A 144179-nucleotide genomic window follows, 5' to 3' on the forward strand; every position below is an offset into this window, starting at 1 on the left:
ACAACCACAGAGATGTAAAACAATGATACACAAAGCAACTGAAAAGAGGAACAAACACAGAATAAAAACACAGACTTATAAAATGATGCTGAATAACTGAAACAACAAACGTGCACAAAATGACCGTAAAGAGAGTCAAGAGTCCTCCACAAAGAGGAGACATAAAACCACCGTAAAGATGATAAATGACCATGAAGAGACGCACGATGACTACAAAGAGGCAAAATCATCCCACGGAGATGTTAAACAACTAAACTAACTTAGTCTATTAATGTGCTTTTGTATGAGACAAGTTTATGGCCGTTTAATTTTTTAGTGTACTGTGATTATAACAGAGACAGTAAAATATACAAACAAAGACCCAGGTACAAGGAGCAGAATAAAATAGAAAGGCTTAAATAAATATTACATTAGACATTGTTTGGTTGAATCAACAGTTGAAAACCCCCCAAAAGAAGTAAATGTCTGCACTCGACTTTTTCCTTTCTCTCTCTTTCTCAGTCACATAAACTATTTATTTATCATTACTAGAGCTATCAATAAATAATGAGTATTTAGTGATCATGAATCACGTATGGAATCACTCCGGTAAATGAAGCGGTTTGAAATGAACTCTTCCACAAGCAACTACAACGCCGCTTAAACTTTAATGAAGGAGTTCTTGCATAATGCAATAATAATATATATATTTTTGATTCCTTCAAGTGCGTTCAGCTGCTGCTACTTAAGCAAAGGTTTATTTTATTTTATTTTATTTTATTTTATTTAAACGGAGTGTTTTACAGTGTGGCATGACCTCCCGACGCGACATGTTCGCACCTTCCACTTCTGTCATGCGTCCTGGAATAATAAGGATAAGGTCTCAGGGGGAGGTGAGGGGAGAGACGTTATTGCTGAGGGAAACAGATAGGTGCGAGGATCTAAACTTAACTTGCTGTAAATCACACACACATGTGCACTCGGGCACACGTACACACACATGCATATGGAGGCGAGACAATATGTGTGTCTTGACTTTAGCCTTTTGTCAGACGCTGCTGGCCTCCCACCTCATCTCTCTGCTGTTACACACACACACACACACACACACTGTGTTTGGCTTGTGAGACTAAACTTATGATTAAGGTTGGGTGGGATGCAGTGTGTGTGTGTGTGTGTGTGTGTGTGTGTGTGTGTGTGTGTGTGTGTGTGTGTGTGTGTGTGTGTGTGTGTGTGTGTGTGTGTGTGTGTGTGTGTGTGTATCTGAGCTGCAGGAATTGTGTTGGTAATGGCTGGTCAGCTGGTATGGCGAGTATTCAGGGCGGGGGCAGTGCATTGTCCTCTCATAGCTCCAACAATGCCCCTCTGAGCAGGAACACACATCTACCAGTCACGGGCCTCTCTCTCCGTCTCTCTCTGTCTCTCCCTCTGCTTTTCTTTCCATCTGCCATATTTATTCAGCCTACAGTGAAGTGTAAAGGGAGATGAGTTTCGTGGCAGCGCCGCTGACCTTTGACTGTCACCTCAAAGTCGACCACACATTACATTTTGTATTTAAAGCATGTGTCATTCATTCATTCATTCATTCATTCGCTGTCAAAACATGACACTGTGCATTTGTTTTTGTTATGAGCTTAAATAATTAATAAAGCCCTCTGGCGTTGCATATATTCATCAGTGCTGTTTCTTTATGCATAATTAAAAGTCATTTGTCACCCTCTCCTGTGTGTTTGCTTTATTGTGGCCGACTGTACACTTTCACTGTAGCGCTGCGATTTGTCAAATTACACGGGATTATATTTTGTCTGGAGCAATATAGAAAGTAAAAAAAAAAAAAAAAAAGGCAGAAAACATTCTAAGTTGGTTGGTTAACTGATTAGAATTAGAATTAGTTTTATTTGCACACACACAACAATTAGTGATAGTGAATTCGACCTCTCCATTTAACCCATCATTTGGGTCCTTTGCTCAGGGGCAGCCTATATAGTCTGTGAAATGTCCCAGGATTTGAACTGGCAACCCTCTGGTTAAAAAGTCCAATTCCCTTCCACTGCTGGTCTGCCATGGTTGACAAAAAAAATGAATTGAAAAACAAATTGCAAATGACCTGGACAAATAAATTGTCTTTTACTTAGAATGTAAAGGCTTTAGTGAGTGTAAAGTGAATATTTTGTGGTTTTGCTGGTTGGACAAAATTACTAATCTAAAGACATACATGGGCTGGAAACTTAAAAAATAAAATAAAATAAAATCAGAAAACAAATTAACCACCAACTATTTTCATAATTTACTGACTATTCAAGGATATTTTTTTTACTTTTCTGTTAGGAATATTTGTGACTCGTTTCTTCTGTTTTAAAATATGTAAACAACATTTAACCAGATCACAGGCCAAATAAGAAATGTATTACATGTATTTAGTAGTAAAATAATAAATGCTTTTTTTTGTGCTTTCTGGGATTGTATAGTTTGAATTACACGCAAAAATGTAAATATTGCAAAATAATGGAAAGTATGTTGGATTCAGTCTCTAATTTCAGTCCCTTTTAGATCTTGTGTGCTGCGATTGTGTTTTGAAAGATTGTCAATTTACACAGGAGTTCACATGGAAGAGCAGAAAATATTTATTTTTTAATATATCAACAAAAGTGTATAGTCTTTCATTACTCGGTAACTAATGATTTCCCCGAATAGATAAAAATACAGTGCTATTTTTGTTAATTTATTATGCAATTTATATAATTTAAAACTCCATCAACTGATGATGAAAAGTTCCATCACTGAAAAATGTGTGTGTGTAAAATACTGAGCTACTCCCACTGTGTGTGTGTGTGTGTCACTAAAACTGTTGTTATCCATGTGTCATATTACATAACATCTTCAGTGACATTATTGTTATAGTTTCATGTTTCTCTCTCTCTCTCTTTATTTTAATTACCACCAGGCCTGAGAAGAAAGCGTCTCTCTCACGAGATCTTTCAGCAAAAACAGGAGGACGCCCTTGTTCAATGACCAAAGGGAGGAAAAGACGCCCTCTTGTGGACGTTTAATGTAACAGAGGCTGTTAAGATTCAGAGAACGTCAGTGTCTTGATGTTGAAGATGCATGTCAATGAGTTTTGCCAAGGGCACAGTGAAAGTTAGGAGGACATTTGGAGACGGAATAAACTCCAACTGCTGCTGAGAGCAGAGGGAGTGTTCCTGAAATGTGAGGGGAGTCAGAGGAGAGTTTCATTTAATAAGAAAAACATTAAAAAGTGAATCACTTAGGCTTGATTTTGTGTCCGTTTTTTTTAATTTATTTTTTTTACTTAGACTCACCAACAGAGAGCAGCAGAATACAAAGCAGGAGATTATTTGTCTCTATAAAACAAGCAGGGATAGTTTGGGAAAATCAGATGTTGTTTGATTATGTATTGATTAGGCATCATGGATTATTTTTAAAGATACTTTCTTGACAACAGAAATAGTTGTTTCTGTATAGATTAGAGGCTGTTTTGTCCTAACAGAGACTGCCATATAATCCATTCTGGCTTTTTGGCTTGGCAAACTTGTTCAAATTGAATGCTTAATCCAGTATTTCAGAGGGAAATAATAAAGCTTTTGTGAGTAAACATATTTGCAGAGGCATCCAGGCCGAATAATGATTTTCTTTTACTATTTTACTATTTTTTTGCCAACACAAACTGATATTTTGTTACACATTAGAATTACATGATTTTTATTATTTTTTAAATACACTTCAGTGAAAGTATCAAAGACAGATGAATATCACACTGCTGATATGAGATACTAATAAGGAATGACTACATGCGATGGTGCTTTGGTTTTAATACTACTGTGTACTTTTACTTGCAATGGAGTAGTTGTATACTGTGGTTGTGGTAATAAAGATCTGAATACAATACTTGTAATTTTACGTTTCTGACTCCTGATTTGCATCCTGATCTTTGAACATTTTCACGCTTGTCCGTCCGTCTCTGTGTCCATGACGCAAGTCCTGCAACAGGACATCACCTGTTTTACCTGGCTGAGGGGGATCATGCTAATCTAAAGCCGCTTAGGCTTCTTATCTACTCGAGGCTGGTTATGTGCTTTGGTCCCAACAGAAATACTGCCCAGAGTTGGCCTCGATACCGTTCATACCGACTCTTCACAGCTCCCCCCATCTGCTCTGACTAGGCCACGCTGACTCCGACATCATGGGAATGCATTTGTCATGTCCGTCTTTTGGCAAAATATGTGGACTCATGGGTTTTATAAATGCAATCAACGGATTTTTAACTAATTTTAAGAGACTTAACCTTAAACATAATTACTACAGGCCTAAACCTGACACTGATCCATAACCTGAACCTAACCTCAGCCTAACTTTACATGTACATTATGGGGACTTCAAGTTCCCATAATGTGACTGTGTAAACAGATTTAGGTCCCCACAACATAAGGAATACCAGGTATACACACACAGGACATGTGGAGAGTCATCCCACACCCATGTGAAAGCACTAATACCTTAATTGGCCTCATCCTATTGACTTAATCAGGAACCCTGTGGCACTTCACTGCGTGACTTGACTCTCCATCTCAGGTCTTTGCACCTCAAGGTCAAGACAACATGACGTCACAGTCAGATCACATCTCTAAAATCCTTTATTCGTGTGCACGGTCGACATTTTCTACACAGACAAAAAAAAAATCATATGGAAAAATGCTTTACATGGGTTTAAATAAAATATTTAGCTGAAAAAAAAAAGTTTAAATCTTCTCCATCATTTCTACACTATGTACAAAGACAGCAATATACAGACACACGTGTCAATATACAGATACTGAATGCACAAAGAAAACATTAAAAGAAGGATCTGAGATAACAGTGCAGGGTTCAGGAGCCAAGATTTAGCTGCCAATTTTCAGTCATCCTCCACAGGATTGGAGTTGTTGCCCCCTGCTGCCGATGCCCATCCCTCCTCCTTGGACTCATGCAAAACTCAAACCCGATTCAGTCGATTAATAATTTGACTCCATCACATGGAGCTTCACCAGTGGTCACTGTGGACAAAGGTGGACTTGAGTATAAAAAGAGGGGAGTGTTTGCTGTGCCTATAAACAGTAGCTGCTACGAGCCAGAGCACTATAGATCATGTCAACATGGTTAAAACCCAGTGTCTCCTTTGGGCTGTAAATATTTTCCATCTGCACCTCTGGCTTAATGAGAGGGGGGGTTGCATGGCAACCACCGTCCCCACTACACTATGTACAGTCATATCATATATATATATATAACTTTAAATTTTGAACTTTTTATTATGAAAAAAATAAATCCAAATTCAGAATCCAAAACAGGGAAATCTCTTTAAATGTATTTTTGTGTCACTTGCTTGGTCAGGGGGAAAGTAAAAATTTGAAAAAAAAGGACTCATTCTACTTCTTCCTCTATATGTATGAATATGTCATATTATGTATGCAATGTGTTGCAGAGAGTCCATTAAAAGGAGTTAGTGGTGTCAGTTTTGGCAGGAAGGGTTAGTTCAGCTCACCGTCTCCACCGCTGCCTCACCGCCCTCATCCACCTTACCACCTTTGGTCAGAGACTTCATTTTGGCCATGATGTCAGTGAACGTCTCCTTCACCGTCTTCTCCAGGATCCAGCCTTCGCTCTCGCTCTCGGGGTCCTCGGGGTTGACCAGCGTGGACAGGGAGCTGTCGATGTACTGCAGGCCGATGGTCACTGCGACCTGGAAAAGACAGGAGCACTTATGACATAAAACCTGGGAACCCCCGAACCTGGGACTTCAGAAGTTGAGAAGTTACTGTGTGATCATCACATGAGCTCTGTGGCTCGGCGTTTTCTCAATAAAACACATTTAACAAACTCACATTACACAAATACTGCTCGAGAACATACAATTTAAGGTACTACTCAACCATTTGGTCGACCACACTTTAAGTCACTATACCTCATTGAAAAATGCATCAAGCTGAACTCACTAACACTTAATGTGGCTTATTCTGAATGTTGTACTTTATGAATTATGCAAACAAGGTTTATTATGAACAGACGTCTCAACCGTTTGGTAGAGGCCTGTATCTGAAATATTGTAGGGTCTCATTTAAGAAAAATTAAAAATTAAACAAATATTGATTTTAAATAAAATAAAATAATAAAAAATGCAAATGCTTTTTTCTTGGTGTGTACCTTAAAGGATTAAGACTAGCTTTTGAAAAAGATAGGCTTATGATTATCATCAACTAAAGAAATACTCATGTGAAACTAAGATATAGAAAAACAATTAATCTAATCATTTGACAGCAATGCAAATGGTAGTTACATTATAGCAGATGTTATTTTATATGTTATTATGAGACATCGTCCCCCTGGCTCTGGGAAATATTTATGAACATTTTCATTTTCTAACACTTAAAGAAAGAACAATATCCCTCAATTGAGAGAATATTCTGCAATTAATGAGAACAATTGCTATTTGCAGCCCTGCTTCAAATAGCCTTGCATGTTTTGCATCATCATTGTTTAAAATAGGGCGACAGACAACATCAAGAGGACAAACAAAATACATGTCATACATTTGAGATTAAATCCACCAGGCACAAAAAGAGGAGGGGAAAAAAAAGGTGTATATCTCAGAATAGAAAGTAATCTAACCTTAATGCCTACCATAAATCACGAGGCAAGTAGGATGTCTGTTACTATGAATAGAGACCTCAGCTCAGAAGATCAGTTCTCCAGGAAGTGGGTCTGTCTTTGTCACAGATTACTCCATCTCTCCGTTATCTGTGTCAGCATAGAGATGTGTTGCGTAACTACTCTTAAAACCTGACTCAGTCTCCATATATCATTGATATCCTAGTGGTTGGAGGAGGAGTTTGTCTGCAGGATTTCTGGGATAGAGGTGTTTTCTAAATGAATAATGCTTGGGCTGTTAAACTCTAACCACCCAGGTCATCACTGCTAACAACAGACGCCGTCAGAGGCAGTTACATGATTACACTCCGAGTAGAAAGTCGCAGGTGAGATCCTAAGCTGCACACCGACTCTTGCCAAAGGTAACGCGGGGGTAACCCGATCGTATGGCAGGAAGAATGTGAATCAGGTAAATAGGATAGAGTTGTTTGGGAAGGAGATGCAGTAAGTGGATGAAAGTGGGGATGGAATTTAGAGAGAAGGGGAGACAAAGGGAAGGAGGTGTGGAGTTTGGAGATGCCAAGTGAGTCAAAGCTTTGCATGTTTGTGCACAGGCTCTTTACCTCACTTCTTAAAACTGGGCCACCAAAGACCTCATTGGGATCATTACTGCAGACTGAAGCATGTGCACAAGTGCGGTGTGGAAACACTTAGGATGGGCTTTAAGGTGACAGCCATTCCCTACATGGCAGATGGTCCAATACAGAAAATATGAGAGAAATACTGCAGTTGTATTATACTGTAATGATGATGATAATGAAGAACCATAATATTAGTCCTCCATAGTATTCTCTAACGTAAAACCTAAATGTATTCTGAAGTGTTTTCAAAGTGTGAACAGTAATTAAAGTAAGTAAAGAAGACACCATACTAGAAAAGTGTCAATTTAACCTACTCTGAAAACAATATTTGTTATTTGAACAACAGAAAATACTTTTAGTATGAAGTGTGTGTACTTCTTGTCAACTGCCCACCTCTGATAAATGCTTAAAGGTGCATTATGTAATAAATCTAAAGCAACTGGCCATAAAATCCTCCTAATATGTCACAGAGACTCAGGAATAATGTTCATATAACAAACTGAACTCACCAACAACAACAGTAAAGCCAAAATATTTGCATTAAAAATATATATTTTGCAGACTGCAAATCATGTTTATGTTTTCAAATCATGTTTTGACATGAGGCGCCATCTACCGCCGTCTACCAATCATTGCAGTCAGTAGAATCTCAGCTGCCGAGCAACCATGGGCTGCCAGTTACATCAGAAAACGAAACCTAAAAGACCTCTGTATTTTGAATTTCAATGTAGTAACCGTTTTTGGCCACATTCTTACATGTGGCGCCTTTAATTCAACTGCATCTGTGAGCTTTTCTTATTGAAACTGTGTCTCGTGAAGTGTGAGGTGAAAATCAAACACATTTTCAGTAATTTCCTCGACATGCTTCTGTGGTTCTGACCTCTAGCATAGTGATCAGGACCACAAGGGCTCCGATGGTGGTCATCATGCCTCCGTAGTAGGACAGTAGTGCATCGCGGCAGCCGCGCCTCCATATGTTGAGCTCCTCCGTGTAGTGGTCGTAGCTATAATGGGCAGAGTTGTTGGTCATCTGAATCTGGATGCAGGGTCTGGGGGAGCCGGGGTTACAGCAGCTGAACGGCACTCCGTCCATCAGGTACTGGCCATCCACGTTGCTCCCAATGCGGCTAAGGGGAATTAGGCAGTGTCATGTTATGGTGGGATAACAGGTCACACTACATTATATGAAGTCAGCCTGAACTACAATTACCTGAGGTATAATTAGCATGTTTTCTATCAGAACGGAAACAATTGCCAGTGACACCACGATGGAATATTACCACGATATTTAAGTCGGCATACGATCATATATTTCGATATGCTCACATCAACACATTTTTTATGGTAAAAGCAATATAAAATCGCCACGCAAAAAACACCGCAATATTTTAGTGTAGCACACCCCCCCCGCCCATACTGAATACAACCTTTTGAGCCTAGAGTAAGATGTGTTGCACTCTGTGTTCACTGGATTAGAGTCATACGACTTTTATTGTGGTCATTCTTTGTTATCGTGATCTGATTTTAAAGGGTTGGATCTTCTGATCTTGTCAGGCTAGTTAAATGATTTCAGGTAAAAAATAAAAAGGTGCATTTGTTTTCGAGTCTGTGCTAATTCTGAACAGCGTATCTCAAGCTGTGACTGATGGATGTAGGTCAATGGAAAGAAACTTGTTAACAGATTACTTGAGAGAGTCCAATATAGATCAGGGATTTCCTGGAACATCAATACCTAAAGAAACCCAAATCTGAAAACCTCAAGGACATGGAAATCATTGAAACTGTTAAAAGAGCCATTAACACCCTGATAGGAACGTTTAGACAGTATACTGGACAGTGCTGTCGCTGGAGTGTTGCCACATCCTCTCCTGATTGGACATGTCATGATTCTTAATTGACAAACAACTAGAGATTACGCACTGATTATGCATTACCCTACAAATCAATCCTCGTCACAATTGCCCTTGTTGTCCAAATAAATAAATCATTGCTAACAAAAATGTGTTAGAAACATGTCACTTATGTCTGAACTGACACAACGTACATTTAATCCAACTCTTGCCTTTGTGACCTAATCAGCTCAATCCGTAAAACTGCCTAGTAACCTCTTTTGCCCTCCAAAAGCCCCAGTGCCACGCCCCCATCTTTTGCTGTCACCATTTCCGCAGCGATAATCCTTCATGGACGAAAGTGACACTCACTTTGACCTTCCTCCACCTCAAATCTACTTACACTGAACTCTAACTTAACTATAACTACCCTTGCTCCTGACTGTCAAATACAATGTCTTTGAGCCAAAAAGAATAATTTCACCGTCACCTTACACATGTTGTGTCTCTAAATATCACAGGTTATTGATAAGAGTTTTTTAAATGTCGTCACTTACTCTTTGACTTCCTTTGCAGTGAAGTCCAGGTAACGGTTGCTCACCCACTGAATCTCAAACCAATCTCTGTAGTTGTCATTTCCACAGCAGCGAAACTCCATCTGCATCAGGTCCAGCGTCCTCTTCATGTAGCACCGGCCCGGCGTGTCCGTGTCTTTGTAGTACTTCATGCCATTCTTCAGGCCCTCAGCCAGGGTGAACTGCAGCGGGATCCTCATCAGGAAACACAGCAGAGCGGTCACGAGCAGCAGGGCATTGAACCCCACACAGAACACCAAGAAGGTCTTCAACATGGGCTTCCACTTTACAAACTTGCTCGGGTCCAGCGAGTCGTAGCAGATTTTGCCCCCTAGACCGTTGATGGCGCAGGCTATCAGACCCATTAATATTAGCAGATTGGGTAAGAAATGGCTCTCATTGTTGTCCATAAGTTCCGAGCGCTTCCGCAGCTCAATCTTAAAGAACAGGCCCATGCTGAAGAGCAGCACGCCGGCCATGACGGCAAACCAGTACATGAACCAAACTGTCTGAGCGAGCTTCACTCGCTTTTTCAGGTCAAACTTGACCAACATCAAAGCCATTGTTCAATCTGGTATGTATCCTTATCTGTGCAGAAGTCAAGTCGTATAGATCAGCAGGGACTTCAAGATACTGGGAGATTATTCCTTAATTTATATAAATGCTCCTTCCTTTATCAGTCTGTGGTCTTTGTCTTCTGTTGTTTTCGAGGACTCCTCTGGCTGGTCCTACAGGACAGAAGAGTCAGCTCTGACAGTAATCCATTCCACATCAAAAAGGCAGAGATGAAAAACCCTTAAAGAGTCCCAGAGTGTTATTTCTTCAAAGCGGTCTCCATTCCTATTGTGACAGAAATGTTTAAATTGTATGAAGCTTAATTTCCCACTAAACTTTTTTTTCCAATTTTCCTTCCTTAACGCACAGGTGAAGTTAATCGTGATGTTCCGCTCTCTGCGAGAGGCGGAGGAGGATTGCCTTGGTTACTCATGATTAAACTCAAAGTTGCTGTACGTCATGCTAAGCCCCTGTAAGTAGCCTGATCCAATTTAGAGAAATCCCTCCACACAAGATGAGCCTGATTATAAGCTGCAGTCAGGGGCCATAATTGGTTTGAGCGTTCACGTGGTGAAGAGTTGCCTTGATCAAATGTGATGGCATCAGCTGAAGTCCTGACAAAAACCGAGGAAGATAAAAGTGGAGTTAATAAAGACACTAACCATTCACAGGGTTCAACGCAGGTCAGATGTTTTCACAGTGGAGGCTTGATCCATTCACGAGGCAAGCAATTCAAGGCTTTGTCGATGATTCAATCATACCTAAACACATAAACCTTGAAAATGTACAAAATACAATGTTAATCAACTTGGATATATAACAAAATATAGGAAAAGTCTTGCATGCTAATCAATTCAAGTGATTTACATTCCCTCAGTAATGAGCTTCACTTGCTGTCTTCAACACTGTGTGGTAGAAACAAAAGCACATACACAAAACAAAGCCTTTCCAATTAAATTTCACTGTGACTGGACGTAAAAATTGCAATGCTGAACATCTTGCAGCCATCTCCTGGATATACCGCGTGTCTTTCTCCATTCATTTACAAATACAGTTACTATATATTCTTCACAATTATGTTGCTTATCAATATTTGTCCTCGAGTTACTTTAAATTCTATGGGATGCAGCTGTTTCTTCATTATGACGTGAAAGGAACGTCAGGCTGTGCATTGAGAGGTGTAATGCTGCCCTCCACAGTTCTTTACACCCATATACCATTAATAAGCAGTACATGTAAACATGCACTCAGCAGTTTCCAACACATACAATATAATTGCAACACTTTAAGTGTTTGTGGAAAGTGTCGTTAACCTCTAAAACATGACTAATTATTGACAAATACATCAACATCTTTGTCTTACAAACTTGGTAAGGAGAACAAAATGGACAATTTAAATAGTCCTTATTTTGGTTTAGTACTAATCTGACTATAGGATTATTGATTCTGTCATTCAAAATTGTTGCTGGGTTCATTTGACATTGACTTTAAATGTATTTGTTGTTTAATGCATGACACACAAGAAAAAATAAGTAAAAAACACAAGTGAGATTGAGTTGCATTCTGAAATCTCTGAAGGTTTGTGACATTCAACGAATGTCGAGTGTCTGACAATACCTTGTCACTTACAATGACATATCAGATATCTGGGTCAGAACGCCTACATATACATATGCATCTATTTGAGGATTCAAGAATAATTAGGAAGAAGCAGTGATAACATTCATTGTTTTATTAGTGCTAATTAGTAATTATTATTTCAGTTTCCATCTTATTTCAATAAGTGCGTTTGGCCTGGCATTGTGGTGCAGTGGTCTCTGACCTCTAAGCAGGGTACATGAAGGTTTTAATCCCAGTGTGCATGTTCAACATTAGTTGTGTTGGACATTTTGGTCTTGTCTTTGAATTCATCGCTAAATTGTCAATAGGTGCAAATGGTTGTTTGTCCAAATACGTTGGAACTGTGATACCCAGTCCAGGGTGTACCACACCTCTTCTCTGCTGGGATCGACTCCAGCTTCTCTATGACTTTTAAGTAGTATAGATAATGATGGACAGATGTTATGTTACTTAATGTATCTTCTACCTTGATTACAACAGCAGCTACATTGGAAAAAACAGGCACTGACTTAAAAGAAAACCCAACTGATTTAATTAGGTGTCGGAAAGGATATCATAATTTTGGCTTCAACATTCTAGTCCCAGTTAGTTTTCCTGTCTGCTGTGGGGATGAGAGTCCAGTTGGGGGAAGGTGTTCCTGCAGCAAGCCAGTTGAAGTCATCCACCTGATTCCAGTTGTTTATGTCTTGACTTAGACCAGATACACGATAGTCCTCCTCCAGAGTGGGATAAGACCAGGAAAACGGGGCAAAGCTAACACCATGACAGTCCTCTATGATGGCTCGACTGGTGACGTGCAGATACACCTGTGTGTCTGTGGTGCTGTGGGTCCGCAGCTGCTGGCAGGGGAAGCTCAGTGTACTATTCTTGCAATGATCTACAAACACTGAGGTGGTCACCGGCCCGCACAGGATCTCACAGCTGTCGATGTGCTTCAGGTGCAGCGTGCTGGGTGAACCGAACAGACGGACCTTACAGTTGGACAGGTGACTCAACAGAACATCTCGTTTCTGAATCTCCTCAGATGTTTTGGTCAGATGCTCACTGTCCGTGTTGAAGAAGCCGCACAGCTCTGAGGTGGCGCCTCCACCCACCTCATGTGGACCTGCAGGTGTGGGTGCAGCATCAGGTGGAGAGGAGTCTGACACAGGCACCGAGGCTTTATCAGCTACTTTACTGCGAGCTCGAAAGGCAAACTTCTTCTTGGGAAGAGCATCCTCTCTGGTCTCAGCAAGAGAGGTCTGGAGTTTCTGGAGACCAGCCTGGGCTTGTCTCAACTCGTACTGAGTCAAGAACAACACGCTGTCGTTGAGAAACTTTTGAAGCTGCACAGTTTTGACCGTGGCTTCCTCCAGCCTCTGAGTCACTACGGCCCGGTCCGCACCGGAGCAGCTGGACAGCAGCTCCTCGATACACACCCGCTCCCGCTTGAAAGTGCTGGTGAAATACTCGAGCTGTTCCTCCGCCACGGACAGGCTCTCTTTCGCTTCCTTCCTCCGCTCGACATCATCTATTCTCGCCTGGTGCCGCTTCTGAAGACGCTCTTGCATCGTACCCACACCGGCGTCACCAGTAAACTCGTTTTCCTGACTAACTCCCTCGGAGGCGTCCATGTTGTTGCTGCACTGACACACTTGTTGGCGGAAGTGATTCGATTCGTTTCTTCTTCATGGTTGTCAACAAGCGATGTGACACGGGCACAGCGCCACCTACTGTAGCGGAGGTTGTGTACGCCTTTAGAACAATTAATGTTATGAGAGAGAGGGAGATATCCCTTTAAGCTTCATCAATATGCTGTATCAACCGCATAGAAAAAGAAAACGAGAAACTGTGCACTTCCATTGAAAATACATTCAAGCGCTTGCGCCGTTGCCTCTGATCCGTGCGCAGTCTGCCTTGGAACGTACAGATGAAAGGCGCAAGAGGGTTCCAAACATGGCAGAAAAAGTTATATATTTAAAAATAAAAAAAAGTTGTTGAGTGATTTTTGACCCACATTCGGAAGGTAGTGATATAATAATAATAATAATACTAACAATAACAACGATAAGACTACCACTACTACTACTAATAATACTAGTAATAACAAAAACCGGAAAACAATATTTAAATTAAAGTTATCAATTAAATCTTAAAAATACACCAAATTTGTGTCAAAATAAAAGTTAAAATGTTTTATCTATCTATCTATCTATCTATCTATCTATCTATCTATCTATCTATCTATCTATCTATCTATCTATCTATCTATCTATCTATCTATCTATCTATCTATCTATGTCAATAGTAGAAGTTTTCCTATTAAAACTGAAGTTATTACTTTTATATTTACAGTTCTCAGTGGTTCTACCTGAGTGACAGCAAGGTGTGGCACATACCTACGCCCTCTGCTGATTTTAATGATTAAACTTGACTTGATTTATCTGCTAATCACTTGGGCTGAACGTCGTGCTACTATAACATAAATTGAATATGGGGAAATGCGTGTTTATTAATCACTTATTGTCCTACATGTATATTTCCTATTCAAATTGGTGGAGATGCACGATGCCGCTGTGGACTGCTGATGTGGGTTGCCTGCCTTGCTCTGTGCACTACCCCAACAACCCGTGCGGTGATGGCGAGGAAACCCCGTTGACAAGGCACTGCTTTTTCATGACGGTGAGTTTCCCTTTGAGTGTATTATAATTTTGTGATAAAAATTTCAAGGAAAAAACACACACAACCTCCTTCCTCCCTTCCTTCAGGGAGGGTAGAGAGTTTGAGCGGAGAGAAAAATCTATCCGAGACAGAACAGGGACAGTGAGAAAAATATATGAGTGGGAGAGGGAGAAGGAGGAGGAGGAGAAGGAGGGGGAGCAAATTAAAAGTTGCCAAATGGAGATATTGGGTTTCAAGCTGAGTGAGACAGGAGTAAAGGGTTTGCCTGTTTAGAGTCGTCTTTATGTTATGCTAATCGCGATCATTTCGACGCTGCGTAGTCATGTGTCATTTTCGACGGATTGTAGCCGACGTTTTCCAAAACGGCTCTCGCCGACATCGCGGCTAGCTAACAAGAACAGGCCGTCGTTGAGCGTTAAAATGTCGCAGCGTGGAGAGCTGCCCGTCCAGAACACGGTCTGGTCCAAAATAGCAGCCCGGTGGAAACGCGTCGGTTCGGCATATCGAGACAAATGTGACGCTTTTTGTGCTGGCAGCGGAACCACATAGCGGACGAGTGAATTCCTCCCCGACAGAGAGAGAAAGACGGAAAGAAAGAAAGAGAGTACGTCAGCGACCAGCAGCCACACAGGCTGGACGAAGGGCGTTGTGTGCTGCTTGAATGCGATTATCATTCTGTCGATTCAGTCTATTTTTGGAAATAAAACTTGCAAGCTGAACATTAGCTGGCTCCTTAACCCAGCAGCGGTAGCTTACAGCCCCAGAGACCGGATTGCAGCAGGGACTAGCATGGGTTCCGTCGAAGCATTCATGCTAAGGGGGATTTCGGGGGAAAAAGAACAAATTCGACTTCTAAATTGCCCACGGTGTTCAAACGCTTCGTGGAAATGTTTTTATTTTTATTTTCACAACCTCGACGAGATAACACATTTAAACACAGCTTCAGATGGCTCGTTTTATGCCAACAATGTCGCTCTAGCTCTTCGTTTTCTTGAACGCTGTTAGAGCGAATGTTAGCCTTTGCAGTGGGTTTACGAGGTCTGGCTACAAAGCAAAAACCAGTTGATTCAGTCGTCGTCTTGATGTAAATAAACCGTTTAGTAAAGGCATTTGAAATCACACTGTCGTTTGAAGGACAAATCTGCCGGTCCACCGAGACAAAGATATCGGTGCAAAATATACTACATACTGTGGTGTAGTTGGCACTGGTGCTTCAAAAGAAAACACCTCTCTGTGTATTATTCAATTTAAGTTGATTTATTTGTCAGTATAAGTAACTGCAGTCAATGTAAACTGCGCATTTTCACTGTATCCCTGTCGTTCTTTGTTGTCCTGAAATCAAAGATGGTGGCTGAACGTGTCTGAGCTAGAAAGACAGCCTATGGCATGTAACAGCCATTTTGTAGCATTGCAGCAACATTTTGCACAGACTCTATAACACATTTCCCCCAACTGACAAAGTATCAACACAGCCCTGCCTATCAAATACCATTTAATTTAAATACTGAGATATTCATCAAAATAAGTTGATGGTTTTGTATACAAATATTACCTCACACATTTACAGTCACTCACTTTGCTAGTTCACAATGGTGTTCACTGTCTCAAGGTTGTTTCCATTTTATCAGTCGCACCAAGATGGCTGCATATATGCTGGCTGACAACATGAAGCCACCTCTTAAATGTACAACCTCGCAACAACCGCTCATGGTATAAATGGAGAAGGGTGGAGTTTTACACTCAGATGGCCGTCTTCACTGTGTGCAGACACTAAAGACAACCAATGTGGGACAGGAGAGGAGGATACTGGGTGGGAGTATGTGTCAGTTGACAATCTGTAGGAGGGGATCAAGCCATTCTGCCCTTATACATTCATCTCCCATAACAGTGAACACAATATCTGTACCCCTCCTACTCTGCACCCCACTGTTTCACACGACCTCTCCCCCCTCGTTCACTACCACACTGTATCTCACACATGTAATTTTGTAATCTTACTAAATCCAGTTTCTCACCCTGCAGCCCAGCCTACTTCAGGAAATAAGATTAGAAGATTAGATGACTGAACCCATGCTTCCTGCTGGAAATCTGTGAGTGAGACACCTTACTGTCAACACAATGCACAATCTGAGAAGTAAAAACAAACACAAGTGATCAACTTTGCACCAGTTAATGAAGCTAGTGGTCAAAGGTCCCCTCTGATTTAAGCATGCATGATTCAATCTGTAGTTCACTGCAGCCTTCTTCCATCTCGTCACATCTCCTCATTAGCTTTATTCCATAATCTTTCAGGTGCCATGGATGATGAGGACGATCGCCATCTTCTGGATATTTTAGGGTAAAAATTCCTTTATTAAATTAGCTAACGTGATACGAATAATGTACGTAAGCAATGCATGCATTTGTCATCATTAGGGGTATTTACAGTGTGGTCTCACATATTTTACATTTGGACATATTTCACTAAAATGATCAAGCAATATTAATAGCAAGGTTCGGTTTGTAATCAAAGACACACATATCTACAAGCTAGACATTTTCATGCCATACATCATTGGAAATAACTGGAGGTTGTATTAAATGTGTGTTGTTGAGGACACAAGGGATAATTCAAGATTAGACTATTAGATCTGGTATGATGACCCCTAAAGGGAGAAGCAGAAAAAGAGAAAGAAGCATTATATCAAACATGTTTAAAATATGTTTTGTGGCCATTAAAAGTTTCTTTTCCATCGTTTTCAGGGATGTAGATGCATTGAATGACTATCTCCATGGCAACAACAGCAAGTCCGTGAGTAACCGACAGAACTCATTCAAAGTCCTTTCTTACAAAGTTGTTCAATAAGAGGCTTCTTCCAATGCAAAAGCTCATTTTGTTCTCTGTTAAGTTCTGTCTTTTTGTTTTTGCAGATTGAGGAGGATGATGTAACAAATGCAGCATATGGTTCAGATGGATCTTTCTTTGCTAGTGATGCAGTAAGTATACCCGCATTTACCTAGATCTAAGCAGCACATGTACATTTTAGTTTATGGTAAAATATTTGGTTTCTGGCAATTAATTAAAGCTTTAACACAGCATATTTTTCAGTCATTGTCATGAAAGTTGTTAATGAGGCTGCTGCGTAAGGTTGTGAAAAGCACAGCAGACCCTGCCTTACAGGGTAAGTTGCCTTTTATGTGCAAACAGTTTTCCACTTTCCCCTCATTTTTTTCTAAATCCCTCATTTAGGCTGGCTCCAACACTGGACTCAAGGATGGCTCTTCTTCAATGGGTGAATTCAGTGACGATTCAGCTGGGGCAGGCCTCCAGCTCTCCAGCAGCCTGTCATTTATCGAGGATGAATTGGTGTCTGGAAACTCCCCTGGTGACGGAGACCTCGGAGGAGAGGACCAGCCCTTTGACATCCTACAGAAGTCTCTTCTGGAGGCTGACATCACTGAGCAGACACTGGCTCAGGAGGCCTTACTGGACGCCCAGCCTGCTCCCACCCTAGTGCAGGCTCCGGTTCCTTTCCCTTCGCAGCTTGTCTCGGGGGCTTATGGAGGAGGAGTGGGTGTGGTTACAACGGCGGCAGCTGCGTTCCCCACCGGCCAGTTTCAGCTGCCCAATGGCTCAGCCCCACACATCCAGTTGTTAGGCTCCTTTGGGGCCAGTGGGGGGGTGATGACTCTGAGTAGCTTGGAGAGAACTCCTCAGATTTTGTTAAGGCCAGGGGCCCCTGTAGGTGCTGCAGGGGCCACAACAGGGGGGCAGGTGTTTGCTCCTACTCAAGGGCAAGTAGGCCAAGTTGGCTTACCTTTTAAAAACATCCCTCTTCAAAACATCATCATCCAGAGAGGTCCGGGAGGGACACAAACTCTTGTCAGACCTATCCAACCAAAACCTCTTCAAGCTGGGGCTCAGACTGTCTACAGCCTTGGTCTTCAGCCCACTTCCAATACCATGGCAAATGTGATTAATGCTAACACCCCTGGTGGGCAATATACAGCCAATGGCTCTATTGTAGTCCAGCCACCCATGGAGCACCAACAAGTACAGGCACAGACAAACATACCACCTGGACAATTCTTACTTCCCAGCTCTTTGGCAGTAACTCCAGGCAGTACCATCCACAGTGGCCCCACAGACTCTAACTCAAATACCCTAATCACAAGTCAGAATGCAGTGCAGATTGTTGCAGGGCAGAACTTCACTGCACCACAAAGGGGTCAGCTTATTTTGAATCAGGGAGTAGTCACTGGATGTCAGGTCGGAGCAGGTGTGACCCAAACATGGACAGGAGTTTCCTGTTCAAGCTCTGCTCCTGTGCAGACTTCATGCGCCCCTGGGCGGCTAACCCTGGTTGGCCCAGCTACTGCATCGGTTGTCGGTCAAGGCCAAGTGTCGGCAAGCCCTGTGCAGCGCCTTCTAGTCACTCAGACTCAGAACTGCACTGCTCTGTCCCCCTTACCTGGAACTGTGACACAGGAGCAAAATTACAGACAGGTATAATCTCAGATCACTGTTTATTTATTATTCTTTTTTTATTACCGTCTATGCAAGAAAACTATCATCTGACCAACTTGTCTTTCATTTTTCAGAATTCTACATCACCTGCACTCAACCAGACACAACTCAGCAACATTCATGGTAACAAAGGCTTTGATCAGCTCAATATGTGAATAAGTATACTCTGCTGCACAAAATGACAAAACATATCTCTCTCTTAGCTATGAAAACCATGATGCAAGATTCAACGCTAAACTCTCAGGTAAGTTCATTTAAAAAACAAAAAAAAACTTGTGTACATTTTAGGGCTGCCACTAACCGATGATATTTTCTTTTGGATTATTATATATATTGTGACATTATTATCAGCTTTGCATGTGGTCAGGCAAATTGGACATATTTATTTTGGCCAGTGTTTCCCAACCCTGGTCCTCAGGGAACACTGCCCTGCATGTTTTAGATGTTGCCCTGCTCCAACACACCTGATTCAGATGAACAGCTCATTATCAGGCTTCTGCAGAGGTTGATGATAGCTGACCATTTCAATCAGGTGTGTTGGAGCGGGGAAACATCTAAAACATGCAGGGCCGTGTTCCCTGAGGACCAGGGTTGGGAAACACTGATTTAGGCTATCTAAAGCTGCAGCAAGCAGTCATGCTAAGTGGCTATTATCACCGTCAAGGGCTTGTAATTACTACCCAATAACCACAGAGACCAGGGATCTAAAAAGTGTTGTTACTAAGACCAGGTTTTGGTCTTCTATAAGATGACAGCCCTGTTACTTAAACATTAGATTAAGCTTAAGAGGACAATACAAATGTTAATTAATTTTTGGTGCATTTACTTTGTTTAGGTCAGTACGCTGAAGCGGCCTGCCCTTCAACCACTTACAAGAGATGGAATGTGAGTATGTTTTTGAGATGTATTATGTCGATATTCATCCTTCTGAGGACGTTGAGTCGTTGTGTATATATTTTCAGCCGTTGACTTTTCCGTGATTTTCCTTTCATTTCAATAGGATTTTACAACAGCTGGTGAGGGATCATGCTAGAGTTCATACTCCAGACAGACGTCAATTCAACTCGGTCAGTGATGCACTGCAAAGACTTCTCCCGTACCATGTGTTCCAGGGGGCTCCACCTGACCAGGACGAGTTCTCGCAGGGTACGGAATTTACGGGAAAACTTAAAACATACGTCACAAATATTGCACATTTGGTAAAGTAAAAGTGGTTTTGAACTAATGTAAAGGTTTGTGTCATTACAGTGGACGACGAATTTGAGGTAGTTGCGACTCAAGTGTTGAAGAGGACCCAGGCCATGGTGAACAAATACAGGCGACTGCTGCTGGTAGAAGCTGAGGTATGTGCATACATGAACAAGTTGTTGTGAGCATGTTTCACATTCTGACGAGAGTCTAACAGGATGCCTTCCTCCCTTAAAGCGTTCAAGTCCATCATCGGAAATGGTGATGATTGACAGGACCTTTAACCAGGAGGAACGAAGCAACCTGACACAAGACAAACGAATGGTACTAGTGGATCCAGGTAAGAAGAAAAACTACACGAGTAAACAAGTTTGGAGAAATAATTCTGCTGTACGTCGTTTTTAAACTTGTCTTTTCTTCTGTCCCTCTTTTTTATTTTATAGACAGCTTCTTGGAAGACTTCTGTTGTGGGATGAAATCCAAACTTTTCCAAGATCCAGCCCCACCTCCGTCCAGCAGTAGTTGGAATCAGGCAGACATACACGCCACAGAGCCACCGTACAGGACAGACTCCCAGCCCGCGTTTGGAGATCCGGGAGGGGGTGAGGCTGTAGGATCAGGTGCAGCAGATAGACTCCACCCTCAGCACTTAGAGAACAAGAGTGTCCTTGAACTAAAGAGATCCCAGCAGCACTGTGGGCCAAGCAGCACGAGCAGCAACAGCATAACTGCTGCTGACAGCTATAACCAAGGTAACCCCTCACCTTTCGCAGCAACGCCGCAAGGACAGACACACTACCAAGATTCCCCCCACCTGTCCTCCCATCCGATCCAGCCCCAGTACCCACCTCAGCTCACTTCACCCCCTCACCCTGACACAGACTCTGCTCTAGAGGCGGCAGTCAACAGCATCCTGGAATGTTAACACTGAGGCTTTTCATATCATCCTCCAGTGTATTGTTTTGACTTCTTTTTATGTGTGTATGTGTTTTTTTTGTTTTATATGACAAACCCCCCTGTTGTGCTGTTTGTTATACCATCGCAAAAAGATCCCTGTGTGAAGAGAGGTGAACTCTTCCGTCAGTTCCCTGGTCTTTGTGAGATGATCTCTGGCCATGTAGCATGTATTTGCTTTTGTATTTCTTTTTCTTTAACTTTAAAATATAATGTAGGAGTCAAGGTAAACATAGGCACTGAAAATTACCTATAATGATCCGGGAATTTGTGCAATGCAATGGACTGACAGATGGAGAATGATCTTGTGGTTTATGTGAGCATTATTTTACAGGTACAGGGACGTCCGTAGCTTGGATGTCGGTTTTCCTCTCTTCACACATGCACACATACAGATACGCGCCATTAATATTATTACGTGCCAGCTAATTACCCCCCCCCCCCCCCTATAAGTTTGCTGAATGACCAGGATGTGAATGGGGGACAAAAATGACGACAGTGCCTAATTGTAGGTTTTTCTTTTTGAAGTGTTTACATGAAGAAGCTGTATTCAAAAATGTTTCCTTTTGACTATTTTCTTTCCCGTATCACAGATAAACACAGTAAACGCACGCACATATGCTTTAGTACACTGTGTCCAGTAGATAACACGGTTCAGAGGTGAGGGTTTCCCTTTAGGGTTAGACTCATTCACATAGACAAATTGCACTAAACAGACTGTTGCTTTTTTTCAGGAACTATATGATTGCAGCTGTCGTAGATCTGCGGTGTGTGTGTGTGCGCGCTAGGCTGAACAGAATGTGAATATTGTAACCAAACCAAAATTTGCCTGCTTTCAGCTGCCTGCAACAAGGATAACCTCTTACACTAGAAACCAGTCAGACTAGTCACATTGATAAATATAGACGTGTTACTGTACCCAGCTATGCTCAACCCCCCCCAGTGCTTCAGTCACATTTTCTTGGACATTTTTTTCTTTTGTACCTTAAAGGTATGCAAGCCCTGACACAGACACAACAAGGCAAATCTCCATTTCAACCACTTAAAAAATAATAATACTTTTACCACGCGTCTGTGTCAGGAGGGCCAAATCCTCAGATTGAGGAAGATATGTTAATCTTTTTTGTTTCTTTTTTAACTTATTTTTATTTCCTGATTTTTTTTTAGAAAGGATATTACAAAACACGACTGTTTTGTTTATCGTAATTTGTTACCAATTTGTGAACATGACAATGCTGTCATTGGTTTGAATGACCTTGAAAGGTCAGTGATTGTATGTAAGTCTTCAAATAATGATATAATGATCATATCTGTCAATCTATGCTTTAATGTCTTTGCATCCCTGTCAATGTATGCGTGAGTGTGTGTGTGCTAATCTGAATTTCTACTCATTGGTCCATGACTAAGATTTCATGTAGTCTGGTGGTTTGATTGCCACACTCTGGGCTTTGTTCCCAAGGATGTTTTTTTTCAGTAGTACCGACCAAAATGAACAAGATACGCGTGTGTTCAGATCCAGAATCATCCTCAGATCTTTCTCCCTTTGCCCCAGGTTACAATACCTTTAAAATTAGTGTGTTTCTTGCCTTTTCTGTAATTTGCTGTGATTTATGTGATCAAGATTTAACTACAAAAATTTGCCATGCATTTGTTTTCGGAGTGAAAATGTTTATATTTAAGTTCACAAACATCAGTGTTGTGGTGTTTTTTTTTTGCCAAACCTTAATTAGAAACAAAGTTTAGATTAAATACATTCGATAATCTGGGGGTTGATTCTGGACATTACCATGTTTGTCTTTGAAATGTAATTTCCAGTCGACTACAGGAGAAAACTGAATGACTTTCACATGAGGCGTTGTTGAATGACTCTGTTGTCTTTTTTTCTGTGTGCAATTGAGTGCCAGTGGCCACTTGTGCCTCTTTAGCACTTAGTTTTAGACTTGAACAAAAGAAAAACTTGTCCAAACCAATGTGTTGGTTTAAAACAAGTGTCACCTGGATGCATATCAGCATGAGGGCCTGGTTGGAACATACTGCTTTTTTCCCCCCTCTATTTTCAGTGCGAGATTTGTTTGATATATGTCTGCCTACATTTTTCATTGATTTGTATAGTTCATTGTTTTTTTGTACAAAAACAAAAAGTGAAACACAAAATATTTATAATTTTGTATGAAAAAAAAGAATGTTAAAAAACAAAACAAACAGAAAATGGAAATAATTTTTTATTGTGTTGGCAAACGCAGCTTCAGACAAAACAATGGTTACAAACATACTGTCATTTCTTCATTTGTACTTCATGTGTGTCCACCACAGCAGAAAGGAGAGTCAACAATAAATTCATTTTGAATACAATAAGAAACTGGTCCAGTCGGGATGAGAGCCTCCTTCAGTGTCCTGTCATTGCTATTCTGTGAGTGTTCACACACAGAAGCACTGGCAGATAAAGCATGCATAATAACATCAGGGATGGTGACAGGGAAAGTGTTTTTTAAAAAAAAGAAAAACAGATCTACATCTCTTCTTCTGCACATATTGGATCCACTCTTGAATACATAAATTGGCTTGTTTCTCTATAGATGAGCTCCCAGAGAAAGATTTTTCATTAAGTTCAAAGCTCTTGGCTTCCCTTGAATCCACTCATGGACCTCTGCACAAAGGAGCCAAAAAAAATTTGACTGGCCAATCCTCCCTTTTTTTTAATTCAGACATAACTTAACAGTGACCCCTAGTGGAGCTCCTGGGACAAACAGCAGGGCTGAAAAAAGCATGAAATGCATAATCCTCTTATTATGAACTAAAACTAATGATCCTTCAACTGAGAGAGAAATAGTCTCACACACTCAACATCTGAAATATGTTCCTGTGCATATTAAAAATCGAAAAAGATAAATGGGAAACTACAGAAAATAAATACAAACATGTTAAATTCAAATTTAAATAACTGCAGTAGCATCTAAATGCCCCCTTTCTGGACCACGTCAACTGAGAATACAACTGCTACCAAAATAATTACAACACATTCAGCTGTTATACAAAAATAGTTTGACATCTGTGTCACCTTTTGGCAGATAATTACTTTTACCAAATAACTTTTATCAGTCAAATATAAAGCTGTAGTATGTCAGCAGTTAACAGTGTGTGCAGGTGTAACAGGTTGTGTTTTTATTTTTGTATGAATACATACAAACTGCCTTTGCTGTTGTCACTCCTTGTCCTTAGTGGTACTTCCTCCAACGATCACTCTCTGGAAAGAAAAACAAACACAGTCATCTCTATTCACTGCATGTAACAACACTCATTGTAATTCTTTTTTTCTCTTTTTACTTATATGAGGGTAGCTCCAGACGTAGCTGAGCACACAGTATCCTGCTAACAGCATGGCCACTCCACCCACTCCACCTTTCTTCACGTCAATATACCTCCTGTAATACCACTGCCAGCCTACATCAGGGAAGAACACAGGAGGTCAGATTCAGATTTGATTGTCTCTTAATAGTTAATCTCATCTGCTACCGAGAACATTCTTTGACTAATGCATGCCTTTGTATTTAGGATGTGTTTAATATTCACCTCTGTGCACCATTTCCACTAAATGTCTTGGGCGACCGGGTGTTCTGCAGGCCAACCACGCGGGTAGCTCCCTCAGTCTGACCTGCCCGAGATGCCGCTGCGTCACAGCATCTGCAGTTCCGGATGCCAACAAAGAATCAATGTGTGGACATACAGATACATAAACACTCAAGAACATCCTCTTTCACTTCTGTACGCACACGAGTACAGAATGACCGGTCAATTTCTCTTGACCTAGGGGGATTGGAGTGGACTGACAACCTTACAGTATATAAAATTTACCAGTTCACGTTCCACTTGGCCACTGCTAAATCCTTCAATGAACAGTATTGCTTTGATAAATAAAATTATTAATTACTGAATCTACATCTGAAGCATAAGAGAACAGTAAAGCAGACACCTGAAAACAAACTGGGGATCTTTAATCAAGGTTTTCTGACGCTCTCTCTCACTCACTCTATCGATGAACATTTAACATAATAATATTTTTACCATCTGTAATTGACGCCCAGTCGTCTCCTCTCGTGTGATGATTCACTGCTGCGACACACTTTCACTTTCAGTCAGTGACATGCTTTCAGTTCATCAAAAAGGTTTAATGTTTAATGGGACAGTTACGTATGTGTGTGTGTATGAACGCAGTGTAAAGCATAAGTGCATCCCTCTGATTCCACATTTTTCAGATCATTTAAACGGCGCTAATGCAGCGTTCTGAACTGTGAACACACTGACAGGCTTTAAAAGCTTAAAGTCGCTGATGTACGCGTCCTACATACATCATCTTTAAATGTTGTTTTGAAACTCATTCACTACAACTGAACAAAAAAAAACTGACCTTTGGTCAGATTGTGAGCAGCCTTTGGTTTCCTGTCCTCAAGTATGGCCACGTCTTCAACTCTCAGTGTCTCTGCCCGTTGGAAAATATCGTGTGAAGCAAGAGGGAAAAGATAAGGAGAGGAAAAGTGAAGGGGGGATGTTGACAGTGAGAGGAAATCTGTCATGTGATGGCCCACCTTCAGTGCCTCAGTCATGCTGCCTGCACCTGTAGCCTGGCTCACCTGAGACGATGTATGGCCAGAGGGGAGGACAGGTACTGCGAGGGGCAGTTTAGGCTGAGAGGAACCATCACGTTTTAGAGGGATTAACGACTTGGAACTTTTTTCAACTGGCTGTAGCTGTGTCTGTTGTAAACGGGTGCATGGCAGCTGCTCTGACAGAGTTTTAGTTGCTACTATGCAGCTGACATCATTCTCGACAGGAGCTGTTTCTGAACTGAGATCAAGAACAAAGCTGGTTTTAAGAAGGTTATTGTTGAGGTCCGTCTGGCTCAGAAAACTCGCCCTGCTGGACTGTGTGGTGGTTTTAGCTCGATTCAACGCGGTTTTAACATTCTGGATTGTGATCCTGGCCTGATGATCACAGTCAGATTTTAAGGACATCTTGTTCACACTTAAATCCTCTGTTTCCAGTGCGTTGTCCACCCAGGAGTCGTCTCTTGCAAAGGGTTTTGCAATACTTTGATTCAATTCAGAATCCAGGCAGCCAGAGTCTGTGGGAACAGCTTTCTTTGTCTTTGGCATTTTCTTTTTAGAGGCATCTTTAGGTTTGGTGTTGTCTGGAATCACATTGGTCCTGGTCTGTGTTGCGGTTCTGGATCTTGACTCTGAGAGCAGGTCTTCTGAGGCAGATCTGGTTCCTTCCAGCGATTGCTTAGTAACTTGGTTATGTTTTACAGCTTCTATCTGAGCACGGAGCCTCTTCTTTTTCGAGATGGTTGTTGACAGAGAGGGTTCTGTGGTGTTAGAGGAGGGCACGCTGCCGGTCTTGATTTGTTCAGACAGCTTTGGTTTCTTCTTCTTAGTTGATGGTGGAAGTGATGAAGAAGATGATGCCTTAACATTATTGGCAGACACTGCTGGTGAGGATGACTGTGGTGACACCTTAGTGGTCTCCTTCGACTGGGGATTTGCCTCCACTGACAGCATCTGTGGGGAATTTTTCGCCTTTGCTCTCGCATCAGAGATGCCCGTCACCAGCTGAGCAGATGGCGTCGTCTGTTTCGATTTGACGTGCTGTTCGATTTTGGTCGTTTGGGCGTTCGCTGCTGCTTTGCAATGTGGCAGGTGACTCTTTAACCTTTTATACGTTTTGCCGCAGAAGGGACACTCCTCTGTGAAGACGAAAAGAGACAGACAAGAGGGTGAAGTACAGCTATACACACAGATGCAACTCAAAATGATTTATATTAGAGGTGGAGAATCACAAGGTACCTAATGCGATACATGGTCCATAATACCAGTAATATCATGATCCAATGATTCTGTGATAATGATCGCTATATAATCATATAGCGATCATGACAGCAGCGCCGCCATGAGGACACATTAAGTAGAGACGTCAACGAGTGAAACTGGCAGGGACTGTTTACTTTAGAGCACTAAAATCTCGATATTTGCCCTTGTATCAATTATTACTTGAGTAAGGACGACGATATATCACCAAATCGGTATTTTGACCCACCCCTGATTTATAAAAGTAGCATTGTTTATTCATCTGCTTGTTTTCGTTGTGTTAAAATGTTACAAAACAACAACACATTTCCATGTAGCAGTTGTGTTTATAATTATAGATCCTTTTATAATAATATTATCAATCGTTTTGACAACAGAATAATACTTTCTAGCAAAACAATAAAGCAAAAATGCTAATTCTCTTCATTAACTGATATTATTAATAACCATAAGCTGCAGCAATCATCAAAAGTATAAGTTACAAAGCTAGAATCAGAATGTTTTGAGTGTCTGTGTGAACAACAACAAAAAAAAAATCATCAATCAAGGTTGTTACATGTTACTTTTGTGTTAAAAAAGTGATCGATTAATTGGCTTCTCTTGTAACTTCTAAACAATAAACTTTCACTACTGTAACACACACCAGTATTTGCATATTTTAAAGTTATGTTACAATATTACAGTAACATTATGGAAGTGTGACACAAACAACGTCACTATCACATCATAACGGCCATGTTTGGGTCACGTGACACGCCATGGTTGTTGTTTTTTTTAACGTCACTTTTGGTTAGCGTCACTTACCGGAGCTCATTTTGACAGCGTGTGTGAAACAGCCATTCAGAGTGAAGCATGTCCCACAACTGTCAGCACAAACGGACGGGCTGCGATGGTGGGAATGTAAAGTTTCACCAAATAATGTTTGTACATCACGTACAATGTGAGAAACTTTATGAGACAGTAAGCTAACAGCCACTGTGGTCGAGGTCAAGTGGTGCGAAAGACCCTTTAGGTGGCGAGTGCGGAGCCTGAGGGGAACTAAAAATATAACAAAACAGGCTTAAAAAAAACACGACAGTGGAACAAAAAAAACTGGAAACTTAATTAGTAGAAGAAAGGACATAAGAAGAAGTCTGACTGGTATATTCAGCTACAGAAAGGGTTGTATAAACACGTGCTATTCTTTCCAGTGGGTGTGGCACATTTTGACCTGCGATGATTCACGACCTTCTACTTCCGTCGCTCGCGCACACACCCACCCACACACACGCAAGCAGTTTAAACATTTAATCTGTAGACAGGATATTCAATCTGCAACGTCATTTTGACTGGTCAAAACTTTAGTTTTTAGATATCTGCAAATCAGTTTTTACTAGTCAAAATGACGTCACATATGTCCGTAGTTCAGCTTTTACTAGTCAGATGTCCACAGCTTATAATTCATACCAGTCATTAGTCACAATTCAAGGTTTACCACACACACACACACACACACACACACACACACACACACACCTGTTGGGTAACTTTTAACATTTAAAGGTTAACCAGTTTGGATCATGATTTGACCAGGGCCTTTCTGTGAGGAGTTTGTATGTTCTCCCATAATCCAAAAAACATATACAGATTGGGGAATTAGGTTAATTGGGACGCTCTAAATTGACCATAGGTGTGAGTTCTTCATCTCTACCTTTGCCTTGTGATAATCCACTTTACCCTCCTGAAAGTGGATGGATTTCTCAGCATGAGTTGTACTTGCTTTTTGTTGCTGCAGCTTTCAGCTCCGCAGCCAGGAACTACAAGACGAGGAAGATTCTGCAAATGGAAAAGGTGCAAAAATTATCTTTGCATGTACCATACGGCACAAGAATAGATTTTAGTTCGACAGAAACAACCTACACGAGGTAGCATGTCGGGCCATGAAAACAAAGAGATAGAGCCATATGTCATTAGAAAAGTGTGTTTATTGAGAGGGTTGGAGTGGTATGACACTTGACACAGGAATGATTTTCAAAGAGGGAACGTAAAAGTCACACAAAAAAAATACATCTACATGAAAAAAAAAAGTCATCTTCATTGGAAAAGCAGTGGTTTAAAACACATTTGGTGGAAAAGGGCCATTTCTACATCCATTTACATATAAGGAGATAAACCTAAATATTATTTACATGGCAACAGATTACAGTATGTACAAAGCCAGGACTGGAAGCAAACTTAAACTGACAAGAGCTTTTAGTTTTGGATAAAAACTAGTCTGCCAATGTGAGCAGTGTCAACAAAGTATGGGGTGATTTGGCAGAAAGACCAATTCAAACAGTGCCTGCAAGTTGTCCAGTAGCTTTTTTGTTTGAATTTTTTTTTTTTATAATCCCAAAGAGCACAAGGTTGGGCAGTGCCAACCCTGAAATTCTCCAAATGTCTGGTTTCAGGTCACCATAGCAATGTTGGTTACAGAATTTTCAAATGATCTCGAGCAAATCTCTGTACATCTACTAACAGACGTTCACCATTCAGGTAAAAGGGGGAGGACTGTCCCTTCACATGGGTGGCATCCAATTAGAGACAATCGCAAAGAGACTGAGAATGCTGTGGTTTCTGGGCTGATGATCACGGTTCAGAGCCAGGAGGATACAGTACCACACCCCCACCTAGCTAACTGTAATAAGACCTGGCTGAGTCTCACTGCTTTGCCATTCAAAAAGACATTAGATTATTCAGTTAGTTCACTAAAAATGACATCAGTATTAATGTCTGTTTTCACTCGACCCTGAGAAAACAGTGGACTGTTGCCACACCGGTCTAATGTGCCAGCCGCAGGTAATTTTACCCTTCAAACGATCGAAAACAAAGGACATCTTACTCATCTCTTTGAGGACTTTTACTTGCGAGAGGACAAGGACAGGATTCAGGTTGTGATTTACCTAAAAGACATTATGTGGAAAGGCATTTCAGTAGGTTCATTCTCAGTTTTTCAGAGACGGTTTCCACATCTAATCACTTGACAGTTCTTAACTCGTTCACCATCAATGAGCTGGTCCTCGTCCTGGCAAAAAAAAAAAAAATATTGTACCAGCACTTTTAAAGCTGCTGATATTGAACCTGGTAAAATGGATGATTGTGATGGGATAATGGAAGAATGATGCTGCCATGAGGTGAAAAACAAGGTGAACAAAACACAAAAAGGACAACTGAGCATTCTCTGTCACTTTAGCAACCCCTCTACGTGCGAGAGGTGCTTAGAAACAATGTTCACAAAGCAGCACTGAGGAGTGCGGCCCAAATAATAAGTTTCTGACTAGAAGAATTCAGTGCTTGGACAAAGACTGGCAAATCAACTCTGGCACAGATAATCTTGGTACATTTTGATGGTCAATATTGTACTCATTTCTCCATCGTAATTTCCGATGTTTGTTGCTTAGAAAGTTGTGTATCTGGTTAAGAGACCACATGCCCCGTAATGTAAAAATGTTTTGCTGGTTTCCACAGCCCGCCACTGGAACTGGAGTCTTGTGTCTTGTGCTGTAAGGCAGAGCTCAGGCCAGAGGAGATGGTCTCAGGACAAAGCAGCAGCTGCAGTGATCAGATGTCATCCCACATACAAACTCTCTGCTTGCCATTTTACTTTTATTTTTTTTAAACCACAGAGTCTGCTCTACCGACTCGTTCCCCTACCAAACCCTGAAGGTGGCCAACTCTTCAATAGGAGAGTAAAAACTTATTTAAAAACAACTGAAGAATGCTGACATCTACTGGATTCTTCTGAGACTGGTCTCTCCCAAGTCCTCTTCAGGAGCAATGTGGAGGTTTGTCCCCGTTCGGGTCTTCTACTTACACAGGTGGACAGGGGTCATTGGAGCATGAGTTGTTTGAGGTTGTCATGCAGGATGGTGTCCTTGACGTCCCGGAACACCAGCCTGATGTTCTCCGTATTGATGGCTGTGGTGAAGTGGTGATACAGTGGTTTCTGGGTGGCGTCACGTCGCTTACCGCGGAAGCACTCCACCATGAACGCCTGGATGTCCGGCAGGCTGTGCTCCGGTCCGGTGTAGTCGGGAAAGTAGTCCTTAAGTGGAACGCTCTTCACCTTCTCCTCCAGCAGGTCAGTCTTGTTGAGGAAAAGTATGATGGAGACATTGATGAAGACGCGGTTGTTGACGATGGTCTCGAAGATGTTGAGCGATTCGCGCAGTCGGTTGGTTTGCCTGTCCTCCATCAGCACCTATGTGAATCAGTAGAGGGGTTAACTCCAATTACAACTGTGTGTAGTCATTGAAGAAGAAGTAGCAATGGGACTTGACATAATTTCAGACAGAAAACGGAAGGCATGTGTGACCAATCTATCACAATCTATATAAGACTTTAAGATGAGGATGTGAAATTATTTTCATGTGGGAGAAACTGAATCTTAATATACTATGTGTACGATCATCTGATTATATAAATAGTTGTTTTTTATTAATTTATTCTTATTTAAAAAAAGGTCTCTGTAAACACTGCAATGTTTCAGGAAATGTCCTCTTCCACACAAAACAACTTGAAATGCTGATATGTGAATGTGAAGCTATCATAAAGCGATGAGACTAAATCTCCAAACGCATCAGGATCATTAAAGTAACGACGCTGAAGATGGCGCCAGTGTAAGATGGCACCACCTAACTAAAATACTGTTTCAGGGCTCCAAAAAAGCTCTTTCTGAGTGGATGAAGCACTCTTACGATAAACATATTTGGTGGATTCACCTCTTTTTCACGTGGACTGCCTGAGATTTTGAGATTTCTTTTACAAGGGCGACATGGCCAAGAGGTCAGCAACACACGCCATAATAAATACAAGACATATTGCAAACAACAGTTTAGGAATTCCAGGAATTAAGGACAGTACTTGGTACTTTTTTTTAGTACATGCTCTGGCTAAATTCTAAGCGAGCTGAGGCGATACTAAAACGTGACGTCAACAGAGAAAGTCGTCACTGGAAGAGTCATGACGGAGACATCCGACACGGGAATCAAATCGAACAATTCTGAACTGTAGATCGGTTAAGAAACCTGAAAACACGAGTTAATCCAACATTTAGGAAGGAAATTTCTAAAATCTCAATATTTAGCTGTGTTATGACAACCCTACCCACATTTATGAGGTACTATGGTGACGGAAAATGATGAGTCCAGTCGAGCCTAGTGCTAGAAGTACACTGTAGCTGTTGTCAGCAATCTTGTTTTCTGACTAACTTCTTGTCCTTTTCTGCCGTTAGCATTTAGCCCCTCATTTCACGTTATCGCGACTTATCAAATGTCATCTACAACAAACTCATCAAACCACTGCCACTTTATCAGATAAACAGCATCTCAAGCGTGACGCGAGATTCTGTGGCGACAGCCGCCGCGGGGGTTTTTCACCTGATCGTATTCAGAGGAGGAGACGACGAAGAGGATGGAGGTGACGGAATCGAAACACTCGAACCAGCGCCTCCGCTCGGACCGCTGCCCGCCCACGTCCACAATCTTGAAGGGAACGTTCTTGATTTCAAAGTCATACTCGTGGATGCCCTTGGTGGGTTTTCGAGCGAGCAGGATGTCCTGTTGAGTGGGGAGATAATCCTGGAGGAAAGATGGGGAAAATTACTTTAACATTTTAATAACTTCAAAACAATGTGCTATTGTTTACTATTCCGAGAAGAAACAGCAACAGTGTAAGAGGGGAATTAAAGACTGTTATTTATGCAGTTGTTTAGCTCATTTTGCCTAATTATGTGCTATTAATCTGGGTGTTTTGTAACAGGAGGAAGGGAAAATCAAATACTGAAGTAGTTTTCATGACACGGTGGTCAGCCTAGTCTCTATAATATCAGCATTTTTACATCAATTGCCATTTTTTGCCAAACAATAACATCAAGCAGCATCAGCAAGTCTGACTATAACAATCAATGCAGGCAGAAACAACTTACCGGCTCGCCAAGCTTATCCAGATTATCCAAGAAATACTTCACAGACTCACCCTGTGACAGGACAGAGGTGGAATTTCTGTTAATTCTACGCAATTGAATAGATTCAGTCATTATAAACAATACACATTTACCAACTGCTGCATGCATTAGGACAAACTTTGGTTCTGCACAACTGAATCTCTCCCCGTGGCTGACACACAGTTTGTTTTCTCTGTCAAAAGGTGTTGGGTCTGCTCTGTGGAGTCGAAGCAGGATACAAATATTTGGTATTGCAGCAGACACGTGCGTGGAAGGTGTTTCTTTGATCTGTGAACAACGGTGAGTGTGAACGTGTGAGTGTGCGCATGTCGTTTCTTCTAGGCCTTTCCAACGCTGTTCATGAGCAATTAGTGCAAGCCTAGACATGAGGCTGCCAGGACTGAGATGCATTCCTTTGTGTGTGTGTGTGTGTGTGCTGTTCTCAGGCTAAAGCAACTTCTGACAGCAAAAAAAAAAAAAAAAAAAAAAAAAAAAAGCACAAGGATATTTTCCTTGCCGTTTGCTATATTTGCATAGATTTTGCATATTTTTGGGACATGACAACTCCCGCCAATATTATTCTTATCTGTAGTAGTGGAGAGAATTAGATTTGTGTGTGTGCTGGTGCCACGTACAAGCCACTTCTCTCACTGTACTCACCTTTTGATCTGTTCAAAAAAACTAACCTGACCTGAAAAACCTGTGTGTGTGTGTGTGTGTGTGTGTGTGACCATGTGTGTGCAGACGGGATGTATGTGTATGGCTTAAATTACACAAGGGAGGAGCACAGTGGTGTGGTGTGGTGCTACAGTGAAGCCTAGTGAAAGAAGTTACCTTTTAGTGGAGCTAATTTTTTTAATTCTGGTCATACTTCCGTTTTCAGCTGAGTTAAGTAGCTGAAATCTGAAGCTGACTGGTGGTTTGAAGTCTTAAAAAAAAAAAATCACAGTAATAGAAAAAGGAGAAGAGAAACAAGAAGAACAGATATTGCCTGTTCGGGCTGGGTAATATGACCTAAAAAGATCATATTGTTTTCAGATGAGTACAAGAAGAACTTATTTTAATGCTGTTGGAGGAAATGATAATGTATTAATTACTGTTTTATTGCAACAAGTGCATGCATTTTAAAATAAAATGGCAGTGCTGTATTAGAATAAACCATGACATTATACTACAACATCATAGTGGCTTCTTAAAATAAAGCGAGACCTTTTCATTACACTGAAATAAAACAACCAGGTGAGCGTCGAGGAGGGGGAAACAACACTTTTCACAGTGCGTGGGTTCAGTTTGCACATGTGTTTTAAATGATGAATGCAAGGCAGCCTGAGGGCACGTGAGATTTGTGATGCAAATACACAGAGAGAGCTTGGTCAAAACACAGCAGGCTCTCTCTGTCTGCTGGCAGAGCAACAAATAAGTGCGAGAACAGGAGCAACGAGACTAAAATCTCCTCAGCTGCTGCTGCTGCTGCTCTGAGTGACAGTTTGTGCTTTCAAATTGAAAATGCCCACAGGTTTTAGATTTAACCCAGTTAGACTTTTTAGGTTTCATACACTAATTAGCAATTTGCATTATGTATTTATCGAGGTAATTGTACTCACACTTTCCTAGGTGACACCTATAAATTATTTAAGACAAAGAACAGCAGTTAATCTGCACATACGAGAGCCTGGACCCTTCATTTGTAATAAATGTGCAGATTTTTTTCATCCGAGACCTAAACCTTTCAGCTGTGCTGTGCAGTAATATGACCTACGTGTTGTCCTCTGCAAATAAGAACCCCGATAAAGACAAACACAACAGGCAAACGTGTGAATATAACATCCACATTTGAGGTGTGTGTGACACTCCAAAAAAGTGTTTGTGTGCAAATATCACAGAGTGGGAGAGGGCCAGTGCTCTGTTTGTGAGCATAAAGCTGTTTAACTACAGATCAACATTCCTGCTCTGATCACTCTTATTCCCACTTCTGTCTGCACAACCGGCTCACACCAGCATGCTCAGTGTGTGTGTGTGTGTGTGTGAGAGGCTAACAAAACACCATTAACAACACTCAAGCTTTACGCAATCGACAGAAAAAAGTTTCATTTTCTTCCCTTTTCATCACTTAGAAAGTGTGTCCCCCTGTTCTCGCCTCACTGGGAATTACTCAACAGCTGAACAACGTACTCATTCTATGACATGACGTGACACCTCATGCAAAATAAGAAAATACATATAACAATACAATTATTATTAAGATTTTTTAAAAACTGCAGCACCTAAGATCAGAGTCAGGACAAGAGAACACACGCTTGTCCATATGTGTTGTTTTTCTGGCGCAAATGTCAGTGTGTTAAAACGTGTATGCTGACAACCAAGGAGACGGGCAGACGTGTAAACAGGAAGCTGACTCAGTCACATGTCTAAATGCTCGAGAGCGAGAGAGAGACAGAGAGAGAGAGAGATGCACATGAAAAGAGGAAAGGAAGGAAGAATTAGGAAGAAAATCAGTTTTACTTTCTCTTCTCACAGTTCTCTAAGCCCACACTTTCAAAGCTATATATCAGAGCAGGATGAAGCCCAGTTCTTTTTCAGTTTAAAGTTAAAAACAATCACACTAGGGCTTAGAAATTGCGATTAATTGTTCAGCCCCACAACCACATTATTGATATTTAACTGTGTTTGTGTGTACCGACGCATCAACGTACCAGCTGGAACTCCCTGCGACGATCGTAGGCATTCTGTATACCCGAGTCGGCCCACAGAGCTCTGATAGCAGGCATGTACCGCAGGAAGATGGACGTCTCCAGCTGCCCGCCGGCCATCATTGCCGAACGGGTGTCGAACGCCAAAAGGATGTCGCCGTGCTTCTGGTTACCTGGGTCGCCCCACGGGATGTGCAGTTTCTCCCGCGCGTCCACCAACACGCGTATACCTGGAAAAGACGCGATCGGTTTTCAGAGGTGCAAGTGAGAATAAACATGCATGTTGTCAAGACAGGAAATGGCTTGAAATGCCGTCCAAATTCCAAAACACAAACATTCCAAACATTTTTAGTTTATTTACAAGACATTAGACATGTTTTCTTGAGCATGTAGTCATTTATATTGAAGTTTAAAAGTACTTCAGGGCTGGTGACTGACTGCTACTGATTAAAGTCATTGGCACTTGTGGAATAATGCACTGCAGTTCACCTTGGATTTCAGTGTAGTGTAAGGCAGGATATCCCGTATGTTTGGTGCAGTAACAAGAGTGGACAAACAGGAACACACTAAAACATAATGCAGTGGTGGGTTTGCCCTCATTCAGCTTTAGTTCTAGTTTATCGCTACTGTGCAACTGTGGCATGGAACATTATTATGTTATTATTGGGCACTGCAATAATAAGCACTCACAATAAGTTGATCAAAGAAAATTCCACTTATTGCAAACAGAAGTTCATGCAAATTACTTAAAATTGCAGTCATGTCATTCATATCCGTGTGTTTTCAGACAATGTGCACAAACCCTAACCGATCCCTTTGTGCACTGCACTGCACACAGTACAGACAGAATTATTGAAGAATAAATACACAAAAACAATCATATCAAAAGGTCCAGTGTGTAAGAATTAGTGGCATCTAATAATATAAGAGGGCATATTGTGACAAACTGAGAAATCCTCCGCTCACCCCTCCCTTTCCCAGGAAACTACGGTGGCCTCTGGATACCAGAAAGGAAGTAATTCTTCGTTTGCGTTGTGAGCTTCTACTACTTGTGTAGTAATGCCTGCTTCTGCTAATTTTTCTCTGCTTGGGCTGATGTAGAAAACAAGGACACCTCGGTAAAGCAAGGCCCTTGCCTGGAGTGCATATCTTAAAGTGCAATACAAACGTGGCGTTTTTGATTTTGTGAAAAATACACTCATACATAAATACCTAAATACTAAGACGGTATATAGAACTTTTGCCAATAAGCATTTCAAGATTTCACACAGTGGACCTTTAAAAGGCACCATTTATAAATGTTGCAATAATACCGTGAACCGCAATTATTTTGGTCACGATAATAATCGTTCCAGGATTTTTATTTTTATTTTTACATTTCGTCCCAAACCAAGTGTATATGCACAGTGACCTGTTACATGGAGGATATGAGCAGAAACACAGGCGGTATATGGGTGTGCCGACTGCAGATATACACTGTTTATATACTGTAGCCCAGCGCTGCTCGGCAGATGTGGGAACTTTCTCGTCCATTTTCAGCGCCTTTCTGTCGCTTCACAACGACGGTGTCCCGACTCCCCCCCCTCCCGAAGAACCTGCCGTGTGCAGCGCGGTTACCTTTGATAGCGTTGCTGTAAATCGTGCCTCTGAACTCCTCTCGGGCTTGCTGGTCGAAGTCCTGTCCGTGGATGATCCGCATTTGTTTGAGGAAAGTCGACTTGCCGCTCTCGCCAGCGCCTAACAGCAGGATCTTTACCAGCCGCTTCACGTACGTTTTCTCCCGGGAGAGGCATCTGTCGATCTCCTTGGACTTTCGCAGCTGGTCCACCTCGCCGCTGTTGAGCAGGCAGACAGGTAGACAAACTTTTAACACGGACCTGGTCGGAAGGAAATCCGCCATGTTCGCACAAACTTCATCGATGCTAATTTGATGCGCGTTCGCGGTGCGCGGGCACGGGACCAAGCCCCTTCCCTAAACTCAGGAAGTAGTTCTGCTGACACTTTATCGTCAACTTTAAACCACTTTACGTCTTTTTTTTAATGAAGTTGTACGATTTGTGTCTTGTTGATATTAAAACACAAATGTAACTGACAATATTTTGTGAGCAGCTCAAGAGCATGTCTGTCAAATGTGTTATTTTAGGTGAATTTAAACATTCCATTGTATTAATTATGCTATTTATAACCACAACACTCAATTGTACACTTATCTTTAATGAAATACGAACAGTTTGTCTTGTTTTAACTAAAAGCAAGTCTAAAAATACAATTATTTAAAAAAATAATATCAGTGAAGCAGACTGCAGTGACGGTACCACGTCGCCCTCTGCTGGTGGTTGTTGTTGTTACTGTTGCTGTAACTGTATTTTCCAGTTTGCCCCCCCAAGAGAAAAGCCGCGCTCTGATTGGTTAAGGCTGAAGGTATGCTGCTTTCAAATGCTGTTGGAAATATGAGAGTTTGTAACCGAATGCAACACAAAAGAGCAATTAAACCGAAAATGCAGACCGGAAATCCTCGGATATCCACGGACAACCCGTTTCATGAGTCGTCAGTGGTATTTGCTGATGCGAGGATTACATGATAGTCATTGCTTAAAACATAGCACAATTAGCTTTTCGACTGTTTTTTTATATGTAATTATATGTCGATTGTATACACCGTGTATATTTTGTGTTGAAACCCCAAAGGTTTATCACACTAGTTCGACCATATACTTGATAATATTCACTTGCATGCGAAAGAGGAGCCACCGAGTCGGAGATGGCGGGGAGCACTTGAAGGCAGCATCAATATCGATCATTGCTTTTCTCCTCCAGCAGCATCCTCATCCACACACGACACAGCGGCTCACAGGCAACAGGAACACCGTGTGTGTGTGTGTGAGTGAGTGTGTGTGAGAGAAAGAGTGACCAGCAGGATCATGACCATCAGAAACACTCTCCGGGATCATGGACAGAGGTATCGACCACGGATGGCATGTCTCAAGAAGGTAGGTCATCTGTTTTGATGATCAAGCATCCTCAGGCTTATATAAACAATACACCTGCAGACGCACCTACAGATACTTCACTCATATAATGTTTGCAGATGATGTGGCTGAGGCTGCAATAAAAAAAAACAAAATGCCTGGATTTTTCCTCATCTGAAACATGTCGTCAGAGGAATCCTGATGCTTCAGTGACATGTTTGGGTTGGACACAGGTGCCATTTGGACTACACAATGTTTTTTAGGAAGTACAGCCAAACAGACAACATGCATGCCTTGTTTCAGTAATGCATGTATTGCAAGATTCAGAATGACAAGTACAATAAGGTCCCAGGATTCCGAAATATGTGCAGCAGAATGAACAAAACAGATAATCATGTTTATTTTGGTCCCTGACCCCTTTCCATACATGCATGTCACAGCAATTGATAATACTGTCGCAACCTTTTCACAAGGATAAGGTCATTTGTTTTAATAAGCATTAAGCCTGGATCAGTATCTGTGCTTCCATCTACACCAACCAGCCACTGGAAAGAAGTTAATCCACGCATGCTGCGTGTTGGAAAACAACCACCACTCAGTCATGGAGCGAGAATGGGACTTTATTCATCACCACACATGTCAAATTAATTCATGTGAGGACACATATTAAGCCAGTGAAGTTCATTTGAAGAACATTTACTATCTTTTAATCACATAATGCTCTCTCATACGGATGGAAACAATAATAATCACAATTACTTTGTATAAAAAGTGGCTTTAAACATGTCATTTTGAAAGAATGTTTTGAATTTACCGTACAATAACTATAAATTATTGTATATTGTATACTGTATATCTGAATGCCTGTGTTCTATTCTTTGCCTGATGATTAAAAGCATGATTTTGAGAATAAGTTACGATTGTTTAGTATTTGTAATCGTTTGGGGCCATAATCGTAACTGAAGCACAAGTTTCTATTAATTGCACAGCCCTATATACTCGCTCACGACTCCTTTCCAGGAGAACCATGAAAGCCCACTTTGGTCCGACAACAGCCTGGGGCTTATGGCCTCTTCAGGATGACTTCAAAGCACAAAGCCTTTTCAAACAGGCCTGGGAGTCACACACACACACACATACACACACTGAATTAAAGCATTGCACAATATCTTGCTTCCCTACATGTCTGAGCCACGCTGTGGTTCTGCGAGGGTCTAATGATGTTATAACTATAAAAAAAAAAGAAAAGAGGAGCGAGAGGCTGTTTACAGGTCAGTGACTCACTGCAAACCTCCCACCTCAGCCAAACAATAGCCAGGAAATCAGGGCACATAAGAGAAACTCTCAGCCCACCTCTCGCCACGACGTTTCCATGCAGGGCTTTTACCGTTTTGTTTTCGGTTGACAAAGCTGATTCACTTCAACATCATTTGTTTAATTGCACATTTTGATAGGGATCTCTCAGAGGGACAATTTACTTTGGAGTATTAAAGGGAATTAGATGCCAACCAAAATCTTTATTTAAATAGAAAATACTGACACTAATGGTCATTATTACAACCATTCCCTGGATGCTGCACAGTGAATAGCACATTATTAACACAAATATTCCCTGGTAACCTTTGACCAACCCCCCCCCCATATTCCCCACCACCTACTGGTTGTTGTGGTAACCATTTTGTTTTGTTATTGCTACGCAGGCAGAGAAGGTGCTGCTGGAGATGCAGGACCCCAAAACAGGAGTCAAGTCGCAGCCTCAGAGACTGGTTATCACAACAATACCACATGCTATTACTGGTAAAGAGGACACAAACACACACACCCGCGCGCGCACACACGCACACGCACACACACACACGCACGGTTGATATTATTCAGCAGCTGACAGATTTCCCCTGCATCGTCTCATTGGAGGATACCAGAGCTGGAGGCTCAAGCTTGAGAGCGACAAATTTCATCTCCATGACAACCCCCACAGTCTCAGAGTCAGAAAAAAGTAGGAGGTGAAGGAGGAGGATGATGATGATAGAGTGAGCAAGAGGCAGTAAAAGAAAGAAGAGCGAGAGAGAGAGAGAGAGAGAGAGAAAGTATGTACTAGAGGAGGAAGATGAGAAGCAGAGAGGGAACCTAGGCTTCTACGTCATTCATGAGCTTCTCTTCTCTTCCTCCTTTCCTTCTGCCCGTCTCCTCATTAGTGGAGGAGGCTTACAGACACAGCCATGGATCAGAGAGGCGACACAACCTCGTTCCCACTGACAGTTTTAGTTAACTGTGGAATATCTGCGATCTGTTATGAAAGGTTTCTTTTTCTGTTTAACCACAAGTAAAGTGATTTCATATTTATTTTTAATGGTTCAGCTATTCTCCATGTCATTGTGGATGAAGTAAATAAAGCATTAATAAATCAGCCACAGCAGTGAAAGTAGTGATTTGATTATTTCAGTCAGTAAAGTTGATTAACTGTCATTAATCAGTGTGATATTTCTTGAGCCAGAAAACCTCACATGAGGCAAAACACCACAAGCTTTACTCTGATGTAGTAGATACTGTGAATATATATCATGTATATTAAACTCAGACTTGTCTATCTTCTGTTTCCTTCCTCCCTCAGGTGAAGACATACTTTCTTGGTTAGCAGACAGATTTCAAATAGACACACAAGGTGAGCGATGAAGCAGCTGATGCCATCATTACATTGATATATAAATAAATTCTCGGCCTATTGTTTTCAGAGGCGAGGAACGTTGGCTCTATGCTGGTGGCATTAGGATACATCTACCCTCTGCAAGACCACAAACGCCTGGTGATCAAACCTGATGCATCCCTTTATCGATTCCAGGTAAGCGCAACACATTTCACCTTTTCAACGCAAACGTAAAACCGCTCATTTTCACTATATCAACATGTGTTACATTGGCTATTTATGTCATAATCCCATTTATTGAAGCATAAATATACTCTATAACAGGGGTGTCAAACTCATCTTCACTGAGGGCCACATCAGCATAATGGTTACCTTCAAAGGGCCAGATGTAACTTTCATACAGAATAAATGTATCTAAATGTAACCAAATATAATGTCAAATAAAGGTAACTACTCCATGCATATACAATGATACACTGCGATCTAGTGGTGGTGCCATCACTTTGTGGGTAACGCAATCGCCATGCATTGTGGGAAATTTAGTTTATGGCAGCATAGACCAATTTAACACAGATTTTTAAGACCAATTAATCACTCACGGGCCACATAAAATGACGTGGCAGGCCACATCTGGCCCCTGGGCCTTGAGTTTGACACAAGTGCTCTATAATTATACTGACTTCATTAAGTTGGGCCTACATGACAATATGATGATGAACAGGGCTTTTAATTGGAAGGGTCAAGGACTCTCTGGGCAAGTGTGTTCACTACTGTGTGTTATAAAGATGGGTTAAATGGGGAGGTCAGATTCACGATCAGTTATTGGTGTGTGCGCAACAAATTCTAATTCAAACTAGAAAAGCACTTGGAGAGCGCAGACCTCCGCCAAGGCAGCTCAGTGGCTACACAATACACCCTTGCAGGCACAGCTGGGTCAGACGTCGTGTGTTGTAACCAGCGATAGCGTTATGGTCAGACGTGTGTTGTAACCAGTGATAGCGTCTACGGATCACGCCCCAAAATTTAATCACTGGTTCTGTCCGTGACTTTTCGAGTTATGTTGCTAACAGACAGACAGACAGACAGACAGACAGACAGACAGACAAACAAACTCCGGGGAAAACATGAGAAGGGACAAATATAAAATCTATTTAATTAAGTGTTGTATCCTGTCAAAATACTGAGCTTGAATGGTAAAGAATAGCAAAAATAATGAGAAATGCACATGACAATTTCTCAAAGCCAGTGTATGTGTATGTGTATGTGTATGTGTATGTGTATGTGTATGTGTATGTGTATGTGTATGTGTATGTGTATGTGTATGTTAACAAGTCATGATATTCAGCTGCAAAATCAGTGTGGCTTAAATCAAGTTAATTGTTTTTTCCCACCACGTAATCGATCTAAAACCTGAAACTGATCTGGTTCTTATTAAATAAATCCAAATCGTTGTAACAGTGTTGATGTATAGTGCTAATCTTGTCTTTGTTGTCATTTGTAGACACCATACTTCTGGCCCACACAGCAGTGGCCTGTTGAGGACACAGATTACGGTGAGCGAGGCTTTATTTTTCTCTCAGGTCTTTTATTGTTTTTAATCATTAATTTGGTTAAAATTTCTTTCTGTTTTCTTTCTTCCCTGAAGCAATCTACCTGGCGAAAAGAAACATACGGAAAAAGGGAATCCTGGAGCTACACGAGCAGGTGGGGAACGAGACACGGGAGGAGTTCATGTTGCAAGATGACATTTACTGATGATGATGATGATGATGATTTCACGCCCCTCAGGAGCAGTATAACCGACTTCACAAATGGATGAACCATAAATGGGATTTCATTGTGATGCAAGCTAAAGAACAGTACAGGTGGGTATGGGTGAAAGTAAAGTTTAAAAGTGTCCAGATCAGGCCAGGTTTTTTTGTGTGATTATGTGGGTGTGTTTGTGTGTTTTATTATTTTTAGGGCAGCAAAGGAGAGGAAGAAACCAGACCGTGTAGTTTTTGACTGCCAGGAGAGAGCCTACTGGGTGGTTCACAGACCTCCGGTTAGAATACACACACGCACGCACGCACGCGCACACACACACACACACACACACACACACACACACACACACACACACACACACACACACACACACACACACACACACACACACACACACACACACACACACACACACACACACACACACACACACAGATAGTTATCAGGGTGCACACACAGCGTGCAGCTCCACATACTGTAGATAGCAGTGAATTGCTAACAGACAGAGGAGTGGAAATAAATTGCACTTCACCTCTTTACTTCCCAGGGTACCTCATTATCGCTACCCATGATGCCTCATTACCATTAAATGTCCAGTGAGAGGAAAAGGGCAGGACTGATTAATATTTCACTCTACGAGGGAGAATGTGGCATAGTGCTCGCAATATCTTTTAGGTTCTTGGTTTCACCCCAGTGTCCTAAGGCCACAACTCCAGGGCTCCTAAATGACCCAGCTTCACTTTGTTGTCAAGTGGATTGTGGTGATTTGATTAAGTGCACATGCGTTTGGCAGTGCACTCCACTTCATCAAATAGAAACTCAAATAATAATGGCCTCAAACAGGTCCTGCTTTACTGTATTACATAATCTTGGGGCTCACATGTGAATAATTCATCTAACACAGGACATATCCTAAAGTTTGAGGAGCGTTGCAGCAGAAGAACTCAAATTTTAAAGAGAATGATAGTGGTTTTTTTTCATTCTTTTGAGGGAAACATTATCCCTGTTGTCAAATCTACATTGGCTCACTTGTGGGCTATCTAACAACAACAATAATGATGATGAAAATTATGAAAAAATATGAAAAAATTAATGTTTTCCACATTTTATAGTTTTAAATGTAAGGTTTTTCGTGATCGTGGAATTTTACAATGAAATGTTGAACTATTCCTTTAACTGTCTTATGAAAATAAATCACAGTAACAAGCTGTAAACATTTAAGCTTAAAACATTACAAGAAGTGTTTGCTTTTTCTTGACATCTGATATATAACTAAACCTAATAATGAAATGTAACTGTCTGAGTTGCAACCGTATCCATACGATTCTCTACATAAGCGTAAGATCACGGTGTTTACGTTTGCTTGTATTTCCCTGCACTCACAGTTGCATCCTGCATCCTGCGACTATGACTCATCCTCTTCTTCATAAAAAAATCAAAATAATCTTTCTCTCAGCACTAATGTCTCTCTAATGTTGTTATCCTGGGACAAGTTAATTCAGTTTCATCTTGATGCACTTTTACAGCCTCTGCCTCAAACTGTTGTTATGTCCAGTTGCTGGATAAATCTCTTTGGATTTTTTTGTAAAAAAAAAAAAAATAGAGATTTGGCCTTTGACAATGTTATTTGACTCAGCAATAACTACCTGCTAGATAATTGTGTTGTTGTATGTGTGTAGCCAGGGACTGTGAGTGCTATGAACTATGGACTTGACAGAAGAATAGAACCGAATGCAGACGAGGTAACAGGTGAGTTTCTGCATGTTCTATATGAAAACACTTCCTGTCCTTTCTCTGTCTGTTGTTTTAACCACTAATCCATCTTTTTTTTACTTAAACTAATCTCTTCTCTTCTGTTCTGCAGGCATTTTTCCCATGGCTGTTTTTTCATACCCAGTTTTCTCTTACACAAACACACACACACACTGGTTTCCATTACTTCAGAGGACATTGCATAGACTTGGGGCCAATTCCAATTCCTATCTTAACCCTCAATCTTAACCCTCAAGCTCAACCCTTAATCTTAACTGGCCCTCAAAACCAAGTGTTGAGGGTTACTTTGTCACTTAGAAATGGGACACCCCTTACATGCAGATACGTCTTCAGACTGTAAGGGGCAGAATAACACGAAAGCTGCGTCCAGTCTGAGAACTCCAAAAAAGAAGAAGAAGAACACATTTATGTCACGATTATTTATTTATTATTTTATTTCAGTCAAGTTATTAGGTTGTCAGTTAGTTATAAGATGATACTCATACAAATACCACAACCACGGACATATTCAGCTGACAGTTACCACACACCACGGCTTATTAAAAGTTAAACGATAGCAAACGATCGCGTGTGCGCACCGGCCGGCTATTGACAAAAGTAAAATAAAAATAAATGTTACGCAACAATGACGTCAGTAATCCACAATATGGGCCTAAACTAAGATAATACAATGGTTTTCATCATTTTTATATCTCTATTAACAAAGAAAATACTTAATTTGTATCGCACTCGCTTTGCTGCTTTCGACGCCATCTTTCTTATGTGAAAACACGCAATGCATTCTGGGTAGCCCTTGTTCCCAAGGGTGGTCTCGGAAAATCTCAATATTGAGGGCGATACAGCCCAGAAACTTAATTTTTCTGAGAATCGGGACAGCACTTGCACTAGAGGGAGAGCATTTTTGAGATTGAGGGTTAAGATTGAGGGTCAATTAAGGAATTTGGAATTGGAGTTACATTCATTTCCTGGAGACTTACTCTAACCTTAATCATAATTGCGAGTGCCCTGACTAACTCTAACCTTACAGATTTAGGTCCCCACAACATAAGGAATACCAGGTACACACACATACACACCACCCCATAGTGCTTGACGCAATGCAGTTCTCGCATCCTAACTCCTACCTGGGTAACTGCAACTACATACTTAACCTTTTTACTGTATTTAAACCAGTTTTCAATTATAAAGGATAATTGGATTGGATAATTGCACATAGGGCACTAGTGTCCCACTTTGTCTTTGCACATTTCCTGTCTATGCTATGGCAACAACATTGAATGTATGTATTTTTTTTTTCCTCCAGGCAAAAACACCTGACTTCTATGAGAGAATTGTGAGTGACATTTATATTCTTACACACGGTTTTGGTGAAACCAACTGTTAGCAGTGATCCACAGAGACATCACATTTTTATCGCTTTCATTTCTTCTCCAGATGATCTTCACTCAGCAGTCTATCATGAGGCCCAGAGTGAAGTCGTCTGTGTCCATCGGCGCGTAAGATAGTCCATTGCATTTTTCTCAGTTCTTGTTGATTTGCTGAGCACCGTTGTGCTCTCTGTCCTGAAATGAAAAACACACAACGTCTCTAAGTGAGTGAGCTGCAAATGGAGCGCGGGTGGAAACCGTGCAACAGATGAAATATGATGTGAAACAAAAGAATGTTTGTTCAATGTCTAGCCACAGGTTGTCCAGTGGGTTTGAAACCCCGAGAAGTTGTCCTAACAGAGGCACTATGAGAATTATATATAGTATATAAAAGTATAATGACATATTTTATGAGTTTTCATCCACGGAAGTAGTATATAAACCATAATTGCAAAATAATTGTTCATGGAAATGTGCTTTTAACACCAAATTATTACTATTGGGTTCATTTGGAATCCCATGATGGCAGCAACATGATTTTTAATCTATCACTTTGGCAGAATTGGTCAATTCCTCAAATGCCATTTTTCCCCTCCGTTCCTGCAGATTGGTGAAATACTGTGCCACCTATAACAACCACGACCCCTTCCTGTCCAAGTGCCTTCCCAGCAACCCCTGGCTCACTGATGATATCACTTACTGGAACCGGAACATGACCAAGTGAGACATAATCTGCACTGTATTCATTGATACAGTATATTTAAAATGACATAAATAACCTCTGTGATTATTTGTTTGTAATGCAGCGTGGAAATACCGACCAAAATGCGCGTGGAGCGATGGACGTTCAGCTTCGGAGAGCTGCTCTCAGACCCTCGAGGACGAGATGATTTCAGACTCTTCCTGAAGAAAGAATTCAGCGGTATGATATGATGGACGATTATAGACATGTAGTAAAAGATCAGCCTGTATATGGAGCTAAGAAAAGTTGGTTAATTGTATGTTGTTGTTTTTTTTGTTTTTACTGCTTTAGGTGAGAACTTGGCATTCTGGGAAGTTTGTGAAGATCTGAAGTGGGGCGCTGCAGCGACAATGAGGGAGAAAGCAGAGCAGATCTACAAGTAATGACTTAATGACTTGTGTATAAATGTCACTATAATTTTTCTGAATTTTGTTGAATCATTGATTAACCAATACTTGTTTCACTGATGGTTTGGAATTGTTCTGCATCTATTTATTGTGCTCCCTTGTGTTTTTATCATTTACCCTGTGCTTCTACAAACAGGACCTTCTTGGCACGTGGTGCACCACGGTGGATCAACATTGATGGAAAGACAATGGAGATCACAGTTAATGGCCTGAAACACCCACACAGATATGTCCTGGACGCAGCTCAGACTCACATCTACATGCTCATGAAGAAGGTCAGTGAACGCACCAGTGGTTACCTCGAGAAAATGTTGTCGTTTGTGAAATCCTTCAGAACACCATCGTGATGCACTTGTGTGCTTTTTTTGCAGGACTCGTACGGACGATACTTGAAATCTCCGGTCTTTAAAGACACGTTAAAAAAGGCCGTCTGTCCTGAAGAGCAAAAGTTCACGTAAGGAAAAAGTCTTTGAACGCATTTCCGTTTAATCAACAGCACTCGACAGATGCACACAAAATGGCACAAACAAGGACACGAAGCCTTTACCATTCGCTCATTTTTCCATCCTAATGTATCCTGTAATCCCTCTGGTTTCACAGTGACGCCCAGCTGGAGCACAATGCGAAGAATCGGCGGCCCAGTCTCAGCCCCATCGTCCTCCGGCAGCAGGAGCAGGAGCAGAGAGCCAAGATGGCGGCCAATGCCCCGGTTGACATCACACAGGTCATGAGCAAACTCAGCAAACAGGGGAAGGAGGCGCCGCCGCCTTGTCCTCCTCCTGCAAAGAAATAAACACACAACATGTGATGCCGTTTGTCGTTAAAAACAAACAATAATAATTTGCTTCCACTTTAAAGCTATTTTTATAATAACAATAATAATGGATCAAATGTGTGATATTAGTGGAATTGCTTGTACAAACTCACAAAGAGTCTATGGATATTTTTGTTATGTCTTGCAGCTCATTGTTTTGGGTTTCCTGCTTTGGTTAACTCTCACAGCTCTCGCTCTATTTTTGTTTTCCACACAGCAGGCTGATGTTTTGTGCAGAAAAGTGTTTTAATGAATGCTACATGTGCACGAAAGGTGCTGCCAAAAAAGTAATATATCTCCCCTCAGAGGTTAGTGGAGAGCAAACTCCAAATGAATTTGGCAAGTGGCAAGTGAACTACTGTATGTATAGCGCTTCAGAAAGTGCAAGTTTATTTATTTTTTATTTAAATTAAAAATAATGCAGGAGAGAAATCATACAGGATTGAGAACACAATCAAAAAAACACTGTTAAAGATGCACAGCACACGAGGCTGTTGCAACACATGCTGCAAACATTCTTCAGGCCCGGTCGTGTTCTAACATCTGCTGCATCTCTGTCCGTACAGGCTGTAACTGTTGTCTTTCATGCTGTCTGTGTCATGATGCATGTGCTGTCCGTCGTCACGCCTTCAGCTGTGTTTGCATCGTTTGTCATTAGCCAATAAAAACATCCACAAACCAGTCGAAACACTTTATGTTCATGTGTTTGTCTTCAGTCATTTTGCCACATTACATCACACAGCTCCACTCTTTCTTTCTTTCTTTCTTTCTTTCTTTCTTTCTTTCTTTCTTTCTTTCTTTCTTTCTTTCTTTCTTTCTTTCTTTCTTTCTTTCTTTCCAAATCATCTACTATCATATCGCCATCATATTGTCAGCCAAATAACCACCTCTAAGAAATTTAAAGTGTGAGTATTATATTATCTGTAATTGCTGTCCATTTCTCATGAATGTGGTCTCAAAGTATCAAAGTGTTTAAGTAGGTAAAACATCTCTAATGGTTCGTGTAATTTTTCCACATCCCCCTCACGTTCCTCTGTGGCAGAATCATCTCACGATGCCCTCTGACTTCTGTCTCTTGCTCTTTGACCTCACAGCTGTGCCGCTTCACCACTCCTGTCCCCCACCTTGCCGTCTACTCTGGTATCACTGACTCCCCATCTGCCCACACCTCACCCTCACTCCCATTCCTGGCCCACACCCCGGCCTGTCCGTCCCCCATCAGCGTGGCCTTAGACAGCACCTCGGCCTCAGAGCGCCGGGTGGAGGCCAGTGAAGGAGACGAAGCGGAGAACCCAGAAGCCCGAGCCCCCATCAGCAGAAATGCGTCCAAGTCCCGCATGCCTCTATCACTGCGGCGCCTGCTGAAGCGAGGCTGCACCCCTGCCACCATGTTTGCCAGCTTGTCGCCTAAATACCACTCAGCTGCCGGGACAAGTACTCGCATCAAGCCAATCTGCCCGGATCAACCCAGCCAGGCTCCTCCGAGGAGGATTGGCAAGTGAGTGTGGGCCAAAAAAAATCACTTTTTAGAAAGAGATTTAATGTGAAATCCAGCTCTCGAAGGCACAGTGTGTATAACCTATAATTATAGCCTTCATTTTGTGTGAAATGTCAAATGATTTTATGAGTTTAATGTGTCCATTGTGGGCAGATATAAAAACATCCATGCATCTTCTACCGCTTTAATCTCCACATGAGCTTAGAGGCAGGCGCTGGTGCCAATCCCAGTTGACATATGGCTGAAGGCCAGTCCATCACAGAACCACATAGAGACAAACAACCATCCACTCTCACACTCACACCTACAGTCAATTTAGAGAGACAGCCTAATCTCCTCATTTGCATGTTTTTTGACTGTGGGAGGAAACGCACGCAGGCGGGGAGAACATGCAAACTCCATGCAGAAAGGCCCTTGTTCTGACCGGGTCGCAAACCTGGGGTTTTCTTGCTGCAAATGCAAGAGCGCTAACCACTACATGTAGAGTACATATAAAATGCAAATTAAAAGGGTACAGAAAACCAAATCGATTCTGTTTTAAGGCGATTATACTCTTATACAAACATACTTATGTGCAATAAACCCAAATTACAGACTAGACCTTTGATCTTGACTATTTTATTTATTTGCTTATTAATATCCTTATTGTTTTTACACAAATGTATAATTGCTTTCTGACTGCACTGCATCTCAACAGATCATGGGTTACATGGGAGTGTGTCTCTCTTCTAGTTTTTTTCAGATTAAAGTGGACATTCCTCCAGAGTGTCGCATCTACCCCATCGAGTCTGAGGATGAAGATGAGGAGAACAGGGCTTCCTCTCGGGGAGGAGTGGGAGCCAAAGAGATTATCTGCCCCTGGGAGAGCCTCACTCCACAGAATGAGATTGGCCAGTAAGGGTAGATTTAACACAGGTGTTAAAGCTGCAGGTTTGGATCTGTGTGGAATACATTCATAGAGTCTATATGAACAGGCTGGCAACGGAACTCCCTTGTGCTATGACTGAGATAATGAGTGTTAATGGGTAAAATCTCAGTGTTTACTGTCCTGGTGTAAACGTGGATATAAATTCACCATCAGACCACATAAGGACCGGCTCAAACCAGGCAATCTGAGATACTTTAGAAATGCCTGATCATCTATAATAGACTAATAGTCAACTTGCTACATCTAAGCTCCTAGGTTATATGTTTTAAGTATTAAACATTCGCTGCCTGGAGGCTTTAAATGACAGTTTCATTGTTCACTGTAGCATAATCCTCCTCTCCAGGGCCAACACAGAGCAACAGATGGGATTTTTAAAATACTGATACCAAAAATAGTGACACAAGTATTAAAGTCCCCTCCCATATTCCCCTTAAAATATTGACCCAATGATGTCAGCGAGCTACGGCCCTGCAAAGATTGTGTTCGTCCATGTTCTGGCAAAAGTGCGTCTGTTGCAACAGACCTACATTTTTTACAAAGCTACAAAACAAATGTTTTAAGTAGAGTAAACCTTTAACTACAGCCTTAATCTCAACTACTTTCACTGAGCCAGCTGTTCCACTTTATTAAGGTTGCTGGGTTTTGTCAGGGCCCGAGAGGACAACACGTGCTGGAGCGTTTCACATCGAAACGTTCGTGAAACGTAGCGACAGCCTTATCCTCCTTTACACATGTGAAACTTTATTTGTGTTGTTGTTGTTGTTGTTGTTGTACAAATCAGGCACACAGTATAGGCACGGCAACAACAACAAAAAACATCCGAAAACCAAGGAGAGCATATAAAAATGATGTTACACATGATACTTAAATGTTTACATCCTAGTTAGTGTAAGACAAAGCAGACAGACACCTATAGACTCTGCCTGTGCACATGTCTGCTCAAAACATGGATAATGTCTTTATATATTTACTGAAAAATGACAAATGGAGACGTGTTCTTGTGCTGCTAAATAGTCTTAGATGCCTCATCCCCGAAATTTACCTCACACACATGACGCGTTTCTAAATGAACAGCGTGCACTCTTCATGGCTGGAGGAGAGCACTGTAATGGGAGGCAGGGTGAGTCATAGTTTTGTATTTGGCTCCACTGAATGTTTTGTACACCTTGTGTAGCTGTTGTAGCTGTTGTTTTTACCGTGCACTATACCCTGAGCATTGGTAGTGGAGGTGGTGCAAGGTTTGTGGCGGGTGGGGTTGGACAGGTTATTGTGTGAATTTACTGCCAGAATGTAATATTCCTACTTTGTTTACAGATGCAAGAACGTGGAAAAAAGAAAAAACTTGTTTATATTTGTTGTGTTTGATTTGTACATTCCATGGCTTGTGTCAAGTGCCTCAATAAATGATTGTCTTAACTAGTCTTAACTGTCTTAACAAGCGTTCATGGACCTCTGCCAATGAGTTTTCAATGTTTTCACCGGAGTTTGTTTGTTTGTCTGTTTGTTTGTCTGTCTGTCTGTTAGCAACATAACCCGAAAAGGCAAGGGCGGATTTGGATGAAATTTTCAGGAAATGTTCCGTATTGGGACCAGGAACAAGAGATTCACTTTTGGGCGTGATCTGTGGTGGAGGGAGTTGGGTCGCTGAGCTGCATTGGCGGAGGTCTGCGCACTACGAGTGCTTTTCTATTTTTTACTTGTTTTTTTCCATCATCAGAAAACTACTGAAGCACATTAGGGCCACGTGTAAAAAAACAAAACAACAAAACAGCATGAATCCTCAGATTAAAGTCAGAATATTGAGATTAACGTCATTGTTTTTTTTTTTTTATACTCTTCCATAGAAAACTAATTATGGGCATTTTTGTATTTTTTGTACTTTTTTTCAGCCTTAAAGGTGGTGATGTCAGTGATTCACCACTAGGTGGTAATATAGTAATAGCTAGTTGATGATAGTTGTGGCAACGAGAGATCCAGTCACATGAGATCGCAGAAACTTAAAATAATCCACATTTACTATTTTGTAGAACCCTTTTTTTTTTTTTATTTATTTTTTTTAAAAACATGTCCCTTATTATAACTAATCCCTAATTCTATTAATAAACACAGGTGGCTTTGAGGGAACTGGGTCAGGCCCCTGATCCAGTTCCCTTGTTACCAAACCAAGGTCAAAATGTTGGGAACAGTTAAAAAACAGCACACAGATATAAGATAATCTGATATCCATGCGCATATAACTGAGGCCATTCCAGCCACAACATTATCATAGTGGCAGATCTGAGGTGAGGTGATCTTTGATCTGTCTCTGTGTTCTCTGTATCTCTGAATAAAATCACCCGATTGCCGTCTCACTATATCCACACAGGGACATTCACACACAGTCCATTAATACATTAGCTTACCAAGGAGCAAGGGATTTATGCAAGGCACTAAATATTCATTTGAGGTGTGCATACATTTAAATATATTTGTGTGGAAACATATTTTAATGAAGCTTTTGGTGTTTGGTGTCACACCTGAATGAGTCTCTCAAAGGCGGTATAGCCTACTGTCGTTTTTCTCTATTATTTTTATTTAGAAATGAGAAACTCTGTCAAACATTGTACACATTTTAGTTTATTTTCTGCCTTCAGCTCATCCATGTCCCAGCTGAGCTGCTCGTACACAGGAAATATAAGGCGAAAACGTTAAAACATTGTTAATAATGTATCACATTTGACATTTAATATTCACAGCATGTTGAGAAGTAAGCTTATTTATCCTTTACAACAGTAGGTTTTGTATAAGAGGTGAAGTTAAAAGGTCATTCTCTTACTCTCTTGCTCTACATGTTTGATAGGTGTTGCTTATCGTCCCTGAACTCTTTCAGCTCTTCTATTTGTCAGTTTATTTACATTATTTTACTGTCAGCTTGTTTATTTGTATCCATTTCTGTGTCGCTTTTTATTTGTTTTGATATGGATGGATTGGATGAAGTTGTTGATATGATTGAGGAGGAAGAGACACATATGCCAATATCTGTCTCTTTACATTGTAAATCTATGCGATCTATTATCAATTTTGGAAAAAGCAAACAAGGGCAGGATAGTGAGCTCCATATTGGCCAATGTCTTACTGTAATGGTGATTTGAATCAAACACATGCCAGGAAACCAATATGTACACACACACACCCACAGGCACACAGATATCCTGTGCAGACATAAACATGTGTTGGCTGCTGTGTGCAAATGATGAATGACCAAATCAGAAGCGTAATGAAAAGCTGCACAATTGCCTGCTGCTGATTCCCTATTTGTGTGTGTGTGTGTGTGTGTGCGTGTGTGTCTGGGAGAATGTGCGTGCATGTGCGAGCTCGCAGGACCTCAATCAGAATCACAGGTGACCTGGTGTCTCGCTGAGCCTCCTCAGTTTGACAATGAAAGATAATTACCAGTGACCCCCGACCTCGTAAAAATCAACCGAGGGGTGAAAGCAAGCGGTAGCAAAGAGGAGAATGACCTTGAAACTTACGTCTATATTTAGGTCAACGTATATGACGTCCTCTTTATTCCTCCTCGCCTTTCTCGCTCTGTTAACCTTTGACCTCCACAAACACTTATGGCTTCCCTTAATTCTCCCTCTGGACCGGGGGGCAATCTGAGCGATACTCTGCTGGCTGATTCAACTCAGCCATAAAGCTGTCACACACACAGTAAAGGGACATAACATAGATTTGTATCTAGTAAAAAACAACAACAACAACAAACACATACCTTTCCATAACCAATACTTGCCAAAAACTTTTAGATTTTATATGTACATGAAACATACCAGAGAAATTAGAGTCCACACAAGTCTGCAAAACCTGACGCTGGATGTTAGTGAACAATTTGAGTCATGAGTTACATAAGTGTTATATAAGGCCAATGAGCCTTGAGGCTCCTGGAGATGTTTGAAGACGTTTCACCTCTCATCCGAAAGAGAGGCGAAAATGTCTTCAAGCTTCTCAAACAAATCCAGTTGCCGTTGTATAATTATACACGTAGTCTGAATCCAGACAGGTCCTTAAATTAAATACACAACACTGTCCTCACATCACAAATGAAAGCACTTGAACGCTGCCCTGTTCAACGTTTTAAACGTCAAACTTGTGAATTTTGGGTGCTCGTTCTTCAAAGCAAAACGACTTTTCTGTGAAAAAAGTACAAACAAATAAAACAGCCAAGAAAACAACCTGATCTGATCCCAGGAAAATATAAACTGATCCAAACTGCCGTGGACCTGAACAGACCCTCATTAGTAAATCAGCCATGGTCATAAAGATCAGCAACATAATAATAATAATAATAATTTTATGGACATATTCAGAATCCTGTGTTCTTCCAAAATTCAAATATGATGAATATAATCTAAATAAATCCAATTAAAGACTCAAAAGAGCAAGAGCTCTTATGTTTGTTTTTATGTACAAGAAAAAATAAACATAAAGCGACAAAAATGCCTAAAACAAATCCATTAAAATTATACCACAAAGACTAATTGAAAGCATTGGTGCCTAATGCCTCTGCAATGCCAGTTTAACATTTTAATGAAATTAACTGTCAATCCAATGATGGGTTTTACTAAAGGGCACCGAGCAATTCCCCATAGATGCACCCTGAGTTACTGAGCTACAAATCCCAACAAAATCCTTTGAGGATTTCCTTATTTCAGTGAGGACCTGAGGAGAATGCAGGGATTATGCATACGTTGATACAATGAGCAAATGTGACCTTTTCTCCGCACTTTCTCCTCGTCCCTCATGTGTCTTATAGCCTTTAACCTGTGCACACCTCCTGTAATTCTTCCTCTGTTCCTGTAGTCCCCGGGGGGGCGACGATGTTCATTCCCACTGATAATTCCTAACGGCCACATGGTGGAGCACATGACAAGCACTGCTGCCTCACAGCAAGAGGGGAAACAGTTCTGTTTGGGTCTTTCTGTATAGAGTTTGCATGTTTTTTTCTATAGGTTCTCATGTTTCCTCGCATAAGTCCATAAACGACCTGTGCAGGGTGCAGGTACTGGAGGATTAATGAATGAATGAATTTCATAAAAAGCCCATAGAAGAGTGTTCCACTTTGACATATAATGTTGCTTTTGGGCTTGCGTTGAAACAACTGAGAATAGATGAATGAAAATACACACACACACACACAGAAAAACCATGCTCTGCTTTTCCCTCACACTCATGCACCCACACGTACAATTTTTGTCTCACGAGACATGGTATTAATACCTGGCAGGCTTTAAAATGTCAGCCAGTCTCAAACAAGGTGCACAAAGACGACATTTATTTATGGATCTGACACTTTCTTCCCGTCTTTCTGATGTTGAGCTATTTTTTGCTTTTCAAAGTGTCCTTGGGGGACAGTTGGACGAGTGGGTGGGTGGGGAGGGTCGGCGCTGACGAAGACGCGGACATTAAGACTAAGCGAATGGCGGAAAAAAAGTGTGTGGGCCACATGGCCGAGAAGATCTGCCACTGAAGCCCTGAGGATTTGATATTTTAACCCATCACTTGGGGTAAAATGTCCCTGAGGAGGACTCTGGAGTCTGTGACACGTGGGTGGGATCAAAAGTGTTGCATTGGGTGATAAAAATACCACAGTTGTGGGCTAATCACAGATCTGCAGTCAGGCTTTTTTTTAATATGAGCTGATGGAGTTTGTTTACTCTCGCTCTGCCATTGTCCACTTCTATTGTCATTTTCACCTCACCCCCATGTCCTCCCCTGTTAGTATTCACCTCCACTCGCTCACACATTAGCCCAATCTCCAGAGCTGTTTACTCATTGAGTGATGATTGTCTGTTTAAACACCTGACCACACACACATACACACGCACGCACGCACGCACGCACAATGCACGCACGCACGCACGCACGCACGCACACACACACACACACACACACAGGTTGGCTTTCGGGTCTAAATAAATCAGAAAACTCTGAAGCAGTTTTCACACCAACCAATTAAACAATTAATTTAAAACTTGATGTATTTATGCCCATATCATTTTATTTTAAGTAAATAATAATTCATTTTAGCTGCATGCTGTGTTTCAATTAAATCCTTAATGTTGTATTTTCATCACAATAAGTTTAGCTCAGGGTTCAATATATCTAGATATTTAAAGTAAAGGACTAGTCAATTTATAACAATTGCTGTAAAATTACTGTAGACAAAAACATTTACAATATTATAGAGAGCAGAGAAACCCAACAATTCACACAAGGATCAAGCGCTAGGCATCAGGAAGAAATCTCTGACAGAACCAGACTCAAAGATGTGCGGCCATCTGCCTCGACGGGTTGGGGTGAAAGGAAAACTGGGGGAGAGAAAGGACAAGGTGAGTTCGAGACAGATAATATCGAGCAGTTGTGTGAAGTTATCAGTTTAAACAAGACAGTTCTGAATCGTAGCTTTAATAGTTGATCAGCTTCAAAAGTACTTCCTCATATAAAGAATGTAATTTTGTCACTCACTTTAACTCAAAGTCGACTCTTGACAACTTTGAGCGCTCATCAAATGTATGAATATTGAAATTTTTCTCGACCTGAGCTCTGCCTGTGACACGGCTGACATTACAAACCCATTCAACTGTCACAGTCTGACGTCGACTGTTCCTGTAAGAGAGGATCCGACACTCACAAATGCTGATTCATCTTTGGCTTTCGCCGCATTAGCGCAGGGTCAGTTTTTGAAAAGTCTGACTGCCTCAAATACGTGATATTAGTATGTGTGATCATGTGTGAGCATAACTTGCTAATTGCTATGCAGACGATACTCCTCTGTATCTCACTGAGAGTCAGGGAGTGTGGAAGCCTATTTCACGGTGTGGCTCGTCAGCTAACAGATATTAAGTGTTGTTTATCTTGGAGCTTCTGGCGGTTTGAGGACGATAATTCAGGGATTGTTGAATTTGTCCTTTTTTTTTTTCACAGTCAATGACTATACCTGTTTTAATTCTTAGGATGCTTCGTTTCAAGCTCAGTTTTATTATTCAGGCCCAGATGGATCTTCAGTGTCTGTGTTTCACTTCTGTAGTTTGACTCTGCTTTTATCTTTAGTCATAACTCCCTAGACTAAAAACTATCAAGGCCACCCATGTGAGGCTTTTATAAATGAGTCATGCTCTCTCTATCAGTGCCTCTATATTTACTGTTTGTCTGTCAGGATATTATAGTATTTTTCAGTCTGGCACAGTCAGTTGGAGTCTTCTTTAACAATATTTTGTTTCCCGCTTAATACATAATCAGTCTCTCATTACTTGAAAGCACTTTTCTGTGTCTTGTGGAAATGCCTTTCCTACTGCTCATATAACTACAGTGAACTACAAATCTGAAGGTTGATTTATCTCACTGTTTGGCCAGAGAAGAGTATTGATATGAGAGCTAAAGCACAGCAGTACACTTGCTGCAGAGTGTCTTGGCTCTGACCTCCCTGCAGCCTAAAAAGCTACACAGAGAAAGATTGGGGAGTGATGAGAGCAGACACCTCCTCCTTCCCCTCTCTCTGTAGAACAAACAGGTTGACTCTGGGGTGGAGGTGGAGCTGATTAAATGCTAAGCAGACGACAGAGATGCTTGAAAAGAGCAGTGAGGCTGCAGCAGTGCAAAGTTTAGTAAAGAACAGAACATTGTAGAGACCATCTTTCAGGCACACTTAAGGTGAAAGTTTGGCTCTCTGCATGCCTCAAGTTTCAAGACTGTTTCCACTCTGTCCACACCCAGCATTACTGAGAGGCGCGGAAGGCGATAATAATGGTATGGCTTAGTTGACAGTCACTCATATAGTGGAGACTTTGATGAGGTGATTGATACAACTCTCATGTCTGTGCCATAAATATAAATGGAGAAGCTGCATAACTTATCTTCTCTTCCTCATCCACAGTTTTCATTTGTTCCACACAATCTAATTCAAAATTTTTAGTGACCATATTGCTCCACGTTTGTGTATTAAAACCTAAATGAAATTGATGACTGTGGCTTCCTCCCACAGTACAAAAAACACGCGGTTTTAGGTTCATTCTAAATTGTCCATAGGTGAGTTAGAGTTAGCTGCTGTTTGTCTCTGTATGTTAGGATTGGCTCCAGCCTTCCCATGACCGTCATGTAGAGGATAAAGTGCTCAAGCAATAACAGCAAACAACCATTAAAACATAGCAACAACGGAGACTAAAATCAAAGAACAACACAATAAACTAGCTTCATGTATTTCTGGAATATTATTCTGAACACTTCATTTACTACTATTACTCTTATGTTTGGAGGTCGTGGCTGTTTCACTGTTTTTGAGGTTTCTATTTATTTATTGGCTGTGAAGTGCCAGTACTTACTTTTAGACATACAGTACAGCCAGACTGTTTCCAGCTGCTACACTTAGCTGAGCTAACAAGGTGCTGGTTGTAGCCTTATATTTCATGTACACATGCACAGGTTTGTTGTCTCAGCTCACAAGAAAAATAACACATATCTCCAAATATGTTTCTTTTAATTAGTAAAATTTCTAGTGCACCGGAGTAGCAGAAGAAGCACCTCATAATACAAGCTGAGCTGACTGTTTGATCCTGCTCTATTACCTCTGTGTCCAGTCAGGACAACTAAATAAATAAACATCCAACCATCCATCTTTTACGGCGTTATCCTCCACATTAAGGGGTTGGCAGGGGTGCGAGAGGTGGGGTCCACACCCTGGACAGGTCGTCAGTCCATCACAGGGCTGAATAAACAAACAAACAAACAAACAAATAAATAAATAAAACAAGTTGCACAACAGACTCTAAAAATAACCAGACCTCTGGCACAATAACCGATTTTGTCAGCTAGGAGGACAGTTCGCCAGACATGTCTCGACCTCGAGGGAATGTTCTCTTGCCCGAGGTTTTAAGAGGGACAGTGACATTGTGGAGCGCTGTCCAAGGTGCTGATTCCTGTGCTATGTATTTTACACATGAATGGAGTCCTATCATATCATGTCATACAACACAACGATATAGACTTTATTGCTCCTGATGGCCAAGAGTACTAATTCAAGTGGCTGCTCAAGGTTTTTATTTTGTCACTTGTCTTTAACAACAAGTGACAAAATAAAACAACCAACAACACTAATGATGACAAAGAACTGTGTTATTAAATTGTCAATTTTCAACACACAACAAATTATGTGTATATTGTGTTTAGAGCTGCAGATTGTGTTGATAAAAGCTGGATTTGTTGACGGCCCCCAGTCTTGGTTGTGAAGAAATCCATATCTTACACAAGATGCATATAATATAAATTCTTCTTGACAACACACACATTGTTGAATTAATTATTTGCCTGCCAGCCTGCAAGCTCCCCCCCCCCACCCCACCCCCTCCCAGCAAACATAATTTGGTTAGTTGCTGAACCAGTTTTTACACACTGTCCAGCTTCTAAAAGACACAGCGAGAGACAGAGAGGGGGAGTCAGTGCTTTGAAACACACGTCCGCTATTGTCTTCTCCCATTCATCAGCAACATCAGTGTACCCATCTACACACACACACAGATACAGACACCTCAGTCACACACACCTCACATCTCAAACACTCTATTTTAACACTCATCTGTATTTATAGTTCTGTGTTAAAAGGTACGTCACCTGACCGAGCTGCCTGGTGAAGAAGAAAGCAGCTTTTATTAGAAGTGATGGTAACCTACAACAGACAGCGCTCTTTTAAAACTACAAAACGCCTGTCTGACAAAGTGAGGAAGAAAAAAAAAAAAAAGTGTAGGAGAGCAAACAGAAACAGTTTCTCCTCCTGTGAAATTACTGTCACGAGTGTGCCGTAAAAGGAGCAGAACAGTGAGAGGCAATCATAGTCCTTCCTCTCTCTCTCTCTCCTATTAACACCCAGCCTTACACAGGCATGTCAACACGATTCCAGTTAAAATTATCTAAAAAACTACACTAATTGTTTCTGTTTTATGCAGACTGAAAGAAGTGAGAATTATGAGGGGACTCCTCCGATGATCGTCCTGTCAATGAGCATCTGTGAGACGGGCGACATACTGTAACGGACAGGAGACACATTTGTATGGACGTGACACGTCCAAGTTCATCACCGTATTTGCCTTGTCTGTGTGCTTTTGGCAGTTTGTGTGTTTATCCAGTTGCCAAAGGTCAATGTTGTGATTTTAGGGCTTGTTGGACTTTATGGTTACAACCGTGGATTATTTACTTTATTGATTTATTATTTAGTTACACAATTGTGAAACACGTGCTCCTGTCGCTGCAAATTATTGACACAGACTATTATACTAAAAAAGTAAAATAATAATTTTAAAACTATAACGCATTGTAAGCCACGACACACATATGGTTGATTTAATTATACAAACAAACAGAGAAAAGCAGCATTTTGTCAAATGTGCAACAAATGTCTGAGCTGAAACTTTTGGATTTATTATTATATGTTATATTGTTGAAAATATGATAGTTTTTCATAGTTTAACTTGTCAACATTGTGTGAAGAAAATGTCAGAAGCCAAAGATTGAAGTGCATGTCTGGGTAACACAAGCTGAGCTGAAGAAACCCCCAGGATTAATATTTCAAATGGAACAAAAACTGTTAACATTCATCTTTATAGGTGGTTTTATGAATCTATTTTATGAAAACAAGTAGACAAGTAAAGACCTAAGTGGACTGCATTCTGGGAGGAGCCATCAATGTTCGGACACAAGGTCAAGAACAATACGCTGGCTTTTAGAGGCAAGAGAAACTGGTGACACAAACATCCTTTTCCTGGTAAATATCCACATCTTTCACCAGTTTATTCCGCAAATGTTCTGTTAACAAAAAACTTGTCAAAGCCAGAAGCAGATTATTTTTCTCTAACTTTAAAAAGCTCCTTAAAAACCACAGAAGAGTCTAATATTTTTAATGATGGTTGAGTGCGTAATATCAGTGCAGCGCTTTTAATATACTCCTGCTTTTCAAGCACTAAGTTCCTTTACTTCAGCCCTCTGTTCTTTGGGCTACAGGCGTTTGTGTTTTCATGAAACAGTCAACAATGTAAATGTGATGTCTTTTGACCTTACTGGTTTTGTATAAATGTATTCACACTGATAAATATCAATAAAAGCCTGAGGGATCCTGACTGGAAAAACAATACTGAGGCTCCTTTAGGACCTGTTGATAGTGAAGGTAAACGAAAAAAAAGAAAGAAAAGAGGTTGGGAATGAAATAGCAGAGCAATACGGTGAGTTGATTTAGGGAAAAGAAGGCAGAATACATGACAGGATGAAGGTGAATAATACAGAGAAATCGGGAGCAAAAGTGGGCTGGGAGAGGAGGAGGGGTTGTGCTGAAGAGAGTGAGAGCGAGGAGAGGAAGGGAGGCAGACCAAATCCTCGCACCATTATTATCGGGACTCACATGCAGCCTTTCCTGTGATGGAGTGAGAGCAGATAGAGGGAGAGATAAAGAAAAGATGGAGTTAAAAAGGAAATGGAGAGCGGGATTACTAGTCTGACAGCACTGGCAGATGAGCGTCAGCACAACGTTGAGGGAGGGAGAGAAACTGTGGTGGGGTGGGGGGGCAGGGGAAGAGAAAAAAACACCCAACAAATCAGTGCAACAGGATGAAGACCTGCTAGTGCTCAGCCGGCCCGACCCCGCAGACCTGCCATCTGTCCCGCTGTTCTCTCTGTGATCCCAGCACTCCCACCATCAAACAACATCTGGATCACGTCGCCTCCATATGGACAAGAGCCAAAACCCCCAAATATTGTCATCTTCTCTTCTTTTTTGATCACACAGGACCAGAGGAGAGGCACATCATCACCAGGGGGAGGAGGGGGGGGATCCCTGGCTGTGGAGTACCATCATCACCTGGGCTGATAACTGGACAAGAGGAGGGAAAACTTTTGCTCCAATGATGCAGAGGCTTTCACAGGACCCTTTCTTATCTGCCTGTGATATTTCCTAACTTCTAACATGGATCGGTCATGTCTCTCGCCCCCCACCAGGGACAGGGAAAGGGAGGCAGAGGAGGCGGAGAGGGGGAGAAAAGAGGAAGAAACTGTGGGGAGGCATCTCTGCTGAAGTGCGACTGGTGTTTGTGCTCTTTTGCTCAAAAGGCATTGTATCATTTTTTTCTCCCCCCCCCCTTTTTTTTAACTCTTCTCATCTGACCAGCAGGGAGCCTGGAGGATACAGACAGAGAGATAAACACAGTGGGTTTTGCACATATACACACTTCTATACACACACAAGTTTGTCTGCAGGCTCCTGCACCTCTCGTCTTCTGTCACCCTTTTCTCTCCTTTTTTTTTGGGTGTCCTGTCTTCACCTTCATGACCACTTGTAAATGATGTCTCTATGTGACACTCACCAAACAAGACAAGTGAGAGAAGGGTGAAGGTTTTTTTTGGGGGGGGGGGGGGAGAGATCACATACGCTCGCTGTCACGTTGTGAAGTTCTCCAGGGGAGTGTGCAGACATCCAAAGCTGCTAAACACACCGCGCGCACACAGACACAAGACTCACTGATAACTCACAAAACACTCCCTCTCTCACACAAAGACTTGGTCTAAATGCGTACTCCAACAGGTGCCGGGAGCAGAGAGAGAGGCAGGTGAAAAACCCCCGGCAGAAAGGAAAGAAACAGAAATAGAGAGAGAGAGAGAAAAGGGATTTGGAGAGGAGAAGCTGTGGGACGATGAAGCAGCGCGAGATCAAGTTGGATGACAGCAGAGAGAGCAGGTAAGTGTGTGACACACACACGCACACGCACACACACACACACACACACACACACACACACACACACACACACACACACACACACACACACACACACACACACACACACACGTACGTGCAGACGTAAGAACACATTCCCTCACTTCACTCTCTTTGTGTGTGTGTTTGTGTAGAGGAGGTAGAGAAAGAGTAACAGATAAGTGTATAATAAGTGCAGTCGTTCTTCCTGTTTTCACAAGTGAAGAGTTTCCCCATCTGCTGCTGACAGAGCTGCCAGTCGTTATTATAACAGGAACTACTATAAGAGGATACATTAGCATTTTATCACTCTGAGCTTTGGTGTGTGTGTGTGTGTGTGTGTGTGTGTGTGTGTGGGCACCCAAATATAATCCTTTTCGTACCTGCATGCTTCCTCATTACCACTGTTCACTCAGTGATTATGGACGTTGCAGTTGCAGTGTTTTACTGTCATATCAGTGATCTGCTAATGCTCATTGATTTGTCCCATTAGCTGCATGTAGCAGATCCCATTTTTCTCCATTAGTGACAGAAGCGTTTCACTCCTTTTCACACATATCATGTTTTTTTTGTTTGTTTTTTTCTAAGCAGCACAGTTCAGTGGCTCCCAGGTGAATTTCTAAGATTTCTATTGTAAACAAAATGTAATTGCGACTTCCTAAACCTCTGAAAATCATTTTTATGACTGGAAACTGTTGCAAAAATCATGTGGTAGTTTATTTAAGCTTGTAAGATTTCCAACATAGGCTTTGTGATTCCTCAGTGGGTCATGGGGTGAAAATGTGATTAAAGGAGAGCAGAAGACAGTAGAAATACACACATTTCATTATACAATAATTTTTTTAATATTTGATCATTTTGCCTTATTAATATGTATCTACATACGTGGGGTTCCCAAAATAAGGTTTGTGATCCCCCTCTAGGGTCGCAAGATTTTAGCACGTCCCAAAAAAATATCGCTTTATTACTACATTTCATTTTTTTTCCCCCAACAAATTGTCCTCATTTCTGAAATACTGAGTAGCCTCCATGTGGGTTTGTGTGACAGTGTGAAGCAGCAGATTGGGTGTCACTGGGATTTCGATTGCTTTGAATTAGAGTGGCGCGAGGCCAAGTCAGCCCAGAAATGCCCCGACCGCGTCAACGTCGCTCATATCGGACGACACACTATGTCCTGCACCGATTTCCTATGTAAGTTGTTAAATATTTACGTGTGAGAAGATGAGGATGCAGGTTAAAAAGCCTAACTGTGATAAATGTACAACGCATACATCATGTGATGTGTTTCACAATAAGCGTGTGACATGCTCATTTATTAATGTTGTGATTTTAATTTGTATGTGGACGGTTTATTAGCTGGGATGATGCATGTGTGCGTGGCGTGGGGCTGCGTGAGCGCTGCCTGTGCGCCACTTACAAATCAGCTTGCCTTCCACAAGTCATCCATAAAGAGGAGGAATGCAGGGATGAAGGGATGAAAAGAGGAAAAGAAGGGTGGAGCACTTGAGCTGCTTGACATTGACAGAGTGTCTGCTCCTAATTCAGGGTCTGTGGTTTGGTGACTGCCATTTCGTTAATGTAACTAATTTCACGACGACTTCGCTGCAAGAGGTTTGTCATTGACTGGAGTCACATTAATTAAAAAAAAAAAAACATTTGATATGAGTTGCATTTTCTCACATTCATGAAAACCAGTTTCCAAAACACATCACTTTCCAGTCATAGAAATTAGTATTTCAGAGGCTTTTTGAAGGAGCGAAAGTATTGAAATGAGGGATTGTATTCATTTAACACAGCTCGGTTTTTTGGTAGAATAATGTTGAAAATAAAAACATACCAATATAAAGTTGAGATGATCAGCCTGAACTGAATGTAGGTCTCGTGCTTACAGTATATCTTACAGCAACCTGTTAGGAGAAAATGTCAAGATCAGGTTATAGAGTCAGGTGAAATCATGGCACACACACACATTTGCTCACCTTTTAGCTCTGCTTTTGGTCACCACCACCAACTCCTGTGAAATTCTGGCCCTTTTGCCACTCAGTGCTCCGCTATTTTCCATTCATTTGGTGGTGCTGAGCAGAAGGTGACACGTGGGTTTATTTGTGCCTTTTAAAATAAAACCAGCTTTAAGTGGAAACTGATGCTGATTATAGTGCTGAGAGAGGAAACATAAATATGAGGTCAAAGATGGTAAATCGCTCCTATAAGTACAGTTGGTGAATGTTGAGTGGGCTTGTGAACAATACAGTCATTATCTTTAAATGAAACATTTGTTTTTGCCAAATCCAATGTTCATTTCCATTGGTAGAGGAATTTTTGTTCTGAAAATCTGTAGTCGTGTAGTAATGTCATCATATACACACATATACGCTTTTCACATGCTTCAAAATCAAGTGTGAATTAGGAATACAAGCAGCACTTTGAGTATCATTGCTGCAGAATATATTTTCACTCCAGGATTATTATTTCTTTTGGATCGCTCAAGTCTGCATAAATGAGGCTCAAGAGAATGTTTCCTGCAGCTGTCAGAGCTCCTCGTCTGAGGTACGCTGATGAAAGTGAGGCCATTACCCTTGTAGTTCAAGACCCCCGGTTGATGCAATCAAATCATCACGGAAAATAACAAAAAAAAAAAACATGTTGATAATTCTCCAGCAATGTCACTCATCCCATCACCTCTCCACTCATTTCCGTTCCACCTCACCCCAGGGGACACAGTATTGGGACTCTATCATCATATTCCTGCTAAGTAGTTAAATGAGCGTGCGTCCCAGGAGGTACAACTCTCAAACAGGACGGACTGCGGCGTCAGCTGAACATGTGGTCCAACATTTGGTCCAACAGATTTCCCTTCATAAATAATGGCACACAGTAGTAGTCGTCAGTCGATGTAGATTACATCATGTGAGAAATCAGCTAGGATTCAGTGTTTTGAAAGCCTCAAACAAGGTCTGCTACATATACTGACTGCATGATTTAGAGGTGAATAGTTCACAGGGCTTTAGCATTTCGGATGTCTTATTTGATAGTATAATCAAGCTGTTAATTTCTATACTTGTTCTAGGAGGTGCAGCTTCCAGTATATAACACCTGTGTTTTCACCACCATGCTCACCTTCAATCTGCCAAACCACACATGTGGATTAAAGGAAAAAGGAAGAGTTACAAACACGGTATTCTGTGTTGGTATCACAATCACGTCAATTGGGCGATTTCGACTCAAAGAGCTCCTCGAGAAGTGCACGGGCCATAGCATTGCGTCGAGACAAATAATTCTTTTAAAAACCGCCGTGAGGCTCAAAACAACATTTCACTGTAGTAAGGCAAGGCTAACTTTGCAAGGGTGCAGACAGATTCTATAATTCATAATTTAGCCGAAGTTGTTTTCCTGTGACTGCCATCTTCAGAGTCTGCAACATTCAATTGCAGAATACACAGTTGGAGAATGATGTTGTTCGCTCAAAATGTCTCGCAATGTGTTGTTAATGGCTTCATAGTTTAAAATGTTTGTATCGGACTGATATCGGTATCTGATACTGATACCGAAATTAGTCCGATACAGACATTTTCGAGCTATTTCAACGACATAAATGTGTAACAACTATTTAATTAATCGTTACTTAAATGGTGCTGAAATCACTTTTATTTACATTTTTACAGTCATAGTGCACAGTGACGCATGTGATATGTAGGATTTTTGGATCGTATCGTATTGTTAATTTCTATGTGTCTGATATACAATCTAGAGTATTGTATTGGCTCAACTCTATAGTTTACATTAGGTATATTACAGAATAGACATGGGTTTTCAGTGTTTTCTCCTTTATCTCAGCTTGTCTGAAACGCTCCTCTTTTAACAAACATGTGCACTATATGGTTTTTAGGATTCGGTTGAAAGGTTAAAAGGGGATAACAACATAGTTGCTGTTGCTTGTGTTTGTGTGTGACTGGAATTCAGAAGCAACACACTGTGGTCTGTCCCTTGTGTTCACAGCCTCTTCAGGGCGTAATCACACTCTGTTATACTGCTGCTAATCTAGAGCAGATAGGCTACACTTACTTCTTCAATTTACGAACTACCCTCACCCCGCCATACACACAGACACACACACACAGAGACACACACCACTAATCTGAGGCCCCATTATGCCTTTTTCCAGAGATTACACTGTTAAACGAGCACTTGACCTTCTCTTCAGTCATGTGATTCCACCCAGTCACTATTTGTCTGTCTGTTTGTCTCTGGCTTATGTAATTACTCTGCTGTCTCCAAAATTACCTATCTCTGTCCACCATTCTTGTCCCTGAAAGCTGCTTCCAGACATGCGTGAAAGACACGTTTTCTGAAAATGGAAAATGTCCGCAAATGTTGCAGCACAAATTTCCTGCTAGCCTTGAATTCCTTGTCAAATAGAATACAGGAAAATTCACAGCTGGTGAGTGGGCGAGTGTTTGTTTGCTGCCTTCTTTCATTTGTGGTAAGCAGTGTATTACAAAAGGACGTGAGCTATAGTTTCTGAAGGATTTGCAGTAAACAACAGTTTTGTTCACGTATTATTTACTCACGCATAAACAACCCAAATGAAAAAAAAATCATAACATTTTTATTACATCTTTTACATAACAGACTTGTGTACAGACTGGTTATCAATTTGTATCACAATATTAACACGTTCTGATTCACAGACTTTAATAATAAAAAACAAAAAAATAACACCTACCATCACCCAGGATACCGAGGAAATGTCTTTGTCTACAACATTAATCCAACTGTGTGAAATTAGCTACGTGCCAAACTGTGGTTTAAAAATACATGGATGGATCAAAGGGTGAAAGGCCTTTAATCTACTGTAGCTGCACACACGTGTTTGCGTAAAGTCCTATATTTTTCTACTCTGTTCAAAACACAGTGAGATGGTCGGAGCATGGCTGCCATTTAGAGTAAGCTCTTTTTTTTAGAGTTTTGCTGTGTGGGGTGTGTGTGTGTGTTCTAAATGTTCACCTTGGACAAGTGGGTGGTCAGTTAACAGCTGCTCTGTGCTCACATGAAAAGTATAATGATTAAATGGGGACAAATAAAATGATCACAATTAGTCAGGTGTAAGATTCTACTGCGCTGTGTAAACAAATCTGCATACATTTTGCAGAGCATTTGTAGAAAATCCGGTTGTCGGATGTAGTTTGTTTCTCCTCTAATAAACAATTTTTCAGTATGGACTTAAAGGTGCATTATGTAATAACATACTGAACTCAACAACAACAACAGTACAGCCAAAATCTTTTGCAGACTGCAAATCATGTTCATGTTTTGAAATCATGTTTTGGCATGTGGCGCCACCTACCGCCTTCTACCAATCATTGCAGTCAGTAGAGTCTCAGCTGCCGAGCAACCACTGGTTGCCAGTTACGTCAGAAAACTAAACCTAAAAAACCTTGGAGTTTTGAATTTGAATGTAGTAAACGTTTTTGGCCACATTCTTACATATGGCACCTTTAAAATACGTCGACGACATCACTCAGTACATTTCTCACACACATCATTTGCTTGTTCAAACTCAAATATCTCTCAGAAAAGACAAATTTAATTATAGAACCGAGCATTATCCAAAAACCACAAACACGCAGTTGTATTTAAAAAGACTGCTCCATGTCCATTATTGCAGATGTGACCCTGTATTGACTGAAGGTTGCATCTAATAACCAAGATGGATTGTCTTTCAAATGTTAAAACTGTATATTTATTGCTATGGGCAACTAAAGCCCATGATCTGAAAACCTTATTAAGATGAATGATTGATATGAACAGTGTGCAGGGGCAGGACACGTTAAACCCCAGTGCTGCTTTGAAAAGAGCTTTGAATCAAAGATAGGAGGTGCTGTTAATTATCAGGGTGTCTCTGATGGCCTCAGATGAGACCGACTCTCTCTCTAAAACCCACACTATTAAAAACGAGAGTGTATGTGGAGATCTCTGTGTGCGCAATAAGAAAGCCCACCTGTCCTTATCAATAGTTCAAAGGTATTTATTTCATCAGAAAAGACCTTCAAACAGCAAGTGTTTGATTGAAGTGGCCACAGCAGAAGTAAATTATGGAGGTGTTGGTATCAGTGGTTTAGTGATTCATTACTGCAGGAACATCTTTCGAGAGGAGAGGAGAAAGCGTTATTTTTCCTTCTTTATGTCTAATGAGTAGTGAGTTTCCCCTCATTTACTTTCTGAACAAACCTCAGTTAACGTCTATAGAGGAGAATTGGTCCTACCATGTTGTGATCTGATGTTGTTGGGAGATAGATGAAGAATTAAAACATTTCAGATCTGCATATATTGAGGGTGCAGGGGGGGGGAACCCATTTGGGTCGGTGTTACTTTTATCCCAAGCGACTTACAAAAGATGAAGAAGAGATACATGGAAGAAGTCTTGGAAAGAAATCCACTTGACAGGAACAGTGGACTGATAGAGGGTGAGAGTGCCGAAGGTAGAGCCAAGTGCAGAAGTAGATAGTGTAGGGTAAGTGCTAGGACAGAAGATGCACTTGGAAGAGCTGGGTCTTCAAGAGCATCTGTGTGGAACAACACACAAAAAGAGTCTGGATTGCGTTGTGCGACAATCCTTTGATGAACGGAGTAGTCGAGGGGTAACATAAGCGTTTAGGAGAGCATTTATGTAGGTGGGAGCAGACCCATGGAGCACGTTATAGGCTAGCATCAGTGATTTGAATTTGATGCGGGTGGCTAAGGATAGACGTATTGCTGGATGTCGCTTGGTGATTGGTGGCATACCTGTGTGAATGGTCCCAAACACTGGACCTCACTGTGTCGTTATTGTAATAAAAACACTAAACTTGGGGTCTTAGTTTGGTATTGTTTTTTGATACAATGGGAAAAGCAACAAAATGTTCAAAATTCATGATTCATTTTCACTAATCTTTAACTGTAGTGAATGTTAACACCTCATAATGCACTCTATATCAACATATATGGCAGGTATCTGGAGCTTCATCGTGAATACACATCAACTTTCATTAAATCATTCATTCATTCATCTTCTACCACTTTATCCTCCACATCAGGGTTGCAATCCCAGCTGACATAGGGTGAAAGGAAGGGTACACCGTGGTCCATCACAGGGCCACATAGAGACAAACAACCATCCACTCTCACACTCACGTCTACGGACAATTTAGAGTGTCCAATTTGCCTAATCCACAGACAGAGCACAGAGACTCTCTATTTACAGGAAGACCTACAACAGCTTGTTTTGACAAACGTGACCAGCCCAAGTGCTTTCCTGGTCCTCTTATCTTCTGCGTGTCATCATAACTTGTCACATTAGTTGTGTTGTTTGGACCTTCTTCTTCTTCTGTGTTAGATGCGTTACTGTCTCCTGGATTAGATTATGGGTATTGGGCAGGTGATACTGTGTGTGTTGTTATATCGCTGATGAACACTGAAATATTCAGAAATGAAGACATGGTGGTCAGTTGGGTTTTTTAAGAACATTTAATTTAATCAGTGTTTGAAATACCCATTAATAATCGGGGGGTCCCCATCTCCCACTTGTTGCACAATACTGTTTCACCACCCCAGGTGCCACCCTGCAGTATTGGCTATCTTCCCTGTCAGATGTGGGCTTGTGTGGGCCTTTTCCACAGCGCCATTTGGAAAGCAATTCATTAAAACATTAAAAATACACAATTAGAAACAAAATAATTGACATTTTGTGTGGTTAAAAAGGATAAGAAAGCATGCAAAGTGTATTATGTATGTAGATCATAATATGATCAATATATATTTCTGTTTAACATATATTATATGATGTATTACAGAAATCTTTAGGAAAAAAACATGTTTCCAGTTACACTGTAACATGTTTAGACCCCCCTAAAATTTTGCAGTTGAGGCTTTCACGGGGTCTTGAATGTTAATCAGGGGGGTCTAACCCCCCTGTCTTTCGCACAGTGAATTTAATGTTTATGGCAAAACTGGAGTTTCATGTTCAGAATGTTGGGAGAATGTTACGTAAAAATATGCATCTTTCAAAAACAGGTAGTGCTGTAGGCATCAGACCTCACAGAGTGTGGCCGACTGAAGTAATGTAACATAATCGCAGTGATAATAGTCAACAAACTGTCTGATAGTTTTGTCATTCTGCCTGGTCATGTCCAGAGTAAGATATGCTTGTATGTGTGTGTGTGTGTGTGTGTTTGTGAGTGCTGAATCAGAGATGTGTAGAGATGGAGAAGGTGATTACAGTCATGACACTGGGGGCTGGATTACAGAGGATTACATGCACACACACTTGCTCCACACATTAGCAAATATACATACACACACACACACACACACACGCTCACAGTCTGCATGTGCCACTAATACTGTGGTACAAAAGGGTCACAGAGAAACCACGAGAGAGAAATAAAGGATGGATATGTAATGACGGATTATGAGGCATTATGTCAAAATAAAAGCAAAGCAGCTTATTTGACTGTAGCGTTCCTTGTGTTAGCTTCTCTTGTGTTTTTTTTTCTTTCTCTCTTGCCCTCTTCTCTCTATCCCTTCTTTTCCAGGCAGTAGGCTGGTAACATGGCCATACCCATGGGACAACCTCCTCTCTCTCGTTGGTCTCCGCTCTGCCTCCTTCTCCTCTTCCTTCTCCTGCTCATCTCCTCCCCGCTCCCGCTGCAGGCCCGGCCGCTCCTCCTCCACCCGTCCATCAATGTGGCCGTGGTGTTCAGTGGCTCCAGCTACCAGAATGAGGTCAGGGGTCGCCTCAGTGGGGAAAACTTCGATGATCTGCCCGTGGTGGTCAGCCCTGTGACCGTGTTGGTCAACGACACTAACCCCCGCGACCTACTGACGCGCCTCTGTGATACCATGGCAACAGAGAGGCTGCATGGCGTAGTGTTTGAGGACGACGTGGGCTCAGGTGCCGGAGTTCAGGTAAAAAATGATTTGTGTATTTTTCAGCTTTTTTTTGATTAAACATCGCCTCCAGAGTCACGGTGTTCAGTCACCTAAGTCCATGTTTACAAAAGCTGCACAAAGAAACATTTTCATGTAAAAGAAAAACACCTACCCTGTCATGTCAGCTTAAATCACACAGGGCAGCAGCAGAAAACAACAACTCATTTAGATTCCAGGCATGTGCTATATCCAAATTAAACTACTATAGTTTTGGTGTGGTTTTTAATTATGTAAGGAACAAAGAAGTGAGGAAAAATCTCAACATAAGTAATCTATAAAACACCAAGGGAACAAACTCAAGGTCCTTTGAGTAGCATGCATTCTCCTCACAGATTGAGTTCAGTTAACCCTTTAACACCTAACCCTCAAAATGTCTGTCTGGACTTTTTTGGGGGGTTAATTTAATCATAAAAAGGACCAGAGAATGTCCTATAAGTGCTTTTGTCCATTTTTCCAGACTAACTTCCAATATCTGGCAGTTATTTATAATTTACTGCATGTTAAAATACGGTTTTAACAATTTCCAAGAAAAACAAAAGGGAAAAACACAGCAGTTGTAAATGAACAACATATTTTTTCTATGTTTCTCAATGTGCAAAAACAGGCCAAGTGAAATTACCGTAATAACCACATGTTGGCTTTGACGTGCAACAACTCGACCATTGGAATTTTTCCGATAACACAATCTGTCGCGCAACTACGGTTAATAAAGTGCCCTTGTGCAAACGTGTCATCGAAACGCTACGTGTTAAAGGGTTGACATGGAATTTTACACGATGATACAAATTACATGATGAATTTCACCATAAGAAGGGTCTATTCTGCACGCTTGTGTGTGTACAAGTGTGTACAAGTCAATAAAATGGACACACACTATTTTAAACACTGTATTTTTGAGGATTTCTTGTTGACAAATGTCGAATTTGGGATTGAAGGTGGAAATAGTGTGATACAATGTGAAAAAGGGCTAATTAATGGACTCACGTTGTGTTATAACAACTGATTTCTGCTACAAATGCACTGGTACAAACACTGAGTCTGTCTGTCTTCAGGTGGCAGAAGTGGCCCAGATCCTGGACTTCCTCTCCACTCAGACAGCGCTGCCAATCGTGGGCATCAGCGGTGGCTCTGCAGTTGTCATACCCTACAAGGTAAAGTCGAAATAATGAACCAGTGACATTTCAGCACTGGCACATCACCTGCACCTGCTGGAACAGGCACAGCGATGACACAAACATGCTTTTGACACAGATTTCGGTGGTTGATTACACACAGTATTATGTGCAATTAAATCCCAAATACAGAAAACCACTGGGAGTAAGAATAACAACAGACATGTCGTGTCAACCCTGTCAGCAACAGCAGCAGAACGCGCTCCTCACAGCCTCCTGTCTCAGACAGAACTCTTTCACACCGGGCATCTTTCAGTTTTAAACAACTTAAGTAGGTCAGAGCAGTGAAACCTACTTTGGCAAGCACTTCCCTGCATGCAAATATTTGGTTATGAGCAAAACACAGATGAGTGAATTATCAGCAATGACTGCAGACATCGACCCTCACCGGCTCCTCTAATCCTTGGCTGAGAAAAGTCTCAGTTGTGGGGAAAGGAAACTTTCTGTGATCTGTGCCTCAATCGATCACTGAAGAGCAGCAGGTTTTTCCGTGCTACTATTAAGCAAATATCTCATTGATGAACGGACAATGGGGAGCTGTGAGCTTTGTGCTGTTCAGACTGTACAGATGCAGCTTAATGACACCACATAGATTTTTGAGGAGCAAAACGTCTCCATCCCTCCTTCCTCTCACTTTACGCGTTTCTCACTCATCTTATCTTCCGTTCTTTTAACCGCTTCACTATCATCAACACCTCTTATTTATAGAAGCAACTCTCACACGTAGAAACTCACATGCAAATGAACTCCCTAACACACAAGATCCCCCCCCCCACACACTCACCCCCCAAAACCCCCACACACACACACACACACACACACAAACACACATGGAGCAAATTCCTAGATCTAACCAGCAACCAAACTCTGCTAAAAGGTGAAGCAAGTGGTGGATTTTTTTTGCCCCTCGGCAACGTTTCGCTGTGTTTACCATTTCCCTGTTAATCAAACACATCTGCAGACGTCATGTTGCACTGTATGGGTTTTAAACAGGATGTGTTGTTGCTGCAGAAGGCGGACTGATTTGCTTGTGTTTTGATGTCAGAGTGGCAAAGGCAGACTGAGTGAGTAAGAGCCAGAGGGAGGAGAAAAATGCATCGACAAAGCTTGGCTGACAGCTGCCTGAAAGATGTGTTTTACTGTCTCGCAGAAGCATCTCTCCTCCTTCTTCCACAAGTTAAATAGTCTCGCTCGTTTCCCCATCTCTTTCTTTTCGTTCCTTTTACCTTTTCACACCATTTCCACTTTTTCGCCCTCCACCACCGTAACTCCTGAACACATTTAAATAAAATCTTTTTGGGCTCTCTATTGTGTTCAATCTGAATCTGCTCCTCTTTGCTCGCTTGGGGCTCCCGGACCCCATTAAACTGTTAATTAGATCCTTCAGGAGGCTGGATCTTCATCATTCATCGCCAAATCAAAACTATTCACTCGTCTTTTGCTTCCATGCTTCTGTTTCGCTGCTGTCCTTGGTTCACCTCCCCTTTTCCTTCCCTCCTGTATTCCCTGCTCCACCTTAAATTGGCGAGGAGGAGTTCATTTCCCAGATGTCCCTTTGATACCACTCTCTGGCAGTTCTTCTGCAGTGCAAAATGTCTACGAGTATTTGGGGCAAAGTTTGTCAGTTGTCACCATACTCTATTTTGTAATTTGCAAAGCGGATCACTGTCGTCTCAGGCTGGATTATTTCACCTCTTTGCCTGACAGCGGCAAAAATAGAGCAAACGCACAGATGGGGTGCTATCTGTTGTAGCAAGGGACCGCTTGTCTTGTGAGTCCAACGTGAGAGGGACGCGTCTCTATTTAGCACAGAGCGTAAAGCACTGTCCTCTGTTGTGTTCTTGTCCGAGGCCTCCTTCAGCCCCCCTCGCCTCACTCTCTCTCTTTCTTTCTTTCTCTTATACACATCTTTGTTGACATCAAAAAAAAAGAAAAACTTGTCAGAGGTTTTTGCCACAATGAAACAGGTGGATTCGATGACGAAAGACATATGTCTGAGTGCATGATTCTCTTCGGGGGGATAAAAGAGCTCAATAGTGCTTGATTATCAATAGCCCGGTGATGATGGATATCTTTGATGGTGGGTTTAAAAAGAAGCAGCAGCCGTCCGGGCCTTCTATTTATGGGTCCTGTCTCAGTGATCTCTCTATGCAGACAACAAGGAAAAAAGGGAATGCGACGAAGATGAAAAGATTGAAGGGAGGAGAGGAAATGCGTCTTTTGTCAGGCGGCACATACATCAAGCAAAGGCAAAGAGGAGGAAATGAGAAAGTGCAAGGAACAGCTGAAGAAAAGGCATAAATACTTCTTTTTTTTTTTTTCAATAGGGCCTATGAGTGAAAGGGAAAAATAATATTGCAACATATTTCTCCGAGGAGCTGCAAATTAGCGGTTGAGCGTGTTTTCATTGTGCGCGTGGCTGTGAGTCATTGCAGTGTGCCGGGTGATCATTAGAGGGTGCTGCATCCAGATGTCGAGTCGTGGGAATGGTTTGGTTTCCACCAACGTAACGGGCGTGAACAAACAATGGACATCTTCAATCTATTCATTCACTATTTGATAAACGAGCACGTCATCAATGATTTACGCTCAGTATGCTAATCGGCATCATCAACTTCTTCAAAATATGGTGAAATGTGCAGAGACATGCCCAAAAGTATGAGGACAGACAGACAAAGTTTGTGTCATTCGTGCCACATTTAAGATTTAAATCCGTTTTCCTTCCTCTCGTACACACAATGAAGTTTAATCCCAAAACACAATCTTTATCCCATCTTGGTGCCTCAATTTGGCAAAACTGCAACTGCCAGACAGACTTTCCCCTACGTAGGCCAGTTAAAGCTGTAGTGCGTAACTTTTAAAATATGCAAATTGCACATTTAAATTGCTGAGCGTGTTCTACAACCATCAGCTCCACACGTCTCGCTCTCTGTGTTTCTCCGTTTTGTGGTGTTTAGATCTTGACACACAGCAACATTCCAATTCTGCACACTGGAAATTATTTGTTTTTCGACATGAGAGACAGAGGGAACAAGAACATTACGCTAGTAAAGCTGAATGGATGCAAACAGGACGGAAAACACTCATAAGTGCTCATGAAAAGTGCACAAAAAAACCTGGTTATTCAGCAGTTTGACAGGATAAATGCTTCCTGCCCACGCCCACCACTGTCAGGTCTGGTAGTATTGCTTGACAGAGCCCTTTTTTTCAAATAAAGGACGCAGCATTTTAATAATGTTCCATTGTTCCTGTTTACAAAGACCAAACAGAGGCAGAATAATAACACAACAACAACAAAATCTACATATGTTAGCTTTCATACCAAACTGGGAAAACTTTATCTTTGTTATCAATGGAAAATTACTCGGGATATCAAGACCAAAAGAGGAAATAGTGTAAACTGAAGGATTGAGAAGAGACAGAGCACCAATACGTAAGTCTGGTGAAATCCTTAATGTTAACAAATCAGTTGAAAATAACTAAATCATTGATGAACTGATCCTATTAACAAGAATTACCTGTGTATTAGTGTGTAGGGTGTACACAGAGTAGAGTATGCCTGCTACACACGAGCGTACCCACTGCAGAATCACATTATAGACACTTGACTGTCACTTGCATGAAATGGCAAAGTAAAGGAGCACTTGTCTTGTAGCTGATGAAATAATCTCATAAATAATCTCACATTTGAGAGGACTGTAGCAAACGGGAATATGTGGAAACTCCACTACAGCTCTTCAAACCTTCCAAGATCGTCACAATCATTCAACCATCAAATCAAATACTTTACAAAACGCGTATTCTGCACTTGTTTTGATGATAAAAACATTTGTGTTGCTGAGTAATATTTTGGGAGAGAACAGAATAATTAACACCATGAGACAACTGTTATCTGTAATCGTGCGGCACTATTAAATGTCACCATTGCACAGAGTGGACATTTAATCCCTCACGAGCCAGAATTTGCTCATTACAGTTCCCTCCATTAATAATGACTGATGTAAACAACGATCGAGTCTGGAATAAACAAGGGCTGACAGGCTTTATGTGTTTGCCGGTAAACAAAAAAACAAAAGCAACTTTTAAGTGTAAACACGATTGATTTTTGAGGCCAAGAAAATGTTGAGCTCAAGTATTCAAGTATATATATCATCATTTATTACAATTTGAAGCTGTCAGAGGAGGATTATGTACAGTATCAAGAGTTATAGTCTCAGTCCTGGCTGCAGTCTAAGGCCACATCTTGGACCAGAGTGATGCAATGTTTCTCATTAGATGACGGAGCATTTTCTTCGCCAGAATTTTGTCTTTGCTCAAACTGTCGCGCTCTCTTCATTTCTCCTGCCGTATTCCTGTCTCTCCATCTCCAAAAACTCCCCCACTTCTTGCTCTCGTTTGGCCTCATGGTCCAGAAACTCCAGAAGCAGGTCACGAGGAGCCCAGAGCCGCAGCGCAGTATTCCCACTTCAAGCAGCTTTTTATCACTAGGAAGGAAATGACTTTAATGACATGCAGCCTCCAAGTCTCACAGCATGGCCCAGTAATTCCAATAAGGCAAACTACTAATGCTTTGAATGTAGTTTAAGTACTGAAGTTATTTTTCTTGCAAGAGGAATTGATTGTTTATCTGAGAAGACGGAAAACTTTCTCCGAATGGTTGAACATCCATCACTTTTAGAGCCTCTGTATAATGAGGCATAATGGAGCTGAACGAACTGTGCTGAACTAATATTGATACAAACTGTGTTTACTGTGTGACCAATACGTTTCTATTTAAAGGGTCAGTTCGCACAAATATATTTCTATATCTAAGCATTTTGTCATAATCAAAGGAAACACTTACTGTCTTTATACCCAATGTGTCCCGTCCCATTTCGCCCCCTTAATATGTCCACGTGCTAACCTACGTCACATGTTGACAATTCTACTGGTGGAGCGTGCTACTACTCTCTCGAAGCACTCGGCAAATAGCCGCTAGCTAGCTAGTTAGCTAGTTAGCTAGCTGCTTCCATAAATCGTCAGTTATTTTCTGACATTAGTGTTTAAAGCTCAACGGTCCTTTGGATATATATCAAACCAACATATTCCAACCCATTTCGACATTGTAACATGCTTATTTGCGAAAATATACTTATATTATATATATATATATATATATATAAGTTAAAATTATTTACTTTATATACGAAATTGCAGAATTGCAGTGGCTGAATTTGCAAAGCATTATGGGTAATGTATATTACCCATAATCGTATCTAATGTATACTTTATATACGAAATTGTTCCTCTGCAGATGTGGCTGAATTTGCAAAGCATTATGGGTAATGTTATCTTCCACTTCGTTTTTAAGCCCGCATCAGAGCTCTTTACATTGAGGGTTGATTATAAGGGCAAAATCGCACACACCCCCTTAGGGCAAACATTGAGGGTAAGGGGAGTGTACACTAGCATCATGTCCTCAGTATAAGGAATTTGGAGGATCCAGTGGCACTAAAATGACATAAGAACAACACAAATATTATTATGAAATATATAACACAGCAGTTAAATCAGGACATAAATGTAAACAATTGTGTCATAACACACTATAGAGCATTTATATTATTACTGAGACAGTAATGTGTTAAGAACATTATAGTGTAGTAGCCTCAATTAAAGAAAGTAACTTTATGTAAAATGTAAATAGAGTAAAAAGTCAAGTCAACTTTTGACCTAAGTGCTTCACAGATTTAAAGGCACAGTGACATAAAAGGTAAATACATAAAATCAATCAATAAAAATAGAAGTAAAACAGTGACATAATAGAATCCTAAAATGGTAAAAAACTACAAAGAAGTGTCAGGGCTGACTATTTTTATCCTGAGGTGAAGGCCAAGGAGAAGAGGTGAGTCTTTAAAAGCAGATTTAATTTACATGGGTAACTCGTTATTAGACCTCAGAGCTCGGGATGAACAAATTCCAAGAGGTAAGATGATGCTAAACTGTTAAGAGCTTTAAAAAAACAACAATAATAATTTAAAATCACTCCTAAAATTAATAGGAAGCCAGGGTATTATGGGTGTAGGGTAAAAAGGTATTATGTGTAAGTAAAATGTAATATGAAGGAGAGATGGAAGCTTGCATGCACAAAAACTTTTCAAAGATGTGGCAGATTGACATGGATATGATAAGAGTCCATACGAGTGAGCATCTGTGTCGATGACCTGCCTCCTGTTTGACCAACACAAGTCCTTCCACTGAGGGGGGGGGTTCAAGCACAGAGTTTCCCCCCAGTGAGAGGAGTGTGCGAGCAGCCACCGTGTCCACCGTCTCCCTGTCACATTACCATACGCTCCTGCAGCAGGACTGCTAATTACGTCTGTGTGTGACAGCCACATTGCCAAGGTGGTGAGAACAAGACGGCTGGGAGGTGGAGGTTGGGGGAAGCGATGGGGTGGGGACCGTTATTTTTTATACGTGTGTGTGTGTGGTTAAGAGTTAGTCATGAAAGAGTAGGTAATTCTTGCATGATTTCACAGGGAAAGTCAATGTCTTCACACACGATTGCTTTGGACTTTTTTTTCCACAATTAAAAGGCAGCGCTAAATGAAAATTGCCCCAAACAGTGATTAACAAAGATGGCCACAGCATCGTTTGTTTGTTTAACTGCTCAAAAACAACTAATTGGATTTCAACGGCTTGATTTTCTTTAACGTAAACACTCCTCTCTATCTGCTGAAGTGGGACAGCATAGAGTTAACCAGGACTTCCGATCCAGAGGCATTTTTTATTCATTCACTCGCAGACTGACATGGTTGTGTACTGCTATTTCTGTAGCTATTTTGGTGCACAGCCCAGTCAGTGGTCTGGTGGAGCGTCTGTGCCTCGGGAGGTGAGTCTCAAACAAGCTCAGGCGGAGATAAAAAACTAGTAAAATTGAGTGAAGGAGAGTCTGGCTGTGATATTCCTGTGGTACTCCTCGGGCTGCACGGCTCTCAAGGGCTTTACAGGCTCTCTGAGCTGTGGGAGAGGGAAGAGCAACAGGATGAAGAGATGACAGATAGTCACCTCTCAGATGAGAAGAGCCTGAGTATATATGAGACTTGGTCCCAAATGGCACTTGACAGTTTAACACTATATGCTCTCTCTACTATACAGCGAGCTATTATGGATTATAAATACAAAAAAAGCAAGGAAAAATGAGACAATATTTCTCTGATCTTAACCCTATTGCACCAGCACAATGTACACTAGTGAATCAATTTTAGAATACTTGTGTTGAACACTGCTCAGTCTGCTCCCATCGCAGATTTAATTATGCCTGACAGCAAAGTTAAGCCCTTTAGATCTAATACAAGCTGTGGATTGGTCGTCGATCTATAAAGAGCAGAGCGACGCGGGTCGTTTCAGGCTGTGGAACAGTTCTCTGGCTCTGCTGTCGTAGTTTACACCAGAGTTCAGCCTCTGCGCTGTGAGCATCCTCTGCACGTGGCTATGCCTAAACTGAAATATCTCAACAAACTCGATGGATGACCATGAAAATATTGACGTTCACGACATCCATCATTCTCAGAGGATCGGGATTTCAGTTTTGTGTGAAATTCTGGATAGAGAAGGTTAACATTGTCGTTCTCTGATGATGGAGCCTGGAAACTATGAGGTTCCTGTTTCTTCTCTTCATAGCAGTCCCTCTCCCATCACCCCGCCCCCCCCCCCTTTTTTCCCCCCATCTCTGTGGCCTACTTTATCCGAATGATCTTTGAAGGACATTCAATGGGCTCTAACTCAATGGGCTCTAATAACTTTCCATCTTATGTGTCGAACAAAAATACACATTGACTTGGGTATGCAAATATATTCACCGCCCCTTTATGACAGAAAGAGAGCAACTGAACTAAGTGTTTGCAGTTCAGAGACACTTGTCCCAGACAGCGTCTGCATCTGGACGATCAGACCTCTTTTGTTTTCGTGGAAACGATCTCGCTGCAGGGTTCTGTGCTCGAGCAGTTGTGCGTTGTGTCTCTCACACGTACTACACACTCGCTTTCCAACAATGATGATCTAGGACAGGGGTCACCAACCTTTTTGAGTCAGAGAGCTACCTTAAGGTTAAAAAATAATATGGAGGGCTACCATATAATATTTTTTTGTTTGTTTACCATTTAAATGATTAATATTATGCATTCAACTGCATACACATTCCTTCCAGTGCTTACTCCTAACGATTACCAGTTTTTTATAAACAATATCAAAGATATTTTACTGACAGATCATACGGATACATGCAAGTGAGGTGAAGTGAAGTGCGCCCGCGGGCACCGTATTGGCTGCCCGCGGGCTACCAGGTGCCCGCGGGCACCACGTTGGTGACCCCTGATCTAGGACATCAGAATTTTCCCTTTAAACGTGTAATAACTTCCATTCACCCTTGTGCAAGCATAGCTTGCTTAAATGTTAGTCCCTTCTTTGTCACTTCTCTTCAACTTAATTGGTTTTAAAAGGCCGTTCCCCCGTGTTGCCTCGCTGACTTATCGCAGTTATGCTTTTACAAGTCGAACGAGGGATCAAATTATTAAAATGCACTATCCTACCAGTGGTCAGATTTCATCCAAATTAAAATATTCTGCAGCAGTAACCGTGTTAAAGGTTTAGGCAAATTGAGCAGCAGCAGAGTTCACATAAACGCCTTTTGTCAGTTTACTTTTTTAGTGGTAAATTAGAAACTCTATTTTTTAGATTTCCAGAGTGCTGAATTGCTCAGGATATTTTACCTGAAAAGACTTCTTCTGTTTCCTCACCCGAAGGCCCATATAGAACTTGTGATGTGCTGTCAGAAGTGCATGTTAACCATGTCTTTTACTAAATTTTTAAGAGGAAAAACTAACATTTAACATCTTTGAGTAAAAGTAGGGTGGATGATGTTGTTGCATCACCTATATCACCTTTACGATTTCATGAGAATGATGTTCTCTTACTGTGTACAGGCAGAGGGATCCTCGTTTCTGCAGATGGGAGCATCGCTGGAGCAGCAGATCCTCTGCATGTTCAAGGTACATACACGACAATCTGGAATGAAACAGATCAGAGCATTTAAACAGTATTTGGAACACAAGTGGAGAAAGGGTCAAGTCTGACAGTTTGTTAATGCCATGGAGGGAAACAATCTATATTTAGGATGGATCTTACAAATTGCAATGCGATTAGAGGGATTGAATTGATCTCACTCAGAGATCAATTCAATCCCTCTCGGAGTCTCGGTTAACTCTCTGTTTTCTGTGTTAACAACAGTTAGTTAGACAAGAAAAATTCAATTTAATTATTTAAGAAATCCACTAATTTGCGGCACCAGCAGCTAGATTAGCATAGCATAAAAGATTAAAACAGGGAGAAACAACTAGCCTAGCTCTAATCGAAGGTCATGCTGTTCATTTATTAGCCTTTACCTTCATCTGAGATTTAATAACAAGTGTTAGGTTGGTCTCATCATCAGTCACACTATTGCGAGTGCAACGGTTGTCAATAAATAATCTGCAGAATGCTGTATATCCCTGTTCCAGCTCATGGAGGAGTATGACTGGGGCGCGTTTGCAGTGATCACCAGCTTGATGCCGGGATATGACACCTTTGTGGATATAGTTCAGTCTTACACGGATACATCCTACTTCCTCTGGAACCTACAGGATGTCTTGACTCTGGAAATGTCAGTGGGGGCTAATGATGCGAGGACCAAGCGCATGCTGCAGCAGGTATACAATGACACGTATAGCTCCTGGATCAGGCATCACCTGAAGTTTTTGTTCTTTGGTGGCCTATTTTTCTGTGAATTACCATTGAGAGATTTTTTTTATTTTTCCTGTCTGCAGGTGGACTCTCAGGTCCTCCTGGCTTATTGCTCCCATGAGGAGGCACAGTACTTGTTCAGCCAGGCAGCAGAGGTGGGTCTGCTGGGGCCAGGCTACATCTGGATCCTTCCCAGTCTGGCCGTGGGCAACCCTGACAGCCCTCCACCTGTCAGCTTCCCTGTTGGTGTGATCGGTGTGATAACAGACCAGTGGAGGAAAAGCTTGCGGCAGAGGGTGAGAGAGGGTGTTGCCATTATAGCCAAGGGGACTGAAAGCTTCAGGAAGCAGCATGGTTTTATCCCTGAGGGACACGGAGACTGCAACAGGCCAGCTAAACATTCAGACAACAACACTGTGTTCAGGTGAGGCTCTCTTCAGTCAGGACACTCCATTATCATTTAGAAATGAATCAAATTTGCTCTGGATTTGCCTGCAACCCACATTCCCGCAGCATTTCTGAGAGCTGAAAATGGAGCACTTTGAAAAGCCCCATTTTTGTTTGAAACCTGTAAAGCTGCGTTTTAGACTTTGACCTTTGAAAAACGATAACACATTTACCTGTGATCACTCTGTTCACACTTACTCTCAGTTTCACTTTCAAGCCGGTGTTGGTCTCACAGCAGAAATCACTGCCCTTACTTTTCACCATTGCTTTTCTCTGTGTAGGTGCAACGCTCATTTGGACGCAATTAATGTTTTATCAAAGTCAAAGTAGTCTGAGCCTCTTTTGCATGTGGTCTGAAATGCAAATCTACCATGGATTCATTACTCACAGGCCAGTCTGTCACGGATGTATACTTATATAGCAAAATCACCTTGTCCTCCACCAATCAGACACCTCTGCCATCTCCTAATGAACTACTTCCAGTCTCCCACATTAGATTAATCCCTCTCTGGGGAGCTTTGGGTTTAATTAGGAGGTGATAATTATATGTGTTTAATTGTGGCCACAATGAATATGCAAATTCTTGTGTGATGTGGAATCAAAGTTCCTTGACTGCATAGCACAGTGCTTTCCCTGAATGTGTTTGAGTTTGTGTTTTTGCGACTCACAGGCACATGCTGAACGTGACGTGGGAACAAAGAGATTTGTCATTTAACAACCAAGGCTTCCTCTCAAACCCATCCATGATTATCATCGCTTTGGACCGGGAGAGACTCTGGGACAAGGTACGTGGCACCAGAAACTTAGTCAAAAAACACTGACTGGCAGCACAGTAAAAAAAAAAAAGAGAAAAAAAAGAGAGAGAAAGACCTGTCATGCTGGACTCACTCGTACGTGACGGACGGACACGTCAAGTGAAACGCTTCTCATTCACACTGTGGGTCTGATGTTGTTGCAGAAGTTGAGAAATGCTCTACTTTTCCAAGCTCGAGTCAGCCAATCAAATCATGTTGTGCAAATAATTATTCCAACACAGGAGCTAGACAATCAAATCCCATTTAATGCTTGACTCTTAGCTCAAGATTGTTGTCCTTGGTATCTGTTTTTGGCAGACAAAGTGCACCCAAAAAAGATGGTACAAACATTGGCAACTCCCGCCTCTCATCGATACCTCCAGATCCGCCCACCTTCAAAGCATTACGCAACACGTATGTGTGAATCCAGCATCAGTAGTAAGCTTGTAAAAACAAGTGCAACATTGCCTGTTGTGGATTGTACAGATGACTGTCACAGGTTGTAAATCTGACAGGGACCAGACCTACCAAATAGCATCCCTTACACACACGGTATGAGCCAATGTGTGAGCACAATCTCTTTCACTGTAACGCCCGTAATGAATTGTGTGTCACAGGCAATCCGGCAAATTCAGTTGCTTATATAGTAATCCAATGACAAGAGAGAGAACCTTCTGTTGTTTTTAGAAAACCATTATGTACCTGTCTCCGACACCTCATGCAGTATCTTTGCCTCATGTGTCTCCCTCTGTGCCAACTCTCGCCTCTCCCCGTGAACTAGCAATACATATATAATCTGAGGGCGACACATTTTGCCTGTTGCACGGGGGATTCCGTGATGAGTTTAAGGAAAAGCAGCTGAGGAGCAGTCGAGGTAAAGCTTTACCTAACCTTAAGCTGACCGCAATTTAAATCTTAGCCCTGGTTCCTCCAAAATTAAGTTCTGCCTCATCAGAACCATGTGCTGCTGCCCAACTGGACTGCTGGTCCTTTAGAAAAGGTCCTTACGAGGTAACAACACACACATCAAAGCCTGAGGGTGTATTGAAAAAAGTGTGACTACACAGAGAGACCTGAACATAATCTCTCAGCTACAGTTGAACTCATTTATTTCTTCCCCGGAAAGACCAACCTACTTTATCAATGTCACCTTGTGGCTGGTGTGTATGTACGCGTGTGTCAGTGTGTCGGGAACACGGACGCGTAATCGCGCTCGATTGGGGTCTGCTTTGAAATGTCGCACTCGTGCAGCCAACAGCTGCACATTGCTCGTACGCTCTCAGGTTCAGATGTGGTGCACTACAAAAAGATGCCACATGAACCAGGACACAAATTCAGTGAATCTTCTCTCTGGTTCTGTGTTTTTGTCTGATCTGTGTCTGCCTTTTTCTTCCCCTCTTGTTTGTGTGATGTAACTCATCTGTAAAGATGACAGGATGTGGTGTACTTGTTCTTCTCAAGTCTATCTTGTCACCCTGACAACTTAACATGATATTTTGCTGAGGAGTGCTGCTCAGAGGCATTTTGGACAGAGGGGGAAATTCCATTTCTGTGCTTGGTCTTCTTCTTCTTCTTCATCCTTTTTCTGTAATTCTCACATGTATTTTTCCACCTCACAAAAAGCTGCTGCATATATAAACATATCAACAATGATTTGGATCACTCTGTGTAATATAGGATGCTTAATGCATAAGAACCCACTGGCAATTATTAGTTATCTTTCTTAGTTGTGTTTGTGCAGCACAAAGGATAAAGTATAATGACAAAAAAACAACAACCTTGCACCTTTTCAACAGTCTACAACACAGCATCAGCCTGATTATAGCCCAAGGCCAGGGGTGTCAAACATACGGCCTGCAGACCAGAACCGGCTCCCTAGTGGGTCCAATCCGGCCCCCAGAATGAATTTGTGAAATTTTCACTGAAAAAGTTGCAGATACCTGTGGCTAAATGTTTTGTGCCTTTGTAAATGGTTGCCTTGGGCATAATATTATTGAAATTGCACTGATTTTTATCGAGAAATTTCAGGCTATTCATGATATGTTTTGTAAAAAGATACTTTATTTAATGTTAAACAAAGGGAAATGCTTGTTGTTAACAGGTTATTATGCTATTATTTGACTCGTCCGGCCCACTTGAGATCAAATTGTGCTTTATGTGTCCCCTGAACTTAAAGGTGAATTATGTAATAAATCTAAATCAACTGGCCATAAAATCCTCTTAATATGTCACAGAGACTCAGGAATAATGTTCATAACAAACTGAACTCACCAACAACAACAGTACAGCCAAAATATATGCATTCAAAAAAATCTTTTGCAAACTGCAAATCATGTTTATGTTTTGAAATCATGTTTTGGCATGTGGCGCCACCTACCGCCGTCTCCCAATCATTGCAGTCAGTAGAGTCTCAGCTGCCGAGCAACCACGGGTTGCCAGTTATGTCAAAAAACGAAACCTAAAAGACCTCAGTATTTTGAATTTCAATGTAGTAACTGTTTTTGGCCACATTCTTACATATGGATCCTTTAAAATTAGTTTGACACCTCTGGGTTAGGCACTTGGGCTTCATCATATTAGTGTGTCATTAACCTCGCATATGCAACACCTAACATGTTTGGACTTAAACGTAACAGTTTTGGCACCTGTGTCAATAGCAAACAGTGACTTTGCAGGGAGCAAACGTTTCTCAGCGAAGATAGTTTATGACCATAATCACCTAATCTCACACAGCAACCACCTTACCGGCAACAATCTTTTATTGTCTGACTCCAGATTTGGAATGACAGCTTCTGTGAGAAGATAAAACATATGTGAGAGTCGCATAAAAGACGGTTTGAAATGACTGATCTTTACAAGTGGCATCTCGGAGATTCACAGATGGCGCGGGGAAACAAATCACCGTCTTCGCACATCACACCGTACCTTAGCGCAAGATCTGTAAATCACCCATGTATGACAATGGAAGAGCGCGCGTACGAGTGAGCCGAGGAACTAATCAAGAGTTGGTGTGAAGAAGAAGTCTCATTAAACTCCAGAGACGTGCGTTTCACATGCAGTAAGTGAAAGCTGGCTAAGCCCGGTATACGGCTCATTAGCTTAGTGAAGATTTTGAAGGCTATTCTTCATTGTGTCATGTGACATTAGTCAGAAATGAGTCTCCCTTACATTATAAAAGCTCAATCTGTTGCTTTTTCTACAATAGTAAACAATGATCGTCAGCATCTCTGGCTGTGGACTTATTGACCTCCACTAGGAGGTGTATGTTTTTGCCGGTGTTTGTTTGTTTGTCTGTCTGTCTGTTAGCAGCATAACTTGAAAAGTCTTGCACGGATTTGGATTTGGATTTGGAAAAAGCCCTTAATGTAGACTTTAGGCAAATCTTACAGCAGTATTACAATTAGATGCCATTATTTCTCACAGAGTGGGCCAGCAAAGATTTTCAGTACATATAATCAACAACACTCATCACTTGAATAGTTCCATTTATGTTCAGTGACATTCTAATTAGTTTGTTTTTTTTCCAGTTCACAAAATGAACACAGATTGAAGACAACAAACGCAGGGATGCATAATTAATGAGTTGCAGTTTGCTTGTTGAATCAGTTCCTGTCTTTTTTTTTGTCTCATATGTCTTACTCAAAGACTTTGAAGTCTCCTCAGTCTGCATTAATGAACTCTCATTTCATCTTCTAATCCTCTTCCTCCAGGTCAGCAGATGCTAATTTTCCTTTGTGAAATAAAATTTGACAGAGAGAGAGAGAGAGAAAAAAAATCTCATAGGGAAAGTGAAAAGCAGTGAAGACAGATATGGTCTGACATGAAGTTAAGGTCACTGCTAAGAGTCATCCTTATATGAGATGTCACTTTTCACCATCCTTCTCCAGGTGGGCACATACGCCCGTGGGATCCTGCAGGTCCGCTATCCCGTCTGGCCTCGGTACGGCAGCTTTCTAGAGCACGTGACTGACGATCGACACCTGACTGTGGCCACGCTGGAGGAGCATCCTTTTGTCATGGTGGAGAACGTGGACCCGGGCACTGGCACGTGCGTCCGCAACACAGTGCCCTGCCGACGTCAGTATAATCACACAGAGAGGTACATGCAAAAATAACGACACCCCCCTTCTTTTTTTTTTCCTTCGCAAATATGCAAAGAGACAAGTGTGATGAACCAAATGGTGGCGAGAAAATTGTGAGACAAGTGCAAACAAAAAGTAATTCAGCCGTTTGAAAGGATAAATGCTTCTTGCCTTCCACCTGCCTCTGTGCTGACCGAATATACACAAACCATTTTCAAAAAGAATTCACGATATACAAATAATTATGCAACGTTTCTTTGCACGAAGGCCAAACAGAGCGAAATCAAATCACATCAACAAAAACTACCCAAAGTTATTCATTGCAGCTTTAAGAATCATTTTTGGAGTGCCTTCAGAAAACTACAGCCTGTATTGCACTAGTTTTGACACATTTCATATAATACCCAGTGCTACACACATACATCTGCACTCACACTCTTGGTTCCTCTGCCCCAGTTTAGCTCTGAGCAGACGCCGCAAAGCTCCGCGCTTCATTAAACACAGAGTAATTGTGTGTGTACCGTCGAAGCACTTTAAAAACACACCTCTGGTGTCAAACGGATCGCAGCATGGGCGAAAAAAACAACCATTAAACAGCGATTATGTCTGACTACCTACAACAGGTGCTCGCCAAGAATACACAATGTCTTCATTATGTTCAAACAACCACAGACAGCGCAAATACATTGCAATGCTCCGTCGTAAAATGTAACGGCAGATCTGGAAACGTATCAACCACTTTGTCAGCTTAGCTTTATTGCTCCCACTGTGACAGAACACATCATGTATTTTACAACCCCCCCACTGGGAGACACTGTCCACGTTTAAAACCTTCGACAGTCGCCTTCTTTAGCCGACGACTAATTCTGAACACAAAATGAGTTCCACGTCAACTACACAAGCAGCTTTTCTGTTGACTGTATGTATAAGTGCTATGTTTACTTGATAAAAATCATGTTTATTCTGTAAAATGAAAAAAGGGCACTCAAAGGGGGCTAAAACACTACTGGTTAAGCCTGTCTGGTTTAACATGCCATTTAGATTTAACAAAAACAACATTGGACAATTACTAGTTATCAAGATGTTTCGACCTTCTGGAATTCTGATTTCTGGAATTGTGATACATACATTCTCTGCATTGTTGCATGAGTTTTCTCTCTGCAGCTTCTCTGTATTTCAAACCAGTTGCTCCTAGATCATATTTTAGAGAGCGGTGCATAAAATCTGCTGTTCGTCAATAGATTATAAGGAATCAGAGTGAATTGTGTATAAATGAATAATATAAAGGCATGTACCATATTTCAAGTCGTCTATGGTTGACCTTACTGAATTTAAAATTAGCCTTTGCATTTTTGTTTGAATGAAAATATTTTTTTGAGACTTTCTGACTGTTTGTCCGTGGACGATTGACTTTTGAATGACTGTGACTCGGATGTTGTGATTGGAATACCTTTATCAAGAGTTAATAGATTTTCAAGTCGCAGCCCTGTTATTGATTGTGTTAGTGTGTAATCATGCTGCTGTGTTGTTTACCTGCAGCAGGGGCTTTGATGATGACAGAAACCAGACTGATTGAAAATCCCCCTTCAAATTTTGTAGATAAATTTGAGTTCCAGTTACACAGTGATTTAAAATGCAATTTGGGTACAATTACAATTGAGATCAAGACCACTGCTTACACCTCAGTCTGGTGTTAAAAGCAAATCAAAGCTGCAGTGCATAACTTTTAATTATAAGCTTCATGCGACTCTCTCTGTATTTCTAAGGATCGTAGTACTTTGTTCTTTGCACAGGAAGTTAATCCTTTTACAGCCCAACTGGTGAAGGCAAGGCAGAACTACAGCAACGTAGCAGTAAAGCAAGACCATGGCAAACAGTGGTGGTTGCTGGTCTTTGAAACAGGGGATCTGATTTTTTGGCCCAGTTGTTTTCACATTAATTCTGCCCTCCATTCCTTTTGTAGAAAAGGCTCTATCCCCCCCATGACCAAACCCGTGTTGATAAAAATGAACGAGCGAATGAACAACTGGAACAAGGAAATGCTAAAATTGTGTTTTATGTACAGCTTTTTTGTACAAACAGAATAGGGCTATATTGTGGAGCAAAAAAAATAAAAACAGACAACAGGCTGCTGTTTGTTGTTGTCAATCAGAGAGTTCCTCTAATCACATGCATCAGCCCAGCGTCTGCGCCTGCTCACTGCTCCATTGACTCTCAGAGACTCTGAGCTTCCCTGGAAGTTTTGCTGCAGTTAACTTTTGCTGCATTTATCCAATCACCGTCTCACTCACCGCAGAGAAACACGCTTTTCTATGCCGTCTCATGGAGATCAATTAAAGCATCAGATGATAAACAGCTGATTCTGAATTAACAACTCTACGCTACTACTATGTTCTTGAAGAAACATGTTCCGTTGCCTTCTTCACCACAGTGTGCTGGTCAGCACTGGGATCACCAGCATGCCCATCAATAACGTTGGGCTCTGGACAAGTCAAGGCTTATTTAAGAGGCGGCTTAAACTCACCTTTACCAACTACGCCTTTAATGACCCTGCTGGTGCCACCCAACAGCATCCGGCCCCCTGTTGTTAACATGGTCCTCCTTTAGTCACCTTTTACAACACGCAGAGCTTACGTGGGGGGGGGGGGTATTCTTTTGAGGGACCCCACCCCCTGCACTTTTAGTGATGAAATGTAAATACAACAGTACAGATTTGACTATTTCTTTTATGACATTTTAGCTGTCATAGAGCAATCACCCCTAGCCGAAAAAAGGCCAAGAAGCACCCGGAAAATGTTTGACAAAATGCATTATCATGCTAAAAATACAGATAATGCTTGATGGGATAATCGCTTGTAGCAGAGGGATGGTGGTGTTCACCAAGGTATATGTAATATTGAGTTGCCAACACCAGCTTGTTTTGAAGCATATGAGAAAATGTGCCATGCACCCCAAATCATGTTTCTATTAAACATCGAAAGTAAATATGAAATATATAATTAAATATTTGCTGTATCTTTGCACATCAAGTGCCAAATGGTTGGTTACGCAGAAGCATGTTGGGAGAGCAGGCACTTTTAAAAGATACTTAGCCTTTGATTGGATGGATCATCACTACCTGTCATTGTTATAGTAGATACCAGGCTCATCCTTTTGTTCATATTTATAATGAACAGTAACTTCTCAGTGTCACCGCACCCAAAACATGCCTGTAGCTGGCAGCAGTTCCTTCCTCACAGAATGCTGATTGGTCCAAACCAATGGGGTTTAGCCATCAGTGATGGGCCGTTCGCTGTCTCGCCAGGTAATTGTTAGCCCTCTCCAGTGAAAAAAACCGTTTGTGTCCACACAAAACCTGTGTCTGATTGTGTAAGCATCTGAGCTGTGTGACTGTGGCCTGCATGTTAATTACAGAAAGAGATATACAATATGTGGCGGCTGTTGTTGGGTGAAATGGCACATTAGTGATTGCCAGAAAAGAAGATTTATCTGTCCAATATGGGGACATCTGTCATAGCATGGGACAATGTTATCATCCTTGTTTCTCTTTCACTGTTTCTCCCTGGCTGGCATGCGTGCCCCATTTGGACGGTGACCAACAAAAGGGGAAAAGGAAACACGGAGGGACAGAAGACAGCAGCTATATAAATCATTTAATCTTGCCGTGTTGTCTGAGCAGCTTCCCTGCAGAGCAGATGTTTAGCATGATTACAAATTTGGTCCTGCTCATTAAAAACGCTTTTCTTTGGACAGACGACGGCCTCTTTTGCCAAAGAGCTGAGCTGACGAACGGGCCCAGAACACCACACAAAGTATGGCACGGCACGACAAGCAGCTGGAAAATATTAACCAGTTCAGGAATGGTTTATAGTCATTGTAGTAATTTATATATGACACAGCGACAGTAAAAAGCATAGACTGTATGGCCAAAACTATTCGTATTGGGGGTGGTTTATGTGGATGAAGTCTTGCCATTTTCAGAGAAAACATTTCATTTACGTTTGTTTCTGTTTCCACGTGGATCGTAAATGGTCTGTATTTAGCACTTTTCTAGTCTTGATGACCGCTCAAAAGCTGCTTTACACTACAGTGTTGCCAGTCACTCATCTTTTATACTTATTCACACGCTGCCGACACAACCGTCAAGTGTCTTGCCCAAGGACACATCGGCATGTAGACTAGCGGAGCTGGGAATGAGACTCACAACCTTCAAGTTGAAAGATGACTCACTCTACTGTCGCCTACGACATTACCTTTAGTATATGTACGAGCATACATACATGAGTCCAGTAACTTTATACATTAATTCATCTTTCAAAAATCATTTTTCTTCCTTTTCCTTTCATCCTCATGCCCTTCTTTTCCTCCTCAACTCTGTAAGAACCGATCTAAATGACTCTGTCAGCCCTCATCCGGTTGTGTTTCTCTCGTACCGTTCACCTGAGAATCCTGCTTGTTCACTCTCTGCGGTCCAACTCCCTGATGTTGCTTCTCTCCACGCCGCACTAGTTTCTGGGCAATTTGCAGAGAGAACGCTCGGCACAACACAACTGCTGCTAATCCTCAGAGGATCCATTAGTGAATGTGTGCATTTGTTTGTGTGCGGGACCAAACAACACGGCACAGTTTATGTGCGTGTGTGTGTGTGTGTGGCGACAGGTGTTCAACTCAAGCAGCAATTCAGTTAACGCTGCGTTTATCAGAACGATTGACTCCCGTGAATATAGGAATTTCGATAAAATTAACAATGAAAATAATTCATTTGAATAGCGACCACTGACATCACTCTTTTTCATTCAGTCTTCTGCTCATTTACTCACATTCACTCTTTTGAGTTTGTCATGCTGACTCAATGACACACACACACACACATACACGCACACACAAACACACACACGTTCTTGCACAACATTCCTAGTGAGGACACTCACTAACGATGCGTTCTCTAGCTCATTACCCTAGCCTCAGTCATTACAACTAAATGCATGTTTAACTTAACCTTGACCTAAACCCAATTCTAACCCTGAAACCAAGTCTTAACCCTCGAGAAAAACCTTTGAAGTTAAATAGGTTAGAATCAAAATTTGTCCTCAGATGTCTACAAACATGTACACAAGCACACACACACACAGTGACTCAGCCCTAGCAGGTTTTAGGCTTTTTTTTAGGAGTTTATTTCCCCTCAGGAAATGTGTCAACTTCACTTTCAGTCTGTCTGCCTTTAACTTTCATTGTCCAGTGTTCCTCGTTGCTTTTTACTCCACTATTATTTTTCACCATTACCTTTCCTTGCTTTTCCTCTACACCCCATTAAGTAGTGAGGTCACCGAGAGGAAGTGTGTGTCCCCTAAATGCTCCTCAACTTAATGGCCTTTGATTAGAGGCCATCATACTCATTCAACCATTGTGGGCCTTGTCTCACACACAGTGTATATCTGTGTGTGTGTGTGTGTTTGCAATATGTAGTTGCCTTGTCTGTCTCTCTCAAAGACATTTTGTCTGGAGAAATTGATTTTAGCTAATGAACCAGCCGTTGCCTGCCCCTGCGCTGAGCTGTTGCAGATCATGGTCAGCACGAGTTAGCGCTCACTCCCTGAAACAAAGTACCACTCCAGCTTTTGTTCCCCAAAGCTTGAGATAGCATCATTTGTTTTTGATCACTGACCCACTGTTGAAACGACTCTGCTTTTTCTCGTTCGTCTCGCAGCATAGCTGGCCACTCAGAGTCCTACACCAAACTGTGCTGCAAGGGCTTCTGCATAGACATCCTGAAGAAGCTGTCCCGCACCATCAAATTCTCCTACGACCTCTACCTGGTCACCAACGGAAAACACGGCAAGCTGGTCCGTGGGACTTGGAACGGCATGATTGGGGAGGTGAGAACGACGACTTAGTTATTTAAGGAAGGATAAATCCCTGAACACAACAGCTGGTGTGGCTGCACTGAGTTTGCTGGTGGCCTTATACACACATTTAACTAAAATAAGTGTAGCTTTGGGCTATGACATGGCCTCATACTAAGAAAGAGAAATCACCAACAACAGCAGTGCATGTTGAACACGGTTTATATAATAAAACCACTGGGTTTTTTTTGAGAATCCTTAAAGGTCAAGGACAAATTTTTACCAAGAGCGATACCAAGTGATGGAATTTAATGAAAGTTTTGAAAGATATAAACTAGATCAACAATGTCTTATCATTGGAGTCACCAGATAGTTGTTTAGTTTAGTTCAGGGGTTACATACAACGAAATTTGATCTCAAGTGGGCTGGACCATTAAAATAATAGCGCAATAACCTATAAACAACAAGATCGCCAAAATTTTCCCTATGCAATAAACAAGTGCAAATAAGTGCAATTTCAACAACATTATGACATAACAGCATAACAGGTTACAGATCACAGTGGATCTTCAAAGGCACAACACATTTAGTCACAGGTAACTGAAACTGACAAATATAGTCTTTCACATTATGAGCAGACTGTCAATCATAATGTCAAATTTTAACAAATTCACCCTCCGGGCCGGATTGGACCCTTGGGTGTGCCGGTTCAGGCCCGCAGCCGGTATGTTTGACACCCTTCATTCCTGAAAATCTGCAGCTGACAAAACATAGGGTTTGATTAAAGTTGTGAGCCACAAAAACACACCATGAAACCCAACACAAAAGACACAAGAGTTCTCCACAGAGCTGAGAGGACAAAGGGACATGGGTCCATCACTGCAAATCATCCCTGTCACATGAAACATCAAAATGTATAAAAATGCTGCCAACAAAGCCTGTATTGTCAGTATGGATTAACCGCAGCAGCAGGTATTGTTTTAACTCTAAACTGCTTTTTTCCTGACAGAAATGCCTCGATTTGAAGCCTGCGCTTTTGTAAATAGTGTAAGTGTAATGAGGACTCGAGTAGATGAAGATTAGTGAATTCTCGCATCGCTGTGACAGTACAGATGGTGCACGATTGTAATACACAAGTGACAGAAACACTGCTCAGCCCAAAGTGTTCCTTTCTAGGTCAGTGGTGTGAGGCCATGCATATACATACGCTCACTTCTCACACATCAAACGCAGCTGCATCTGAAAGTGAAATGCCCCCGAACAGGTGTTCCTCAGGAGAATGTTTTTGCTTGTGTTTCCATGCCTGAAGGCACTTTGCTCTGCATCTGTATTTGTGTGTGTGTGTGTGTGTGTTTGTGTGTGCACCACGTTTATAGAGGAAAAATACAATCTTTTTATACAAAAGCTACCTTGAGTATGAGTTTGCCCGGAGTGCAGCATTCTCTCTTCCTGGGTGCTCAGGTGATGTGACACATATGTTTTTAGTCCGTTTATCTCTGCACACCGTCTTCTTATTATTCAGCACAAAGTGTTTTGCTGCATTTAATGTGCAAAGTGTGTTCATGAAATTCAGAATTTGTTCCCTTTGCAGCAAAGAGCTGTACTTGTCTTGTTGAGTTAATACCCAACTATTTAGTGCTCTGTCCTTTTAATGAGGGAAAACGAAACACACAAACCTCCACCAAAGCCATGGCACATTCATGACACAATCTAGTTCCTCCTCTTGTCTATAACCTTCATCCACACAAAAGTCACCTTAATTAATCCTTTACTTTTTGAGTTATGCTGCTCACAGTCAGACAAAGGCATGCTAAAAACATAACCTCGCTTGACAAGATTAATCAAGGAAATTATGTTTTTCACAACGATTGCCGCTGTGCTTTATTTTATGGCCCCGCCTCTCCTTTCTCAGGTCGTGTACAGACGAGCTGACATGGCCATCGGCTCCCTCACGATCAACGAGGAGCGTTCAGAAATCATCGACTTCTCCGTGCCCTTTGTTGAGACGGGCATCAGCGTCATGGTGGCCCGGAGCAATGGGACGGTTTCCCCGTCTGCCTTTCTTGGTAAGAAAAAAACAAACAACAACGGCAAAAGCGTCTTATTTGGTTGATGGTTTGTTGCTGCCACCCTTTTCTTTCACTTTCTCCCTGCATGGCCTACTTTTGCTGGGTTCTGTCTCGGCAGCGGCTTCAGGAATCTTCCATTAAGCTTTTTTCCTCTGATAACTGTAGCCTACAACTAAATCCCCTTACATACCATACACACCTAAATCCCCTTTCCAAACACAAAATGAAGGGTGCATTTTTCTCCCTTCTTCATTCTACCTTTTTCGGTATCCTCCGACCACACATGGTAACCTCTGTGACCGACTGACAGAAGCCAGGTTCACAGAAGAGATTTTATTGAATCCTTTATTCCATTATTGTTCCATTGAATTCTCCTCCTTCTTCAGAGCCCTACAGCCCAGCAGTGTGGGTAATGATGTTTGTGATGTGCCTGACCGTCGTGGCGGTGACAGTTTTCGTGTTTGAATACTTCAGTCCGGTCGGCTACAATCGCAGTTTGGTGAGCGCCAAGGGTAAGTGTCATATGTCTTATGTGTAATATGGCAAAACTATATTTGTTACTTATGTATTTGTACTAAAACTTGTACTAATGTTATTTGCTTAAAGGTTCCATATTATGCAAAATCAACTTTATAATCATTTAAATCCTTATATTTGGGACTCTGGGGGCCCTATCAGTCACCAAAGTGTGAAAAAAGATGACTCATTTATGTGTTTGTTGTCCTCCTCAGTCTAAGTACAGGAGATGAAACACGTGATGTTGACCGCGCTCACTGGGATGTCACAATGCGCTAAATTCCTGGAATTGTTGTCTAGCGGAGCTCCGTTTTGTCCGTAAAACATGCGAGAGTGCTGGCGAGGGTAATGGTATCCGAAAACCGGAAGTCTGCGAAAAGTTCTATTCTTGGCTCCACATTGCAGCGCAGAGGTCTACACAAACTTCCAGCCTCAGAGGATTTATCTGTCCAGTGGATACATGTTATATATGACGGCAATGTGTCTGCTAGAGCCTGCAAATGATCACTTTTCCAAATGCTAACTGCTGTTAGCTCCCAGAAGCCTATGTGGCTGATGTCATTTCCTGTCCCTTAAGTTTCATTTTACTTTTTTTTTTTGCTATGGTGCTTCATTCTTATGGTGTTTTGACCATAGCATGTCAAATACATGTTCATTAGGACACCAGGGAACTAGTTTAACTTGGAGAAATAGGATGTAATATGGGACCTTTATTTTGAAATTATCCACAGCTTTGAAATCAAAAAAGAAATCCATAACACGCTCTTTATTTGGATCTTAGAAAGCATTTTCGCAGTAAGTCCAGCCTCACGTGCCTTGTCCTGCAACAATATGAGTTCCGCCACAGAACTTTAGAAAGAGGCCTAATCAATCCCAGAATGCAGCGCTCTGACAGAGCGTGCCTCGTCTCGAGGTCCGAAAGGTCACTTTCCTGTTTTAATTAGTATTCGTTGCTGCGCTAATCAAAGTGTGATTGATGATGGCGGCAGCGTCGGTTGCCGCACATGAGCAGAACAGTGGCAGAGAGCGATGGAAACGGGCCGAGGCTGTGAAATCGTTGTGTTGTTTGGAAATCGGTAGAAGGGCACAAGACAGCTGATGAATACTTACATGGCTAACATATGTCTTTAAATATTATTTAAATTGTTTACCTCTTCACCCTTATGTACTACGGTCACCAAATTAAAAGACATTGTTATCTAGCAGGTAACTCTGCTGCAACTTTCAGATCCATGAGTGATGGATTCAGTCAAACTTGATTAAAACCACAAGCTGAAATGTGCTAGGTTGTTCATTTAATCAGCTTTACTCTTTATTGACTTTTTAATCTTAACTCATATTTTCTTTTTTTTTCTGTGTTGTTTCTGCTCCAAAACCCCAAAGCAAATTCCACAGATTCTGATCCTGATTCGTAATATCGCAAGCCAGTAATTTGGTCCGCACTGGACTCATTCTTCAAACAACCTTCATGGATTTAGTTTGAAAGCTTCAAGTCTCCTGATTGTATCTGTACAAAGCACTTTAGGATCCTCACATCTCGGCAACAGCTGGTAACAGAGAATTGATTCAGACTTGTGGCTAAGGCTAAGTGTTTTCCACACAAACGGCAGGCCTTATGCTCAGAGGTTGTATGCCAAAAGCAAAGAAAAGAAAAGGGTGATGTTTTCTTGCTTCCATAACATTTCTAAGGTTGTGATTTTAGTCAAAAGGGTTTGTTCACAAAAACGTGGGCGTTGCGTTGTAAACTGAAGTGTTGTTTCGATCAGTAAATGTCTTTATTTTCACCAAGTTGACTTTTACAATTCACAATTAGTTTTCAAAGCCACTCATAACGTGAGTCACAACGTGAATTATGAGTCACGGCTCCAGAATCACTTCAGTGTGCCATTTACAACTTGGTTTGCGAAATACAATACCTGGAACATTGTTGCTGAAAACTCCTAGAAAACAAACAGCCATTAAATCCTACCCTATCCATTTTCATGACACACACTTTGTCAACACAGAGTCTGTTTCATATGATTGCAATGATTTAGGGTGAACTTTTCTGAAGAGTCAGAACTTTTCTCAAATTGAAAACATGACCTACTGAGCCAGACTCTCATCCCTTTCTTTCCTCAGCTCCTGGTGGTCCAACATTCACTATTGGGAAGTCAGTGTGGCTTCTGTGGGGCATCGTCTTTAACAACTCAGTCCCCATTGAAAACCCCAAAGGAACAACCAGTAAGATCATGGTGCTGGTCTGGGCCTTCTTTGCCGTCATCTTCCTGGCTTCCTACACTGCAAACCTGGCTGCCTTCATGATCCAGGAGCAATACATCGACACAGTGTCCGGGCTCTCTGACAAGAAGGTAAGAGACTTGGAATAATAACCTCAAAGAGATTCTAGGACGGGGAAAGTCGTTGAAGGTCTGCTTAGACACACAGCGTCTTTGTGTTTGAGTGCAGCTCATGTCATCTCCTCTTTTCTCTATTTGTCATCGTATTGATTAATAAACGGAACCGAAGACACAAAAGACCCTGCAGAGGACATCGAGTAAAAAGACTCGGTTGCGAACGTGTCTGTCCTTTTCATATCAGTGGGGGAGCCCGGTGGCATGAACGACTAATCAATTGCTGCCTTCCGTCAATACAGATGGTGTCTGCGTCTCGACTTGTCCTGTCAGTATTTCATTCTGTCCATCAATATTCCCCCTGTGCCGTCTCCGTGTCTTGTCTCGCTCACACCGCTGAAACAAGACTGCCAAATGTCAAACGATGAAAAGACAACAACAACAACAACAACAAAAAAGCCACTAGAGAACACAACACCCGTGAATTTGTCTTCCGCTTAAATGTGCGCCCTGGAATCAGAGGAGCTTTACAAGAAAGCACTTCTTCATTCTCCACGGAGAGCGAAAAGAACTCCCAGGCAGGGATCAGCTGAGTCACCTCAGAGATCTACAGTTGTATTAAGTGACTGTATAAATTATATGCAGATGCATTAAAGTCCCACAGCATAAAAAAAAATCACACACACAGGACAACCTAAGCTGTTTTATTATGATTGAGAGCCTACACAACATAGGATTAGCGGCTTTACGTCCTAGCCTGGCTCGGCTCATATGCAGGTTTAAAGGGTATAGGCTGCGTGCATTTCACATAATGCGTCTAACCGTCAAATAAACACAAACGAAAAAGGCAACAATCAACAATGTTTTTCCTCTTTATACGTTTTCTCACTCCCCTATAGCCTGAGCGTCGTTTGGGGATTTGAAAAACTGACAACTCAAAAAGAGCAAATAAAGAAATGCATGTGATCATAAACTGCCCTAGTTTAATATAGTTTTTAAATGATTATTTAATATTTCATTTAAGGGGTGCCAAAAATAAAGATACCATGTGGAAATGTATGGTTTAAAAAAGGTGCAAATTGAGATATTTAGGCTGTTAATGTCACAGGGGTTATCAATAAATTAAATCTGGAGAGAGCTGGCATTGGTTCACTGGAAGAATACTTGGAAAGTATATTTTTCCCTGTAGCAATACACAATTTTGTTAATTCCCAGGAAAGTAATTGCATTAAAAACATATTTTGCAGACTGCAAATCATGTTTATCTTTTGAAATCATGTTTTGGCATGTGGCGCCACCTACCGACGTCTACCAATCATTGCAGTCAGTAGAGTCTCAGCTGCCGAGCAACCACGGGTTGCCAGTTACGTCAGCAAAGGAAACCTAAAAGACCTCGGTATTTTTATAATTTGAGTGTAGTAACTGTTTTTGGCCACATTCTTACATATGGCACCTTTAAAATAAAGTCATTTTTTTTCTAGCTAACAGAGAGATAGGGAATTGTGTTTGTTACATTAAAAGCTGTTTCAAACAGAAACAGGGACTAATCATTCCTTTGGTGAACACCAAAGAAACACAGTGTACTATACTTCATCAAAGTTTACTTGAAGAATGCGTAACAACCCCCTTAACTTCTAATCTTCTCGTGTCGTGGACTGTTGCTCACAAACACACACATAGTCGCCCTCAAACTCTGAGCGGCCCGTTCGTTGGTGCTCGGCTCAAAAGGTCATCGCTGTAACCAAGATGAATAGGTGCTCCTTGTTTACAGTTTAATTGAGCTCTAACAGGCGCATTCGTGCGACAGCCCGCGAAATGTGAATTTGGATCCAACACAGATTGAAGTAGATTAGGATCACATTTGAGGAGCGGAACGACTAAAGTCAGTGAGTCCTGTACGCTCATGCAGTGTCCACTTTGGAAGCTCATTAGGTCAGTTTAGGAAAATCGGAAAGAATCAAAAACGGATTTCATTTAACTAGTAGTCCCTCCTTCTCTTTACCCCCCATGACATTTCACCTTCTCTCATCTCTTTGAATGTCTGATTCCATTCTGTCCTTCACCGTATTTGTCATTTCCTCTTTTTGTTGCTATTCATTTTCTATTTTCTGTTCTCTTCCCACTGCATTTTCCCTCGTTTACTGGTCTTTTCTCCCCTGTCAATTTCTACCTCCATTGTCTGTCTTGTATTTTCCTCTTTTCGTCGTCTCATGCTGTGACTCATCTGCCCTTTCTGCTCTCACTCCCTTCAGTCTTCCTCCTCTCCATACACCCCCTTCTCAATTCCCCACAAACTAAACCTTCTTCACTTTTCTTTCCCTCCTCTCATCTTTCCCTTTCCTCACACCCTCCTTTGTCTCCCTACAGTTCCAGAAACCACACGAGCACTATCCCCCTTTTCGCTTTGGGACGGTCCCAAATGGGAGCACGGAGAGGAACATCCGCAGCAACTATCCTGACATGCACACACACATGATGAAATACAACCAGAAGGGCGTGGAGGAAGCCCTGGAGAGCCTCAAAAATGGGTAAGATTTTACACATTTATGACAATTAAACTGCAGGTTAACTAATCCTTATGCCATTTTTGTGTGGAGCTTTGTTTATATTGACCTGCTGTCAAACACCCCATCTTTACAAAAAAACAGGCCACAATGTGACTGTGTTTTGGATTGGACAGTGGGAACAATTGCATTCTCTCAGACAAATGTGCTTTCTTTGCTTGTAGGAAGCTGGACGCCTTCATCTATGACGCTGCTGTTTTAAACTACATGGCCGGGAAGGACGAGGGCTGCAAGCTGGTGACTATTGGCAGTGGGAAAGTGTTCGCTACCACTGGATACGGCATCGCTCTGCAGAAGGACTCGCGCTGGAAACGGCTCATCGACCTGGCTCTGCTGCAGTTCCTCGGAGATGGTGGGTGGACACTACGTGCATTATATCATACCCATACCTACACACTTTTGCTCTGTGTTATTACCATCATACATCCATTAGCTATGCTGCTTATCGTTTGATGGTCGTGGGGGTAGTTCTTAACACCGCTGAGAGATACGAGATGGGTTCACATTCAATCTCTAATGACCAGCTCGAAATGCATGCAGACTATTTGAATTAGTAGCCTCTCGGGATCAAGCAGAGGGTGCACATAAGGTTTCCTACCATATCATATGATTGAGTGACTGAGCCCAAGAGGGACCTGCACTCACTAAGCGACTTTGGCAAAGGCAGCTGCAGCAGCGACAGCATCTTGGAGATGCAAGCCTACATGAGGAAAACTCCTCTCCCTGCAGATTGAAACCCCCTGTGTTGGTGGAGAGACATGAGGTCCACTAAGTAACTTTAATTCTCTTTAAGGTGGCTCATAAATATCAGTGTATGCCAGGGACAATTGTGTCCATTTGCATTGACTCTCTGCTTTATGTTTTAACATAGAACATATGTAAGATTATTACATTAAAGTTAAAGCGGTCGAAGGTTCCTCGTGTTGTTGCTGCTTTAGTGGCTCGGACAAAGGAGTCAAGAGCACGACTCCACACAGGGAGGACAAGTTCACATGACACTTTAATAAGGTTATACACAGAAAAAGCAGTTCAATGAGCAGAGGTATCCGATAAAACTCAAGAGGCTAAATCCTAATCAGGAAAACTGGGTCATACACTGGAACACAAGAGGACAAACGGACAGAAAGCTCTGCCACAGACTAAACTAAAACACTGCTTAAATAATCAAGGGGAGGGTTAACAAGACACGGGTAATTAGGGCGGGGCAGACGGTCAGCAGGGAGACACAGAAGGGCAGGAAGTGAAGTGACCTGAAAAGAGAGGTAATTGTGAGTACCAAAATAAAACAGGAAATGACTAAAAATGCACAGTAAAAGAAAATAAGTCAAATGTGAACTGTTACAGTTGTCAGTGTTAACTCCATCCTACTCTGCCGAGTGCTGAATACGCTAGCAGCACTGTTCAAATAGCAATTATTATATTATAATATATATTATTATTTTATATATATTATATATTAATATATATATATTATTATATTTATCATAATAAATGAATAATGAAAACTGTGTCGAGTTGTAGTGGGGACGGCGACAGCGGCACAGAGGGTTTATTCCTCTGCCCCCACGATACCTTGTGTGAATTATGGGTGCGACCTCTGCAGCGTCCTGTTGCTGAAGCAGAGTCTGTGTTTTCCCTGGTAACAGGATGTTAATCTGCGAGAGCAATTGCGAAATTTAACATTTTGGGAACCTCAAATTGGATGATGTCATTATTCTTGTACACAGTAAATTTTGCAGCGCGAAAGTTACACTAAAAGGTGACAAATTAACACCAGCTCTAATTAAGACAAGATACTATTGGGATTTGAGTTTCACTTTGTGTTTACATAACACTAAAAGTTAAATATAAAGCGTTAAATTGACTCTTTTAGAGTCACTTGAACACAGCGAGACAGCTTTACGCAATGCAACAGCGTTTGTAGTTCCCAAATAATAGTAAATGTAAAGAATTAGATTTACTCCATCGCTACAGATGGTGAAGCTATGAACAATAGAGGCATATCAGTATTTACACAGCAATACACAGTCAGTTGTGTTTTGTCAAAGGAGGTGGGATTTATTTAAAGTCAGACATATAGAGCCAAGTCAGAGCCCGTATGTCCCACATCACCAAGCCTGGGTTTTAGTTTCAACACCAGGTGATTTACAAACTGCAGGATGCTTGTGCACAACAGTCACTGCATTGGCCAGTGGAAAGAACTAACGTACTGCTGCTTCTGCTCATGCAGTTCTACCCATAATAATTTCCCCAGTAGTTCCTCAAGGAATAAGGTGGATGCATTCATTTAAAAAGTGACAGCCCCTAATTGGATTATGGGAAGTGTTGTTCTGCCACCAAAGTGCTCACGCTTTATTTATGGGGTGAGCAAATGAGTGGTTGTGATTAGTTACTGACAAATACGCAGATTAAAATGAAAAAAACAAACTAGTAGTACTGAATATTTTTCACTTTGACGTTTCATATGGGGTTTGCCCTTGTATAGCAGTTATAGCAGAGACGGGTTACGTGGAAACGGTCGTACCATACCCAAGAAATACAGATTTCAATTTTAAGTGTTTGAACATTTTTGGCTAATGTAAGTACACTATTCAACAAAATACATGACAGTCAGAACAAGCACACGGATAGGCCTCATTCGGGCAGCAGCTTCAAACCCACTGGATTCCAGTCTGTGAACGTGGAACTGGCATCAGTCCAGTTGAGTGTTTGCTCCATCAGCGGGGAAGTGGGCTTACAGTGAAGAGTTAATATCCTGCAGAACAGCAGGGAGTGTTGGGGACATGATTATCTCTATACGACGCACTCACACAAGCGTATCCTACCTACGCATACCCATGAATACACCCACCATGGCGGCTGCTGCTGTGGAGTTAATATCCTCTCTCCTCTGAGAGCTTAAGACCAACACACACACACAGACACAGACACACCCACACACACTCACGCCAAGCTTTTCACAATGATATAATAAATAGTGAGTTTATTGTTGACATACGGTAACAGTGATAAAATGCTTGCGCTCCCCTGAGGCTGCTGGAGAGGATGCCGCTCAAGAGGTGGCCACCTGTTCATAGGCCTCAAGAAATAGCTTAGTGTGTGTGTGATGACTGCTAATGGAGATGTGCTTCAGCACTGAAAATATGTCTCAGTCACACTGTGCTTTGTCAGCATTGGGGATGGATTTATTATGCCATAGAATAAAGAGGACAAAGGTTTTTTACGCATGCGCAATATTCTATTGCGTTCATTTACAAAAAATTATTGTCAGTTTGATATGTGGTGTATTCTCACCTCATACCCTCTTCCTTGAAACCTCCCTCCCTGTGAATAAGAGAGGTTAAAAAGTTGTATCAATAAAAGCAAAGTTTGACAAGCAAATAAATGATGGCGTACATGAAGCATGAGTTTTAAGTGTCCACTGATGTGCTGAGAAAACAAAACACTGATTTCCATTTAAACCTATTTGTGCAGCCACTCATATTTACTTACATCACAGTTTCCCACTCATAAATATTACCTAGATTTTGGCTTAATAAAAGCTGTAAACTGAAAATGATCTCTCATATGATAGTAGCACAACATAAATGGAGAAAGCCTGTTGAAGAATCAAGTGTCTGGCTCAAACTTTAATCTCACAGTCAAAGTTCTCCAACTTCCTGATTGCACTGTACAACACTTATTTTACACCAACATTGACAGGATTTTGTAAACGGTCACATTTCCTCTTCTTTCCTCTCTCACCTCATCCTCTCCTCCCCCTGTCGTTTCTCCGTCTCCTCCCTGAAACCTCCGTCCCCACAGGAGACACCCAGCGCTTGGAGACAGTGTGGTTATCGGGGATCTGCCAGAACGAGAAGAACGAGGTGATGAGCAGCAAACTAGACATCGACAACATGGCGGGCGTCTTCTACATGCTGCTAGTGGCCATGGGCCTCAGCCTGCTGGTCTTTGCCTGGGAACACCTGCTCTACTGGAAACTGCGACACTCTGTCAACAAGTCTCACAAGCTTGACTTCCTGTTGGCCATCAGTAGGGTGAGATTTGTTAAGTTTTTTTTTTAGAGACAGTTGTTTGTTATTCATGAATCTTTGATTGGTTCAATTGCTGATTGCTTCGTTGATGGTGTGAAGAATTTGCTTCACAGATTTGTACATTGATGATTTAGTTAGGTGACTGATTGGCTGGATATGATTAGATTAGCTGAGCAAGAGCTCGGTTGAGTGATTAAGAGATTGGTTGATTATTTTGACTTTAAGACTTCAACTCCTTTTACTACGCTGTTTTTAATTAAGTGGCTTTCATTTAATGATAAATTAGTCCACATGGATGTGTATTTACATACAATTATAAAACATCCTTACAGGGTCTTGAAATTAGTTAAAATTACACTGCATTCTAATCCTGAATAAATACCAACATTGTTGTTGGTATTTATTCAGGATTTAACTTTGATTGCTTAATGTTCAAGTGCAGATGCTGTTGTTTGTTAAAGAAGCTATTGAGGCAAATATCTGGCTGAAGTTACAGAAGAGAGAGGGAAAAAAAACTACGTTCACCAGCCTCTTTGCTACATCACTGTGTAATTATACCACAGTGCCTGGATCTGGGTTTTATCAGATTAAAGGCTAAATGACAATCTGATCATTAATCCGCATGGGGCAGCCTCAAGGGCCAAATTCAATTTGCCTCTTTCAGGATCTCGCAGCCAAATGTAGGCAGAAAGCAGTCATGGGATTTGGCTCTATTTGTCTATGCAGTTTGAGACAATTTGTGCTGCAGAGACATTAGGCGCATGTGTGTCCATGTGCATTTATTGGGGCAATCCTCTCGGCACAAACTGTTTTCCTTTGAGTCCCAAGAGAATGCATAATGAATGTGACTAAGTATTGCCTCAGTGTTAAAATGTTACATTAATGAAATCAGTTTTGTTATTATACAGACAGACAGATTTTTAGCAGCTGTGAGGTCAATTTTTTTAGAGATTGGTTAGAGTCACGTCTGTTAAATTGTCCATTTTGGACCAAAAGGTTGGTTAAGCAGTTTGTGGAAACTAATGTTTTATTCACAAATTATTAGCTAACACAAGCTTTTCTTCTCCACTCCACTTGCCACCTCATATTCTCTTATGTCATTCTTTCTTTATCCGTTTCTTTCTTTGTGCATCTTCTCCATCCCTCAGGGTATTTACAGTTGTTTCAACGGAGTGGAGGAAACTGGTCGTTCATCCGGTTTGCCCAAACCTGATCTGACCTCCAACTATGCTCAAGCAAACATGCTGAAGATGCTTCGCACTGCCAAGAACCTGGTCTCCACTGCCAATGTAGAGTGCTCCCTGGACAATGCCACCAAGACTATAGAGCAGTTGAGCCGTCATGGCGGCAGCTTGCCTCTTCGTGTTTCACAAATAGCCACTGAAGCAGTACCTGGAGGGTTTGCTTACATTACTGAAAACCATTCCCTCCCCCAACACTCCCTGACCCCACCTCTTTATGCTGTTACCTCTCTCAAACAGCAGAGGGGCGTGACCAGACCCACACCACTACGTTACACACTCCCAACTCGCTCTTCCTCATGTCTATATGACCATCCACTTCCTGTTTCAAGCCTCAGCAGTCCCCACCTGGCTGTGGGTGAGCCCCTCCCTCATCAGCACCCTCACCACTTTCAAACCACTGGGAGACTTTATGTCGACACCCATCATCACTCACCTTTCATCCCATATGCTGATCTCCAACTACCTGACATCTACACCTCTCACCCAGTCTCCTCGCCTCAAAACCAGCACACCCCAGTGGGCTTTTCCCGCCGGAAAAGGAGGTCCAAGAGTTTTCAGTGTGAGGATGGGGACTTAGGGAGGAAAAATCAGAGGGACTTGGAAAAGGGTGGGAAAAGTCCACTCTGTCTAAGTGAACTCAAAGCCAACCACCTCCAGGACAACCACATCTCTGCAGCCAGTGCTGAAAGCATCTACTCGTCAGTGGCCATGGGTCCTCCTCGGGTAGAGAACTACAGTTCTTGGCCACCAGAAGACCTCATATTGAGAGGGAGACGCAGGCATCGTCGCCCCTCTTTTCTTAAAGCCACTTGGGGCAGCGAGCAAATCCGCCAGCATGACGAATCCCAGTCGTCCTTGTCCAGCCAATCACCTTCTAACCTGCCAGACCTGTTCCCGTGTATTCTCACATCGACCACACCTGCCAAGGCCTACAACCCTGCCCACCTTCGAAACAACCTGTGCCTCCCACGGAACCAGGCCTACCTCCACATAAGGGAGGACCAGAAGAGGCCCAATGGACGAAAGGGCCAGAGGTTGCGCTACTCCCACTCCACCCATCTACCCACATATGGAGAAGCAGTGCGACATGGGACTGGGTTAGGGCAGGGGATGGTGCGTAGAGCCACAAGTTTGCTGAGCAGACAGTACGCCCACTACCTGAACTCATACCCAGGACTACCACTGTACCATGGTCCTCTGGACCTGCAGCATCACAGTCAGCCCTCCAGCAACCCCAGCCCAGTGTGCCAGCTGCTGGCCTGTGGAGGTGGACAATGTGGGGGTCAGCGAGCAGTACTCTATCAGGACAATGTGTATGGGGCCTATGGAGTCTATCAGGGGTCCCAGACTGGATCAGAGGCTCTGGCTTGTCAGGGAACAGGGGGTCAGCCCGTAGGGAGTCCCTGTGTTCTCCGTCCCTGGCGCCGGGTGTCTAGCCTGGAGTCCGAGGTCTGATGGGAGACCAAATCAAAAGGACCTAAGAAATTTGATACCATGGTGTTCCTACAGACCACTTATGGAGAGGCTATAGTGATTCAATTAACAGAACAGGGAGGGAACAATTTAACGTACGCTGTGACATCAGAAGACTGCACCTTTCTTAATCAAGCTGTGGAAAGCTGGGCTTGGCGGGTTTTACTCACTGCTTTCCTACGACAACGCTTCTGTGTTTTTCTGTGCTTAAATGTGCACTAAGATTTACAACAGTCCACGGTGTTGCCGCATGGTCTCTGTGTGTGTCGTGTGTGCATTTTATTGTGGACGGTTGGGATTCAGTCTTGGGTGTCAGTGTCAGGTAGCTGAACTGTTTACGGCTGGTGAGAAACAGCGGAGGAGTTAACTTTTGTCTCTTTAAATACAGCCACCAAAACACAAAGCAGCCACTGTAGCAACATTTGTGAAGACAGCTGGGATGTACATGTGGGGAGTTTAACTCCAAAATAAATTAAAACACTTTCACTCCAGACACAGAGAAGCAAGGTTTCTAGAATGAAATGATCATTTTAGGACATCCACTTATGAATTTCAGGTAACTTCTTGACGTGTGTTTGGAGCTAAATCCTTCCCGTCTTCATTTAGTGAAGCGTCAGAGGAAGCAGAGTCCATATGAACACAATCTGCAAAAAAGGATAAAGTAGCAAGAGAGCAATGACCAGCACTAGGTGTCTTAAACCTTGGACTCTTCCTCACTGGGTCTCATTGTGAGGCCACAGTACAGCACAACATCACACAGGGCCTCACAAATAAATCAATTCTGTATTCTGAGTACTATATAGATATAGATGTGTTACTTGAGGCTGGTTAGTGTCATGTTTATGTAATCTACATATGATAGAAATTTATAGTCACTCTTAAAATTTTATAATTACACTTCTGGCACATTTTTGTAAAGCTGTTGCCGTTTTATTTGAATATTTGTTATTGTATTATCTCCATCAGTCGGCCTACATTAAGATTTTCATCACTCCCTCTCTTTTTCATTGTTTTATATTCCCTCATCACCCCTCGTTTTTCTCCGTTCCCTTTAACTGTGTAATGACTGAATTTAAATGAGGTAATTGAAAGCTATTCTAGTATCTATATTACCTGGCTCCTTTACCCTGTAATTAATCACTTAGACAAATTAAAGAGCCTTTTTGGAATAACCAGCGTTTGTGTGCGTGTGTGTGTCTTTGGAGAGCCTTTGTCTTTCTGGGCATGCACACACGGTATTTAAGAACTGCTCATCTTAAGACGTGGTTTGACATTAAGGGAAATGTTCCAATTTATATTACATGGCGAGGTAGAATCTGTTGCCATCTGCCACTTACAGTATGTTACTCCAGCACATGGACAGACGAAAGGGAGAAACCAAGCTGGCATATGTCAAATATTAATAATAAAGTCCACTTACCAGCACCTGTAAGGCTCATTGAGTAATAAAATGCCATTTGTTTCAACTCCATGAATAAGAGTGGTATTTCCAGAATTGTTTGCCTTTAGATAGAAACACATTAAGTAGAATGGACCGGGAAAAACACAGAACACGAAGGAGAAATATGATCTGTTGGTCAATTAAAGCCTTCTCTGGTCTTGTCCTGTGGAGGTCAGTCATCTGCTGCAGCATCCTAGAGGAATATCCTTCTGGTGCATGGGTCACATGCCAGCTGGTGAGTGACACAAATACGCTAATAACTGCTCTGAATGGTTAAAATTATGTTTTCCTTTTTAAATCTGCTTTCAAACGTTTGATCTCCTAACACGGTTCCTGACAGGTTTGGTGAACCTGACGCCGTGATCGTCTTTGACACAGCTTTAAATGTCCAGCTGTGCTCACGTGGAGCAAGTTTACGTACATGACCTGTTGCCATGGCAATTACTCTCTATGTTGGCATGACAAGATAAGACTGATTTATCCAGTCGTCTCTGCTTTGTTGCCATATTTTGCTAAAAAACTGGGCCATAATATTGATTCAATCCTGCTGTGCTGTTGATCCCTTATTTTTAGAACTCAAGAAAGTTGGACTCTTTCATGTCTGAAGAGGGACTGAATATGATATCATGATTATGTAATTAACAAATACTTGTCAGTCTTACAATGTGCCCAACTTTATGCACGTACAGGTAGATTTTAATCATTTTCTGTCTCCATCTACAGTGCATTACAAAGCAATTTTTTTCTACTTTATCAAGATCAAACTGGTCCTCACTGACATTTTGAGTGTTTTTAAACCTGCTATTTATAGAGTGGTAAAATTAAATATGGACTCAAGGATGGGAAATTGAAGAGGAAGTGATTTTAAATGCATCCATTTGTTTTTAGGACCCAAAATAACTACATCCTTAGAGTGAAACATCAAAATACATTTGATACTCGTGCTATATTAAGAATCCATCACCAATCAAAGCTGAAGGCCTTCACTGCAAATCATATTTGTATGAAAAAAATAAATACACATTTTGAAGTTGATTTGACTTGACACTTAATTAGCTGATGAATTATGTACTATTTTACAAATTCAACTACAAGTAGAAAAAAAACACAGGATCCACATTCATACATTCACTGTTGGGTGCAACATCACAAATCACAGCTGGAACTAAACGTGTAAAACTGCAGATGAAAACTCTCCACAGACGGGTGAACATTTCTAACGATATTTACACAATTTTTTGACGTTGACACAAGAGTGCTGGTGAAGGCAACGGTATCCGAAAACCGGAAGTCCGTGAAAAAGCTCTATTCTTGGCTCCACAGTGCAGCACAGAGTCCTACACAAACTTCCAGCCTCAGAGGATTTATCAGTCCAGTGGTCGTCATAGCACGGCTGCACTCTGGAGGCTCTATCAGTCGGCGAAATGTGAAAAAAGATGACTCACTCATGTTTTTGTGGTCCTCCTCAGTCTAAGTACAGGAGATAAAACACACGCTGTTGACGCGAAAAGTTCTATTCTTGGCTCCACTGTGCAGCACAGAGTCCTACACAAACTTCGAGCCTCAGAGGATTTATCTGTCCAGTGGATACATGTTATATATGACGGCAATGTGCCTGCTAGAGCCTGCAAATGATCACTATTCCAAATGCTAACTGCTGTTAGCTCCCAGTAGCCTCTGTGGCTGATTTCCTGTGCCTCAAGTTTCGTTTTATTTATTTTTTAAGGTGGACTTAAAGAGATACTACTAAACAGAGCATTCTGAACAGGGCTGTATTGGCAGGGTGATTGAACTGCTGTGGTGCTTCATCCTTATGGTATTTTGACCAAAGCATGTCACAGACATGTTCATTAGGACACCAGGGAACTAGTTTAACTTGGAGAAATAGGATATAATTTTGGACCTTTAACACCCTGTTCACCTTCAAACCAACTGGGCTCCACGTCCAAGTGCCACATTTCAACGCTTTACATCACCACAACTACAAAAACTTATTATATGCTTTACATATGTTCTCGAAAACCTTCTAGAAACATCAGAAAATCACCAGGCTGGTAATTTGGATTTCATAGAGTCTATCATTTCAACTATAATTTCCAAGTGCTGTAGTAACAAACGTCCATGATGTGAATTCTCAGTAGCCACTCAGATCAGTGTGTGTGTGTGTGTGTGTGTGTGTGTGTGTGTGCTTGCATCAGGATTGATGAAGGGCCTGTCTTGCCAAATTATGAAAGATGTGAGTTGTGCATACAAAAAAGAAAAACATCAATGAGCACCTGTGACGCGTTGAAGACATCACACTCACAGAGAATGACACATCACTAACAGAGCTCACATTAATATACAAATATGTGCCTGTTGAAAATCTCTCGCACACACACTCACTCAGGTGTACTTGAACCAAATTTGAAGGAGCTGGGAAGTAAATGCAGAAATGACGAATAATTAGGCATGTTCATCCAGGATGAGGATTTAATATTCGTGTAAGGAGTCTAGCACGACCACCCACGAAGTTCAAAATATGTTCATTTATTCACTCATGCCACTTCTTAATTTTCCACCAGGGACGTTCAGCTCTTTTATCCATCTGCTTATTTTTTTTAAATCTATTTTTGAATTAACTGCAAACTCAAATGAGTGTCCCGCGTGACTTAAAAGCACACGGATGCGGTTTATGTTTACAGTATATAAACAACAACCTTGACAGGGTCGATGGGCACGACGTGTGGAGGCACCAGAGGGCCTGAGTCCGGTCTCCTTACGCCTCCCACCTGCGAATAAATTGCTTCACATATCGCCGCAACAGCTCCAGATGCTCAGAGTCACCTTGAGACAAAAGGCTGTCCTGCCCTCCCTGATAGGTAGGTGAGAGGGAGGAAGAGGAGAAGACAGGAGATTAAAAAAAGGCAGAGAAATATTTGGGATGAGGCTAGAGGGTATCAGTGAAGAGGAAAAGAGAAGGAGTTGGCTGAGAATTGTCAGAGGAGAGATGGGATACGCTTAAAGGAGGAGAAGGGAAGGAGGTGGATTTTAGAGGAGAAAGAGAGAATAAGGCAAGGGAGGTGAACAGAAAGAGGCGAGATTGAGAGTGAGGAGAGTAGAGAGAATGAAGAGCTAATGTATTTCTATATTTCTGACACACACAAAGGATTATAATCTCAATTGAGGGCATTGAATTATGTGCAGTCTGACTAAGGAAAATCCAGTGTCTCTAAACACACGCCTTCATTTCCAGACTGTAAAAGTTGAATGTCTAAAATAATGTCTCATCATAGGGAGATAAACAGGAAGCAATAACACTCACTTCCTTCTTATTTCCCCAATATAAACAAATATGACATAAATAGCAGCTGTTCACCGTCCACTACCATAGTAAAGTAACAACAATGGTGATTGAACATGTTGACAAGCCAATGATACCGGTGAACTACTAATGTACAAACAAACCATGTCTTCAGACCAGGTTTTTATTCTTTCAAAAAAACATGACAAAAGAAAGACAGTGACGTATGCAGTTCTTTTTGTGGCATAGACGTGAAACCAGAAGTAACATGGTGCCCATGCAGGTGATGTAGACCTGCTCAGGCTTTGGCAGGACTGCCCTTAACCCCATTGTAATTTCATGTAATCATAATAATCTTGGAGCCATTATTAGGATTCGAGCATGACTGTGCAAAAACCATATTGAAACTGAAGGAATTCTTTATTTCCAAGGTTGAAACCCTACATTGTGCCACTTTAACTTAGCATATGGGACACATATTGTGCAACATTCCCACTTTGAATTTGAGAATCCACGTTTATGTGTGTGTACATAAGTGTAGCAGTTCCGTAGAGATCGGATGATTGCATCTGCCAGCCGGCAGGAACGTTAATTACTTCCACAGTTCTTCAGGCTCACTTCCTGCAATCACTTCCATCTCTAGGATGGGAATGAAGTCGGCCATTCAAGTCAAGTCAAACCCTGTCTCAGATTCACATTGGTTTGGAGGGACAAGGGAAATCACATAAGCAGAATACAGATGGGGTCCAGAGCTGGTCCTGAAGTTTTTCCTCCATGCTCTAAAGGACACTTCCTGGGACAAAATGTGCATGCATTGTAAATGCATTGCTCTAAATCATAACATCTGCATGTCAAGCGGAGAATCAAAATAACTAACTCTATCTAAAAAAAAAAAATAATTATGAAATGCAACATCATTTTACAATAAAGGGGTCGTTCCACAGATTCACAAAATAAATGATGTACAGAAATCACAAGACAAACTTGCAACTAACTATTATTTTCGTAATCCATTCATCTGACCATCATTTTCTCCGTTTAACCGTTTGGGCCATAAAATGTCAGAACATTTAAAAAAATGTTGATCAGCTTTTGTCAAACCTGTAAATAATGATGTTCTCGAATGTCTTGTTTTGTCCACAAACCCAAATGGTTAACTTTTAATGATTTATTTGTTATATGGAGCAAAGAAACTAAGAAAACATTCACATTTAAGAAGCTGAAACAATCAAAAATCTTCTTTTAATAATGAGAAAAGCTTCCAACCGATTAATCGAGTTTCACGAGTCACTGCTCAGGTTTGTTTGTCACTCCTTCCACCAGAGAATTAACACAACCTACTGCTTATCTGGATTAACCTCCAGATAGAATTGTGCACAGATTAGCATTTTCTTTTACAGATTTTCCGATAATTTGGTTAGAATTTGACAAACGAATGCCTCTGTTGCTTAAACCTCACCACACTGAGAACTCGGGCTGCAAACCTCTGCCCATTTATACACTCACTACACTCTACCTCAGCATTGCTGCTACAACTTTTGTTCTGCACTCACTCAAAAAATTGCTTGTGGACACAACACTGGCAGTGATTATGTTTTTTACCCTATTTCTTTTAGGGGAAACAAATTAACAGTATAGTGGAAGACTGCGTAGATGAATAATGATGTAATTCTACGTCCTATTTCTCATGTGGCGTTTTCCTCGGCGTCTTATTGATCAGACAGATTTTTCATCCTCTCCAAACTGTCAAGGATCTCTATTAGACCGGAGACTCCAATCCTGAGGCACACCAGTTTCTCAATGAGTTTTTTGGTGAGCAATTTCGGTGTGGCACATTCAGGTCTGGCTTGTGCGTACACACAGCCTATATATCACCGGGCTAAGAAAACCAAGCCGCGTCTAGAAAAGTTATCTGCGCTAACCTTCACCTCATCTGAAAAATAAATCAGCTCTGTGGAATGGCTTGAAACCGTAGGTCATCAGATGAAAGCCGCAGCCGTCGTTAGCGGTGTCACACTACTGACGTCCTGTGAATGACACTATAAAGCACACACTCTACGTCGTCTCCCCTTGTGTCCTTCCAAGGTGACAGCCTCCTGGGCTGTTTTGGCAACCATTACTTCAGCAAATTAACAAAACCTCATGATGACCTGACGACACCATCTCCACAACAACATCACCAAGGAAACGGGCCACACACACACACACACACACACACAGCCTCACATGCCATATCACAGAGCGTGAACAGACATCCTCCAGTCTGCCAACAAGCAACAAGACACTTTCTCACACACACACACACACACACATACACTCTGCAGGCTACAGAAGCCAAAACCATAGCCGTCTAATTAACCAGTCACACCCCTCTGACCTGGTAGCCAAGAGCAGCTTTCGTATCAGCCAGATCTTCAATCTTCTCCAAGTATCTTCCCGCTCTGCTAAAATGAGGCTCAGGCCTCTGCTACCCTGGAGAAGCACTGCCAAAGGAGAAGAGAAGGCAGGTAGTTAAGTTTTTGACCCCTTTCAACATTTCAGTGTGTCATGGTGGACTTGGTTTGACAGACAAATAATGGATTACTTCCAGGTTTTAAATTCTTGCTCAGTCTCTCAAGATTTCTGGTGCTCAACGTTTATCAGTCTACTAATCATCCATTGGGCCGTCTCTTTATGGGTCGAATTTGCCTAATCCCCAAATCTGCACCGTTTTTTGGACTGAACCCACGCACACAGAGAACATGCAAACTCCATGTAGAAAGGTCCTGGTTCTGAGACGGGTCTTATTGCTGCTAAGGCAAGAAGAGCGGTAACCACTACACTAACCGTGTGGTCCATATTTTGTCCTCTCTAACTAAATAAAATAAAGATTAGATCAGACTAACAAAATGAACCAGGGCAAAATTAAACACAAAAGGCACAAGCAGATTTCATGTTGTTATATTTCAATATTGCCAAATTACTATAACCCATATTAGGCAACACACGAAACAAGTCAGAATGCTTATCTTCAACTTTCATCTTGGAATGTAGTCAGTGTTCGTGTTCTGAAAATGAAGTCCTGGTTTTATGGGTGATCATTTTCCCTAACTTTGAAATTTAAAGCGAATGCATTTATACTAATTTGATAATGTTCATAATAAAATGTTTTTACATTAGAAAACCTTAATACGCAGGACATCATCAGACGTATGGATTTTTGTGGAGGACAGTGACTGTGTGAGTTTGTTACTGATGGAACATCAACAAATATCATTGTAGTCTATGGTTTGATTCCTCAGTCAAATAATTCATTCACTTTCGATATAAGACAGGATGATGCAGAACAGATCTAAAAACAAATGTAGGGCTTCATTGGTTTAGAGTTTTTCATATTGTATTCTAAAATAAAAAAAAGAAATCCAAGCGTGAACTGTAGAGAGAAATAAATTAGTTCTGCACCATATATACTGTATATATATATTTTCTTTTTACACATTTTAACTTTTCTTCAATTTACTTCTTTCTGTCAATGTGCACTTCACAATGGTGAGGAAAATACATAGATGGACGTTCATGCATGCGTGTGTGTGTCTAATACAACTATTTGCAGTAGCTGGAGCTCTAAAAGAGTATGGTCATGCCTGAAACACAAACTAGAATAATAAAAAAAAAATATGATAATGTATCTGGAGTTGAGCAAAAGTCCATTTTAGTTTGTACCCCCCGAGGAAATCAATGAGGGAGCAGCAACTATTCGAAATTTGGAACAATGATTCCGAGCCAGTGGGTACAGGGACACAGCAACCTTCAAAACTCACAATCACAGACACACACACACACACACTGTGTGGGTGCAGACAGACAGACACACACATTTTTGTTTATCCTTGTCTTTATTCCTATTAGAAATGACTTTTTAGGCATGAGTCAATAAATGACAAAGGGAAAATTACAGATTATTTCATACAACATGGATCAGACAATCTCAAGGTGCTGCCACAGGTTTAATGTCAAGTGTTTAAAAAAAAAAAAAAAAAAAAACTTTTGAGCTTACATTGATTTTGTGTTTGACGTTTCATGCATTAGATACTTCGAAGTTAGAAACTCATGTATTTGAAATGGAAAGGACATTTTCTGTACAGACAGTTAGAATATCACGTCACACAGCATTGACTTGTCAGAAACCCTGAGAGCGTTAAACAGCTCCACAAAGACAGACTTCACATTAAGCTAATTAAACATAACTCACGGTGGTCATCGTCAGAATACATAGCAACAGAATGTGACTCTAATTTTAAGATTTCTCACCTGTGGAAATCCAAATGAAATGAACAGAAGTCTGCACAGCCACAGGTCCTATAAAGAAGGAAAAGAATAATAGTTAGTCAAAGAATATATTATACATCCCCAATCAGGAAAACAGTTCTATATTTTACCCTATACTCAATACATCAGTGATAAATGATATAAAATTCAATCAGTCAATGCATAAAAGGTGATAAAGTAAAGCTTTTTGAAAGTCACGTCTTATACAAGAACGTGTGCGTGCCTGTGTGCGAGTGTGTGAAGGAGATCAGTACACAATACACACAGGTTCACACTTTAATGGAGATAAGACGAGTACATCTTGTCTGAGTCAGCACAAACTACCTTTAACAGCGGTGATAATATACTTGTGTGTGTGTGTGTGTGTGTGTGTGTGTGTGTGTGTGTGTGTGTGTGTGTGTGTGTGTGTGTGTGTGTGTGTGTGTGTGTGTGTGTGTGTGTGTGTGACACACTGAGAAGGATAGGATCTGTGCTTCTTTTAGAAAACAGGACCATTTTCTTCAAAGCACGTCTCGGGAGTGTGAAACAGACTGATCCATCTCTCTCTCTCCCCTCCCTCTCTGTCAGACACACTCTCATCCACCTGCTAAATCAGGTCAGTTTGATTGACACTCGAGTACATCCAGAGTAATTCAGTAAAAAATCTGTATGGAAACAGAGTGACTCCGCAGTTTCAGATCAATGCTGACACCATACAATAACATTAAACCTCTACCCACAAAGTATAACACACACACACACAGAGTGAACATGGAGACAAGAGTTAAGCAAACTGAGAAGAGTCTAGAATTTAAAAAAAAGTACACGGCAATCATTGTAGTGAATTAAATCTACATCATCAGAGGCTGCAACACAGAGAGAAACTGAGGCAAACAACATAAATAAACAGTGTATTATTAAAAAGTAAAGTGTGTGCTGTGAAGTGAACTACAATAAAGAGATAAAGTGACAAAAAGGACAAGAAGCACAATGGCTACTCACAAAATGGAGGCGTGCAAGACCTGGCCCAGGTGAAACACATGAGGTAGACAATCACAGACAGGAAACCAGACACACACAGGAAGTATAATTACTTCAAAGTAAAACAGGAAATACCAAGGTGCATTTAATAGGGACAGAGTTAACAGAGATAAGAGCAGGTGTTTTCAGATTTAGTTGGATATAATTAATGAGACAATGTGACAGAAAACAAATCCATGACTCAGCGAAAGTGACAATGACTGAGGTAATTTTTGTCTGTCTGTCTCCAATGGATACACTTTACTTTCTCACTCTCTTTCTCTCACACACACACACACACATACACATGCGAGACGGCACACAGCTCTCACTGATTTCCCTCCTGGGCCGACATCACCCTATCTTCACCTGCACTCACTAGTTCCCTTTCCAGACTTGATATGGTGGAGCCCATTCATTCTTTTATGGAGGAGAGAACATTGCTCTCTCTGATCACTCACCCTGAGTCATCGGGGCGCTGAGCAGAGGATGTGGATTGTATCTGTCAGCGCTCGGGGGAAAGAGGGAAAGAGAGAGAGAGAGAGAGAGAGAGAGAGAGAGAGAGAGAGAGAGAGAGAGAGAGAGAGAGAGAGAGAGAGAGAGAGAGAGAGAGATCACCATCAGGCAGAGATCAAACCAGACTCACTGGTTTGGATTTGAAGCCTAGAAAAAAAAGAAGAAGAGGGGTAAGGAGGAGGAGAGGAAGGAAAACCAGAGGTGATGAGACAAGACAAGGAAAGTAAGTCAATGAAAAGGGTTCACATCGGTCGATATAATGTCAGATAATAAAGATGGAGTTTTGCTACGTTTGTGTTTTAAAGTTCATAGGCAGAAAACTACAAAGACATGTATGAACATATTGATTATGTGATTCTAAACGATAGTAAGGAAAAAAACAACAGAGAAAAGGAAAGTTTGTCAAGTTTACTTATACAATCAAACATATAAAACTAATTTTAAAATAAGAAAAACATTGTATAACATCTGCAGCTCTTTTACCATGTATCAGTGCACAATGCACTAAGCATACATTTTTTAAACAAAAAATATATGGTCCCCCCCCCCCCCCCCCCACACTGTCCAATCGCCTATGCTTCATTACTTCCTTTGTGTGCTTTCTGAATCTGTTTACGCCTGATTGAGCAACATCAGTGATCCGTGCACGTACGTACGTCCACGCCAGCTTGGCCTGCAGAGCCGAGCCAACGCTCCGTTCGTTTCTACCTGTCATGCTGTCGACGCGTGCCCCTGACTGCTCACCTGTTGTTGATAAGAGGGGTGAGGACAATAACAACAGCAGAGCGGAGGAGAGGGCGAGAATTCAAAGACGTACATTGAGGAGACAATCAGGTTAACAGGAAGGAAGGAGGAAAAAACAGAGGGAGACTTTCCAAAGAAGCAGGGGAGCAATTATGAGGGAACAAAACTCAAAATCCAGTCAGAGAGATGTAATAAAATGGCTAATTGTCTGCTGGTGCTCTCCTCTCCTTTTTTAAACAACACACACTCTCACTGTTGCTGCTGCATTAATATCCAGTGAGCAGTTTGTTTGTTTACTTATTTATTCATGCTTATTTCATTTCTGATGACAGAACCATGTGCCTCGCCGTGTTAAAATAAAACTTGATGCATTTATCTATTACAAAGCCACTCACACAGTGAGGGGAGTAATTGCAGCGCTGCGTTTTAATACTCCTCAAAATCACATAATGAACTGCCAGTATGTCTGCAGCTGCTTTGGAGGGGCCTCGTTCCCATTTCATTTTCTTTTAATTCAATCAAAAGAAAAGGTTCCTAGAGTTAAATAATATGTGTGATTAATCTCAGTCCACAGGTGCCGACAGGTGTTGGGACGTCAAGTGACTGTTGGATACGCAGCAAACCAGCCTCTTTCGGTCTTTAAAACACGAGTAACCATATTTTCCTCAATTGTGCAGGTTTGAACATGACTATACTCATTATTCTGCTCACATTCACAATTCAGGAGAAGCATTGAGGAGAAGGTTGCTCAGCATTTCCTCATTTTTGTAAAATTGATTGAATATTGAGTCGAAACAAGTGCAGGTTTTTTCTGTTTATTGTTTTTTTATTTTAAGCATGTGGAGCTTACTTACTTTTACGGAGCTATAGGAAATGATGTCAAACTTCTAAAGTGTTACAAGGATGTGAGAAAGTATTCTAAGCTTTAAAAATGAGGTCAACCTCGCTGTGTTATGGTTCAGAATGAAGCAGTTTAGGTGCAAGTTAAGCACAAGCCTTTTCGGATTGATTTCCCAGGTTGCTATCATTTTTATTCCTCCACCATTTTGCCTAAGATACAGTATATATATGCATGTTATGTGCCCCCAGTACACAAACAAACTAAAATGAAGAAGTCTGACTGCTCTCCATCACCCTTGGGTTTCAAGCTACTTCCCCGCACATCGATTCAGCATCTCATTTATCCTTTGAAGGTCTCAGGAGGAGCTAGAACCAGTTCATTCTGACATTGGGTGAGTGGCAAGGAAAACCCTGGACAGGTCATTATCAGACTGTCAACATACAGAGGGCAAAGGACCATCACACTCACACCTATGGTCAGTTAAGATTCTCCAGCAAACCCCGAACCCTGATCTGAATATATTTGAAATGTGGAAGAAACCTGGAGGAGCACTCACCTGAGAGTGGGTGTCAAATCCACACAGACAGACATTGATATATTAACCATGGATCATAACTGAGAACCATTTTAAACCCACCTGTTTTATTATAATAATAAAGTATTTAACCCTGAGTGCACCTTCTCAGGTCTGTACCACAGGTATAATACTACCCAAAGACTACTGGACATCCTGGAGGTGTTGTGTTTATAGGTCACATATTCAGGCTTTACAAAACGCATTTTTTTGGTCATCTTATGAGTTGACGAGTCAAAGTTAGGATTCATATGAAATCTGAAGTAGAAGATAATTGCGCAAAAGTCACAAAATCGAACGTTTTCTTTCATTTTTGTTCCTAAAAACGAGCAAACTTTGAACTGTGACGTATTACCAAATTTGACAAATGTGATGTATATCTAACTATTCAATCCAATTTAAAAAAAAATGTTTAGCTTTTGCTTAGGTATGTTTAAATTAAAAAAATAATAATTTTCATCAAATTCTTAATAGGCTGTGCTGGGAAAAAAAAGTATATAAGGCACTCTATATTAGACATTCTTATAGCCTATATGTTTAAACATAGTAATGGGGAAAAACAGCCTAAAAGCTCTGTTTTCTAAGGGTTAAATCAAAGCTATTTTGATGAAGCACACATCAATGCAATGTACTGCATTATCATTTCTCCCTGATTAAAAAAAAACACCTCTACTAGATGTCTGTCTGTCTGTGGCCATACTTCTTTCTCAAGTCACCTTATATTCGCAAAAGAAATGTGGCACAACACAATCTGTGAAAACATAAATTGTGTGCGGTGTAGATGAGAGAGAACCAGAGAAGTAATGAATATCTCTGCGAGGCTTGTAGACTGTCAGTATGACTCCCAACCAGACTTAAATGGCTTCACGCTCTACATCCCTCCCCATCTCTCGTGCCCTACAACCACACGAAACAAAAAAAATTGATGCTTGAAAATGAAATTCAAAACAAATCCTCAAGGGAGGTTTCCCTTGACATTCGTGGACAATGTCTTCGTGTGTCTGTAGTAGGATGTGAGGAACATTATTTTTTTTTAATTTAAAACGATATTGTGAGGACGTTTTGGCCGGTACTCACAAATGACTTTTTGAGGGTGAATGCTAGAATGGGGTTTAGGTTTAGACGTTCAGGCAATTAGTTGCGACGGTTAAGGTAAAGGGCCAAGGCATTGCATTATGTCAATAAGTGGTCTCACTAAGAATGCTCAAGAGAGAGTAAGTGTGCAATGTGTTTAGGACAATATTATGTCCAATTGGAGACAGGATCAGTTTCCAAGTATGAGTTCCACTGCGGTTCCGTTCAACATTATGTAAAGTGGGTTAGTAATTGGGGTTAAGGTTAACCCTCTATAGGGACAGAATCTAATATACTGTAGAGATGCATGCATGCATTGACCGCCCATACCAGTAAAACAGTTGTGTCAGACCACAGCTAATCTTATAATGTCTGAAATAATATTAATAATTGCATGTGTTTGAGTCAGGCTTTTCAAATGTATTTTTTCTACTATACTGAAGGAACACGTCTCCACAAACACTGTTTTTATTTAAATAATTATATCTCAACCTTTCGTTCTATTGTAATGGCAAATTCCATTTCTTTGTCTCAGAGCTAGAGCCTTTCCTAACACAACATACCAGGTCCTTTTATACTAATGCTAATGCCTTTTGTAATGTATTACAAATTAGGATGTCTAGATTCAACTTGCACCTAACTACAACATCCGCAGGATACTTCTGTGGGGAGTCGGCCCCGATACCTGCAATAGACAACGGGGGGGTGAAAGCACGGCCTGCAGGGGCAGACCCCTTCAGCAGACAAAGGGGTGTTCCTCAGGTATAAATGCTTTGGTCTCGCCATGCTCTCTGTCTCTCTTCAGCTACGACATTTTCTTTGCAGAGAAAATAAAACCTTGTCTGCCGGCAGAAGTCTCTTTTATTTTATTCTTCACCAGCAGCAGTGAATTTCCACAACACTATCTAAACATGCAGGAGGAATGGGAATGAAAATATTAAACAATGTCTGACATGTTGAAGTCTGACATCCCAAAGACTAAAAACCTCTTAGAAAGGCTGCTTAGAGGAATCGGACCAAAATGCTACAGGGTGTTAAAGGATTGCACTGGAGGTTTGAGGCTGAGTTCAGTCATGGATGAATTTTTAAATCCAACACTCCTCTGTGTCTTGGTATGTTTGACAAAGATCATGTCCGTAGTTGCAGTAGTATTTATTCAGTCAGTAGGTTTGCAGTATAAAATATAGATAGTGTAGCTGTCTTTATCCTGACTGCAGGCTCAGGAAGAAAGAAAATACTGCATAATAATATTCAATTACTTGTTTATTGTGGGCCATTTGCAATAACTAGAAAAAGTTGACTCATATTATACTTTTTTACATTGTTGTGTCTTCTGTGACATGAGGACACGTGATGTTTCACATTCTACTTAACTCCAGCTCGCGAAAGCTTAATCACTCGTTTTGATTTGTCACTTTTGATTGTGATTACCCCGAGATCTCTCTTTAACACGTCCTCACGTCTGAGCGGTTCTCGTCTTGCGCTTTGACAAGGCCGTGGAAGTCAATGATTAAAAAATCAACTTACTATAAATGGAGATAAACATATTTGCATAATTGCCTTTAAAATATTCAGCCACTTTGAAAGCGGTGTGACCCGGCACCTTATGCTTTAAAAGCTCTGTCTGCCATGCTTGTCTGATTGACATAAAACACCTTTTTTCCACGGCCCCTGAAGAGCCACATGTCAAACCAATCAAAGAGTTCAACAGTATCTCTTAAATCATTCAAGTAGATTTCCATCTGCCGCCCAGTCGTGACTTGTCTCCGAATGTAAATTCTGGAAAAAAAAACGGCAATTAGTTTCTTCACCTGCAGGAAACTCAGAGTACATGAATTCACACATAATGTCCGAATACATATCCTGGACATGAAGTATGTGAGAAATGTTCCTTTCTCCTAGGCAGACCCATGCTAACTAGAGCCTTTTCTTTTCCTTTTTTCCCTCCTCCGGGGGTTAAAACAAAGGGAACATTAATAGGAATATGACTCGACCATTTCTCTCTTTGACAGCTATTCTCTCACTTCGCTGGGAGGGAAAAGGAGAAAAGAGGTTAACAAGGAAAGAAGAACTGCCCTGCTCTATTGTTGAATTAACTACTGGTTTTAAAAACACAGGTTTAAACTAAGACTCGGTTGATATCATAATCAAGTGTTCTGATCTGATTGTAAAGAGTGCACATTATTTCAAGACATAAAGAAGTTTCCATACGAACTCAGTCCAAAGTTATAATTAAAATGATGGTGAAAATGATGTGAAAGTAACATTAATGTCATTTGTCCCAGGTGGTGATTGGACTTGGAATTGCACCAGCTGAAATACAGTGCTGTGGTAACAGGTTTGGTACCAGTGACAGCCAAGAATTACCATCATCATTTGGCTGTTAGGATGTTTGCGAACACAGTGATGTTTTTCTTTGTGAAAGCGGCATCTCTTTGTTGTTTTTGACAATATTTTGTTATTTACACCTGCCATTTTAAATGGCTGTTGCCTCCCATTTTGCAATTTGGTAAGTGCCATGTTGGCTTTTGAAATCAGAAGAGTGGACCTTTAGACCTAGACCTATAGCTAATTTTCTTATAGACTTACTGTTACATCCATGGACTATAAACCAGGGATAAAATGTATGTCTTCCACCTTCTCTTTACAAAAAAAGCCAAATAAATCCAAATAAATAAATAAAAAGTCTGTTCAACCAAGATCAACAATTCAACAACGCCAACATAACAAACCAAGAATCTAATTACTGTAGCTTTCAATTAACTTAAACACCCATACTCAGCAGCGTAATTATCTAATCTTCACTCACTACGAGTAATAACTTTTTTCAACGTTTTTTTTCAATGACACAGACGCAGGATTTGTATGGAAAGGTGAGGATGAAGCCCAGAGTGCAGGTTAGGGAGGGTTTTTGTAGTCCAGGCCCCATCTCTTCAACCACTCATGGTGAGCCATTCTCCGACAAATGAGCCAGTCACACACAGTGTGACACCCGGTTGCTGAGATCCACCTGAGAGTCTGACAGTCACACAGACTCTCACACAGACACTCTCAAAGGAGGAGAGAAAAGTGCAAAATAAAAGTGCCAAACAAACCCAAAACATTATGACCGATGGGTCATAACACTTACATGGTCTGATGACCTGTTGTAACCAGGCTCCTATAGGACGATGCCAGCTGTCCACTCATATGTACTGTACTCTGTACATGTGCTATTGAGAAAGACCTAAAACTAGTGATCGGGTCCTTTTATCTCTGCAGGAAAATGTTTACTGATGTTATAATAAATCAAGTGGGACAAAAACTCATTTTCCCAATGAGTCCCCTGCTTGTCAATATGTTGTTCATTGTGGGTTGGCTTCATGGAGGAAACCAGCAGACTCCATCCATCTTTAAAATTCGGTCGATACATAGCATATTTTGCAAGTCACCTCCTGATGAGCATTGAAGAGAATAAAGGTTTTGGACTTCAGATTCTTTACATACGGTCTATGTTTGAGCTTCACTTCCATTCTCTTCCGTATAACTCGTCGGAAACACGACTATAGAGCCGCTCGCAGTGCTGATCAGTGGAGAGATTGCTGCATGCTCATCACGCAGCTGTCTGTGGAGATTTAGCAAACAAGTGTGCTCCAGAGTGTTGATCTGCACAGTATGTGAGTGAGTGCTGTGCAGAAGGGGGCACAATTGACCCTGTTTTATTGAATTAGAGTTTGCCACTCCAGAGTGAGAGTCAAGAGAGAGCATCTCAAACACATCTGGAACATGTTCTTGAACTTAATGTAGGACAACTGCACGTCATAAAGTTGGTTTTGTTTGAGTTAATTACTCACATGTTCTTATAACCAGACCTGATGTTCAATATTAACAGCCATAACTTGGTAAGACATAAACTTGGTGCATTTCAAGGTTCCCTCCCTAGATACCAAGGCTCCAGGCATCAGGACCTGATTCACTACCTAAAGGCTTACAAACTATCATCATTAACAGACCTGGCACGTTGCTCACCTAATCTGTGATGATGCCTCACTGTTCAGATGTCAGGCATTGTCTCAGTTCTCCTCAGATCTGAGTTTAACGTCTTCAATAACATCTTTCAACTCATCACTGACTCCAGACTTTCCATCATAGGTCATCACCTATCACCTGATAATCAATGAGACAAATCTGTTGCTCATCTTCTTTGGAATATAATGTTCCCTTTTAATGCACCATCCAATTGACCAGATTAAGTTTCAGTGAACCTGTTTATACATTTTCACTGCATTAATCTTATCTGTTCAACTTAGTTATACATACATTTCCACACCCACCTGCTGTGCCCCTCGATAGAGGCCTCCCCCAGGATATGAACCACTGCTTTTGCCTGATTTATTTATAGCGTGGAGTAATTTGTCAACATCCTCATTCCAATTGATTGCCCTCAACAATTTCCTTTTCATTACCAGGAGTTGTTCTGTCTGGTATCCAAGGCTCATTTTGCATCCAAAAAAACATTTGAACACTCACAGCGAGTTCTGCAGCTTTTAATATTATTGTTATTCACATGATAAGCATGTACAATTACAAGAAAACATGAAATGAATTTGAGTAATCACAATTTTTAGAATCAAGCTTAAAAAATACCTTCAGTTCAGCAGGTAAAGTGGAGTTTGTTTACTTACTCAAAGCAACAACAAAAAAACACCATTGAGCTTAACTGATGTAAGAAAAATCAATAGGACGCTCAGAAAATTGAAAGAGTTTTGAGCCAGGAGCAAACAAAGATTAAGTGTTGAGAGGAAAGCAAGAGGAATAGAAAAAAGATGGTTGTTTAAAGCACCACAGAGGGTCAAACACATTTGTAATGTGTGGATGAGCTGCCATGGAGCAGCACTACAGGGACACTGGCTATGTTTGCAGGAACAAGAGTTAAGTGAGATCACAGGGCGATCAGAGGCTGGCAGGAGGATGTGAGAGTAGGTGAGGAAATAAATGAAGCTTTTATTTCCCCACTCTGTATATGTTAAAATATGCACACATGAACTCACTCACTCACATTGCTGCAAAGTTACAATCAGTATTTTTACAACTGTTTGTTGAATAAAAAAATGAAAAACATCGCTTGTCGTGACATTTGATGTTCAATTAATTACTACCTAAATCAAATACATCCATTTTGATTTATTCTGCACTGTAATGAGTCCGAGGGTAATGATTTACGGCAAAGTTATAGGCCACTTCCTGTTTTGTTGCAAAATGGCAGCTAAATCGAAAATAGCTGACTTTTTTGGTCAAGTTCATGTTCATAAACATAGAGAGTTTGTCTCTTGTGTCTCGTATGAAGTTTTGAGCTGAACGGTCAATGTAGGGCAAAGTTACACGGCATTTCCTGTTTTGTGGCGAATGGTCAAAATTCTGATAGCTGCCGTGGCCACGCCCTTCTGAATCAGCAAGACCTCTTAATAACTTTCCATATGTGTCTAGTCCAAATGAACGCATTGTGTTATGTTGCTACGATTTACGTGCTCAGACAAGTCCGTTCATTTACGAAGTGCCAAGCAAATCGCTGAGACCAGATGATTTTGGTGCAACTTAATTTTCGCCTTTGTCTTACCAGGGTTTCACCTTTGGGGGCGCCACAAAGCCATTTTTAACCACTTTTAAGCATTTCCCTTATTTTATAAAATTATTTGCCAGTGTTCTGATTTGTGTGCCAATTCTTATAAATGTTCCATATTTGGGGGGATAATAAGTCCTTGCACACAGTGTGACATGGCTCTTGGAGTGCATATAGTAGTATATTTCCAGTTAATACACTAGTTAATATACCAGGTGTTGATAGAAGAGGAAGCATGAGAGTGATATTTCGGAGAAAGTGGATGACGATGAGGACATTTCTGGAGTCAGGTCATATCTTTGAACCAATTCACTGCTGATGCTGCTGCTGCTGAAAAAGGAAAGAAACTAGAGAAACGCAGCCTCATCCCCGCTATGGAGCTGATGCATCTAAATAGTTTGGGTGGGGGGTGAAACATCAAAAGAGTCATCCAGCACTTGAGTGCATGCAACTTAGTCTGCTCCCTTTACAAGATGAGTCATTAAAAATCTCAAAGTGGACTCGAGGGCACAGCAACCTCTAAAATTAAATAGGAATAACGGACAAATTGCTCTTTTGATATCATTTAGTTGTATCGAGGCTGACGTTTCATAAGTTTAAATGCTGATTGTGATGTCATGGGGGATTTTGAATATGAAAATAATTTATGGCCATGAAAGAGCCTAGTTTTGTGTTGTTATACAGCACGTATTGTCCTAACCCAGTTCAATTTTGGTGTATTTAGCGACAGCACTGACGACATCCAGCGACCGTGAGCCGAATCACAACCCTTTTAGTCGTATTTTAATTCAGTGACTGTGTCTGTGGTCCGGTCATGCAGGAAGTACTGAACTAATCGTTTTAAGAAGAAATAAAAGGAAAATTAAGGGAAAGGAAATGACATCAGCCACAGAGGCTACAGGGAGCTAACAGCAGTTAGCATTTGGAAAAGTGATAATTTGCAGGCTCTAGCAGGCACATTGCCGTTATATATAACATGAATCGACTGGACAGATAAATCCTCTGAGGCTGGAAGTTTGTGTAGAACTCTGTGCTGCACTGTGGAGCTAAGAATAAAACTTCTCGCAGACTTCCGGTTTTCGGATACCGTTGCCTTCGCCAGCACTATTGCGTGTTTTACGGACAAAGCGGAGCTCCGTGAACTTCCAACAATTCCAGGAATTTATCGCATTATGACAACCCAGCGAGTGCGTCAACAGCGTGTTTTTTATCTCCTGTACTTAGACTGAGGAGGACGACAAAAACATGAGTGAGTCATCTTTTTTTCACACTTCGCCGACTGATAGAGTCTCCAGAGTGCAGCCGTGCTACGACGACCCCATTATTATAGTAATGGAAAACAACATTCCTGATAAAAAACCGAGTACAGTGGAGCTGAGTAATCCTAGAACTGCATAATATAATGGAAAAGTGGCAAATGACTCTGAAGCTGGTAAAATAGGATTAAATAAAAAATATTGCATACTGCATTTGAATTCCTGCCCTAACATTACCCCACATGTCTCCTCTGTCCAAAACACAAACTGACTGAGCCCAAAGTGACCCAACACCCCACAGTCCTGAGGCAGAACTGGAGGACATACGGAGATGCATACACAGCCAGTGCTTCCCTTCAGTGGCCTCATGTCAGTCCTGTTTGGTTGCTGTTAACAGAAAACAGGTGCAGCAGCCAACAAAGGGGCATCTCCCCTGCCATCTGGATAAACTATCTTTCTTTGCCTGCTCTATCCCCCCCCCCACCAACAACAACTATCTTGTTAAAGTCAACAACAAAGTGCTCAAAATGATCCCAGAAAACACTTATCATCACTTTAAATGATTTTCGGACTGAAGTCTTCGATCGCGGTTGAAGAGGAAGTAAATGATTCAATGATCTTTGATTCAATTACTTTACAATTATTGACTGAATCATCAACTTTACTCCATATAAATGCATATGGCTACTGTTTCATCAAGCAATGTAAGCAGTCAGATAAATATGAAATTAAATCCCCCAAAACAAAACTAATGCTTCTAGCAACTGGAAAATCAGCATGTCATTTTAGGTGGCTAAAATCGATGATGTGCTGTCACAGCATCAATCAATGTCTAATAATCACAGTGACCTCTTCACTGAAAGCTATGGCATCACTGGCATCGTTATGTCATCATTATACACTGTTATTGGGGGTATTTTTTATATGATTATAAATAACTGTAGAAATAAAAAAGTGTTGCTATGATTATCATTCCCCTCACTTTCCGATCAGTGTCTCCCTCTGGTTTTGTCCTCTGAATCAGACTTTCTGTATGCATCCGACACTACAACAGAGTGTGACCTAAAAACAATGAGGTCAAAACGGACACAGTATGTCTGTCATGGACCGATCCTCTCTGTCCCAGTGGAGGAAATGGCTGCATAGACATAAAGTGAATCTCTTTGTCTCACCTCTTTGTCCTTTAATAGACGCCACCATAAACTGATAAATGTCAACTTTGAGATGAGAAGCCAGGTCCAAATTCCCCAGTGACAGAACAAAACATTCACACACACACACACACACACACACTTAGCCAGCCAGACAGACAGGGACACACACACACACACACACACACACACACACACATAAGTGAGGTAAAATGATTGTCAGATTATGTCACATCTAGGACAGGACGAAGCTGATGCAGCTTGAAGAAAACAACAGTCTGGACATTTCTGAGCAAGACGGCACACCACAGAGGACACAACAATGTCAGCATCAATAAAAACAAAATCTCACCTCATTGACCTGTTTTTTTTTTTTTTCTTTTCTTTCCGTCGAGCGCATGAACACTCATCAGTGCTGACACGCTGTGACGCATACAGCTATTCAACCCAAAACATTCACAAGGCTTCATATTTTATAATTAAATGACAAAGTAGGACAAAGTGACAAAGAACTATGAGCGTGTTCACCCTTTATGTTTGAGGTGTGTTTAATAAATGGGTGTCACGTCTCTTCTTTTGCCCTGTAAATGTTAATTTGACACCTGACTGAGTTTCTATCTTACAAGACAATAAGAGAGAAACACTCTTAAAATGTCTCTGCAAGTTTTGGGTGTATGAAGTAATATTTTAGATTAAAACTTAATGCAAAGAGTGAAAAGTTTAGGGTGTTTTCAGTTTAGGGTGCATTTGGGTGCACATTGAGATTGTTTGTGTCACATTATTTTGTCAGTGACATCACGGTCTATTTCGGTCCTTGTCCACTGCCAATACCCTGAGTCAACCATGTTTCCGGTGCAGCATAAAGGCTGGAAGGAGGAGGACAGATGGATCAATGTTTGTCCCAGGGCTGAGACATCACTTCATGAATGTTCAGAGACAAGAGGGAAACCAGAGGAGCCTGAAGGAAAACAACTGGAACAACTGGGTTCTTGGAAAGTTTTGTTGGAGGCGGTACATTACTTTCAAGTAAGTGTGCTCAAATGTTTAAAGGTCCCACATTATGCAAAATCAATGTTCAATATTTGGGACTCTGGAGGCCCTACCAGTCGCCAAAGAGTGCAAAAAGATGACTCACTCATGTTTTTGTGGTCCTCCTCAGTCTAAGTACAGGAGATAAATCACGCGATGTTGACTTCTGCGCTCCTTGGGAGGACACAAGACGCTACATTCCTGGAATTGTTGCATCCCGGAGCTCCATTTTGTCCATAAAACACAGAAAGAGTGCTGGCGAGGACAACGGTATCTGAAAACCGGAAGTCCGTGAAAAGTTCTATTCATAGTTCCACAGTGCAGCACAGAGTTCTACACAAACTTCCAGCCTCAGAGGATTTATCTGTCCAGTGGATACATGTTATATATGACGGCAATGTGCCTGCTAGAGCCTGCAAATTATGACTTTTCCAAACGCTAACTGCTGTTAGCTCCCAGTAGGTGATGTCACTGTCCCTTACGTTTCATTTTACTTGAGCAAATTAAGGTAGTTTACACTTTAACTTCAATCTTGGGTCCCCTAAACATTTTATTAGTTAGTTAGGTAATTAATTAATGTATCTAAAGGTATTATTTCACATAGCTTAATGTGTTTTTTTATACATATATTTTACAGTAAAAACAAACACAATGTGGTGTAATATGATAATTATATGATCAGTTTCTGTACTTATATTATTAACCACATGTGATTGTTACTCCATAATTTGTATTCTGCACATGCAAACAGATGCAAACCCATATGGGTCGGGGGTGGGTCTTCCATAAACAGTGGCCCCTGTTCCTCTCACCTTGTCCTGACAGATGACCTTTAACCTGGAGGGCTGATGACTGACTCTGGGGGTTTGAAAAAAAACAAACAAAGCTAATAATAATAATAATAATAATAATAATATTGGAAAAAAATCATAATTTTACATAATTTATACAAAAAAAAAAACATGTTTAGTGAGTAGCTGGTCTCAAGGGTAAAATAGAGTGAATGTCGTTGCACAGTGCACAGTAATCTGCTTTGGAGGTCAAGGTGAACAGAGATTAATATTGTATGTTAATGTTTAAAGCTGCATTAAGGTTTCTGGTCATGAGGAAATGTCAAAACAAGCCGAAAGATACAAGGTGAACGCGTATACAATCAGATGGTCATTTACATATCCGTGCTGCATCAACACCGATCTGGACTTGCATTTATTAGTCTTATTTTTTTCAGTTTGTAGCTTTTGCTTTTAATCTCTACCAAACAACAAGAACATTGAGTTCTGCTGATTTTTTTCAGCGCTTTTACTTTGAAAAAACAACAACAACCTGCCTCTTCCTGGTGCTTGGAACATGATTAATCAAAGTTTTAATACAAAAAAAATAATTTACAATTATATTGAGAGGTTTTGGAGATTCCCACTCACGCTACAATGTATCAGCAATGACCAAAACATAACTCAGAGGCTCAGAGAAGACAGTGGAGGAGAGGAGACGAGATGACAGTGGCTCACGATATTTATCTCTCCCGCTCTTAATCATGGAAGTCACACATAGGACATTTGAATAAATGATAGCTGATTAACAACAGCACATCAAGGTCACAGGAGAACATTTTGTAAAGTGAGTTCAAAAGTCAAAATATTTATTTTGTTAAGTGTGAGTTTGTAAAACAAAATTATGAATAATGGATTTTGTCTGACAGTAACTCACAGGGTCATATTTCAAAAATCAATGCACATCACAACTGACATTGAGACAGTGGCACATGTACAAGATGTTGTTGTTTGAAAGAAAACTGTTAAACTACACACACACAAAGTTGTTTTTCTATCTCTGCGAGGAAACCTCATTGACGTAATGCAACCCCTCGCCCCCTTACTCTTACCTTAACCAGCACAACTAAGTGATTAATCCTAGCCTTTACCTAAACATAATTCCAACCCTAACCGTAAAACCATGGTCTTAACCCTGAAAATGCCATTTTTATTTTTGTGGGGGATCAGATAAAATGTCCTCATAAAGATATATTTGTTCGTTTTTGGCCCTCACGAGGACAGAAAAAATATGTACACACACTAGTTGTAAACAATAGCAGCCACGCTGTCACGGCTGGTAAACATCGGGGCCTATGAATGAGAGTGTCTGCATTTTTATAGCCAAGCATATGTGCATACATTTACTCTCAGGCTGTCAATTCATAACAAATGTGAGGCGAAAATAAACTACAAACTAAAAAAAACAACCTCCGCTGCCTCCATTACCCGGCGCTCCATCTAACGCCAGCGCCTCCCACACATCCGTCACACAAACGGCCTCATTGCACGCCGGGGCGTAAGACGAGGCGTTGATCAAAGTGACAGAGCTAAGTAATGTGAAATAATAGGATAATAGGTCATACTTACACACGGAGCCATTAGAGGTGTTTATGCCACAAACAAACGTCTGGCTGAGAACATTTCCAGTTATAGTATGAATCAATTTTCACATCAATACAAGCACTTTTATGTTCATGTTGGCTCAATAACCATGTTTGAGTTTGATTCATATAATATGTGACATACGGGTGATTATTTTACTCATACTGCCACTGTAAGTATTATTCTATTATGCCATTCATATTTTGTGCACTACGTACACTACATTACTAAAGTAAATGTCAATTTTGCAAATAGCACGTTATGTGACAGTAATATATCACTATGCTATAGATCAGAGAAGGAAACTGACGGCCCGTGGGCCACAAGCGCCCTCCCAATCGATTGCATGCGGCCCACCACTTAATATCATATCATGATGAAAACATGTCTACTTATATTTGCCAGCAATATTTTTTTATAATAGTAATAATAATACATTTAGTTGTGATAATCATATTATTAACATTAAATTACACACATATGTTTGGTGTCTTAACATACCATAGTGATGAGGCACCACAGAAGTTCAATCACCCTACCAAAACAGCCCTGTTCAGAATGTTGTTTAGTAGTATCTCTTTGTAAAAAAAAAAAAAAGTAAAACAAAACTTAAGGGACAGGAAATGACATCAGCCACAAAGGCTACTGGGAGCTAACAGCAGTTAGCAATTGGAAAAGTGATCATTTGCAGGCTCTAGCAGGCACATTGCTGTCATATATAACATGTGTCCACTGGACAGATAAATCCTCTGACGCTGGAAGTTTGTGTAGAACTCTGTGCTGCACTGTGGAGCCAAGAATAGAACCTTTAGCGGACTCGCGGTGTTTGAATACCGTTGCCCTCGCCAGCACTCTCGCGTGATTTATGGACAAAGCGGAGCTCCACGAGACAACAATTCCAGGAATATAGCGCATTGTGATGTCCCAGTGAGTGCGGAAGTCAACATTGTGTGTTTTATCTGTTCTTAGACTGAGGAGGACCACAAAAACATGAGTGAGTCATCTTTTTGCACTCTTTGGCAACTAATAGGACCTCCAGAGTTCCAAATATAAGTATTAAAATTATAAAAAAATAGATTTTGCATAATATGGAACCTTTGAGTTCAACATAATAATAGCAGATGTTAACCTGCGAACACACAACTTAGGGAGTGAAATGACTAATGAATAAAGTTTGCTGCATCACTGCTGGATGAGTAGCATCTTTTTTTGTGTGTGTGTTTGCAGCTCAGCTGCCACAGGCAAAACAGTTGATTCTGCTTGAAGCAAAGGATGAAAAACAATTCCTCCATCACTGCAGGTTACACATATTTAATGTGCTGTGTATCTCTCAGTGAAGTGAGATGGCTTTCAAACTCTCCCACAATAATAATAATTTTATGAAAAAAAAAAAAAAAAGCATCAGAATTTTATATGTAAACCAAATCTCAGCCAGGGAAGTTGCCACACTGCATCAAAAGCCTGTATACCCACCAGTATTGTACATATGGCTATTAAATCACCTACGGGTACAAATGTTTTTTTTTCTACATAAATATTACACACCCAACACATGTTGATGATTGCACATAGGATTATGTTATTAATAAAAAACAGTTCAAGGGATTTGCCTCAAATAAGTTCTGGGGGTTTTGTTCAACATCTGTGAAAAGTTAGTTCTCTTCTTTAAGATGTGCTTGTTCTGACAGATAGTAAAAAAAAAACTCCTGGGTCATATTTTCCTTAATCATTTGCCCATAAAGCAATTTTTAAAGCGATAGTGTATTTTTCAGACATAAAATAAAAATAACTTTTAATAAACTTGAGCATTAATATTTGAAAAATGCGACTGTAATCTAAGTCTTGCAGTAATCAAAACGATGTTTGTTTTAAATTAAAAAACATCATTTTTGTCTATCAGATAAAAAACAAAAAAGAAGGGAATAAATATTTTTTTCACCGGGGCAATGCCACTGTGTTGTTATAATGAGCAGGCGGTGGATATGAATCATTTCCGTCATTGCAGGTATTACACTTCTGTGCCTTTGGCAGCACATCGTGATTGATAACTCAGATGATTACACTTTGCCAATGGCAGAGGGAGGAAGAGCAGGAGATGTGGAGGAGAAGGAAGGAAGGGGTGTAATGACACTAATGATAATTACAAAATTGCTAATACCTGACTCGAGAATGAATTACTTGTGTGTTAAAGTCCCAGACATTGCAAAACACCCTTTAATCTTATATCCCAAGAAATATTTTTACATATAAATGAAATATAGAGACGTAATATTGATCTTACTACGGCTGCGATGTAATTTATCTTCTATCATGTTCATAGAGAAGATAGAACCAGATGAGATGGATGTAGCCACAGCGACACAGTTACAAATAGCTGGTAATATTTATTAGATTTCACTACACTTACCTTAAGTATTTTTTTTTCTTTTTGCAGTCACATAAGTGTAACTAAACCACTTTTTTTCCCAAGTGAAAGCCAGTGTATCATGGTATTTGTTGATACAGGTGCAAATCTTCACCGTTTAGTGTAAAGCACGGGTCTCAAACTCGCGGCCCGTGGGCCACATGCTTGTCTATATCAGCTTGTCTAGTGTTTTAATTACAATTAACATTCATTCTTTGGTTTTAATGTTTTTATTCTGTTCTATTTCTGTCTGTTTTCATTATTTACAGATTCATTTTGCATCATAAATATGTTTTGGGGTTTTTTGTCAATAACTATTATATCAAAACAAACACGATATAAAACAGATATAATTTAAATTTAGAATCACTAAACCGTTCATTTTTCACTTGACCTGGCCCCTGACTAGAAGTTCACATTTTGAGTTTGAGGCCCCTGGTGTAAAGTATTGAAATTATACATATTGTGAACTGGCATACAGTATATACTGCATCTCTGGTCAAACACCAGCTACTGCATTCAGTATCAACTGGTTTATAAACAGCAGATAAAGTAGTTCACACTTTAACAGACGTGACGTGACTGAGGCCCTGGAACTGGATCAAACCAAGAGTTGTCCTAGAAAAGGGGGGGATTGTGTCTTAGTGTGGTGTAGTGTAGTGATTGTGTATTTAGTGTCCCCTCTGGGTTGTAATAATGGTCAATAATACATATTACTCTCTCCCCTCGTTCTTGTCACAACGTCTGGGCTTTTTTCTTCCATTGTGTCCAGCAACTATTGTGTGGCCAGAAATTAAAAGTGGACACGGTTAACACACATTCAAAATTAGTACTTCCCAAGAGTTTCTCGTGAAGTATGAAATGTCCTGGCAAGAGGAACAGGAACAAATCTCTCTGTTCTTTTGAAGAACAGGCCTTTAGTGTCACACCTTTTTCTTTGTGGGCCCCAAATTTCTTATTAATCTGTAATTTTGACAATTTCTGGACGATAAATATAGTTCTTTCTCCGACATCATCCTGTGTACATTCGACCTTTGACTTCCTGGTTTGTGACACCAGATATAAAATAATGAACATGAACAGGAACCACAGTTCATGAACAGTATCGCACCTCTTCTATACACATTTGCATTTTAGGTCAATGTCCTGCTTATTTTGAGGCTCTGAATATGTTATATATGTGACAGCTGTTCCAAGTCAGCCTTCATTAGAGGGACATGCTATCCTCATACATAAAGTATAAGTATGCACACCTGTGTGACAGGAACATATGGTCTTTAATACAAGGCTTATAATATTTTAATGAAGACTTTCGGTCAGCTGTGACCTGACGTTGTGTGTACATCGTCTATGCATGTCGGACTCGTGGTATGTGAGCATCTGAAACATTTAAAATGACTGTGTGAAACGATTATTTATAAGTTATCTTTATTCCCACTTTGAATTGATTTCTGAAACCGTTTGTATATTCTGGCAGTTCAAGATAGTTTAGCATCTCAGTGTGCGAAACTAAACTGTCGCCAAAACTATTTTTGCTTACACGCCAATCTGAACACTTCAACACACGATTATTTACCAAACCAGTGAATAAGTGAACAGATTATTTCAATGACGACCACATTTCACGCTCGTAGAATATCGAATTCCGTTTCCTCTTGTTCTACACCAGTGTGAATGACATTGTGATGGAATTAACAATCTGAAAAACTCATTTATTGCCTCATTAACTGTCGTCTGTTACAAGTATACATTACGAATTGCACATAATTAGCAAGTACCAATAGTCAAGATACTTCTATTGACTGTTGACTGATGGATTATGGGGCACTGCTGGGAATCAAATCTCATCTGATCTTAACATATAATAATACTTTATTATTTCCAGGGTTAGGGTTTTGTACAACTGAAAAAAGTTCAATATTTGGCCAAATACTAAGTAATCAAATACAGTGTTAGTGTAACTACCTTCACCTCTAAATGTGTCATTATCTAAGCAAGCGTTACCTTCATCATCATGCTGCATGTGCTGTCTGTCCAAACAGTCTGCACCTTTAGCAGCTTACCAGGTTCTGGACACAGGCCTGGCATTTCCCACACCAGACCTGACAGCATCAGGTGGCACACTCTTAATGTCACAGTGAGCCGAACGAAGTCCCCGTGGTGTTTACATGGCGTACGTTTGCTCCTGCAGCTGCTGTCAGCATGTTCTGTAAATGTTAACCCTCAATAATTAAAACTCAGTAAAAAAGCAACATTGTGCTAGTAAAAAAAGAAAAACCAGCAAGATGTACCCATGAAAAGTGGATTATACCAATTTTTGCCTGTGAACAATTAAATAAATGTGATCGTCCGACATTGAAAAATATGTGCTCTGCCTATAGAATGCCAAACAAATCAAGCGCTCCCCCAACAACTGTGTGCTTGTGTCAATTAGAGCTGCTGCTGTTCCTGCACCACACAGCTCCCCAAGTGATGCTATGTTAACCCTTTAACACCTAAAAATGTCTGTGAGTAAGTACCCATTTTTCCAGAATAACTTTCAATATCTGGCAGTTATTTACAATCTACTCCATGTTAAAACAGAGTATTAACAATTTAAAATGAAGAAAAACATAGTTTTATTGAGAAAAACACTCTAGTTCCAGATGTTTTGCATGTTAAATTTGAGTCTTTGTTTCAATGTCCAAGTCTATCCTCTCTGGTGACAGAAGCTGATTTGTTGGCTTCCTGAAACAGCGCAAGTGAAATAAAAAAATTAAATTGTGGCCATTGATGTGCAACTTCTCAGCTTTCAGAAACCATTAGAATTTTTCGGATAGCACAAACCATTGTGGTAATGCCAAGTGTGCGTACGCAAACATGTCATCTATGATACGCTTCGTGTTTTAAAACACAAAACTTATCAAAGTGCCATCGAAACAAAGAGGGCAAAGAGCTGTGTGTGTAAGTAACTCACAATAAAGAAAGACAGTTGTTTGGTTGGTTGTATATAAGGTAAAGCATGAGACATCTGGACAACTCGCTGCTCTCAAATGAGGCTGAAATGAGAACCCAAATGTAAAGATGATGAGCAGAGGAGGGTTAAGGATGAGGTGAGCGAGGGAGAGTGACAACAGAACTGATACGGGGGCAAGATGTCGAGGAGAAGACGAGGCTTATTAAAGGGAGGGGAGTTGGGGGTGAGTTGCGTTTGTGGCAATCTGTATCAGGATTGCTCTCTGATCAGTCCCTCTGTTTTGGCTGGCAGATGGATCCTGTTGTGGTGCCGCCTGAAGGATGATGTGCCATGCTGACACCCTCACTAGGAACACACACACGTTCACAGACACACACACACACACACAATGCTATGGTCTCTTGCTATTTCACTCCCTTTCTTGCCAGAATGGCCACAGCACTGACAGATTGAGAGCAAACAGGCAGACCGGCAATAAGCACAGACACCTGAGAGCACACGCGCTCTCACTGGCAGGCAGAGGAGACAGCTGGCTACGCTACCAAACATCTATGAGGCGGTCAAAAATGATCTATTTAAAGGCCAATCAAAGAGCCATTTCAGCATAATGAGCAAGCGATGTAGGTGAGGTCTGAACATACCTGTGCATTCATTGTGCAAGGGATGTTTCTAGGAACCTGGGGAAAATAATTACCAATAATCTGTGTGGTTTGAGTTGGTTTGAGTCTGTGCGGATAGATAAAATCTTCGTCTTCTATTAAAGGTTTGGTTTAAATTCAATTTATTGTCTCAGTGTTACAACTGCCCATCACCCCTTTCTAACACAAGATACCAGGTCCTTTGGGGATTCAAATTAGGATGTCTAAACCCAACTCGCATCCTTCCCACAACATCCGCAGGGAGTCGGCTCCCCGATACCTACAGTAGACAAAGAGGTGTGAAAACATAGCCTGGAAAGACAGACTCCTTTGTCTATTGGAGGGATGGGAAAGGGGAGTTGCCTATGTATATATAGGCTTTGGGCTCACTATGTTCTGGGTCTTACTCCAGTTAGGATCACTTGTGTGAAGAGTGACCTTTTCTTTACAAAGAAAATAAAACCTTCTCGGCCGGCAGAAGTCTCTATTTCATTCTTCACCAGCAGCAGCAGAGAATTTCCAGAACACAGCACAGCTGCACATGTCTTCAAGGATTCAAGGATTCAAGGATTCAAGGACGTGTTTCAACCATTACTTATGTGTTCATGTGATGCTTTACATGCTGTTTAGAGGTATGGGGCAACACAAGTAACATAACGCCACTGCTTATTGTACAGAAAAGAGTGATAAGAATTATTAATAATGGAATGAATTATTGACAGCACAATAGCGTGAAACATAAATATTTTGTTGAGTTAAAGGCATTAATAAATAATAAAGGCATTAAGATATGCAACCACTTGTTTGTGTACAGAGTAAAAACAATTAGGTCACATGAAACTGACAACTGAGATTTCTTATTTTTCTTCTTCTGTTTTGACTGTCTAGGTTTACGGTTTATTGTGAAATGAGACAGTAACAGGAAAAGCTCCTTTTCGATCATGGACTCATAATGGAGTTGCACATTGTGCAATGACTGCATGGAAGAAATGCAAGTCAAATGAAAAGACATTCACTTCATTTGAATGAAGGTGACAGTGAAAACGCCATGAAGTGAAATTGTTGGAGGATAATTGAAAGAACAAGCCACCACATGTACCAGAGCGCAAGAGTAGCAGATATAGTGATGAGGATGAGGAGGAAAGAATCTTTAGGCCAATGCAGGACAGTGATGAAGTGAGCTGTCGCTGGATTCCCTTTTCAGTCATTAAGACATGGTGGACTTTACTGGGGCAAGACTCGCAGACACAAGAAACTGTCGGTTAATCACTTAACTATGTGCTTACTTTCTATTTCTACTCTCTGAAGTGGCGTCTCTAGACACTCTGTGTGTATGTGTGTGTGCGTGAGAGAGAGAGAGCAGAAAGAAAAAAGACAGAGACAAGTGTCCTGCTTGATATCTCAGTGTCCATCAGGAACGATCAATACAATCCCTCTGAATTACTGTCACAGCATGTGTGCTCTCTCTCACACACCCACACGTTTGTAGGGCTGTGTGTACAACTGAACTGATTGAAACAACCTATGATGGCAAGAATAGACCCAAATGAACACCCATTACAACCAACACCCAGTCTCCTTTACTGTGATACAGATCGGGCCAAACACTGATCAGTTACACAGATGTACTCACTTTATTACAGTAATACCACACACTGTAATGTATACTGTCACAAACCTCCATCAAACATTGTAAAGCTCTGCTAAATGTCTATTAGAAATACCATTAACGTGTAAAACCTTGCTGATCCTTAAAATGAAATTTAACCTTGCTTTTTATCATTATCTTTATTAATGCAGTGCCCGTAGGAAGTATGTATTCCTATAGTGGGAGCTGAAGAAGGTTTTTTCAGTTATGGTAATGCATGATAAGGAACGTAAAGGCTAATGCGAATCGAAAATTAGAAAACATTTGCGTTGTGCCTAATGAGGTTGCACAGTGTTTGTGTTATGTTACCCTAAGCTAATGCTAATCGTAACCTTTGGAAACAGGTTTGCCAAGTCAGCCGCAAAGTAGTAGCATGCTAATGCAAAATAAACATGTGCTGGCGTATTGGTGAATGGACACCTCATAGTTTCATATTCGTATAACACCATGTTCTTCGGTAAAACATGTGAGAGTGTCTCACCCACTGTGAGGACAGCCTCTTCACTCCCACCTCCCCGCTTCAGACAGCGCAGCTGCTGCTGATGAGCCCCTTCCTGCCTGGTGTCGCGTGATAAAGCAGCAAAAGTCCAGCATGATAAATCAGAAAAATTTTAATTCCTCAAAAAAAAATCAAGGATGCACACCATCACGCCATGCTCAACCCATATCCAAAGTCTTAGGGCGATCTGACTAACGGTCAGTGAGATATGCCCCTCACAGACACACAGAGGTATGATTTCAGTATGGGTCATATTGTATCACCTGTGTTGTTGTTCAGGTTTAAAAGGCTTGTTGAAACAAAAAAAAACCCTTCTCTGTCAAGAAATTGCTGGTCATACATGGTTGAACACACAAATATATCACTCACTGGTTGAAGAAAATTGAGGTGATTTTTTTTTTTGTTTTTTGAGCCTCTCTTTGTCCACCTCCTCATTTTCTCTCCATCTCCACTTGAGAGAGGATCTGTCCTGGTTACACTGGCGGCACATGGACTGCATCCTTAGGGTCACATTTGTCTTCATAGGTACCATGTTGAGACAAACACACACACACACACACACAGAGAGAGAGAGAGAGGCTGAGACAAGTGACACAGATATGGTCAATAAGTTATGAAAAAGGGGGACAACAGAACGGAAAGAAAGCGAAGGACACAGGAGGGGAGAAAGAGACAGACGAAGGACACAGAAGGCCGGGAGAAAATTGAGCAAATGACAAAAAAAAAAAAAAATACAGAAAGATGAATAAATGATCTTGAGGTTTCGGTGGGCTGCATCAGGCATCTGGAATGGTGGGATGAAATGGAGGACAGGTGTGAGGTGATTAAAGTATTGTGCCGGCCCAGAGAGGACAGACAGCCATCTTTCCTCGTCTCGTCCTCGCCCAAGATGTGCCGTCCCACCCCGTCTCTCATCTTAATCACATGAGAATGCAGTGAAACAGCTGGCCTCAATGTCAGCACAGGACTGCTGGTCTGGGATCTGTGGAGGGAAACAGCAGGAGATGGATGACGCTGGAAAACGACTGTTGTTACAGACACAACGTTCTTTATATACTGGGTGTTTCTTTTTTATCATTTAGTCAAAATGGTGTAAACCAAAGAAATAATAGCAGTAATAGCATTCCGTATGTTATATAATTATCATATCCAGTGTTATAATGTAACAAAGTACAAATACTTAATTCAAAATACCTGTACTTTACTTTGTTATTTAGTTATTATTCATATTTCTAGCAACTTTTACTCGCCCTACTACTGAGCTACCATGGCTCTATCCTACTTAAATACATTTTCTGTATCAGCAACGGCAGACAATGTTTATTTTTGATACTTAAGTACAGTAAATGTCATAAACTTTAAGACTTTTACTGAAGTGATATTATAAAACGTGACTTTAACTTCTACAAAAGCCATTTTCTCGTAAGATACTTGTACATTTAACTCAAGTATCACCTTTTAGGTACTGTCCCAACAGGTGTTTACAGGCATAGCAACAGTATGGTTCTTTGTCTTTTGTCATCATGCCCTCAGAGCAATTTAAATGTCTTTCACTAAAATGACGTGTTGGAAGCCACAAGCACCTTGTTTTGTTTTTTTTGTCAAATCTGTATGTATCTGCTGTTGTGAGATTAGATAGTCAGGACAGACACACAACAGAAGAAGTGATTGTGTCAGGGCTTCCAATGATCCAGCAGCTGCTGAAATAAAAAAGTAACATCTGTTGGAGTCAGCAGTCAGTTCCAATGGAATGTTTGGAAGTTTTCTATAAAATTGACAATAGTTCTATTTTTTTTCCTCGCCGCGGACAGAAGCAGAGCAGCTGCCCCCGCTTATGTTTTCTGAGCCATCTGTCAGGTCTACAGGTAATACTCAAAACAGTATATTTAGTATGATTTGCATGCGTAATTAGGCACGGCAGACGAACCAAAACCACTGAAGTGAAGACGGAACATGAGCTCATTGCATTGTGATGTGTGAGTTGAAATGAAAGTACTGTCGGGTCTGAACTGGACGTCAGGGAGTCGCACAACGTTTACACGGTCATGAACGGGATGTTTTTGTACATGTTAGAAAAGACGACTGTATAATACAGAAGTGCAAAGGTGCTCAACTGTTCTGACCGAACGTTACAGGAATGATTTTTTCTTTAAAGGTCCCATATTA

The 144179-nt window shown here is 41.1% G+C and overlaps 7 protein-coding genes across 7 annotated transcripts; 3 read left to right on the forward strand and 4 right to left on the reverse strand.

Annotated features, from left to right (window-relative positions):
* Positions 1–5509: 5509 nt before the first annotated feature.
* Positions 5510–10229, reverse strand: prph2a (peripherin 2a (retinal degeneration, slow); the record flags this gene model as incomplete). Its single annotated transcript, XM_083903421.1, has 3 exons — positions 5510–5716; positions 8143–8389; positions 9649–10229. 3 exons carry the CDS (start codon positions 10227–10229, stop codon positions 5510–5512), a joined length of 1035 nt encoding a protein of 344 aa, XP_083759547.1.
* A 1715-nt stretch (positions 10230–11944) lies between these two features.
* Positions 11945–13472, reverse strand: tbcc (tubulin folding cofactor C). Its single transcript, XM_083903887.1, has one exon. It carries the CDS (start codon positions 13452–13454, stop codon positions 12417–12419), a length of 1038 nt encoding a protein of 345 aa, XP_083760013.1. The 5' UTR covers positions 13455–13472; the 3' UTR covers positions 11945–12416.
* Positions 13473–16486: 3014 nt separating this feature from the next.
* On the forward strand, positions 16487–22176 carry bicral (BICRA like chromatin remodeling complex associated protein). The gene is made up of 12 exons (XM_083904142.1): positions 16487–16592; positions 16795–16840; positions 17245–17293; positions 17413–17478; positions 17732–18988; positions 19084–19132; positions 19213–19253; positions 19845–19894; positions 20010–20155; positions 20258–20352; positions 20435–20537; positions 20641–22176. The coding sequence occupies exons 2-12, from the start codon at positions 16800–16802 to the stop codon at positions 21120–21122; spliced, it is 2379 nt and encodes a 792-aa protein (XP_083760268.1). The 5' UTR covers positions 16487–16592; positions 16795–16799; the 3' UTR covers positions 21123–22176.
* Positions 22177–23713: 1537 nt separating this feature from the next.
* On the reverse strand, positions 23714–27951 carry LOC310939020 (uncharacterized protein). Its single transcript, XM_083903687.1, has 5 exons — positions 27817–27951; positions 25557–26891; positions 24722–24832; positions 24476–24592; positions 23714–24395 (listed from the first exon to the last, which is right to left on the reverse strand). Exons 1-5 carry the CDS (start codon positions 27824–27826, stop codon positions 24367–24369), a joined length of 1602 nt encoding a protein of 533 aa, XP_083759813.1. The 5' UTR covers positions 27827–27951; the 3' UTR covers positions 23714–24366.
* Positions 27952–29003: 1052 nt separating this feature from the next.
* Positions 29004–37579, reverse strand: LOC310938934 (guanine nucleotide-binding protein subunit alpha-13-like). Its single transcript, XM_083903581.1, has 5 exons — positions 37282–37579; positions 35668–35894; positions 32957–33007; positions 32409–32609; positions 29004–31231 (listed from the first exon to the last, which is right to left on the reverse strand). The coding sequence occupies exons 1-5, from the start codon at positions 37562–37564 to the stop codon at positions 30860–30862; spliced, it is 1134 nt and encodes a 377-aa protein (XP_083759707.1). The 5' UTR covers positions 37565–37579; the 3' UTR covers positions 29004–30859.
* Positions 37580–38585: 1006 nt separating this feature from the next.
* LOC310939021 (regulator of G-protein signaling 9-like) lies at positions 38586–50543 on the forward strand (the record flags this gene model as incomplete). Its single annotated transcript, XM_083903688.1, is given in 20 exon segments — positions 38586–38654; positions 40334–40430; positions 41245–41295; positions 41366–41472; positions 42779–42830; positions 42923–42981; positions 43066–43142; positions 43240–43321; positions 44724–44793; positions 46121–46130; positions 46132–46150; positions 46252–46313; positions 46791–46904; positions 46991–47106; positions 47218–47305; positions 47470–47608; positions 47705–47787; positions 47934–48057; positions 49242–49645; positions 50378–50543. Coding segments are annotated over 20 exon segments (1989 nt in total).
* Positions 50544–71928: 21385 nt separating this feature from the next.
* Positions 71929–108621, forward strand: LOC310939523 (glutamate receptor ionotropic, NMDA 2C-like; the record flags this gene model as incomplete). The annotated part of the gene is made up of 15 exons (XM_083904291.1): positions 71929–72285; positions 73362–73460; positions 82445–82510; positions 83018–83206; positions 83324–83664; positions 84358–84472; positions 88369–88580; positions 94271–94439; positions 96319–96472; positions 96862–96987; positions 99113–99342; positions 101692–101852; positions 102053–102240; positions 105693–105925; positions 107071–108621. The coding sequence occupies 15 exons, from the start codon at positions 71929–71931 to the stop codon at positions 108619–108621; spliced, it is 4191 nt and encodes a 1396-aa protein (XP_083760417.1).
* Between the last annotated feature and the right edge of the window lie 35558 nt (positions 108622–144179).

Source organism: Microchirus variegatus, assembly GCF_963457635.1.
Source record: "Microchirus variegatus genome assembly, chromosome: 17".
Lineage (NCBI taxonomy): Eukaryota > Metazoa > Chordata > Actinopteri > Pleuronectiformes > Soleidae > Microchirus > Microchirus variegatus.

Bases quoted from the DNA above. Each gene is read 5' to 3' on its own strand.
- LOC310939020 (XM_083903687.1), bottom strand. The intron at 24,833-25,556 runs GTCAGTTTTTTT...CCGGAACTGCAG, and splicing joins TGCTCACAATCTGACCAAAG to ATGCTGTGACGCAGCGGCAT. The intron at 24,396-24,475 runs GTAAAAAGAGAA...TTTTCTTTCCAG, and splicing joins CTGGAGCTACCCTCATATAA to AGAGTGATCGTTGGAGGAAG.
- tbcc (XM_083903887.1), bottom strand. From the start codon at position 13,454: ATGGACGCCTCCGAGGGAGTTAGTCAGGAAAACGAGTTTACTGGTGAC.
- bicral (XM_083904142.1), top strand. From the start codon at position 16,800: ATGGATGATGAGGACGATCGCCATCTTCTGGATATTTTAGG. The intron at 16,841-17,244 runs GTAAAAATTCCT...CATCGTTTTCAG, and splicing joins CATCTTCTGGATATTTTAGG to GGATGTAGATGCATTGAATG. The intron at 19,133-19,212 runs GTAACAAAGGCT...TCTCTCTCTTAG, and splicing joins ACAACTCAGCAACATTCATG to CTATGAAAACCATGATGCAA.
- LOC310938934 (XM_083903581.1), bottom strand. From the start codon at position 37,564: ATGGCGGATTTCCTTCCGACCAGGTCCGTGTTAAAAGTTTGTCTACCT. The intron at 33,008-35,667 runs GTACGTTGATGC...GTCCTGTCACAG, and splicing joins GTCGCAGGGAGTTCCAGCTG to GGTGAGTCTGTGAAGTATTT. The intron at 31,232-32,408 runs GTGAAAAACCCC...TGATTCACATAG, and splicing joins CCTCCTCTGAATACGATCAG to GTGCTGATGGAGGACAGGCA.